This window comes from Anarhichas minor, unplaced genomic scaffold (assembly GCF_050575085.1).
Source record: "Anarhichas minor isolate MPS153535 unplaced genomic scaffold, ASM5057508v1 ptg000004l, whole genome shotgun sequence".
NCBI classification, from domain to species: Eukaryota; Metazoa; Chordata; class Actinopteri; order Perciformes; family Anarhichadidae; genus Anarhichas; species Anarhichas minor.
In genome coordinates, this window is record NW_027466450.1 from 5795368 (window position 1) to 5920744 (window position 125377).

The window sequence follows — 125377 nt, forward strand, 5'->3', positions numbered from 1 at the left end:
CAGATAGGATATCATGCTGCTGTGTACAGATTATAATTTAGTGAGGGACTATTCAGTGTCCCTATTAGATTCCATAACAAATGACTGGAAAGAATCGTGTCAGACTTGTGGTGTTACATTATTGTGGCAGGTTGATGTGGCTTCCGTGAAGAGCAGCCATGACTGAGCGGACTGAACAGAGCGTGACCTACGGCAACCGGGTAGATTCAAACATCAGGGCGACAAAACTCAAAATGGGAAAAAAAAATCTTTCATTGAAAAAAAGGTAACATGCGCCTGCAGTTATGAATTATTCCAATAGGTTTTAATAATTACGACAAACCTTTGTTTAATATCTATCTTATTTTTTATAGTCTGGTCGAACCAAAACTTTGAAAAAGATATCTGAAATAACTTAAGTATACCATAAAATGTATAATTTAAATTGTTTAGCATAGCTTACCATTATAATAGCAAACCAGTAATTTTACATTCAGTTTAGTTACCTGCATAATTATATAATAATTGTTATACACATTCGGTCGGGATCTGTTTGTAAAAAAAAAGAAATCTCTTTAATAAGCACAAGAGAGTCACAGTCACAGTCAGAGCTTTTGTTTTGTTATTCGATGTTTCCTTATTGTTCTATGTTTCTTTGTGTATATTCTGAAGCTCAATAATATTGAAACATAATATTGGAATATTTCATTTAAAGAAATCCCTTTCAGTTTACTAAACATGAAGCATATTAACTGCACATCTATTGGAGTTATGTTTCCTTGCAAACACATTAATCAATTAATTAATCAATTTCAGCAATGCTTTTAGATGTTTAAAAAACTGTTTTATTCTGTATAAATAATTTCTTCTTAAAGCAAAGTACCTATTCAAATATGTTTTAGAAAGTTGAGTATATGTCAGAATGCAGGCCATTAATAGTTCTGTTTTGGTCCATGATGTGAGTTCAGTTTCAGCATAACACTCGGATGTATTTACCTCTAAACCAAGTCTAAAACATATGTAGATTATTCAACTTTAGTTAATTCTGAGACAACAATATATCCATTGAACTATGTTGCATTTTTGTTTTTAACTCGAAAAATAAGAGAACTATGCAAACAGAAACTACTTCTCAGCGGTTTCCTTCCCTGTGGAACAAATCATGTCCTCCAGCCCTTGAGTGTTAAGTTAGAAGTCATTTTTTGACCATTTAAGATTGAGATATACTCTTCATAATTGATTAATTTAAATTATAGATGAACAAAATTGTGTCTGTTTTGTTTAACTGATTGACAATATATACATTTTAACTGCAGTTCCCTATAAAAATGCAGAGGTAAACAAAACTTTAATAGCATCAGAAAACATGAACTGTTGTGTCATATTCACCACCTCATATCACTGCTTAACAGAACCTCAAACTAAAACAGACAAACGTGTAAATACATGACACATAAATGCTTCACAGTTGATATAGGAATTTCATCTTTTTTGGAGTAATGTGTTGTAGATTATAGCCATATTTCTTTACTGTTTATTTCAATTTTACAGTCCCTTTCTATCGACACATTTAAACAAAACTAAAAACTAATAGTTAATACATTTAAATTGCAATACGTTTTAATATTCTTGTATTTTACATCAGTGAGCAGGAGGGCAACTTCAAATTCAGAGCCTTCATTTGGTGACTTCTCATGAATCTAGAGTTGAAAGGTGAGACTGACCCTTGGTTATAAACAAGCCCTTACAGAGGGAAGAGCTTTGGCAACAGACACTTTACACCATGTTGATGGCAGTTCATTTGTATGAAGTCTTAGCTGACATCAGTGAGTATTCAACATGTGTATCTTTGACTGAAATTAAATTTGTTACTGATGCTAACACGGCTGCATATTGTAAAATACAAAATATGGCCTTGAGTTAGAGATCAATTTGTATTTTCAGTGCATCACAAAAGCAGGCCAAAATAAACATGCATTGGCTTTTAATTTTATTTCATAAATACTGTTGTGAAATGTTTATACAATTTACAATAATGCTGATCCAAATTCACATTATGCTATTACAATGAAGAAATGTATGTGGACTATTAACGTTTTATACACATGTGTTTGACATTCAGCTCAGATATAGGCTGTAATGAAAAATGTCTAGCCCCTATTCAGTAATCAAACAACTTCCTATCGCAATGGTTTTATAACAACTTACTATGACCTAGCATTTCTAAATTTCAACTGGCTTCATGTATCTGTTCTGTACCCACAAACATATAGCAAGACACATTTGTTTGTTTGTTTTTATTTGTTTGTGGGAAAGTTAGCCTAATGTTCAAGAAAAAACATTATTTTAAAGTAGGTTGTTAATTAGTTCTTAATTCAAGGCATATTGTTAATGACCATATGTTTGTGTCATGTACAAATTAGTTATAACCTCATATTGTTAATAAAAAAAAATAAAATAAAAACGTTTCAACAGCAAGTTGTAGTGCAAATTAAACACCAAGTCACCAATGTATTTTATATATTTAGATTTCCATAAAATACTATGATTATACGTTAATCATTTTAATTCAAGAACATCAAGCCAACATGTTCCATGTGTGAGGATTGATTCTGTGTAAATGATGCAGGCCCTATAGTTTTAAAATGTAATTGAATAATTAAATGTCGTCTGCTATTAGAAAGCACCCCAAAATACAAAAAAAAACTTAAATATGTTGAGGGTAATACACTCGAAAATTGCCATTAAAGAAAGATTGGTTTGAAATGGTTAAAAGCATGTGCTAAATTGTTAAGAAATAGTTGTGAGTGAATGATATATTTTGTTATTTCTTGTGTTTATTCGCATTCATTCACAAGACCTTTTTTGTTAACATCAACAAAAATAACCAATCGCTTGTGCAAATCTTATTTTGATGTCGCCTAAATTAACAGCCTTTTTGTTCGTTTTTTTTCCTCATGAAGAAAAGTTCGCTAATATCGACCCCTCGGCGTGTTTATCAACAGTGTAAATCCAGTGGGGAAACTTGAGAGCCGCACTTGGAGAGGAAGTAGTTGATTTATGCTAATGAAGGAGTCGGGGTTTAGCTGTTCTGGCTGGGAGCCGCCCTTCATTCACCACATGGTTAAACCTAGACTCTACTCGCGCCACTTTCGCAATCTTACTACGATTCACAAACTCCTTGCAAACCACAATAGTAGCACATGGTTGTGCTTTTTTGGATTATTCGTCGTAGCTCTTTCTCAATTTGCGAAGTCTTTTTCTTTTCTCAGTTTTGCAGATATCCATGAAAACAGTGTGAGTAAACGGTAAGTCTGTACAAGTGAGTGAAGATGGTGGATTTTTTTTAGAAGCTAACGTTAGTGTCTTGTTACGCGCATGTTATTGGCAAGAAACCTGTTGTTGGCCTTTTCTGGAGATACGGTAAATGTCAGAAAGTGAACTGCTCGGCGCTGTATGCGGCACCGGAGCCACACTTGTGCGTATACACACGGGAAAAAACGTTTTAATCGTACATTTCCGCATTTGAAAACAATGTTGTAAGGGGCGCATCGCATGGCAACCTCTCCTCCATGGTTGGAGAATGAGCGAGATTTGAAAAGCATGTGTTGCTGCTGCACCTCTGAAGTCGGTGCCTCGGGGAAGTGAGACTCACTCGTGAAAAACGATGCGTTACACACTTCGGTAGTAGCTGCAAGTTATAGACTCGTGTGCTCCGGTTATCGACCACATGTTGGCCGAATATGAAGTTCCCGGTCCATTTGTGCGCTGTGGTGTGCACTTAAAAGTGCCTCCAGAACAAAGCAGCAGCAGCAGCAGCACATGGGGTTGCAGCAGGCCGCGCGCCTGTGCTATCCAGCTAGCTGCTAACGTTAACAAACGGACGATATCGTGGAAGTTGCTTTATTGACATTGGCTTTATCAACCACATTATACGTGCTTAAGTGGAAGCGCCAGTGTCCACAAGCACTCAGCGACATGCACTGACGTTTATATTTTTGTTAGCATGCACGGGCACGCTATTCTGAGCAGCTAAGATAAGAGAATGCTGTGAAGTGGATGGAGGGTGTTAGGCAACCATAGTCTGCTCACTTGGTGCGTCTTTTAAGCTATTTGACAATATGTCGTTTTTAAATACGACTGATCTGTGGCATTATAAATATTCATCGGATAACAATCTTTATGAAGGCTGGCCCGGTTCGCAGGTGTCACGCGCTAGCATGTTTGGCTAGCACATGCTTGCGTTGAACTGTTTTGATGGAGCCCTTCGGGTACTACTAGCTTGTTGTGTGCTGGATTCTGGCGTAAGTTTGCAGTAGCTCTTATCACACACGTGGTGCGCCCGGTCATAATGAGCGCACGGTTCACATGCACCTGCTTTTTTATTGTCCCGTGCACAGGCATGTTATTTATGCTATCCAGTCGGTGGAAGTAGTTTACAAAATGCGGACTCGTGGGCGCCATGTTAGCGCGTGGGGGAGGGGTACAGCAATGTGACGGAGCGTAAAGTGTCTTTCCTGGTTTACGCGCATGTTTCCCTTTTTAAAAATGTGTTATTGAATACGTTTCTACACGTGGTTGTTTCTCTTCGTTGTCCCCCCCCCCCATGACCACACTTAAGTTTGACATCACAAAGTTTCCCCATTGTTTTCTGAACTCGTGCGCGTCAAATTGCACTGTAATAAGCAATTAGGCGAGATCAAGGCCTTGTTCAAGAAGGAACGTGCAAAACTGTAAATTTTAAAATCACTCATGACCACAGGCACGATGTGCACCAAACCCTGATCAGTTTCTTACTTTCTTTTTAATCACATCCAATGTATGAGAGAGATTTTACAAGCTAACAGGCGAACACAACTGTAAACATGACCTACTTGGCGGAGGTTACAAAACAAGTCATAACCAGGGTGATAATAGTCTTAGTTGGCTGAACCGATAAGTATTACAATGCAATCCTTAAGAAGTTACGGGCAATTTGAAGTAGTGCTGAAGTGGCTGAACAGTTTGAGTAACAAGTGATTAAACTCCGAAATAAATTAAGCCTTTATCACACAAAAATGGCTGACATCTGGTGCCAGTTTCACAAATATGAGGATGTGATGCCTGTCCCTTGTTTCGTTTAATCGTAAATGTATTATCTGTGAGTTTTTGGTTGTTAAACCGATATAACAAGCACCTCAATTAAACCATGAATTTAGGGTGATAATGACATCATTGATTTCAGCCCTGAATTGAAGTTGCTAACACACTTGATATTGTCTCATTTATTCTTGCAGACCCCCCGTGCACATCTGTATCTCCTCTGGAAAGCCCGTCATTGTGGATTGTAAGCCGTCCTAATTCGTCGTGTCATTTGAAAGCACCCCGTGAAAGTCATTGTAGTGTCAAAGTGCTTACAGTGCAGGTAGTTTTATATAATCTACTGCAGTGAAGGCACTTTCAGCACTATTCCGATAATGGCAACTAGAGGAGCAGGCTTATTCACGGACATGGCCGGTTTATGCTGGTTCAGAATAGACTGAATCCAAATACACATCTGGCAGGACCTCATCACCATCCTGCTGTGATGTGCGGACCTGCTGTTCCTGAGTGAGGCAACTTTCTGGAGCGAGGCCCCTCTTATCAAACACGCTTGATATTTGTGAGGCACCATGCATCCTGACACTGTTCTGTCTATTCAGCAGTACACGGACTCTGTTTGGCTGCTGAGTTTGATTAATTTTCTTTATATTAAGTAAGTAATTACTGTGAGATACAGACCAAATGTAAGTTTTATGGAAATGGTCTGTTGTGACAAATCATTGTTAAATGGGTATTTGGTGTAACTTATCTTGCACGTTCATGCCTTCCACTAGTGCTTATGCTAAGGTGCATCTAGTGCAGATAGTGAAGTAGACTAGCACCTACTGCCCTAAGTGCTCCTTCTGGCATAAGGAGCTGGGTCACTCATCTCCCCTGTATCTATTTGTGTGTGTGTATACTGTGTTAAACACTCGTTAATTGAGGCAGTTCTCTGTTAGTTTTGCATAGTTGCGCTCCAAGAAGAAATAAGTTGTGCAAATCTATGCAAAACTAATGGTGGCCTGTGTTTCCATCTGAATCCTCTTTTTGTTTATTGTTGTTGTTCTTCCTCCGTGGTGGTCAATCAGGTTTCCACTACAGCTCTGTTAAAGACATGTTTCAGTAGTATTAAAGTGCTTATAGTGCAGGTAGTTTTTTTGAAGTTCTACTGCAGTGTGAGCACTTGAAATACTTCTAGATGCGTGTATCTTCTTGGGGGAAACTGCAGAGGTAGCTTATGCACATGGGTCTCTGGTTAGTTTTGCTGGTTTGCTTTCAGCTTTTCATTGTACTGCTGTGCAAATCCATGCAAAACTGATCATAGAACTGAAATGAATCTATCAGAAGTGATCCCTTTCTGAGCAGGTTGGGAGAGGTAGCAATGCTCTGTACGTGTGTGGTATTGCACTTGTCCCGGCCTGTTGAGGACTATGGGAATTATTCTCCACTAAATTCTCCTGGGATATGGCCCGCATGAATCTGGGATACCTTTGTTTTGAATTATCCGTATGTCACAATCTCCCATCTTCTCTGATGTTCTATTATCTGGACCAATCAAACTGGAAAATGTAGATTAGTTAATTTGCTTCAGAGTTAAGCCACCTCTTTCTCAAACAACTGATTATTAAGGTTTCTATGTCACAAACTAGTCACTCAGCAATGAAACTCTATTAAATCACTCTATTAAAATATATATTTCCATTGGCTCCCTGAGATACTTGTTGCTCTTTACCAGATATATAGCCCATTGATAACCTGGTTGAGTGCTTGATCAGATTTAAAGAAAGTCCTTTACTGCAACGAATATAATTGTTCAAAACAATCATTCCATCGCCTTTTCATACGTTTGTCCTTATATCTTCCTGAATATGAAAACAATGCTGTTGTGTCATAGTAAATCACATTTGAGTAATCTGAAGGTGGATTGTAAAATGTGTATGTGTATATATATATATGTGTATTTTTTCCATTTTCCATCCATCTTAAATTTCTCAAAAGTATTGTTGCTTATAGTTGAAAAAAGTGTTTTCTCTTTGTCTCTATCCTTGTTTTCTTCATGATACTGTTACATTATTATTTTGTTATATTTGTCATATGAAGCTTGAGTTTTGCCTTCTAATTGCCTTGTAAGTGTGCTGCGTGGTTGGCAGGCCTATGAAACAATGCACATCGGGTGGAAGACGTTCTCTTTCATCACATCCTCTCCCTGGGTTGTGTCTGCGTTAGAGGCTGTCTAATCGGCACGGTTTGAGGTAACTTATCTAATACACAGGAATAATTTAGCTATCCTGGTAGTTCTAAATTGTTATATTTTCAATACCTCATTCAATCTGTGTGGAGCCAAGCTCTGTCACTTTAAAGTGAGGGAGACATTTGTGTGTGACCATTTGATGGCTTAATTAAGTTAATGCGGAGCACATTGTATTGTTTCATGCCACCCAAAAGGAAATTTTATGTATTTTTCCATTTTTATGAAAAAAAAACAGCAGAAATTAAGAATGTGTAAGAAGTTATGCTACATTAGAACAGTTCTCTATGTATCTTTATAACTGGCAAAGTTATGGTAGTTTTAATGTGTTAAATAACCCAGAACTTCTTTCAAATGCTGTTGTCACTTTGGCATGGACGTATGAAGCATGAATGCTGAACTTATAATACATTATGTCCACTTATAATCTTATATATACCTTATAAGTTGTCGTGCATGATTATATACATGCATTGAGTTTTATAAAGCCTTACTAATACATTGTAATGTATTATGAATGTGTTAATGCATATAAGTGGAATTTGTATACAGTGTTTGCCCTTATTGATTTAAGGGCAACCTCTTTTTTTTACATGCCAATATATGTAAATACTTCCAACAGCATTTTTGTTCATATCAACACAATAAAATGTGTATGCAAATTCAAACGCATTGCTTTTATTTCAATGAACAGAAGTTTAAAAATGTCACATCTTGAAATGACTCACGGAAAAGCAGCAAACACGTTTTAAGCCTTGATTTTAAGAACAGGGTTTGGAGCACACCTCGGGTATTCTGGAAGTTTATTCCAGATCTGCGATGCATAAAAAGAGTTAAAAACAAAACGCATGCAGTGGCGGCTGGTAATGAGTTGATCTTCATGGACATTTGGGGGTTTTACAAGCATTAAAAAACACATATGCTGAAGCTGATTACTTGTTAACCTACAAGGCCAGTCAAGCTTCAGCCCTGTATTAAATTTAGGTATTAGGTTTTTTTCATTTTGATTGTTCCTCTAAATCTGCAGTTTCTCATTTCTCCAGCAGAGGGAGGTATCTGTATACTTAATAAAGCGCTTATGCCAGGGTAAGTGGCAAATGATCTGTATGAAACGTTACTACACACTCAATGAAGCATTATGCAAATTTAACACAAATATTTCAAATTAAGACCACTTTTGAAGTATGTTAAAGTTGATGGCAGCTTGAGTTTTGTATTTGATAAGTCAGAAATACTCGCAAAAATATATTGGAACAATGTTTTCTGTTGCTTTTTACCCTAAATTCAATTGTCACAAGCAGGTATGTGTTATATATTTTAACAAGATGAATGCTCCACCTGTCCTACACACACACACACACACACACACACACATCCAGCCAACCTCAGGCCACTGAGCAGAGTTTTCAATATTTGCATTGCATGGTAGGCTGGCAGAGAGAGCCATTCACTGGAGTGTTCACCTTTCATTATCATGTCCTCTTTACCTGACAGTCAATATAAATGGGAACCATCCAGAAAGGACATGAACTCAAAGAATGTATCCCTGCTTGTCAGCCCATGCTGGTTGCTCTCGTAACCTTTATTTATTTTGTTGTCTAGAAAACCTTATGCCTTTATTAGACACAATTTGCTGCTTGATTGTGGGTTGTCAGGTAGGTGGCACTTGGTTTTTTCAAGTTGTATTACTGTGGTTCTTTATATGGCATTCAGAGCATTAAAAGCGCAGCAAACAACCGTTTGCTATGTAAAGATATTGTGGACTGTTGTCTACCGTGTCACTCTCTGTGTGTGCTGTAATGTGAGCTTCTCTGTGCTTTGTTTACGTTGCCGGGCCAGCCATGCGTGCCTTTCGGTAGTGCATGTTAGTGCATGAGCCCCACTGGTTTGCCATGCTATTCTGACCAGCCATTAATGGTGCGCAGGTGATGAATATTCATGACTTTGTTGATCTTCTGACAATGCAAAGTTGATATTTATGACTTTGATTGGAGTTTCAGAACTCAGAAGCTATTGGATGCAGTGCGTTCTAGCATTGTCATAGCATGTTAGCATGTGGCCTTTTGGATTTAGCTCAAAGCACTGTTGTGCATACACGTGCAGCCCCAGCTGCTATGGCTGTAGACTTGCAGCTTAATTTGGATATTCGACAAACATCAAATGCGGACACAGCAGGATCTTCTTATTGACCCAATGTTGGAAGGATGTGAATGCTCAACACCTTGAGCTTGAGTTAAACAGCTGGGGGCTGAAGGTATTATCAATGTGTTAAATAATATATAACCAATGTCTTTTTCAATACCTTCATGCCGACTTGCCAATATTAGTGAAAAATACTATTTAAAAAGTATACTAAATTTGTCTCATGTAGCACACTTATTCGTGTGTGATTCATTTATTTTACATACATATTTTAATTTGAAAGATTGACAGTTTTTTTCATAACTTCCATGATGTGAAGTGACCCAACGACTCAAAATGATCATTAATCATTACACAGGACGCGCCTCTTCATATAGGATTATTGAATGGAAAATAAAAAGCACACAAGTCCCACATGTGTCATCTGTGAAGTGTAGGGATACATTTTGATTTTAAATTTGAATTGCTGGGTCAAATTTCATGGAAACTATTGAAACAACTTGCCTTATTTGCCATTAAAATATGTATGTTAAATAAATGATTTAGACGTAGCGTAAGTAATAAAAATAACGTGCACTACATGAGACCAATTTAATAAATGATTTATGTTTTCACCAATGTTGGCAAGTCAGCATGAAGGTATTGCAAAAACATTGGTTTTAATACACTGATGGGAGATGAGCTAACCGTTCTACTACTTCCAGCATCGAGTAAAAGTGAAGAAGAAGACACCGCTTGGTCCAGATTGAATGTCAGTCGAATATCCGATTTAAAACTAACTTCACCGCGGTATATCAATACTGTTCACCCAAAAGGAAGATGAAAAGAAGTCACTTCATTATTTTCAATAAATAATCAGTAAATGGTGATATTGTCTCACTTTTAGTCAACAATAGTCTCATAATAACATAGGCCAAATAATACCATCTGATGGCACTCTCAGGTTATTAAATAATTCAAAAGGGTATGTTGTTTGGGACATGTATTGCTATGAGGTGGGGATGAGAGATTATTTGCTCATGAGCTATTTGGTGTAGCCATGGGAAATGAACGCCTGTCTCTTTGCAGATGCCAGTTGTCTCAAGTCATTCAAAGGCAGACTCTAATTAAGACACAGTAAATGTTCCTTGCTGCAAGTGTTGGGTTTTCTGCCTTTCAGCCTGTTCACATCTCGTGGACCTATTCCTCCCTAATCTGTATTCAGAGTTCGGCCTTGCTCTCACTCTCACTCTCTCACACTCTCTCACACACACTCTCTGTTGATCTCTCTTCATCCATGGCTAGAAATGATTCCTTTTACTAGCCCCATAACCCATGACTGGTATTTTTCAGCTGCAGGCTTATGCAAAACTGACTTTTCATTGTGAACAGTTATTGCTCTCGCTGTCCCTGGATTAGAGGAGATGATATAGGACACAACAGCCAAATTAACAAGACTATTCACTCATTATCTGGATTCGATGTGCTCGCCTTTCCTCTGAATAACAATCGGAATCTTACACGATAATCTATATCTCGTGATTCCTTGAGGATCGGAGCGATGGGAGGCTATTTGTGCACAGCTCAAAATTGGTTGGGTTCCCTGGTGCAATTATTGTTGAGTGTCTGTCGAGAATTTCAGAAAAAGAGGATGTGTTACTTGTAGTGTTACTCATTCTTCATGGAGGTTTGGCTGTTGTTGGTTTCATCAAAATGTAATAGCCCCCAAGTGTCTGCAGATGGCCTCAAACACTTAATCAATGTAAGTCCTGAACACAGACTCTTGTCCTGATAGTAATTACCCAGCCCCAACTATGTCTACTTATGACTACCAAGTAACAAGTGGCACTCATGATGGTCACAATTTAGTAGCACTTTTTTTTTTTGTTGACGACCTAGCGAGCTCCATACAAGCCTTCCTTCGTGGTTATCAGGGTGTGACTGATTTTACAGAAACCTGGTCAGCTTCTCTTAGTACTTGTGGGTCTAATTGATTATTCAGAAGGGACCTTGTGTGTGTTGATGTTATGTCTCAGGGGATTGTTTAATTCTGCTAACAGACACAAAAACAACCCTGTGTCAGCCAGGCTGCTGAGGCTGCAATCCACTGCTGGCATTCACTCTAAAGGGGGTCTGTCCCTTCATTTGACCTCTGTGAGTATAACCGTGACTCTATCTCCAGGATCGTGCCCGACCCTGGAATGAACTCCAATTTTACATATGCATATGGCACACACCGCAGCTGTCAATTTATGCTAATGTTCTTTTGAATTAGCCATGAAAAGCAATTAATTTTCTGCGCAGGTTGATGAGGAGTTTTCACAAGGAGCTTAATCACAATCTTTTGTGCCAGAACACTTGCTGACTATGTGGCTGGTGAAGCGAGACACGGACGGAATTCAAAGAATGTCCAATCGACATTAGGAAACAACCTCTTGCCTGCTTAATATACTGTACACACACCTGATCTGTTGCGATGTAAAGATGGACCCTTGTGATTTGTTAGACTTGGTAGTCTAATCATTATACCGGTAATTATAAGTAGACAATTCTTGCTAGTAACACAGACTCACACATTTTCTATAATAAAGTTAAAATACACAAGTGTGGGAACAATTAAAGCGGTACTGATTTTAGACCTACAATTAGCTTGTGTAACATTTATGGCCTCATATCACAGTAAAACTTCAAAACTAGACACACGATTCCACCAATATCATGTTTTACATACACATTTGTGTTAGGTTGTGCTATAAAATGTACAAGAAATCCTATTACAATGTGATATAATAAAGCATGAATTTATGATTTAGGAAATGAACAATGGTTGCAAGTTATGGATGTTGATGTACAAGCAATGTCCTTGTAAAATATAGGCCACTCTGGGTATGGCTGTGAGAAGCTGCAGTCTCAAAGAAGAAAGAGCACTGCTGTAAATCACATGAAATGTCTTAAACCACACCATCTAACAGCTACCAATCTGTGTCCTATTTTTCACTCACCCCTTCTGTCACCTGTCTCTCACTTGCTATCCTTGGGGAGTCAAAGTTCCCTTTGGCTTGAAAACCTCTCCAATCTTTTTTTCATCTGCTCAACTAATTTCCAGTAGGCCAGGCAGTAAGATAGAACTGGCAGAGGTCTCAGCACTGCAGATGTTGAAGCAACTGCTCTACAGTTATCTGGCCCTGCAGTCAGAGAGACAACTTCAGGGGACAGTGTGTAAACCTGCTTTGTTGGGAATGCAGTCAAACCTCTTGGCTGTACTTGAGAGAGTATTCTGTCATCACACATGTACTGTGTGAACGTAAAACTGCATCTTGAATGCAAACTGTGTGCGATTCACCTCCAGTGGCCGGAGACGGACGTTGTAAGAATTCAGGGCTCACACCAAACGTCATGCCCCAACCTTGGACAGATGTATTCCCATTCACAGCAGCTATATGCACGATTTTAAAAAACATTTTGAAATGATAGAATGCCCTAAAACTCTGCACATCATTTGGGAAAATCATGATGAGCCTCTTTTTTCAAACGCAGGAACCTTCCTCAGGGACTAGGAACCTTTTGTGGAACTCATTGCATCTCGCCCTCAGGGACCAGAGTCCAAATTAAGGCCGATGCTTCAAGTCGTGTACCACTTAATTAATAAAACAGTACTCTAGTATCGATTTAGGACCATGTTAAGATGAGGGAAGAACATCGTTCTTTGTTTGATAACATTAAAAGTAAAGTTAGGCGAATGCAGACAACAATGGGCTGAAGGAAGCTTTTAGTTCCTTTAAAAAGTATGGTAGGCATTTTTTAAAACTTCCATCGAGCTCCTGTAATCAGTTTAATTGATAAAACAAGCTAGTAACCTCCTGACATAGCTTAATACTTATGACACGAACATGAAAGTGGTGAGTATTCCTTTAACTCCATTTACTAATGTAAAAGTGGACTACAGTGGGTAGGAAATGCAGTGAGAATCCCACCCAGGCACAAGACCAGGAAAGATGTTGCTAAATAACGATGGACCACGAGCATCGTGCCGTCACTTCATGTCACAAGGTTCAGTACTTTCCACAAACCATTCAACAACTCCAGATCTCTGCTGTTGCAGTATGTGGTAAAGACAGTACCACATGTAGTACATGTGTAGTTCCTCCCTGTTTAATTTCCTACGTGGCTGCTTCACGATTCATTGAGTAGTTTATGTAGAGATTAGGCCAAGGATGCTCTATTTTCAAACATCCGCTCCTCTTAGACCTTTCCCCCGAAGCTTGCCTGTAGTACCAAGTGCCGAGGGGAAGTGGAGGAGACAGAAGGTTACATTCTCCCCCTATATACGACCACCTGTTATCATGTGACCGACATGTCATATTGCAGCCACATGATGCAAACTGAGCAAGCTTAATTTGCTGATTACGACAGTGAGATGCGGTTTAATGCCCGGGAGAAAGCCAGTAAAGCTACCTTGAGCTACAATTGTTTTTGTTAAGATGTTTTTGTTAAAAATGAACCTTCACGCTCACACTGTAACAAATTTCCCCGTTAAATTACAGTAAACAGCTGGCAGCTACAGCTTCCAGCATTCAACTGTAATTCTACAGCGTACCTACTGTAATTTACCACAACGGTTTAATACTGTAAAAAATATTACAGTACAGTGCTGTATAGAAAATGCATTATACTGTTATTTTAGTGTTCCTACTGTATTGTCCATGAACAGTTCCCTACCGTAAAATGTATTACAGTACTGTAGAATGTATATTTACAGTACGACACTGCTAATGCTTTAAAAATGTTACATTTCAAAATAAAACCCCTGAAAATTGCAAGCATAGAAACGACTCAAACAAGAGATGGCCTTACATTAAAAAGCTTTTATTAAAGCCAATGCAGTGTCAAACACCTTCAATAACTGACAATTTGACAGTGATCACATTTTTGTAATCAGACAATCAGTACAATCAGACAAGAACACTGACTTGTGTTGAACAGATCCTCAACAACCTACTGTATGTAAAACTCTTATAGTATTCTAAATGTAAAAGAGCACATCTGTAACTGCATGTTTGGGACAACAGGATAAAACTGAACATAAAACAAAACAATTGTATCTCTCCTTCACCTTTGTGATGTCCTGCGTGGTAATGTGCCGGGACTACATAAAGCCCAACTCAAAGTCCAGGAGGTTTTTTATGAGGGTGGCCACATGGGGATTGACAGCTGCTGCCTTCTTCTGGACCAGCTTCTCTGTCTTTCTGGACACCACCTTCCCCTGGTTGGCCTTTGTCCCCCTTTCCGGGTTGAGACCAATGAAGCGCCTAAATAACAGAGAAAGCATATTAGGTGTGGTATGTAAAGAGTATTTGCACTTAATACTGAACCCCATTGAAATAAACAAATACAAATTCTAAGTTGTTTTCATTATAATGACCTGTGTGTCTACTAATAATGAGAGAATTATCTTATTTTCATCTAACATGTGTGTGAATATTTCATACAAGTAAAAAATGTGAACATACAAGGTCTGATTTTTGTGATTTTTCAATCATTTCGCAACATATTAACCTTCAGAAAAAAATCCAAACAATATTTAAGACCGCAGAAGACTTACCTTTGAACAAACTCCAGTGTCCTTGCAGCTTCCTCTTGGTATTGCAAGTTGAACTCATAGTAGCTGGCGAAAACTGCAGCAAGCCCTGTGATGAAGCTCGGTTGGATGCCTTCACAGACGACGTGGCTTTCAATACTTATCATCCAGCGCCCAATTGTGACTTCGTCACCAGCAACTAATACAGACAACAATTACAGTTAATGTTCTGAAACCATATCAAACAGGAATTGGGGCCCTATCCAGGCATTTTTAAAGTATTGGAATTGACTGATTAAGTTTTGAACTATATCTTTCCCCTTAACTACTGTATTTACATTGATTATTGTAAGTTATTCTGCTAGAAATGTTTTTTTACAGGACTTGGGAGGGCAAAAACAACATCAATGAGACAGCAACATCTCTGGGAGAGCACAGCAAAACATACATTTATGAGACAGAGACATAATAAAGAGAAATTAGACAGACAGGCATAGAGTAAAGAACATAAATCATTCTGTCTAACTTATATGACACTTACCCAGCAGTATCAGTCATGGACTGGCTGGAAGGGTCAGGGTGCGCTCTACGTCGACTGCAGTGGCAGACATCTATAGAACATGGACAATGGTATCCAAATTAAGAATGAAATTGTGTGTACAGTAATAGTAGACATAAACAAACCAACTTACTAAGGAGTATCAGTCCCTCTGTTCTCTCATCAAAGTAGCCATCAGCAGCTGGATGATGCTAAGAGTCAACTCCCCACCTTCACCCTGGGAGACAACAGATGCACATGTCAATCAACGTTTTAGCTCATATTTGCATCGACTTGCATCATATCCAAGTGTCCCTTTCCTCACGGGGAGAAAAGCAACTTGACAACTCCTAAAAAACGTTTTATTTGAAATAACATTCGCCCCACAGTCAATTCTAAAATAAATTAAAGCCCTTTCACATAAACCTACTTAGATTTGAATACATCAATACTTACATTGGACCTTTGATTTAACGGTAATTGAATCCAAATTAAATTAACATAATGCTATAGCCCAAGTTAACATAGCCTCAATGCTAACGTTAGCTAACCATGCTAACGTTAGCTAACACAGCTTGTTGATTCAATTGCTGAGACATTCATTTGGGTGTCTTTGAAAAATGAAATAACTATCGCTGGTAACGTGGTTCGACAGAAAAATAACGATATTATGTTGTTAATCAAGAGAGTAACGTTAAGCTAGCTAAAGGTAGCTGGACACATTAGCATGCATGCTAACAACAAGTCACGTTATCGACAAAAAAACAATATAATGCAATGTAAATTCAACACAAAATGACTGAACACGGTCATGATGGCAATGTGACCTCAGAGCAGAAGTCAACTTTACCTGGAGCCTTGAGATGAAAGATGACCATCCGTAGGATGATAAATTATCTCGACCCCCTCATGACCTCCCTGTGACCTGAAGTCATTGCCATTCTCTGTCACGGAATGTTTGTATTGACTGCCTTTGATGTAGTTTAGGTAGGTGAAATCCTCTGGGAAACTTAGTTATCATCTGATATCCAGAGAGACCTCTTGTGCGAACAGAGCGACAATATCTCAAACCACAACACAACTAGTACACGCAAGTACTCAAACAACAATAGAGCATTACCATTGTATAATAATGCAGGACCTGAGAACAGCTCAAATGGATTCTCAAAAACCAATCAACCAGTTGGCGTCAGCAATTGCTGCATTGAAGGAGCAGATGGCTGCCAAAGAGCTCAGTTGGGAGCAGGAGAAACAAAAGATGATGAAGGCTCTCAGGGCAGAGAGAGAGCGTAGGAAGATAGCACAGGCGGGCAAGACAACCAAAGAGATGGTGGAAGTGATCAGCTCTCCGAGTCAAAGTCCAAACCAGGACAGCCCAGCTGAAGAGGTGCAGGTCAAAGAACACCCGCAAACTCTCAGCAGACAGGTGCAGGACCTGAGAACAGCCCAACCGGACTCTCAAAAACCAGACAACCAGCTGGTGTCAGAAATTGCTGCCTTGAAGGAGCTGATGGCCGCCAAAGAGCTCGGTTGGGAGCAGGAGAGACAAAAAATTATGAAGGCTCTCAGGGCAGAGAGAGAGCGTAGGAAGATAGCACAGGCGAACAAGAACACCAGAGAGAAGGAGATGGTGGAAGTGATCAGCTCTCCGAGTCAAAGTCCAAACCAGGACAGCCCAGCTGAAGAGGTGCAGGTCAAAGAACACCCGCAAACTCTCAGCAGACAGGTGCAGGACCTGAGAACAGCCCAACCGGACTCTCAAAAACCAGACAACCAGCTGGTGTCAGAAATTGCTGCCTTGAAGGAGCTGATGGCCGCCAAAGAGCTCGGTTGGGAGCAGGAGAGACAAAAAATTATGAAGGCTCTCAGGGCAGAGAGAGAGCGTAGGAAGATAGCACAGGCGAACAAGAACACCAGAGAGAAGGAGATGGTGGAAGTGATCAGCTCTCCGAGTCAAAGTCCAAACCAGGACAGCCCAGCTGAAGAGGTGCAGGTCAAAGAACACCCGCAAACTCTCAGCAGACAGCTGCAGGACCTGACAACAGCCCAACCGGACTCTCAAAAACCAGACAACCAGCTGGTGTCAGAAAATGCTGCCTTGAAACAGCTCAGTTGGGAGCAGGAGAGACAAAAAATGATGAAGGCTCTCAAGTCAGAGAGAGAGCTTAGGAAGATAGCACAGGCGGACAAGAACATCACAGGGAAGGACAAAATTATCCATTCTCTTCATCAAAGTCTGCTTGTAAAGCAGAATGAGATCCAGTTGGTCAACAGCCAGTGGAGTGCCAAGTTCAACCAGGTTGTTGAGTCCTCGACAGAGGAGAACAACACGTTCAGAAAGAACTGTGTGACGAAGGCACATCATGTAATATTTGGCTTGAACAAAAATAATGTGATGGACTTGGACGCAAAGATGCTTGTAAGAGAGAAGGAGCATGTCACTGCGCTCAAAACCCTGGAAGAGAACTGTGACAAGAAGGTGAGGCTGACCGTCCTGGACCTGGAGAGCCACACCACGCGGAAAGACAGCGAGCTCATCCGGAGCGAGGCGGAGTGGAAAATAAAACTCACGGCTCTGGAAGGTCGGATGAGATGCGAGCTTGCTGCAAAGGAGGAGAGCTTCCAGAGAGAGCAGGAGCTGCAGAGACAGAGCAGAGAGATGGAGGAGGACTGGCGCAACCAAAAGGAGGAAGAGATCAAGCTCCTGACACAGCAAAACGCTGACCTCCAGGTACATAACCTCAGCCTTCAAGAGCTCGCCCAACAAACTGACAAGGAGAAGGAGCAGTTTAAGAAGGAGGAGAAGAAGGTGAGGCAGACCGTCCTGATCCTGGAGAGCTACGCTACGCTGAAAGACAGCGAGCTCATCCGGAGCGAGGTGGAGTGGAAAATAAAACTCACAGCTCTGGAAGATCGGATGAGATGTGAGCTTGCTGCAAAGGAGGAGAGCTTCCAGAGAGAGCAGGAGCTGCAGAGACAGAGCAGAGAGATGGAGGAGGACTGGCGCAACCAAAAGGAGGAAGAGATCAAGGTCCTGACACAGCAAAATGCTGACCTCCTGGTACATAACCTCAGCCTTCAAGAGCTCGCCCAACAAACTGACAAGGAGAAGGCGCAGTTTAAGAAGGAGGAGAAGAAGGCCAGGAAGGAGGCGGAAAAGATGCTGAAGAAGGACAGGAAGGAGGAGGAAGAGAGGGAGAAGAACGAGAAGAACGAGAACGAGAAGAGAGAAAAGGAGAAATTGAAAAGACAGAAGAAGGAGAGGAAAGAAAATAAGGAAAGAGAAAAGGAGGAAGTGAAAAGGCAAAAGAAAGAAAAGAAATTGATGGAGAAGAAAGAGAAGGAGAGGAAGTAGAAAAGAGAGAATTAACATCCTTTCTCTTCTTCTCACCCATCCCCACTTCTATCCTACCCATTTACTCCCCTCCCTACCCCCCTCACCCCACCCTCCCTACCCCACCCTCCCTCCCTACCCCCCCCCCTCACCCCACCCCACCCTCCCTAACCCTAACCCTAACAAACAGCATCAAAGCAGCCCGGAAAAAGACCGAATATCTCTTACAAACTGAGCGTCTTCTTTGGCAGCAGGAGAAGTCTTACCTCCAGGCCACCGAAAAAGATCTTTAGAGCCAGATCACCAACATGCAGAAGAAGAACAAAAAATGGTTCGGACTCTTCTAATGCCTGGCTCCCTACTGTCAAAACATCAGACAGTAAAACACTGATGGGATACATTTTACTGCACGGGTACTTCTGGTACTTTTAAGTACATCTTGCTGATTATAACATACTTGACTAAGGTTTTGAATGCAGAACTTTTACTCGTCGTGGATTGTTTCATCAGTATGGTATTAGTACTTTTACTGTAGTGAAGGATCTGAATCATTTTTCCTCCACTAATTACTTGTAAGTGAGTTTGGCAAACAGTTAATATACAAACAGTGGTTCTTAACCCTGGCTCCAGATCCTTTATCCGGTCAAGGATCTGGAGCCCTTAGCCCTAACCGCTCTTTGTATATAAACTGTTTGCCAAACTCACTTACAAGTAATTAGTGGATGAAAAATGATTCAGATCCTTCACTGCAGTAAAAGTCCTGCATTCAAAACCTTAGTCAAGTATGTTATAATCAGCAAGATAAAGTAGAAGTACCCTTGCAGTAAATAACCCCACGCCCCGAACCCACCCCCCTACCCCCTACCCCCCCCCCCCCCCCCACCCACACACACACACACAGACACAGACACACACACACACACACACACACAGACACACACAGACACAGACACACACACACACACACACACACACACACACATACACACACACCTCCTCCGCGAATCGCCACCTTAACGTGGTGGAGGAGTTTGAGTGGCTCAGTGATCCTGGGAGCTATGTTGTCCGGGGACCCTGGTAGGGTCTCCCAAGGCAAACATGTCTCAGGGGAGAGTCCAGACTAAGAGCGGTTCAAAAATGATGAATAGCAGCCCACAGACTTCAGCCACCTCGCCCGGACCAGGGAAACCGGGGCACCCTCCCGGAGCCAGACCCAGGAGGGGAGCTCGTCAGCGGTGGCCGGGCCTTCTCCCATGGGCCTCAGCTCGAAGAAACAACATGGAGCAGTCACCCTGTGGACCCACCAGCCTCAAGGACAAGCATCGGGGTCGGGTGCAATGCAGACCGGGCGGCGGGCCGGGCCCGGGGCCTGGCCGAGTTTAAACACTATTTCATTGAATAAACACTAAAAAGTCCTCAAGGGCACAGATTTATCAAGGCTGTGAAATACTCTTCTCATTTTAACAGCAGCTAAAACATTTATAAGTGAAACCATCTTATCAATGGATTTGGATTTTTATCAACATTCACTGAAACAGCACCTACATCACCTGTCTCTAATAGCTAAAGGTGGGGTGTTACCCGACATGCACACCAAGTCTCTAATGTGTTTGTTTTCTCTAAACCAGGGGTGTCCAAACATTTTTCAAAGAGGGCCAGATTTGATAATGTGAAAATGCCCAAGGGCCAACAGTCCCTGCTGACATTATTTTTAAACGATAGAAGTTGCCTATAAATACACTGTTATTTAATAATTGTATTTTCAATGACACAGCAAATAGCAATGTAACCAAATGTAAGCATTCAGGTGTGAACAAATCTCAACAACTATTCTGCCTTTCTTTCACATCTTGAAAGTCAGATGACATAAAGAACAAGCCATCTAAAAGCTAATTACATAGAAACTGATCAATATTTTCCCCTCAAGACAATCCTAAATATGACTTAGTAGGCCTAAGGGTAGTGAAAAGTTGTCTAACATTTAAGTTCAACTAGCCCTGGTCTTTAATCAAAGATCATTCAGAAAGTGATCTTTTGTGTTATATCTACAGTTACATAACTCAAACCATTATCTTATTCAAAAGTTTAAAGTAAGTGCCATAAGTCCAAGTGTAGATTTTAAATGTGGGGGAGTACAGAAATTGAAAACTTTAGGCTTTGTATAGTTCCCAACCTGTTTAGTATGTAGTTGCTTACGTGTGACACCTCATCACAGGAAATAGCCTTAGTGTGGAAATAAAACCTTAGATAAAAGTCTGAAAAATATAAAGTTTAGTCTAAAAGACATGTATGTTTATTTATGCTGGATTCTTTAATTATCTTGTCCTCTGGTTGGTAATCACTGCTTTAATAAACATCCACATTTTTACCAAGAATATAACTTACATGTGGACGACAGACCCATGTTTGTAAAGAAATATCAGGGTTGGAAAGTAACGAAGTATGTTCACTCTCGATATTAAAGTACAATTGAAGTAGGCTACAATTTTTGTGCACTTCTACGTTACTTGAGTATCTCCATTTTGAGCTATACTTTAAACTTCCAGTCCTCTACATTTCACAGGGAAATATTGTAGCTACTTTTTACTCCACTAAATTTAACTGGCAGCTTTTAGTTACTTTTCAGTTTTACACATAAAACCTATGAGTTGCTAAAATGATATATTGTTAAGGGTTAAGCCTACAATTTTTGGCCTATTATGTGTTCGAGCACATCAGCTGACCGCGTGATCGCAGCTCTGGGCATGCTCGCTCCCGAGAGGTGGAGGTTTGGCATCTCACGATGCGCGGCTGTCACAGCTGCACGCAGACAGAGGGGAAGGTAAACTCCCGACTCAAACAAAGGTAAGTGTGGGAGAATAAAACGACCAACAGGGACTTTTCACCGCATTGCATTACTACTTACACACTTATTTTTATTTATTTTTTTGCGGTTACATTTGCAGTTTAAACCCGTGATCAGACTCCAGAAGTTGACTTGATGTCGGTGTGTTACCGGGACGGGGCGGAGAACGGTTAACGTTTGCGTAAAATGAGAGCCGAGGCCGCTGACCTTATCTTTTCAGGTTTGACGACCTGAAAAGAAAAGGCTCAGAGTTTTATTTGCCTGTCAAAGATGTAAAAACAATTTTGACATTGCATAAATTAAACACAACTATTTGTTAATACTTGGACCAAACCAATCAATGTTTCAGCTTCACATGTGTCTGTTTTCATGTCGTAGTAAGCGCACAGGTTGTTTCTTGTTGTAGATTATTGGTCAAACAACTACAGCGTTTTGCTGTATTTGTGATGGTGTAGGCCTACTTCCTAAGCAGTCTTATATCAACCACATCAAATAATGCTATACATGATACCTGTAGTTTGGCAGCTGTCTTTTCTGATTTCTGTCCAAATTGCAGTTTGGAAGGGCGTAATGTATTTTTATGGATTTAAAAAAGCTGGAGTGGCAATGAAATCGCTTGATATCTCTTGGGTTTGGGTTGTCAAAAGGCCACACAGGGCAAACAGTCTTGAAACATCTGTGTGCATTCCATCAGTATTACATGGTGTGAACTATCCAAAATGTACCATCTGGGCTGTTGGACCCCTTAATGAGCAGTGGCACTTCGACACTATTTTGTGCTTTGCCCACTGTTATTTTTTTTCTGTTGTGCAAAAATCTTTTTTTAATCGAATAGCTCATTTCATGTGTGTTAAAACCAAGTATTCATTACTATTTAGCTAATATATAGGTGTATATGTAGTGAACTGTAAAGTACAATGGTGATAAATCTGTGCGCAAACCAAGTTTTAAAGTAAACATGGTCATCTCCTTACTTTAACCAAGTGGCTAACCAGAGCCAATCCTATGATGACAGATCAGAAAAGTATCCTATGAGTCGTTTTCGTCTCAGTCATTTGTAGTTTACAAACGATCTGTTCTGCCAGAACAGAAAACATCATCATCGTCATATATGTTGTTTTGGAAGGCAATAACACATTTTATGACATTTGTGGAAGACGTCTTGGAAGTATCTCCATTATGTTGTTTGAAGTTACCTACTGCTATTAGTCAATTTTTCCCTTTGCAACAAAGGGCAGCACAGCTGGTGGTTCAACACTTACAACCATTACTGTGAAATTCAGAAACATTATACAGTAAAATATCTCTTTAGTAATGGTCAGCTTGTACGGCACAGCATTTTAATCATAAGAAAATGGCCTTTCACACACAGAATTTTGCCTCCAGAGTGGGTTTTGTGGGGGAAATCTGGTGGATTATTGTACAACACAAAACAGGACGCAGGCTGTTTCCAGAACAAAGAAGCCAAATGTTTTCAGAGGGGTTCTGAATGGCAGATGGTGGATCAAGTGTAAGCCGATACAGAAATCCTTTTAATGTATTTCCCTAAAAAAAGAGAAAGAATACTTTGAAGTGAAGATCCTCATTAAAAGTAAATTAGTCCTACATGTGATATGATATGGAAGCTACCACCTACCTCAACCACTCATTCATGTTTATGTACTGTTGAAACATCAGCTTTATCAACAACCAACGCATGATTACCACAGTATATCACATTTTCTGTTCTATTTTCTGTTTACTGAGTTAGCTGAAAGCAGACTCGCACGTTTGAATAGCGCATAGGCTGACGCATCCTTACTCCTCACCCATCCACACCTTACTGTTTCTGTTTTCTCTCACTGAAACGTTAGTTAAATGACAGAACACTGTGTTGCATTGTGTGTCTGCAAGACAAAAAAAAAAATACATTTCTACAGAAAGATGTATTTATTTTCCAACAGACAATGAAGAGAGAAGACTGCAGCTGAGACTTTTCAGTCCATTTTTCATGTTTTATAATGGCAACATGAAACATTGGCTTAGCCTTATCTCACGTAATTAAGGCATTTCACTGCAAGAGTTATGTTCAATCAAAGAGAGGCAAAGCTTTCATTTTAGTTCTTAACATAAGTCATTTTCTCTCAAAGAACACTTACTGGATGACGTCCGCCTGAAGAAAAACACCAACTTTGTTTTTAAAATCTTATAAATTCCGTATTCATGGGCAATAATCTATGAGAATTTCACGTCGACACAGAAGGAATGCCTCACTGATTTCATTATTTTCTGCAGCCATAAATAGATTGGGAAACATTCCGTTGCTCATGGTGGTTATAGCTGCTTCATTTTAGTCTCCGTCTTTGCCTCTCTTGCTCATCAATGCTGAGCACTGCTTGGCGAGGTTGTGAAGCCAGGTCACCTAAGGCAACATGACCCATTCAAGTCTATACGGTCTATGACTGTATTGTTCTGACAGTAAGTTTTGTCATTGCATTGTCAATCTGTGGTGATCCCGATATGCTGCCTGGGTGAGCCTTGACAGATTTTGCACCATGCACCATTCACTGGTACTAAAACAGTGCATTATTCCTTAAACCAGCATAAGAAGTGGTTGAGAGTTCTTTGACACATGTGCCATGATCTTGGACCATCTGTGTCTCAATCTCATCGTCTGACATTTTTCCCCTTGTCTTTCTGCACACTACTGTATATGAAATGTTTGATACAAAGGTCTCTGAGAAATAAATCCACGTGGCAGGAGAGATTTACTGACAGATCAAATGACACATTGATTTTCTCTGAGGTAACCAGCTGAGAGGAGAACGACACAAGCCTCTTAGCAGTGTCTCATTAATGAATAAATCGTCTCAAAGGGGAAAAGAAGTGGTCTTGTACCACTGCATCTTATGTACTGTTGGTGAGAATCAGAAGACCTCAGTCATTTATAAAACCGCTCTCCATTTACCTGCTATAATTAGGCAGGGACACTGCTCAGGAAATGTTTAGTCTTCGATGTAGTGATCTGAATAAGTCCAATTATATAACTCATCATGATGCATTATATGGTCTCCTGCTGGCCTCTATTTAAAATAACCATAAATTGTCACTGATGTAATTCTACATGCAAATGCTTATTGCTGAAGACGGGTATTAACATTTGCAGTATACTCCTCTTACCTCACTCAGATACGTTTACAGTTCCACTGTGGCCAACGATGAATCCTATAATTTGTCATTACAGAGTGAATCTCCTCTGAGCTACTATAGATTACTGCGTCTCCTAATCACTCTGTCTGAATTAGCATCATATTTCAGCTCCATCCTCTGAAAGTTTACAAAGTAAAGCTGCGAGCAACTATCTGTCGCCATCTTCAGTCTGATGGGTTGACCCCACTTGTCTGAACATCACACTTGACACTCGTGCTCCTGCAGGCAATGTCAAATGAGACAGCTGGGGCTAACTCTGGATGACACACGTCACTGACTGCTGCTAAAGATGTACCATTTGTCAGAAATAAACTAGTATTTCCTTTCAGCAGCAGCTCTCTGTACCGCTACATTTCATAATTGCTGCAAGGCAGTTCTGAATGTAGATGGGAAAGATCTCCTGCGGTACGATCACACTGGCACGCCCTTTGTCCTAGATATAAGAATCGGTCTTTCTGCTAATGTGATCCAAAGAGTGCTCGTGGAGTCTGGTCGAGATTAACTGTTTGTTTGCGGTTTTGACAAGAAACTTGACAATGCTGCCAGACTAAATTCTGAAAGGACTGAAGTGACTCGCCCACCAGAGAGACAGCCACCACAGTGCAGTGGGCCAAACTTTGTCAGGACTACAGTAAAGTTCTTCATGGCCAGTCTCACTGGCACAATGCTGTACTCTTTTCACAACATACCAGAAAATATACTGCTCTCTTTACACAGTTGACTCCACCTTCATATTGCATGACAATGTAGAGAATTGAAGTGCTTTATTCATGCAATTCATTGTAAAAGAATAGAGGAAAAAGGAGAACTATAGAAATGAGTGGGAGTACGTGAGGACAGGAGGCTTGAGGAGCTTATTGATGAATTGGTGGGTGGATTGTATTCCAGGCATATCTAAAGCTGCATAAGTGCATCTCTAATGTTTCTTTTTTTTCAGGTTGACTGCGTGTCCTTTAGAAAACAAAACGATTGGATCCCATTAAAGGAGTTTTTCACCACAAGCATGTAGCTGCTCATCAAACAGGTGAGCATCATTTTAGTTAACATTCAGCTCTAAGAATTGTACACATTAATGGAATCTACTGTAAGCGTATAGCATCTCTTATGAGGCCTATCTATTCACCTGCAAAGGAGGAGCCTCTGTCTTAACCTCCATCATCCCAGTGCAAGCCATACAGGCTTTGAATTAATGAGCTGTAACCTCTGTGGTAGCACCATCTCGGTAATGGAGCGTGAACTGAGCAAGTTCACATCATCTCGGTGTGAGCAAAAGAGCCCAGAGAAACCGGGTATGTTTGGAAATAAAGAGGGATGGGGATTGGAGTTTTCGATGGGCAAATGTATTGGTACACCAGGCTATATAACAAGATCCTTAATTACAATTAGAGAGTTATAAGTAAGGGGTGAACACATTTCTTTCAGGGTGATTACACTATAATTATAGTACTTACATGTTTTTCTTGATAGAGGTACAAATTAAGTGTTCTATTGATTCCTTTTATATACTAAATAATGATTGTAATTCTGATGCAGGACTGACTTCACTGCTCTCAAACAGACTTCTAAAAGGCAATTAAAAAACAAAAAAACAAACATGAAATGCAAAATCCGTAACAATTTTAAAAAGCCAGATCTCTCGTATAAGTGTCGTGTCATGTCCAAATGATTAAAACTGCTTATTACTTGTTAAAATAGATCACAAATATATATATATATATATATATTTATTTAAAAAACTTAACCAAGTGATTTACAAGACTTCAAATAAACTATCAGTGGCCAATGTCTGCCTACCAAAAACCAACAACTTCCTGAGAATGTGGCTCTTTGTTCTCTTCTTCTCATAAATGTTTGTAGGTGAGGTACCAAGGCCACAGTGAGAAAGGAAGAGGCAGGGCTGAACGCAAAGCTTCGAGGACTATCACATAACCAGCTGGGAAATAACACATATCCTCATCTCCATGGCATAATTTAGAGATGACTATATGTTATAACAATCACTCGACCGAACTTTCAGCACAGCCACAAGTTAAGGATGTGATATGTTAAGTTAGTCCTGCTTGGCACACAATGACCTATAGGTGCTGATACTTGATGTTGCTTCAAACCTCACTTTCCAAAATGGCCAAGCATGATGTTGTTAGAAATGTCCATTAAGGTGTACAAGGCTTCCTCAATAGATCTCTGCTCTGACCCATTGATTCTCCTCTTTAATTAGCTGGCTTACTTGCCGGCTTATTTATTTCAATTACGGGCCACTGTAAACTGCCAGAAATCTGTCGATTGCTGACGCAATTACTTGGCTACAGATGGAAGTCGATTAATGTACCATTTACTGTTTAATTCCATTATCTTCTTGCCCTTGAATTACAATCATTTTTGTCTTTGACTGCACCAGCATTGATTTCACCTACAGTATGATCCAAACCCTTTCTCCTGCCTGGTAACACAACGCCATAGCTAGCTCTATGGAGCAAACCTTGTGAGCTACGGTAATTGACTTTGAATGCAACATGGAGTGGCCTTTAAAATGAATAGTGTTTAGTTTGAACACCATGGCACTGTAGCTGAGGCTTGCAACGGATTTACGTTTGCAAACTTTCAATTACTTGGTGTCTTTGTATAGTATTGCGGTGGGTGACGATGTCTGGGTTGATTTACCAATAATTATCTCTGCGTTCACAGTATTGGAGTATATTTTGAATTAGAAAGTATAATCCTAGAGTCATTAAAAGAACCATATGCATTTAACACAAAATAGTTGGATACAATAGCAAACACATACATTGTTCATCATACATTGTTGATGAATATGAGGCATATCATTTTATAATAATTAATGTAAATGTTATGTATAACATCTGAAACTTGCCCTTAGACGTAAGAGGGTTTAGCCAAAGGAACATGTTCGTTGAAAAAGTACCAAAGCACAGTACAGGATGAGAGTAAAACCCTTGATCGTAATCTCTGCCTTTCTTAACCTGTTGTGAAATTATTTTGTAACTATGCACCATTTCCTCTAAAATCTAATCTGAAATTAGACAAATTGTCTCATGAATGGGATTTGAAGTTAGCTCATGAATGACATTTTGAAGGGCTTTATGTCACGGCTCCGCTGTGACCTCAGCTCGTCTCGGCGTCTCCCCTCTGTTCTGTGTGTGTGTGTGTGTGTGTGTGTGTGTGTGTGTGGCATGGGCGCGGCTTCAATCATCCGGCACCTGGGCTCATCTCCACACCTGCCAACAATCAGACCATCATCACCGACAGCTCAAGTAAGCCGGCTTCCTTCAGTCTCATCGCCAGATAGTTTCGTCAGCTCAGTGGTAGCTACAACCTCGGCCCCTCTGAGGTTTTTTTTCTCTTCATAGAAGTGACTAACTTCGTTTCTCTAGTTTTTGAACCTAACTTGTGTTTTCTCTCTGCCTGAAGATTCCTGTGCCACGTCACCACCCAGCCGCCGCCACTCACACCGCCTCATCATCCTACCTGCATGTTCCACCGGCTCCACGAACAACTAAAAATAAAACCTTTTATTCACCTACCCTGTTGTCCCGGTGTCTGCGTATGGGTCCAGAATAACCGACCACAACACTTTCATTTTGAAATGCTACATCAGAATGTCCAGGTACTCTCTGAGTGACACCTTCAGGTGGTCTGCTATTAACCTGTTGTGAAATGATTTATTAACTATAGACCATTTCCTCTAAAATCTAATCTGAAATTAGACAAATTGTCTCATGAATGTGATTTGAAGTTAGCTCATGAATGAGATTTTGAAGGGCTTTCATTTTGAAATGCTACATCAGAATGTCCTGGTTCTCTCTGAGTGACACCTTGAGGTGGTCTGCTATTACATATATATACAAAGAAATTTGGTTCCTAACCTTTTTACTTTTTCTTTGAGCTCAAAGTTTGTGACTTTCAAATAAAACATCATCAAATTAAAATGTTGGACCATAGATAAGCTCAGAGGCTAATAGTGTTTCAAACTTGTCAAGAATATCAAGGATTCCTTGAGGTTTTTCCCCCCACATCCATCTCTCATTCATTCAAAGGGTTATTCATTTTTGTTGCAAGCAGTTTGATGTTTGAAATTGAATGTATTCTTGATGAGGGAAGCTGGGAATTGGCTCGCTGTCAGATCAGCACTATTATCTGCCTTTTAGGTTTGAAGCAAATTAGACTTGGGGGTCCCCAAGGTGCCTGGACCCTTCCACACTGGCAGTGTTGAATTCTCAGAGCGTGTCACATCCTCGATGGAAATTCACTTTAATCAGAAGAAGATTCGCAGCCACTCTGGACTTGTTCACAGCTTTTTGATTTGTTTGCAGGGCATGTCAGATAGAACGTGTTCACCTGAAACTAAGAAATGCTCGAGTGTATCAATTAAATACCGTATGAAATGTTTTGACAAGTAAAAAAACCAGGTTATCATTTAGCCATCGCACTCAATGAGATACACATGACACCCAAACACTTGACTGATCCAGGAGTAGAGTAGACATACTTTGATGTTGCAACATGTATCAAGATTATGAAAGAAAAGTGAAAGTAAGGTCAAAGACAAAATAGAGGTTAATGAATCTGTGCCATCTGTCATGAAAACAAATGGGTGCAATTCATACAGGAAACTTTTCTTGGTACATAAATTGGAAACACTTTCACACGTTAATTAAATCCAAAATGTGTAGTTGGCTATTCACTCAGCATTGAAACTGATTTGTTTTATGTTTATTTTGAGAAGTATGCCAAAACAGTTGGGTGCAGTGCCTCGGGTAGAGCAACATATGCAACATTCTGTTGCTGGTGCGTCTGTGAAATACGCAATCAACTTTCCTGTGGTGGCCTTTGTTGGGGCACAGAAAAGCAGACAATGATTTCTTCTTCTTTTTTTTTTTTACGTTTCTTGCAAAGGAAAGAGAGATGCTGTCATCTGAGACAATACACTGAGGATATCCCTGGTGAGACAGCTTTGAAAATGTAAATATAGCATGGGAGCTGAATTTCAATTCTGAAGCGCATGCCGTGGTTTTATTAATATAAGGGGCTGTAGAAAGTGGGTTTTTTTACGTTATTCTGGTGCAATTTTTCTTTTTGATTGATTTTTCAGAAAGAAGCAACAGATTCAAGTGCCCAGCTTAAGTTAGTTTACAGGTAATCAATAATAATGCCAATAACAGAAGTGAGCAAAAGCCTGTAATAGGTTGACCTTGATTGTTGGGCTGCTTTTATGTGAGAGCATGAATCTGAAGCATCTGAATCTGAGGCGATTTTGTTTTTTTAATCTTGACCGTGGATCTTGGTGGCTAAAATTAAACCCAACCACCTAAACAGACACCAACACACACCCTCATACATTAACACGCATACATACTGTTTCCAACTTCTTTTCCTCACTCTGCTTTTTTAATAAACATGCCTGCGCACACGACAAAGCAAATGAAACGCATTATGCTATTGATGCGTTTTGTTGGGGATTTCTTTAAAAGCTCAGTTTGGATCTCAGTGCTCCTTCTCTGTTCCCATCAATCTTGTCTTATCTGTGTTTATAAGCCATCAGGTGTGTTATGTCTTACCAATTCCCACAGGTAATTTGACTAGCAATGTATTTTCAGAACATGTTCCAGGCACACAGAATAATCCAAATCATTATGGTTTCTGGCAAATACAGCACAGTGCTAGCGAAGGATTAAACCAGAGAGGAGCCCATGCAGGAGTGTCAGGATTTGGTTTGTTTGTCCCAGCCGTGTTGTTTACAACCCCCTCTGCTATAGTCTGCACAGCCCAGCACAACAGACCTCAGACATCATGAGGCATCGGACTCCAGGAGCTTTGTCAAACCTATCTCTGCTCTTTTTTTGCAGGCTCTGTGTGTCTGCCATTGGAGAGTGATTGACCACTAGCCTTAGATTGAAATTGATTGCATAAGGGCTATAACAATGAAAGACTGTTGGTATTCTGGCAGTGGCAGCAGGAGTGTCAAAGGATGGGAAGCCGCTGTCACAAGAACAACTGGGTTCTATATGAACGTATTGTCTAGTAGTCCGATTCCTAAGGTCGGAGTAGGCCTTTGATCCAAGCGATACAGTGTTTCTAATTGGGTTGTATTGATCCATCCTGCTCCTGTTCATGACGGCACAGTCGTGATGAATGTCAGTCTGCCATGCTGAATGTAAAACTGAAGAAACCAGCCAATCGCTGCCTCAAGTTGTGCTGGGTTGTCGGGGGATGTGCGGCGCCGGGTTTAAGGCATTGAGACAAGAATGAAACTTAAGCAGCAGAAAAGACATAATTACCAGTCTGCTTAAAAGTCTTAGTTCACTGTTGTTAGAAGATTATAAACCAGTTCAGAGTCTAGTATCAGTTTGTTATTACCCTAATGAGAAACAAAACCTTGCAATGTACTTTTTCAATCATTAAAATAAGAAAATATATTTAATTTAATTTAATTAAAGAAGTCCTTGAAGGATGCATTTGCTTCAAAAAATAATTTTGCTTCAAAAATGAATACCTGGGTGAAATTGATTTACATTTACTGAATATTTGGGTGAAATTGATTCATATTTATTAATTATCTGGGTAAAGTTTAGTTGGATTCACTAAATAAAATAAATTATATCAACTCATTTTAGCACATTGTTACTTAATTCAACACATTCCCGCTGCTATTCTAATAATAATATTGATTGTCACTTTGTTGCCATCATCTTGGACTGTTCACAAACATTTACCCCCAAAAGAGACCGAATATCATCCCTTATCAAATTCTCACATCTGTTTTATTGATCTGCCACTTTACATGAACGATACAATCATCTGACATCAGAAAACACATTTTCTTATCATCAATCAATATCTCGTAATAATATCAGGTATTTAAATAAAAAGGGGCATGGCTTGTTGGAAATGTTTGTTGTTTCATGGTCTGACAAAGTTTTTCGATTTACTGTGAAATTAAATATATTTAAGAAAGGCCATAACGCAAGAAAAACAGCTCTGTCTCAATAAAAAAAATGGCATAACCAAAACGATAACTTAGTCTAGTTTGAGTGTATTTTTCCTTTAATAGGCACATATAGTACAATAAAAGGCAATTGTGAGCAGATGAATGAGCGTGAATGAGAGGGAAATAATAAACTTAATCTCGCCCTGAAGCCTATCGATTTTATGTTGCATTTACTTTTGACATCTATATTTGACTATAGAGTTACACAAGCAGCATGTTAGACATGTGTGGCATTTATTTTAGTTGCTCTGATCAATTGACATTATGCAATTAGTCAGCTCAGTGCACAACTTTGTAAATTCATGACATCCATAACAAGCACTGCCGTAGTAAATAAATGCACAAGATGTTTTGCATCATTTCTGATTCTTTAGAGATCCATACCATTGACGTTGACATAGGTTTCATCTAAGAGCATCTGCCACTGATTCATTATGCAGCATTAGACGCCCTGGGAGGAGGGAAGGGGCAGAGCTTGAAGGATTGCACAGCATATTAAATCTGTCTTGCTGAACATCAGTAGAATGAGGAAATCCCATGAAGATCCAAATGCAGATATAAAATATCAAGTCACTGGTTGAAAAACGAATTACTTTGAACTTGCATGCAATCCCAGGAAATGGAGAGTATAATTGCGGACAGTGATACGATAAAAAAATATATATTCTGAAAGCAGGTTAATGTAATGCTTACTATGTAAGTGGATGATTGCATTGATGGATTTGTGTAACTTTTTGACCTGGAATGTTTTAAAACTCTTCCTCTGCAGTCATTATCTTGCATGTAAAACTAATTAGAGAGCAATTGCAGGGAGTAAACTAATTTACTCATCATTAAATTAAATTATGAACACATGTTTAAGTAATCAATCTCGATACATTTGCAAGATCTACAGCAATATACTGAAAAGTTCTTAATTATGGCCAGCTGAGTGTCTGTACATGAAACAAACCCTGGTCTTTGAACACCGATACCATAAATGAGCCACGACTAGACTGGTGCAGCCAGGGCCATCAGACTGCAGATAAATCAGTGAAATGGTCAGGTCTAATGACAGCACACTTATCTTTATGTGCTAATCTGCAGCTTTATTGCTTTACCTTGGCTGTTTGCTGGTGTTTGCAGGGTCTGTCAGGTAGAATTCCTCTCCTCACAGTGGTCCACGTTCAGATTAGACTGCAATCCAATGTTAGGAGAAAGCTAATTCATTTTCAAGTCAGCGGGTCCCGGGGGAAGGACTTTGGGCTTTACTTTGTGCAAGATTGGAAAGGATACTGGTTTAAAGCTGTGAATTTTGTAAGCGAGCTAATTTCATTTTTGCTTTTTGAGATTCACAAACCACAGTACATTTTGGTTTGGATGGTATTACCTGAATAAGGCAATGCAACAGTCGATTGTAGCAGACTCACAGGATTTATCATGGAGAACATGTGTTTTGTTCTTTGCTGTATTTGCATACTGTAACTGTTGATTGTTCTTTAATATATTAATGGATTCATTTCTCATACTCGGCCCAAGACATGCCCCAAAGACGTATTTGTTTCTCACGCAATGAACAACTCCTGAGGTGAGGAAGAATGATTAACGAAAACATCTTTAGTCTCCCCGTCTCGGGCTTGTGGAGAATGGTTGGGACCTCTCTGGCCACACTTTACAGAAGACAAAGAGGAGTGCTGATGCATAGACGCACAGTTTTATCACATATTCCTTCATTTTTTGCACCCTTGTACCTGTATGGTGTGGGTAAGAGCGTGACATTTAATTAAAATCATAAGAAGTCAGAATAATTGACTCTATTGGAATTAATCAACACCTTACAGTGAACAAGTATCATTCTTCTACCATATGTATTTATATAACAAACGCTATATGAAATAATTAAGAAGTATTGTGTGTATTACTACGGTACTATAATGAGAAGAGCAGCTTATTGTGGAGCAGTTTCATCCCAGCAGTGAGGAGAAACAGCCCCACTGTACAATACCATCATGCTTTACAGTATTTACTGTCTTCCTTATATGTTGGGCACTGCTGGTTCTCTGTATTTTTTTAAAAGAGGATTTTAGGAGACCATCTTCTTAGTTTGTTACAAGAATAATCACAAGATTAAAGGTTCATATTACCACAAAGCCCAAAAAAGTGGAGAATATACATGAACTGGCTTGACTCTACCCCAATCAGAAGTTTATTTGTAAGGTCTGCAGGTATATTTAATCATCCTTGTGTATTCATCCATATGAAAGCCCTGAGAGGCAAGTGAGAAAAAGAAAATCCTGATTATCCATTTTCTAAGTCTGACCTAAATTGTGTATGACCAGGTAAAAGGGTATGTGAGGATGGTCTCTTTTTGTTTGTTTGTTTGTTGTTCTAAATAACACCAAAAGTTTTCATGTTTCCTTCCAGGTAACTTGCTAACACACAATATATGTACTTTGTGTTTATAGTGCATGCAAAAATAATCAAGCAAAACGTTTTTTGGTGTTGTTTCACAGATGGAAAAAAATAAGGAACATAGAACAATTGTCCAAGCAAACCCCCCTTTTTCCATCTGTCCTTAAGTCATAAACACAGGAGGCAAAACAACTTAGACTTAGAAAATGAACCACCAGAATTTGTTTTTCTTACTTGCCTCTCAAGGTCTTCTGTAGCATCCATCATGGAGGAACAACCTTAAACTATTAAGGGTCTTGTGACTTCAGATTTCATCAGATTAATTAAGATTTTCATTTCTTTCCAGAGTATAACGATTGAGGTCTTTCAATTATTTAAATGTCTTTGTCCTAATCTGAACCTTTTTGGATTAAGATCATAAACAAATAATGAAAAACATGAATGCATGATAATAGCAGATTATTACTGTCGTTTGAGTCTGCACGGTAGAATATGCAATAAGCAAACCCTCAGTGAAAGTATAGTTGAAACTGATTTAATTGGAATCACTTGACTTGATTTCAGGTGACGGCAATTAGCTCTGCGTCTGTTGGTGAACCTGATTAGCTATATTTAAATATGATTATGATCTGCAATAAAAGAGGTGTGTACAAGGGAGGTGTTTTCAGTTTATAATATAATATAATATACACTATCAACAGGAAGTTGATTCAACTGTCTCATTAATGTCTTTAAATTAAATTGTAACACTCAAATCACTTTCATCTTCAACTTCATTCAGTTCGAGCACTGAAACAACGACCGAAAAAACCCGACAACATAATTTGCCGTCAGTTGCTGTGAGTAATAACGATGTTAAATAATTCACTGATTACATGTTTAATTGCATTGAATTTTAGGCACATTGGTGGGCTGGAATAAGAATATATTTGTGTGTTAAAACACGTTTAATTTGTGTGCCATATTACACCTGAGATTGCTGATTTATTATGGAGGGGGGAGTTTGTGAGCCTTGGTAGCCATCACATTGTTTTGAGCCTCGTGCTGCTTGGTGAGGACACTCAGGGTCAAGTAGTCTCAGGTGGCAGTCTAGGCAATAGAAGTTTAAGAGGAGCTCTAAAAGCCATTTGATAGAAACTCACCTGGAGTTTAAAAAGATATGCCCACTCCCAGTGCAGGCTTAGAGTGTTTGCAAACAGTCAAAGGTTTGATGTAACCCCTTGCACCCAAAGTCTAATTACTTTGATTACTAATTTAGCTTCGTTGAAGTCAGTTTTTGTAAATTCCCCTCTCAGTGGGTCCTCTGCTGAAACACAGCATCTCGCTTCACTGGGAGTGGATTAAAAGTTCCTGTCCTCTGAGCATCTGTTCAGTGCTGCAGGAGTTGTTATGTCTCCCCACAGCGTCAGACAACTCATGCAAACGCCTCTTTTCACATCTCAGAGATATTTGAATGGGGACGCAGTTACAGAAGGTGTAGCCTGATACAGGTTATTTCTCCCAGGAAGCATTAACATTATAAAAAATAGCAAAAAATACAACTGAGTCAAATGAGAAATTGTAAGAGGCTGATAGAAAAAAAAAAAACACTAAAACTTGCCCTCATTTCCCAGTTTATAAATGTTCAGAGTCCCCCAGTGGGTGCTGGGTTGGTTTGGCAGGTTAAGAAATTCATTGAATAAAATAGTTGAAAGTGATTTGAAACTGACTGCTCAGAGATTCTCAGCTTGATGCGAGTTGGTTTGTGATGAGTTTCTTTCACTTGAAGTGCTTCAGAGTGAGAATAAAAGATTTCCAAGAAGTACTTTTGTTTAAAATGTCCTTTGTTATTGTATTTCAGAAGGGGTTTGTGAGGTTCATAGCAATGTACAAAAACTTTAGGTTGGAGATTATCAATACATAAAATTGTTTGACTACAGTTGTTTATTGATCAGCTCTTTCTTGCCTCAGTCTCTTTTTTATCACATATGGATCCTCTCTAGTAGTGCTGGGATCAACAATACAATACTTGTAATTGAGCGTATCATGACAAGTATGTATTTTATTTATCATGACAATGTCTTTTATTTCAACAATATATGACAAAGATAACGAGGGAACAAAGCTACGTCATCTATAATACCACTAGTCTCAACTATATGTATCAAAATATCCCCAAATTCTAGTTAACATTACAGTGGTCCAAGGCTTAATGACCAAACACAAATATATAGTTCATGTGGTGCTCTCTTGGCTACAGACTGAGAACCATTAAATAATTAAACACGTCACACAAGCATAGTTTCAGGCACTCATGCAAACAGTTTACTGTCCCCTCTCACTCCCACAGCCGTTCTCTTTATACAGCGATGGGCTTTCACCTGTGCTATGGACGAGCATGACGAGCTTTTGTTGATTGACTGGAATAGTGTTGTGGGCATAGAATAGGAGTAGAACAGATTTTCCCATTCAAGTCAGCGTAGCAGGATGGCCAGAGTGGCGGACATTTTTATATGTAGCCTGCCATTGACATTGTGGCTGATTTCCACATAAACTAAACTGACTCACGGCAAGTCGCACACTCACTGATGTGAGGTTGATGCAGTAGGCCTAACAACTTAAACAAGTAGTGGAGTAGTAACGTTACAAAAAAATAAAGAGCTAGAGTAAATTAGTTAAATTTAAAAATGTAATGCTTCGTCCTCGCACTCTTCTCACGGCAAAGCACATTGCTATAACTAGACGAGTAGCAACTTTGTTTGGCTCATTTTCTATAACCATTGTAGCATTTAAGCATGCTGGAATTAGGAAGCTAGCCAGCTAGTTTGCAAATTCCACCATGCTTTATTGAGACACATGGTTACCGAAAATGGGTCGAACAGCAGGCTGGTGGCCAGCGGGCTGGTGGCCTGCGGCAGCGCTGGGTCTAGGTCAGCTACCTATCTTACAAGCCAACCAGCCGTCTCCAGGGCTGAGTCCACTTTATTCCCACCAGACCTCATGTCAAATTACAACTTCAAACAGAGATGATTTTTAATTTGCTTTTGTAATCATCGATTTACGAAGATACACTTTTTTGTTCCTTTTGCATGGCTGCAACCGCAACCAGACTTTCCTGCAGATTTTCAAATAACTATTACCTGACTGCCGATACATTTTCAAATTGACATCAATTGAAACCATGTGACACTGGAAAATAAAGATGAAGGCACAGATCTATAAAAAGGTAACCCAAAGAGCAAAGATTAACGTAGCTGTCCGATCACACAATGAATTCACTTGGCTCATCCTCTCTCACACACATAACTCAACTGTCATACAATCACTCGCCGATGCAAATAGAACAGCTAATGATAAAGTGTGAGTCAATTTATAATTGGTGACAAACTGCTGACGGTAGGGTTAAGTCAACGTCAAAAATAGAATAGGGTGACTTCATCTTTGTATAACTCCAAGGGACAAAACATTAACATTACCAAGCGCTGTGCACATGAGGCTTGTTTACAAAGGAAACATGTTAACATACAGTTTGCTTGTTAAAAGTTAGCTAACGTTAGCTAGCGAGTACATTTCATCCAATAAAATGGTATAGTTTGAGTAGAATTCTAATCTGTTCGATGCTTCCTGCACTGGCACGTGATTGTCAATGATAGAGTTTAGTCACCTCGATGGCTGCAGTATTTACTGTTGGCCAAGAACTGTTTGTGGTTTTGTCGAGATAACAACACTCCCTTTCTAGTGCATCCTGAGTCTTCTGCCTTTCAACTGAGTGTGTGACTGACTTTTTGTTTTTTCACACCATGCTTTGGAGGAGTGCTGGGTATGACCAGCTGGAACGAGACCCCAAGATAAACTCAGAACAAACAGGAGGGACTACATCTCTTGGGCTGGTCTGGGTGTATCCCAAAAGAGCTGGAGTAAAAACATGTTTTGGCAACGCAATATATGTGAAAATAGAATATGCATAGATTGTATTACAAATGGTGAGCTCAGCATTGAAGGCAGACCATGTGCATCACACACACACACATACATAGAGAAATCCTTCCTGCAGCACTTTTAAGTCTAGTAGAGTGACTGGACAGCTCATTTTCATTGTATTAAAAATGTTAATTTGGATGAAACTGTCCCTTGATTTTCAAAGTTGGATACGTTAATTATCTGTCACATGTCCAGGTCAGAAAAGTCTCACTAAAAGAAAATCACATAATTCTCGAAGGAAGCTGTATGACGGGTTAGACCAGGCATGTCCAAAGTCCGGCCCGCGGGCCAATCACGGCCCGAGGTCAGATTTTATATGGCCCGCACCTTCTGTCTTAAAATGCATTATTTATGGCCCGCCAGCACAGTCAAAACGGAATGAATAAATCATACAAATTCAACATGCAATTCCTCTTTTTACCTCATGGTGGCAGCACCACTCTGTAACTGTCTGGCTGTTTGAAATTGGCTCTGACCCTTGAACTGTCATGTTACGGCAAGTAAAAAAAGGAAAGTCGATAATGAGGGCCGCGGCTTCCAGGAGAGGTGGAGATCGCAATATTTTTTTCACCGAAAACCGAAACAACTGTGTCTGCCTAATTAGTCATGAGACTGTTGCCTTGTTTAAGGAATATAATGTAAAGAGACACTACGAGACCAAACATGCTAATGCTACAACAAGCTATCAGAGCGACCGAGCTAGAAAAGTGAAGCAACTCCAAGATAACTTGGCCACACAGCAGCGGTCCTTTTCACATGAAAACATCATCAAAGTAAGCTACCAAGTGGCCATGGTAATTGCTAAACATGACACACCTTTTACGGAAGGTGAGTTTATCAAAGACTGTGTTATGAAAATAGCAGAAAACATAATTGCCCCGAGAAGAAGAGAGTTTGCTAATGTTTGCCTGGCTCGTAACACTGAAGAGCTATCATCAGATACTAAGAGACAACTTGATTTGTTTCGTTAGCCTGTTTCATGTGTGTTGAACTTAAATGTTAGACAACTTTTCATTACCCTCACTAAGTCATATTTAAGATTGTCTTGAGGTGAGAATATTGATCTGTTTCTATGTAATTAGCTTTTAGATGGCTTGTTCTTTGTGTTATCCGACTTTCAAGATGTGAAAGAAAGGCAGAATAGTTGTTGAGATTTGTTCATACATGAATGCTTACATTTGGTTACATTGCTATTTGCTGTCATTGAAAATAAAATGATTAAATAACAATGTATGTATAGGCTACTTGTATTGTTTAAAATAATGTCAGCAGGGACTGTTGACCCTTGGGCATTTTCACATTATCAAATCTGGCCCTCTGAAAGAAGTTTGGACACCCCTGTGGTAAAATAACAATGTCAGGAAGTAAAGTGACATTTTTTTATCAACCTGACAAAATTACGTTCTTGTGGGAAGAAAAGAAAAGAAAAGGCAACAATGTAACTTCTTTACATTCTAATAGAATGTAAAGAAGCTACATTGTATCAACATGTAGCTTCTTTACATTCTATTAGAATGTAAAGAAGCTACAGTGTATATAATGATTCTATTGAAGTTATTCCTTTTTTAAATGTTTTAGACGAGTCACTAATCACTTTAAAATAGTGATTATAGCTGATTTAACTTACAGACATGAGATTGATCTTCTCATGTCACTCTCTTTATACGATGATATAAATTCATCCCCGTTTTATCTACAAGGCTACTTGTATTGTTTAAAATAATGTCAGCAGGGACTGTTGGCCCTTGGGCATTTTCACATTATCAAATCTGGCCCTCTTTGAAAAAAGTTTGGACACCCCTGGGTTAGACTAACCACTGTCAGCATATTAGACTATATTTGTACCTTCGATTACATCAATAATAGTATTCAACGACTCTATTTTGTTGTGTTTGCAATGATACCATGCACACGACAACACACACTCCAATCATCTAGAGAGAAGAATTATGTGTTTTCTGACTCAAACTCTGGTTTTCTGTATGACCGTCGAAGGTGTCTGAATTTGATCTTCTACCAAAGTTTACAATGTCAACAGTGGTTTTTTTTTAGCTCAGGAGAAGATAGAAAATGGGTCCTGTGGTCAATTAATATATTGAATCAACATGGACATATATTAAAACATTTTTCAATAAATATGAAAAGAAACGACCTCATAAAAGCAGTGGATATGGATATCTTTGGTGTCACTACTTGAGACAGTCACTTTAAAGCACCTTTCAAAATGTGGCTTACCAATAGGAACACTGCTGTGCACAGCAATGGCCGCCATGTTAATCCACTGTTGATCTACCCTGGGATCAAGCTTTTCCAAAATCAATGAAGGCTTGCCTTCTGGTCTTCATCACATCTTTTACATCCTCTGGTTGATACAGTTTGATACCCAGTAACATGGTGTTTCAGATGAATGTGAAAAAGGAGAAACTGTCAGCATGTACAGGTCTGTGTAATCCCCATCAAATTGGCCAAATAAATTATGTTCAAGTGTTTCACATTTGATTTAGAAACAGAAAATGAAAAAGATTAGGAAATCACATTTTTCACTGCAAAAAAATTAAATGTTTAAAAAACATTTTTCAAAATAAAATGCACCAATAAGGATTTACAATAGTGGCGAGTAGTTATGAGTATTCATTAACATTCCCAAAAAAAGCCTACAGCTTTTCTATTCTATTCATAAGTCCATGTAAGGCTGTAGCTACACAGTATACATCCCGTCTCTCAAAACCGACCCGAACTGATTATTATCATCCTACATCCATGCTTTTCTTATCTATTTATTTCTACTACATCTCTGTATGTAGGTGCCGACATGCAGTCTCAGCTCAAATGAATGAGGCTGGAGTCCACTCCATATTTTGTGTCGCGCTTTGCCTCTCCAATGCATCTGATGTGATACACAGAGCGCTCCCCAGCACACAGCATTTCCCACTTCAACGCAACAACCAGGGGCTTCGTCTGCTCAGCGAAGTTGAGACAACACGTCTGGAAACGCATTGCCTGGATACTGGATTCATGTGGCACCTCCACGCTCGCAATTCTCTTTTCTTGCGGCGGCGGGGGACTTTTTTCTTTATCGGTTTGCGAAAGAAACCCGTTTTACTTTGGGAAATGCGTTGGTAGACACTAATAGTTGAGTTGCAACCATTAAACGCCCAATAATTAAGTACCTGCAGATCGACTGCAGGGGAGTTTTTTTTTTTTTTTTTTTTACCAGCAAGGATACTGCAGAGCACCTTAAACAATACGGATCTTCACAGAAGTGAAAAATGCTCAGACTAGAGACCATCATTTGCACTTTTTCTGTGCTGTCTGTTGCAGCACGAGCAGATTTCAAGGCACGGAACTGCAGCGAGGTGAGGGAGGCTTGTGTCGGGAAAGGCTTCAGCTTCACACATGTTCCCATCCAGGAGATCCCAGGTAAGGCTGGACTGACCCGTCGATTAGGCTCACGACCTGCCAAATAGAGCTTTACAAATTGCCTATGGGATAAACACGGGCTGTTGTGGAATAAACGCGTCTGTATTTAATATTAAGCTCCTGATGGGGAAGTTCTAATTCCCCTAATGTCCCATAGCAACTCATTTATGATTCAGTATCAGGTCTTTGGTTGAGTGCTACAGGGGTAGCCTGTCTCAACCACCTGTCACTCGCCAAGTTCCTGCGAGTCTTAACTGACCAAAGTTTTAGTCCTAAACTTATTATAGGCTACTCAATTACCAAAATAGTCCTAATTGACCTGACTGGGCGGTAAACAGCTGGCGCAGCCTCCTGCACCCTCCTGCACCCAGCTTGCATCATTGAAGTGACACCGCCAGGACCCAGCTTTCTGTTAATGCGAGCTGGTTCACTGATTATGTATTCATGCTGCGATATCAGCCAGCATCAATACTCAATGTGTAAAGAGTCCCCCCAGGCAGCTGTGGTGGGTATAAGATCTGTGTCCAGTAGAGGTATATGTGACTGTGCTAACCAAGCAGAGATATGAATGACCAACTGTGCAGACTGTAGCTCCTGTCCTGCGAAAATGAAGTGATGAGGTGAGGTGGACCTGCTGGCTCTTGCAGTGCTTCAGTAGCAGTCCATAAAGATGAGTCAACTGGGCATAATGTCAGCCACCACTACCCTTCGGAGTGGACATTTGAGTACCTTACATAATGAATGTCATTCATTACATGGACAGAGATAGTACATGTAAAATATACAGGTTCAACAATGTGTAATGGCTGTCATGACTTGGAAACCAGTAACATTAATACATTCTAAACAAGTATTTTTGTGTAAGTGGATATAAATACACTCTGTTTTATCAGTTCATCATTTTAATAAATTACTCGTGTAAATTCGAAAACAGTGTTTTACTGTGGTAGTATTTTCTATATCAGTAAATGCATTCTTAAATAGTATTCAGTGATTCAGTGAAAGCAGTATATTCAGCATGTTGTTATGTCTACATCTGTAGGAAAGTAATTAGGAATGAAAGGTCTTTTTTTCCCCATTATCCCATCTGAGTTGTCTCTCCAGGTCGTCATTGTTGTGCTTCAGGGCCAATCATTCTCTCTATAAAGCAGGGAATCTGGCACAAGCAAAAGGCTGCATATTTGATAAGAGGCACACCTGTTCAGAGATGGGTTGAATACCTAACTGATTAAATCCTCTGGATCCATGTCTCTGACATCACAACTAATCTGCCAAATGAGTGAAAAATGCAATCTCTCTCATCTGTGAGCGTTGTCGCCCTGAGTAAACGTCTTTTGATGTGGTCTTTGAATGAGTCATAACCTTCTGTGTCTGCCAGAGAGACGACGCATTATCAACTCCTCAGCAAATTCTCACAGTGATTGGCATGCCCTTCAAGCTTGCGACTTATTGCCTCTCACTCATGCAAACAATAATCAAGCTAAGCCAAAGTAGAAGTGGAAATACCTCCTATTTGAAAGTTAATTTTGAAGCATTACATCTTCTGATGAAAAAGTATCAGAAGCAGGAATATATCTTTGCTGTTTAAACTCTGGAGATTAATATATTGTTGAGATGATTTTAAATGTAATTTATATTTCTATTGAGTCTAATGAGAATGCAATAATTGCTCCCTTTTTTGGGATAAATCAGCTGCTATGAATTGTCATTTAAGTATGTACTTTAGTACACAGTACTTATTTAAAGACAATTGAAGTAGGACTACTGTATAGTTGGACATTTTGGAGTTTAAGTATACTCCACTGTGGTAAACATGTTTGTGTTTTGGTGTTTTACTGACAGATTACAACATACTGCACACATAGCCTTTATTGGTTTTTTTCATGTTTGTAATGTTAGCTCTTTAGGTGGCACTGAAGGGGTTAAGAGCATCCATGTGGCAGGCGGTACTCGGGAGTTAATATTCCAGTCGGGTTAGGTGTAGAGCAGCTCTTAAAGCTTCCCATATAGCTTATTTTTTCTGTCAGCCTTACAGCTGCCATTAAACTCTATTCATTCACTGATAATTAGGCAAAACAAATCTGGAAATGGACTTGTACTTGTATAGCGCCTTTCTAGTCTTCCGACCACTCAAAGCACTTTAACACCACATGTCATTCACCTATTAACACCCATTTAGATAGATAGATATATACTTTATTCATCCCCAGGGGGAAATTTGTTATTTACACACCGCAGGCAAAAGTAGGCAGGCGGCCTTCGGGAACAATTTGCCCAGTGAGCATTTTTCCGTTGAAAAGACGTTCAAAAGTTTTTTCACCGACTATTTGAAGATGTTGATTGAACATTTACATTTAGATTATATTTCACTGGGATTTGCACTTGTGAATTCTTTCATCCTCTACATTGTGCGAATAGTAGTATATCGTCATTTTAGAGGTAAACTAAGAAACCGCATCCACCTCAGTTGAAAGCCAATTTTGCATATGGTCAAAACGTGATCGTTTATTCAACGTCTATAAATAGTCTGTGAAAGAAATTTCATTTTTGAACCACTTTTAACCTGTTAAAAGTTGCCTGTTAAAAGTTAACCCGATTAGACTACTTTTACATTTTTAATCACACTATGTTAATGGATTCTACTTTCATTCAAATTAGTTGTTGCCCTTCTCTTTATGATCATAATGCATGATTTTTGGCCAATCCTAAAGCGCTCATGACAGCCATTGCAAATAAGAAAAAATAAATAAATATTATATAAATATAAATGATGGCAGGGTATTATTGTAGGAATATTGCGCTCAGCATCACTTGGACTGCTCAAAATGATTTGGTCAAACAGAAGCAACCAGGTCAGGTGGAAGGACAGCAGTGGAGTTGGTGTTTTTGACAGAAATGTTGTTTTGGTCCAAAGCCTAAAGGCTCAGTTGGTACAGTAATTCCACAGGACTAAGGCGATACTTCTGCCAGCTGACTAGGCCAGACTGGAGGCTGTCAACAGCTACATGGTGAAGGCATTTTAAACCTCGGGAGCATGAACTTGTGGATCGCTCTAATAGTCTTTAAGTGTTCTTAAACTTCCCGGAGCATCTCCCTCTCCAGAGAAGATTTAATTTCAATCTATTTAAATCTAGGATGGGGAATCTTCTTCAAATACAGTTTTGTTGTATTTCTTGACATTCTCATTACATCCTGACAGCAATCAATAAATTAAATACACTGACAAAAAAGTACTGTAATAAACCCATCCAATCATTTAATCTAGCCTGATGCACTCATTGTGCGTCACAGAAGCCTTCCACAAGCTGCTAGCTTGACAGCTGTGAGTGCTAACAATAGCTATGTTTGTTGTTTACATTCATTGTGATGTGTTTATGTTCATGATGATAATTTTGGGGTAGTGGCTTTGGAGGGAGGCGTGAAGGAACGACCTGTCAGTGTTGCCAACTTGGTGACTTTCTCGCTTACCGTTAGCGACTTTTGGAGCTAGTGCTGCTGGCTACTGTCACTTTAACAGACACTGGGCTGTTTTTTTTGGTTGGAGGATATTTAAATCTTACTTACTCTTGCTATTTTCTCAAGATTACCAATAGCTTGAATTCAACTGTTTACCAATTCGTTAAATATCAGCCTCTTAAATCCACTTTGTCATTGCTCTGCTTTAAGACCAGACCTGCACCGAGTCTTCCCCTGCTGTCTCAGTTTCCCTCAGTGGGTTACCCAACGTCTGAGACAAGATGGGAAGATATGCAAAGTGAGTCACACAGCAGACTGCTGGATTCAATGGAACTTCTTAGCATGTCTATGCTATCATCTGACGGCCAGCTCTGTTTACTGGAGATGGAGATGGGTCAGAAATAACGGCGCTGATATTTTGTGTGATACTTGACTGCCGGCACAACAAGGCAAATGATCACTGCTGAAGCGTGTAATGTGCACATGTTCTCTATCGTCGCGTAATGAGACGGAGAGGAATAAAAAGGGCTAAATGGGAGTGCTTTCAAAGAGAATAGCCAGGTGACTTTGTTCGCCCCGGCAGCATACGCCAGTGTTGCTGTGATGTATCGTCAGATTATTGTGACCTTCTATGTCACTCACACATGCGGAGATTGATCTGGGAGTGAAGTCCAGAGAGGAAGCAGAACTTTTGATGGGTTTGTGTGGTGTGTTTACGCTTTTACATTTCATTCTCCAAATATCAAAATATTTGTGATACAATTGCAGATATTTGGATTTTTTTTGGGGATTGGCAGTTATTGTTTGAGTTTAGATATGGTAGCACCAGTATTTGAGGGCTGCACTCTGCTAGACGATGTCATGTGAATGTCTCCCACTGAGAAGCAGAGGGGGGCACAACAGGGAGGAGGAACCCAAACAATCATAATTTTTCCCGTGGAAGAGGGGATTTCTCCAACGCTGCTTCCATCTCTATGTCATCAATCATGCTCATGAATGCCAAAATGGCCTCATGATGGGATTTCTCGGCAGGTGTTCCCTCTGAGAGCTGCAGGAAACATTGTGTCCCGCAAGTGTTTTAGGGTTGCGGCGTTGAAAGCAGAACAACACAACACTCAAAGCATATCAATTTTACTTTTGTGGTTCACTTTGAATCAATGTGTTATAATTTGCCTCACCATTAAATAGCATTTTGTACGATATTGTATGGAGTGCAGAGGTGTATTAGGTACACCTGTACAATTTCTTTTTGTTTAATGCTATCCAATAGTTTTGCATTAAAGGCCCTGAAACCTTATTTTCTCAGACAGGGTCTTACTATGAGCCGTGGGGTCCAACATGAGCACAAAACGTTCTGCCAAATTTGACCAGTTTTCTCAACTTCACATGAGATTTCTGTATTTGTGGATTAGCCCTCACTATTCCTGTGGTTTGCTTATGTTGCCAGCACTGTCAATCAAATCTGACCCAACCACACCTAAACAGTCCTGATGAAGCAGATGAACAAGTAGGAGTTTTGAGTGTTAGATGTATAATTAAAAACTAACGAGGCATTTTTTTTTGTAATGTCGCTTTTGTAATACTTTTTTATTGAGAAATTGAAGGGGCTCATTGTGAAGTTAACGTATGTCAGATATGTGTGATCTTGATCTTGGATTAGGCTACACTAGATCTCATTATATTGACATTTCTGTGGGAACAGGTGTATCTACAGAGCTGTGGGAAATGTATGTTTTCCTCCGTTCTTTGTACGTCCAATATCGGTTTCTTTTGTTATATGTTGGCTTCATCATTCATCATCATCAGATATTCACAGTATGTATATGGGCCATTTGATTTCTTCAAATGCAATATAGAAGTGGATTACTTGCATGATCACCTTCATAAAGCCATGCAATTAGCTTCTTCTGTGTGACCAATGGTACAAAACCCAAGTTATTCCATTCTATGCCCCAATGCTCTGTTCCAGCTCCCAAAAGGAAGTCGTCTGTGAATGTTGGTGTGTCTGGGTTTCTTTAGAGAAGGAGAGAAACTCATGCCTTCAGGATTGCTATTTTTTAAACACTAAAAGTAGTTTCTGGATGATATTTCTAAGCCCTAATCCTGTCTGTGACCCAAGCTTTTTTTTCTGTTTATTCTGTATGTGGCCTTCAGCAGGGTTTATGTCCAACTTTCTGTTGCTCATAACCCTGGTTGCTGAAACGTTGATACAGCCTACATCGTAAAACCAAAAGGGATTTCAGACGGTAATTATTAACAGTGCTTTTCTTCTGCTAATTTGCTATGCATGTTACGTGAGGATGATTTTTTTAAGTTTACTTTTATTTGTTTCGATTTGGCGACAAAGCTTGCTTCGCTGTAATTTGTAAATACAATAAGAATGGGAACAAAAGCACATGAAAGGGACACAGGGTTATTGAATCGTGACCAAGCTTGATGTGCCTTGTTTATACTGTTGATAAGCAGCTGTTATCATATAGGTTACTGAAGGAAGGATCAAACGCAGCCATGACGAGTTTGTCAAACTCATTTGAGATAAATCCACTGTGAAAAACAAGGAAAGGGAACATCTCAGGACAGCGTGGCAATAGCTGTTTCACGGATTAAGAATAATTTGAAATGTGAAAGAATGAGTTCTCCCGTTGTCGACCAGAGAACGAATAGACGTTATTTTGATCTATTAGTTCCTGTCAACAACTGTCCAATTAAATTCTAACCTGGAGCTACTGAAAAGAGATCTTTATCATTCCTCATTTAACAAGCTGCCATAAACACATTTCCTTTAGTCACTGATCCTATTGTTGTTCTTTTTTCTGTTTTACTTTTATGAAACTTTTGACCAGACTCTGGTCTGGTCAAAAGTCTCTGCACACTACATGCCCAATCTGATACAAAATGGAAGCATTCAACTCCTTTTGGTGGGTTACATCTTATCACCATCTCTTGCAGCCGTTCAGTTGTATTCATTTCTGAAAGGTGAGAGGTGTTGCCTTGGATGAATTGTGAGATTGACTGTCATATTTGTTCTCTCCTGCAAATCATAAAATGCCACCAGAGTTATGTTCTGTGTCTGTGAGATTATCAACTGGCTGACGTGATCATTGAGACATATTTGGCACAAATCTCTTTCTTGATATCTGACTACCTTGTCTGATTCTGTTTATTTATTTATTTATTTTTTCAGGATTTCAGTAGTCGACACAATTCCACTGTCTCTTTACAAGCCATCACTGACTTTTAGAAAACAATCCGCAGGATCAATGTGCATCTCTTCATTGACACGAGTATCAAATTTAGGCTTTTGGCTGTGAGTTGGTACTTTTTCCCCGACACCTCATCTGCCTGTCAAAACCTAGCCGTCATGAAACAAAAGCTCCCTCGAATGCCTCGTCGCTGCGGTTGGATCTATCTTTAGACCAACGTCTGCCACTCCTGTCTTGTTGACAACGTTTGGCTAGACATGATGTGCAACTGGAGAGGGTACTTATCTTTACACTGCTCATGAGGACGCTTCGGTGGGGTGATTTTCAGCCAGCCGCCGTGGGGAGCTGTGTGTTGTGCAGTTGTGTCCTCTTCCCTCTCACTTAAGCAGTCTGCTGACTAGAGGACACTTGCACTGTAACGAGGTAGCAGGGCTAATAATCGCGGGAGTCTGTAAACTAAGCTGTAAATGCTGAGTGAAAGGCAATGATCAGTGCAGGTCTCAAGGCCCTCCAGGTCTTCAAACTGCCACCAGCTGCTACCTGTAGCGCAGTCCTCCGCCATGCTCCACTTAGCAAGTTGACGCAGAAGAGAGTGGCTTGCCCGCTCACGTCTCATTCTCAGGGGGTTCCAGGCATGCTGCCCATGTGGATCGAATATCCACACCAGCCTTCTCATGCCTCCACTAGGCTTTTTATTACATGCTCCTCAATAAATATCAAAGCCAGACATAGTGCTACATATGCTGATTATGTGGTGCTTGCTATTCCTAAATGTGCTGCACATGGTGTTAGGGAAATCCAGACATTAATCTTCGCTGTAATGATATTGGTGCACATGAATATTCCATAGCTGTTACAGTCGGGGGTCAAACATATTGTACTTTTTGGTTGTGTATTTATCTTCTTGGCAAAGATATATTAGAGGAGAAATCTAGTCTTTGTGTATTGTCTTACATGTAGGGGATTGCCTCGCTGTACAATGTAAGGCAGTGCTGACGCTAATATTTTTCATCATCCATTAATCTACTGATTTCATAATTAATCAGCTGGTCTGTAAATTGTCAGAAGATTATCATAATTTCCCAGAACCCAAGGTGACATATTCAGATGGTTGTTTCATTTGTCCGACATTCCAAAACTGAAATTAATCAGTTTACTGTCACATATGACATACAATTAATGTTGTCAAAAAATGTACTCAATCATTTTGTAATTGAATGATTAATCTAAAAATGTGTTCAGTTACCTTTGACTTGTATGATCATCTTCTCTGTGCTAGAATACCCAGACTTCTCATCTCTGATCCGAAAGGAGTAGGTATTAATCGCAGCTTCGATGTTCAAATGTCACAGTGAAGCCCAGTTTTTTTTTTTGAAACGATTAACTTATATAAATAAATATGTTGTAGAGAAAACCCATTTCTCCACAACAACTTCTTCAAATCCTCTTAAAATGTTTCTTCTGCAGTGACAGAGGCCAGCTATGCATTTGTATTTCTCTCCTCAAAGAGATTTCTTTTATCGTGCATTTAAAAAATATTTCAATATGAACACCAGACCTTTGAGTCAACACTGTTTTATCATGCACACAGCCTTGCACATGGCATGTTGCAGTGGAGTTTCTTGACATATTCAAAAAAAGAAGATACTGACACATTTGCTAGGAGTATGAAACTGTTCCAGCATCTTTATTCCTGTCCTTTTTCCCTTCACGCTGACTCTCCTGAGGATGAAGAATACCATCATGCCATTGTACTGTGCTGCTTTTATTGTAGACTGTTTTATAACAGTGAGAATTCATTTCCTCTTGAACCTGTCCTCATTCACCCAAGGACATATACTCCTCTGTATCGGCATCCCCCCAGTTATTTAAAACACGAGCATGCCTTTCATTATGACTTCTGACATGACCCAAAATGTGATAGGAATAATGCCATTCCATTTTGATTGATGCAAGTTCTAACTTGAGTGAGTAACTTGGCTATTCTGTACACAAAACCCTCAAGAGGCATTATTAAAAGTGGAAAGGAAGGTCTGTGTGGAATACACCGAGTTATAGATCCATGCTGATGTTCATATGCATAGAATTCCCTCCTCATATACCAAAGTCTGATTATCCACCAGTAAGAGGATATGTTTCAGTTTGCTATATAGAGTGAGGGGTGAAACAGAAACGATCTACATCATGTGCCTTGGATGTCTGAAAGCACATGACATTGAGTTAATATGATGAATGTTATATAGAACAGTGATTTACAGCAACCTCTAGCTAACATCTTGATTTATTTTTTCACACGGAGGTGAAGCGATTGAGCGATATTAGTCTGCGTTCGGTCCGATATAATGAGATGCTTACATGGTATCATTTCTAGATGTGATGCTCATGAAGCCATAAAATAACTTTCTTACTAATTTATTCGTACAGCTTTATCCATCCACTTATTTTCTTTCAGTTAGACTGATTAGTTCATTTCTTTGGTCATGCATTTGTTAATTCACTCATAGTTAGCCTGTCCATGCAGAAGTGTTGACAGAAGTGTTGACAGTTAGCCAGCATTCTCTCTGAAATAGTGTTTGACAGTGCATGCTGCTGAGTGTTTGTGTCAGTGATATGGATTCAATCATGTGGCTAAAACAGTCCTAGTCTCACAGAGGCCTGCCTCAATCTCTGGAGGTCAGACTTTGCAACAAGATATTTATTAGGAAGTACATCGCCAGAGCCCATCAGCTATGAAACTCTAAAGGAGTTGTATATAAGCTGACTATTTGATAAGAGAAATGAGCAGCCCTGTATTTCTGGAGTTGAAATGAGTGCAGCTCTGACTGGTTGAAGGCCGATTCTGTTGCCCATCTGGCAAAGCGGGGAATTGAATTGGACAGCCTTTTCTTGGTTAGACTTCCCTAAGCAAACATTAACTGAGCCGTTTCAAACCGCAGTGAGCAAAGCAAAATTCAATAAAATAAAATGACTTTATTCCACTTGTTTTCATGCAGGCTTACCTGTTTTTCTTCAAACAAGTGAAAGTATTTGCGGAAATAAGGTGGATAAATCCCAAATAATCAAGATGCTTATTGACAAAGCAAAAATGCATCGTATATATACATGACATGGCTAAATTACAAAAAACATTTTTGTAAAACTATTGTCAAGTCTGGTTATCTGGAGCATCAATGAAGCAGTAAATCAGAACATACGTTGTAATGTTGATCTCATTAGATCTGTGTGTGGCTTCAAGTGTGAACCCAGAAAAAGTTTGTTGGGGGGAACTATGGGACACAGCAGATGGCAGAGCACATATGCTGTGGGTCTCTTTGGCCAGGTACACTGATGAATACTTCTGAGAGTTGGCCTACCTTTGCTGGTATGTGCAGGAACTTGGACACTTGATTCTCCAGGCTGACTCATAAGTTTGTAAAAGATGCACTACTGATTTATATAGACTGAAAAAGAGAGCATATCACAGACAACGTAAGTATTTCCAAAGCCATGTGCTTAGTAATACTTTAGTCTGTGGAAACTTCTTATTTTGCAAAGATTCAATGAAAAAGACCCTGCCACATTTTTTTTGCGTTGTTTGAATGTGTGGCAGACGTAAGGAGATGGCCTGACTCCAATGTAAAAACTCCAATGGTACAGTATGTTTTCACAGGCAAGGCCCAAACAGCATTTCCTGCCACTAATTCTGCTGAAAGTGGTGATTGTGCTTAAAGTTAAAGCTGCAGTCCTAAACTCATATGCACCTGTCCCTGAACCATACAGGCAGAGGTTTAGGAAGTGGAAGTTTGTTGAATTTGCACAAGATATATCACAAGTTGGTGCCCGGCTTTCAATGCAGATAGTTATGAGGATTTGTGTGATTTTATTGTTAGAACAGTTCAAGACTTCATTGCCGGCCCGCCTTGCTACTTATATTAATGAAAAGAAATGGTGAAGACAGCATCTGTGGCTGCAGTTATGGCCGATGAATATGTTTTAACACATGCTAGTGGCGTAGGACTTTGTCAAGTCCACAGAGAGGGAGAACAGAGGGAGAGTTTCAGGTTCAGGCCTAGTCGTTAAGTGTCGGCCATGGGGGCCATGGGGGCCACTTATGTGGCTGTAAAAATGTTGCAGTGACAATTTGAAGGTGTGATCCTGCCAAGATATCATGTAAAAACAAGGGACATTGCAAGGGGGAATGTCCAATCAGTAACGCTGTCCAAAAGTCTGAGCCATCCAAATGTATTGATGAAATGCATACAACCTTCGTCTTTGGATGGAAAGTAGAAATTACCTCTGGAGATTCTACAAGACATAAGAGGTAGAGTAAATGTTGAAAATGGGATTGCAGAACCAGGATGCTTTGGCTGGTTCTCTCCATGTATGTTGGCAGATTGCGTTTTCACAGACCAGTGCAACATTTGTTACCAAACCTGACCTTTTCAAAGGTTATTGGCAGGTGCCACTAACGTCCAGGGCTAAAGAGATTTCATCGTTCATCACACCATGGGGGCTGTTTTCCTATTCTGTCATGTCGTTTGGGCTGAGAAATGCTCCTGCAATAGTTCAGACCCAGCTGGTTTGGCTGGGTCTGCAGCTTATTTAGATGATGTTGTGGTGTATAGTGACACATGGGAAGTTCATGTTCAACATCTGAAGGCATTGTTTGACTGGTTGGCGGAAGCAAATTTAACATTAATTTTACTGAAGCGACAGTGACCTATCTTGGCAGGGTTGTAGGCCAGGATGAATTTCGTCCTGTGCAGGCTAAGATGGAGGCCATTGATAAATATCCCTCAGTCAGAAGAGAGTTGATGTGGTTCCTAGAGTCAGTTGGGTATTACCGCAGTTTTTGCTGCAACTTTTCCTATGTAGTGACTCCGCAATTGAAATTGGTGCTGGGGCTGTCCTCCTATAAGAGGAATGGGGAATTAAACATCCTGTCTGCTTCTTCTCACGTACGTTTTATCACCACCGGCTAAATTACTCAGTTGTTGTGAAGGAGGCACTGGCTTTGATTTGGGCACTGAAGTTGTTTGACGTGTATGTTGGAGCATCATTGTTTGTTACTATTCATACAGATCATAACCCGTTGACGTTCTAGACCAGTATGCAGAATGGTAACAAGAGACAAATGTGTTGGTTGCTGTTTCTTCAGACCTACACTTGATGTACGTCGTTATAAAGGTTGGGAGAACGTAATGGCAGACGCTCTTTCAGGTGCACCATTTTGATGTCATGAGGTCCCTGTAGGTGGGGGGTGTAGTGGCTGTTGGCTGTATATGATTACCTGTTGTGGCCTGCCTCCGTTTTCCCTCTTTCAGTCCTACTGATTGCCTGGCCTCGCCCTCATGAGAGACTGGCTTCAACTGCTAGGAGCCTTTATCAGCTGGTTGTTCACAAAATGGCAAAATCTCTCTCCCTCCTGGAGGGCTGGTGACTTTCAGGCACCCAAGTTTTTGTTTGGTTTGATTATGTTTAATTGTCCTTTATGGTACAGGTAATGTAGGTTAGCACTACAGTTTAACAGCACACAACACTACTGACTTTACACACTAGTTTACTTCAGTTGAGTTATATTTAATAAATTAACTCGTTAACTTTAACTATTGCTGTGTGGACCGTCCTTCTTTGTTATATTCCTGAACGAGCTGGGTATAAGATGTGTTATCATTTTGCTTTGAGGGACATGAAAGTGTTATTTATCGTGGTCCTGCCTCCTATGTGTCACATTTAAGTTGAACCTGTTTGCATCTGCAAGAACAAATGCGACCAAATAGCATTGATGTATCAAAAAAGTGGACCATATTATTGTGGATGGGGGAGGAAGGAAAACATTATGCATTTAGTTATTAACACTGAATCTTGCAGTGACAATAAATTTACATATTTCAACTGTATAATTGATCAAACAAATTCACATTGAGCCGCTTCACATGTGAACACTTCTTAACCCTGGTGAAGGATGGGGGAAAGGTCACCGATGCTTACAACAAAGGAAATCCTGTTCATATTGTATTTGCAGTCCATAAAAAATCAATGCTAAGATCCCACTATTATCAGGTATGCATTGTGAAATGTGAGCACATATATGTTTAAATATTTGTGTGGAGCTTCATCAGCAGTGATAATAAGCTAACTCATTTTAACTAATTTGACTAACACGCCATTTTAATACAGACACGAGAGTGGCATTAAGTAATTGCGAATTATGATGACAGCTTGTATAGGTGTTGAGTATGCTGAGTGCATGCATAAACCACTCATTAAAACTCAGCTTTACATTGTTTACAGTGTTGGTGTATGGTTAACATTCGTGACATAACATTAGTATGTATTAAAGCCACCTCTTGTTTTGTTAATATTTTAATGTGAGCAGGATCCACTGCTCTATATGCAACATCTGGTGCCATGTGGCTCGAGGCAAAGTGAAGTTATGCATCCTGCTGTTGGCCCCGGACAAATAAAGGACAGGGAATGGGTTAGTACAGTGAGGTTAGACTGGGACAAGTCTCTTCTTTTCACCCATACAGCCCTCTTCATCCTGAATGACTTGCCAAAGGCCAGCTTTGATACAATTCCCTCTGAGCTACTAAAGTATGGCTCGCTCCAGATCATGGACAGCTTCAGGTGGAAATCAGACTTGGTACCATACCGGCAAAAAAACAAACAAAAAAAACTCATCTGCATAAGACTTTGCTTAGTGCAGATCCAGTGAGTGAAAAATCAAGCTGTCCCAAAGCTGTGCTCAGACATTTACTTGAAGAAACACTTTTGTTTTTACAACTGTTTCCACAAACCCTTTGCAACTCTCATGGGTCACCCTGAGATCGTTCTATTTTTCGGGACCTGAGCTGATAGAAAAGCTGATACATTCTTACAGCTATAGTAAACTTCGTCACAGAAAACATTTTTTTAAATGTATACAGGTATCCAAAGTTCTGTGACGTTACAAAACAAAATACTGGCCCTGCCTGTCATGGTGGGTTTTTACATGTCGGTGTGAGTGAGAGACAGAAAGAGAGACGTATTATTTTGACAATTTATATCACGCCAAAAGGCTGTTTAATGATTCACCTCTGCCTAACGCTGCAGCTATAACAGTATCTTATGCGCTTTTGTGTTGTAGTTGTACAGGCTACTTAAATGAACTGTGTCGGTGCCAATTTACAGTTTATTTAGAGAAACGTGCTGAGTTCCGTAGGAATGCTAACAATGGGAACTGTATTCAGCCAATAATGTATGGCTACTGATTTGAGGGCATTGCAAACTCTCCAACTACTCAAGGTACAGCTGCACTTTTTAAAATCTATTTTCCCAAAGCCTTGAACCAGCAACATGTGTACATTGTCTCCAATAGCAGACCAGAGCTAGTGTTCACGAGTGTGAAATTACTACAGTACTGAGACATACACTGGTCATACAAATCAATGACAGAGAAGTGGATCATGCCACAGGACTGGCTTCTTTCTGTTCCATTATATACAATCGATTCTTTGGGGGTGATACTGATATGAATGTAGTGAGCAGCAATTTATATCCCTAATCCAGTCCACCATAAATGTTGCACCTAAAAAATGTTTCAAACGAGAGAGTGCCTTTTCTGAAGAAAGAAGAAAGGTCCTGCCTTGGCTGGAGAAGCTGCAAGTGAAGAAGCAGCTGTAAGACCATTAACTGTAGGAAGAACATGATTATGTGGACTTTGAGATAATGAATGGAAGGATGAAAGAAATGAGCAAAAAATGAGAAGGCAAAGAAAAATACTATCCTCACTGCAAACAATTTCACTACAGTAGCTATGAATAACATCAGCGGTCCCATCCCTTACCATAAGATTAGCGGATGTCACTTTCGCAAATACAGAAACACACACACACACACAACAACATGATTTACTTACTGGGCCCTGTGTTTCTAAAATAAGCCTGCTGCTGGTCCAACTCAGAGATAACAAATCATTCAGTTAACTTCAAACAACAAACTAAATACAAGTTAATGTCCACTTCTAGATGTTCATCATTCTCTGTTTCATACTGATGCATCTGTCAATAACTCACGAGATTACTCAATGCTGCTGTTCCTTTCCTGCATGCTTTGAGACATTTAGTCACCAGGCTTTTGTATCTTTTGGTTGTTTATTCAAGTCGGTTGTGTTTCCTGTGCGCTCTTTATTGACCTTAACCAGAACCAGGGTACAGTTCATAGAAATAGTTTGTTTGTTGGCTCCTGCTGCAGTGAATCAGTCTCTTGATTCTGGTCCTGTAATTTATCATCTTTGTTTTTATCATTTCAAACGCAAAGCTTTCTAAATTCATTAGATCTGTCTGTCCACAGCTAATCAATAATTCTACTGGACCCACCAGTGCTCATTCATGACTTTATCCTCAACGACCTCTCGTAGTTATGGGGATTCACAATGTTTTGACTGCTGACTCCTCACTCACGCGTTGCCCCAGCAAGGATTCATTTAATCTGAGTTTTAATCTGAGTTTAGAAAAACTAGGTTTAAAAGGAGTAAATCCAGACTTAGAATTTAGCAGAGCTCTGTCGCACAAATACAAACTAACCTCAGTAAATCCAAGTTTAGACCAAAATGAAATATAGTTTTATTAATATGGAGATGCCTGTTTACCCAAATTAAAATAATTTATAATCCTCTAATTTCTCCATCTTTAAGAAAAAACTTGTGGGTGCAAAAATGATCAAATAATAGTAGATAAACACGCACAACAGCACCGTGAGGAAAACCTTTTACACAGTAAAGTAAAAAGAGACTTCCTGTTCAGCTCAAGAACAGTTTCCTTTCTGAACTGGTATCTTGGGAGAAATTCAGCAGCAGCAGCATCATGAAACTCAACTGATTGAGTCTGTCCCTTAACTTTTTGTTCGGAACTTGATTTAAACCGGTTTAAAAGCCTAAACCCAGCAATCTTTAAGATTTAAGTCCTGGTTGATTCAGGACTTCTGTTTGAGTGTAAACAGTTTCATCTTTTCATGTCAACACTGTAGAGAATAATAAAATGCATTTATTTGCTGTAAAATCTTTATAGGACACGACAACCAACTTTAAGATGCTGTGTTTTTTCTCTGAACTGTCTGGCCCGCACCCCATCCTGTCAGTCGCTAATGTGTGGTCTGCTCCACTAGATAGATTATCTGGGAAGCCACAGTGCTGTTTTAACCTTGGCAAGAAAGGTTGTGTTACTTTGCAGAGTGGCGAAGTCCCTTGAAAGCTTCGGCTTTTTGATGTACAACAGTCTTATTTTTAAGTGATGTCTTTGCCCTGTTGAGACTGCTGGAGCACACACTAGGTTTGTTGTCAAGATGGATTTTCTTTTCCTCCTCTTGACATATCTGATGAAAAGGCTACACTCTAAATGTGTAGCCCGAGGGACTTGCCAGTAGACTGTGATATTAGCAAAGTTCCTCAATCCATCCATAACTTTACTACTTTACTAAACTGAACCGGGGCTGTGATGCTGAAATTGTGAGTTTCGTTGCGGTATGGGCCTTATCTGACTAAACATCTGCAATGGGAGGTCCACTTGAATGCTCCAGTGTCATTTTTGCTCTGGAGTTTCCCTTTTTATCAAAGATCAAAGCCTTTTTGTGGAGATGCATACCCAAGATTAAACCGTGTATAAATGTCTCCTTATTTTGACAGTATCTAATTATCAGACACTTCCACACATCATGTTTATCAGAACTGTTCATGGGGAATTGAAATATGTAACATTCCCTATTGACATGCTGGACAACACCCACTGCCTACTGTGACATGAAATAGCACATTGATGAAATATTTCTACAAACAAACTCACATGAAAATGATGAGACACTTTCAACCACACATTTCAGTTCCATGCAAGTAAAAAGTAATTTTATTTGTTTTGTTTTTGCTTGTTGAATATAAATGATAAGTACAATGTTATCTATGTTATCTTGATCTGCAGGACCCCCGCAGCTCTCTCTCTTCCTCTTTGGTATTTCTATGTAGAAAGTTTGCTGGTTGGTGTGCACATGGCAGTGCTGGGTGCAGACAGTGACATGCTTATGATATTTATTGTACAAATTCTGAATGTTGCAGTTCAAATCTTTAAGATGTTACCTCATGTCACCATTTGAAGACGCCAATGTGCAAAACGATCTTGTGCTCTCATCATACTGTTGCTCACTCAGTGTGGTGCTCACTAAGTGAAATCCATTTCTTCTTCTGCTGCTGTGCAATCTATCGCTGCATTCAGTGAGAATTGTACAGCTGCCATCTGCCTATAGCTGCTTCCCTGATTGGTAGCTCATGCTGATTGTAGACGATGTACATGACATTTGCATTTTTTGAGGGGACATCTGATTTTGTTGTACTTTGTTTGGGGAAGAGAAATGTGATTTATTATGTGTGTGCTGGGGACATGATAGTTCAGCTTCCAATTTAATTAATTGTGGGCGTGTGCATCTGCACTGTAGATTGCAGTTGATCCAAATTCTGACGATCCAACTGATCCCCTTACCGTCGCCTAGTTTATTCATACCGGTATGTCGGATTTGTGTCACACCTATTCTGAAAATACGGTCATTCTGAATATAGCCACAGCCCATAATAATTTTAGTATCATTTTTTTGTTTGAACCATTATTTTTTTTTATTCCCACGTAAAGTGGGATCACAGTAAACACAACCACCTCATCACGAGCTCATTAGAACTCTTAGGGCAGCCGTCCGCTCAGAAATGACAAACAGCGTTGTTCAAAAAAATGTGACGTGATTTTGGGCATTTAGTGTCAACGCATTTTGATTTTTAAGATTAGACGGACACTAAATAGTGCTCTTTGTCTTCACCTGGTGGTTACACAATGCCAGTATCCCAGCTTTTCTTTTGAAAGTACAAAAGAATGAGCTTTGTCATTATGTAAAGTGTGTTCAAATATCCAAACTACCATTACGGTACTATTAAGTAAGCCAGAACAATGTTTAGTGTGTCCCAATAGATGGTATGTCAAATGCAGTATTCCAAAAATACCAGGATATTCTGCTGCATCCGGTGGCATTTTTGCTGAACTGAAACCAACATGCTTTTCTGCCTAATCTGACCCACAATCCTTTGTGCATACTGCATGGAACAGTGTGTAAGGGCTGCTGCAGTATGTACTAAAAGTTAAAAGGAAAAGTGTGCGATTTGGAACACCGCTGTAGTTACACAATTCCCAAAGGTTGACTTGCAGATTGATTAGCACTCCGATTTGTTTTGTGCACAAATCTTTTGTCGTCAATATACTTCGACAGGTTTTAGACTGAGTCTGTTTTATCTGTGGCTTCTTTAAAATGGCTGGTTGGGAAAATGAGATGATGTAGATCATTAACTTTTGATTCACTTGAGTATTTTCCCAATGTCATCAATTATGTAATGCTGGAGAATATTTTAAAGAAATGTATTATCTGTTCTCCCCACTGGATTTAACTTTGATAAGCCCTTGGCAATGATACCTCTTATTGTCAAACCAAATGAGAAACACTATGTTCTTCTTCGACACAGAATCATATTAAATCCTACAAGTCACAAGCCATTATATTACCCTGTCCATATCTGAAATGAGTATCTAACTATTTGTTCAAAAATAATTGTACAAAATTACAGTGAAAATGCACATTTCATGCAGCGGTAAATGATCCCTGACAACGGTATCATGTTGGTGACACTTTAAATGTCAGTCGGTTTGTGAGAGTTCTGAGAAAGTAAACCAAGGGTTCTGTGGGTTAGGAGTGAATATAATTCATTGGCATGTGTTTTATGCACATCTACTCTCCCCCCTTTATTTCTTTTGTCTAGTTATCTAACAAACTGAAGTTCCAAATCATCTGCACAGTGACCTTTGACATCACAAAATGGTTGCCGTTAAATCACAGTCTCAAGAGCCACAACATTTTGCCGACACCATGTATGATTTTGCATTTGAGAAGTCTGGTTGTCTATGGGAACAAAGCCAATACCAAAAACACAGCGTATTAATGGTTTAAAGTAACCAGTGTCTCTTCCATGGAAAGTAACTAAAGCAGCAAAAGGTTGCTGGATTACATCACACTCATTTGTATATTTGTGATGGCATTGCATAACTATTATTAAAAAAAGAATATGTCATAATTAACTGACTAGCTTCATCATTAGATATAACGTTTTTACATGTTGCCATCTCATCAATATGCATCTAAATCTAGCTTACCTCTATTTTCAAAACATATGCTTCCGTATAGACTGTGGAACTGAAGTGTCAAGAAGATCCAGACACTAGACTGACTGAGTGACTAGGTGGGGATGAGGCATTGCAAACCGTCAATTTGCATGCACACGCTGCTAATTAAGACGTGATGGTGGGATTTTGGAAACCACAATCCTGCACACTTTCCCCTTAACATAGAAGGCTGTATGTGAGAACATAAAAGTTAAATACTGTTTTCAGCTCAAATGACATGTGTCCAAAATGAGAGCTTTTGCTGTAAAAGTTTTATTGAATCATTGAGTCATTTTAAGCACCCAAATTGCTGAAGTGAGGCTCAGGATTTTAGTGTAACTGAATTGCCTATGTATTTTTAAGTAACTACTTTTTAGATAGAAATCGCAAATTTCATATTGATGCCAAAATGCAAATTTAACCTAGAATATAGAAGACTGTGTATAGTCAGTCTCACTAATAGTATGGATACAAAAACACTGGTTTTTTTTTTGTCTATTTTGCAGGTGAACATCTTCGGGTGTGTTCTCAGGGAAGCACATGTTGCACCCAGGAAATGGAGGACAAATTTGGCCAACAAAGCAAACAGGACTTTGAGAATCTAGTGGATGAAATGAGTCATGAATTGAGAAGCACCTTTGTTTCCCGACATAAAAGATTTGATGGTAAGTCTATTTTTGCTTCATACTTAATACTGATTAATTTTCCTATTTTGTCTCTTTTTTTTAAACAATGTTAATGTTCCGTAGAACCGTAGACGGTAGAACAAAATGCTGCAAAAAGGAAAATTATAAGATTTAGACTGGATGTGTTAATTTGAAAAGGTTGACTGTTTGTAGTTGTATAGCTGTCCTCCCTCAATTGCAGACGAGCTGTGAAAATCTTGTTATATGCCTTGGAGTGGAGTACCCTCTTGTTTGATTCGACAACATTGCTTCTTGCACAGCAGACTGACAGCTCGCACAGCAGTACAGAGCCAAACTCTGCATTATTACGGCTTTTTTGGTGTACCTGTGCTCTGTGCAATCTCGTCGTGGACCTATGGTTACTGTCTTGACCATCACACGTGGGAGGGGATGTCCTCATTACTGAACCAAGACTCACTTTACCTCTCCACCTCTCCCTGTTGGTATCCCTCTATGCAGTTGACAACTCAGTTTAATGAGAAACAATAATCCCTCCAGCTACCAACATTATACTGTGTGGGAAGCAGTAGCTTATCACTGTGGACAATGATGAAGGGTGGTGGAGATGAAAATTGTCAAGCAAAGCCACCTGTCAGCATTGTTGGCAACGAATGCAGCATAAAACCTTTTAATGAGTTATTACTCAGAAACGTTTTAAAGATGAATGTGTCAGAATTTTCTTTTTTTCTCCAAGTGAATGGCAGGGCAAACTGCGATTGGAAAATTGGAAAAAAATGAAAGAATATTGGATTATAATGCTTTTTTAAATGTATATTAAGAGTGATGAGACACACTATCCAATACTTATCATTCGTGCTAAATCCTTGGCATATAGTGTGTATGTAATAAACCCTTATATTTAAAACCCCAGATCAGACTTTGTGTAATCCTGCTTCAACATTTTCGAGTGCACTTAAGAAACTGCAATCTGCTTCTAATTTTGTTCAGAAAAGTCTTGGCCAGGACTCCCTCAGAGAGACCTTTTATATCTCAATGGGACTATCCTGGACAAATAACGGTTAAATAGAATAATGAAAATAAATGGAATTTCTTTACGTAGTTGATTAATGTTTGGTTAAGGCATTTCCAGTGTTTATCATGAAGGAATAGCAAAGCTGCAACCATGTAACCATCAAACTTTGCCTCAAATAATGGGTAATTCATCAGTGCCAGTATAAACACACTTTATTTATCATAGCTCTCTCCAAAGTAGTGGATACAAAGTGCTTTACAGGCGAAAGAAAAGAGAAATGTAGAAACCACAAAAATATAAAATCTAGAAAAGCCAAAGAAAACAGAGTTTAAAGAGGTTTTTGATCTGTGCAGAGACTTTAGCGGGATGCTATTCTTCAGTCAAGGAACAGAACAAGCAGAGTCATTGGAATAAAAGCATATTGTATGCCCAATATGTTCCCATCTACAAGCTATGTAACATTATTGTTGAAAGAAGTTTACAGTAGATAATGAAATCAAGCTCATTAATTCTATATGGATCACATTTGGTGTGATTAATACATAACCTCGCCCTGTTGTGAAGGGGTTTGCATTACAGTCGCATAAAACAGGAACGCATCAAAATCGAAATTTGAGTCTTATTAGCAAATCCATCATGTTATTACTGTACTTCTGCTGTTATTACTCTGCTCTGTGTTTTAAATCGATTTGCTTGCTCGTCATCAGTGAAATTTCAATTGCAAAACGACAGCAAGTCACTGTGAAAATGAAGAAGACCCGTAACAAACTAATACAATCGATTTATTTGGACACATTACAACACAACAAGCGTTTTATCAGATATTTAACTACAATAGAAAGTCACACTAGCTTTTATTCATTTTTACTTCTTTAATGGTTGTGGTCCAGCAGTATTGGCAAACCTCAAGTACTTGTCCTTTTTGTCTGAAGGGTTGTCTTCCAATGCAGTATATCTCCTAAGACTTAAGGTTTTTGTGGGTCCACGATACACCACTGTTATACATAGTACACACTATATGTCAGCACCTCTTTGTGTTATCTTACACCTTTTCACCATTCATATCCTGTTCGATGATCGGTTAATATACAGTTGATATACATACATGACCTAAGATACATCATGTCAACATGAATATGACCTCTTCTTAGATCTCTGGATTGAAGAGCAACACTCCCAAAGATTCAGTTAATCCAAAGTCATTCTAATATTCGTCCAAAAGTAAGAAGTCAAAGCATATACTGTATATAGGTTTTCATATCAGGCTATCTGAATACATCCAATGTCAACAACTAAATAATGTTTGAGTGATTAATAGCGCAATTCAATATGCAGCAGTCAATGTCTTGTATTTCTATGCTCATTCTATCCAACATATTATATCAAACAAATACTATTTGGTTACAGCGTGCAACTCTCAGATGACTGCACATTGCCCAGAAACTCAATGTCACAATGCCTGGGTTATATCTGTCTGGTTTTTTCCCCCCAGGAATATACACTGCTGTAGCTCCTGTTTGATTCCTGGAAGTGAGCATAAATAAATAAGTGTTATTTTGATCAGCCACTGTCAGGATCGTGAATGTCATAAGGAGGACTCCAACAAAGGAGGAAATGGGGTTTGTCCAGCTGCACTTAGATGCATGACTCCAGGCAACCCTGTTCCTCTTGGGGTCTGCTGCCATTCTCCATAATTTCATCAGCTTCAAAGCAGATGCCACATGCAGAGTTCAGCTATGTAGCCCTCTGCTAGCGTCGACTCAGGTTCTCCACTAACCACCCGCTTGAGAAATCTGAGATATTGTTTGCTGGATTTGAATGCCACCCTTGTCTTTACGCATCATTACTTTAATCTGAGTGTTAGAAGTTGTGTGGTTTCGAGCAGTAGAAATCAGTTGAGATTTAACCAGCCAATACATATTTGAAAAGAAATGCATCTTTCATTTATTTTCAAGCACAATCTGTCTATTATGAGACTCTGCATTTCCCTGACTTCATGTTCCATAAACAATATCTTCTCTTCATAAAGCAGTGTTTGCCAAACAATTGCGTTGGCCTTGATTCTGGGTCTAAACGCATAGTTAAAGATCCAAACAACACGGAACTGTTAGATCATTTCGTGATCGTGAAGTTATTTCCCATCTATTTAGCACCTGGCTATGGAGTCCCACCTACACAGGGTCAGTGTATGTATTCTCCTCTCTTTAATGCAGAGTTTGTGATGAGTGTTACTGTAGCTGACAGTAGCTGGCCAGCCCACGCATACCTGACACCACAGGCTATGTGTCACAGTAAGAGGGCACAGTCTCGACGATGCCAAGACCAACCCAGCACAAATACAGAAATATCCAATAACAACCCATGTTGCACTGTGTGAATCTAAGAAAGACACGGCACCATCTGAGAAAAATCAGTGCCAAACATGCAGCCACAGTTACTGCAATGTATTAATACATTTCTCCTCTTTGCTAATTAATGCATATCCTACTCATATACCCAAGAACCCAGGAAACAACTGCTCAGAGAAATTAGATAAATGTGGCTGTCACAGAGTATTCTTTTCCACTTGCTCGTTAAACACTTATTCAGGCGTCTTAACTGCTAATCAATTGTTGGCCCTCCTCTGACAATGAACACCATGGTGCTGGTTAGCCAAACAGAATATTAATGTGGTCCACCCTCCACCATTGATCTTCTTTGGAGTTACCGACTCACACTGTTGTCGCTCGTCAAAAAAGTCCTTGCAGTATAGGACAATATTAAGCAACTGGCCCAAAATGGCGACAGTTGTGTTGTTGCACATAAAAAAAAAGAATCACCGGTGAAATACTTAAGTTTACCCACTCGTAGTAAACCACAGAAGATAATGTAGTGTTTTGACCCAGTGTTGCTGTTATTTTTAAGTTACTATTGGGTTATTTACCCAAACAAAATATGGTATGGTTGTGAGCCTTTATAATCTACTCTTCACTGTTTAAAAGTTGCATGTCAATATCTGTTGGTGGTTGTTACTAATATGTGTAACCTTTGCAGTTTCGAATGCCATATGCACATTGTTTTGTACAAGTGATAGTAGATTCGTGGCCATTTTTTTACTTGGCACAAAGTTAACCCAGTGATGCTGTACGGATGAGTCAGTGTGTGGAAGTTGGCAAATATTTGTATCCTCTCTTTTCTCCCTCAGCAGCCGTTATCGATGTGCTCTTGAGCAAAGCCCTTAACCTAAATTACTCCTCATGGCATAATCCTCGAGGCTGCCAACCATAGAAGGCCGCACTGTGCTGACCAGCTACCAGGTGTGGATGTGTTTGACTAGATGAATGTGGAGCTGGGCAGTGCTCAAAGGGGCATGCTGGCTCAGCAAAAGCCTCCTTTAGTTAAGAGGTCCTATTGGACTATCCAGTTGGAGAGTGGAAGAGTAGGTAGGATTCAAGATAGAAATGCCAAGGTATCTCTGTGCACTAAAGGAGTTTTGGTAATCATTCTCCGCAGTATTTCTAATGGACAAGCTGCTACATTTTATGGAAATACATACAATTTCACTTCAATTTAAGGACGGTATGCCAAATCTCAATTTACATTTATGAAACCGCGCTTCATCAAATGTATTCCAGATTCCTTCCTCAATTTATAGCATTGGATATGTTAACTTTAAAATATTAGGAAATATAAATCAATCTATTTATCTTATATATAACTATCTTAGCAGTGAGTGATTTTACATTGTATTTAACTGCCACTGTGTGACTCACTACAGGCTAAGGGTTTAACACATGCAAATGGTGAAATAAAAAGCCTGTTATGTTACGTACAGAAGCATAGCGCTTAGAGCGGCTCTCTGTAGATCGGTGTCTCCTGTCAGACCAAATCAATGGTCCACAGCTGATTGACATGTAGAATTAGAAGTGCTTCTTTTGGCAGCAAAATTGCGAGTTTCATGTAAAGGCATGATAGCTTCAGTAGTTTGAAGACCAAGCGGTGTGCGATATTCAGTTTAAATAATCACAAAGTGAGAGATGGTCTCGTCTGTAGTCCTGTTGGAGAAGACACTGAGTGGCTCTGCTGATGATTGCAGTCAGTTTTGAAAGTTTACTCGGGGTAGCTTCACTGACACATTACAGATAGTTTTGAGAAGGGTCTACTTGCAGGAATGTGTTTTACATCGAAGACGTCTAACGAACGATTTGAAATTCCTTCTTGAATCGTCTTGAATTTCTTCTAGAATCTTTTTGTACTGAAGTCATAACTTTAATTGGTGTATGGCCATGAAATACAATGCTGCACTCAAAATAATGTATTTTAAAAACTGTCACCACACATACACATCTTTGCACAGAAGCTATTAAAAAGACAGCGCTTACAACAGCATTTCCTGAAGTTTTAAACATTGCTACTCACAGACTATGATAATGATACACATTGTAGATGTTGATTGCAGCCTATATGTGTTTGATTACTTTGTTTGTGCACAAATATATATATATATATCTCTGCTTGCACAGATGTCAAATGTGGTCCAGGTGGTGTTTTTCTTTCAATATTTGAATGCCTCCGCGTCGGCGACAGCCTTGGCTGGAGGCCTTTTGTTTTGGGTTTTTTCGTCCATCCATCCATCTGTGTGCCCCATTCTCGTGAACTTGACATCCCAACAACGCTTGGAAGAAATTTCATTAAATCTGGCACAAACATCTACTTCAACTCAAACGTTTTGGACCTTAACTAAGGAATTCATATGCGAATTATGACAATTTCACACAAATAGAGTTATTTGATATGATAAAATGATGAAGTGATGGCTTTTTGGATGTAAACTGCAACTTGACTGGTTGATGGAAGCAACTGTGAGGCGGTAATTCTTTTTATCATAGATTGTAATTACCCATCTGAAGAAAAGTGAGTTGTGGCTCCTAAGTTATGGCTGGTCACAGTTTAGGAGACTTTGTAGTAATTCATTCTGCAGGCCACTTCCCACAAGGGTCCTCTCACAGTAGATGTCATCCCATCCACAGCCACCTCTGTTAGTTATATGTTCCATAGTCTCATTTGTCTCCAGAAACTGTGGTTTGCTTGTAAACGCACGCCTTTTTGCCATCATCCAGCTCAAAGATATGAAATAGTAGCAGTCTGTTTCGAGATTGCTAAAATTGAGACTACAACTGACATCTGGGAGAGCATCCATCCGTTTTCTGTGTGAGCACGCAGCAGTGGATGCACTGAAACAGACTTTTCTTTATCACAGAAAGAATGTGTAACCTCTGCTCAGCGCTGTGGGCTCAGTGAGCCAAACTGAGCTTTATCAGCAAAAAGTAATGAACTCTCTGCATGAGTATTAGAATCACCCCTGTCCAGCAATTCAGCATCATTATCCTCTGTTTGCAGCTCTCACAGCCATTCATATGGACAGACCTCTTAATTACTAAGACGTACTGTAAGATACGATGCGATTTTCCAATTGTCTTTTTTTTTTACTAAATATATTAGTCACTCAATTAACTCATCTATAATGTAATTTTACATTGTAATCACTCCAAAACAGATTAGAATTATATCAAATATACTTCCCAACAATCTAATTCAACAATAAATTCTGGCATAATTACATTAGTTATTTCAAATTAATATTCCAGCAGACACATTGGGGCAAATAACCTGACTGCATTAATTAAGATATATATTTTTTTCTTTTCTTAAGTGAACTTTTTTTAAATTAAATTAGTTTTGAAGCTGTCATTAATCAGCATACACATCGCTCAGCACCACTGACTATATTCATTACCTACAACAAGCACAAATCATGCTTCAAGTCTTTTCTATTTAAAGAACTGCTCACTGTAGTCTTTCATTTCCTATAGTATTTAGAATTACTTATCCAAAATCGCAAGTCCTTCATACTGTGTGTGCTGCTGAAACCTCTTGAGATAGCAGGAAAATCTGTGTGAGGGTAAAGCTAATTAATTAATAATTTAATCAGATCCCCAGAGGACATCTTACAATTAACACTCACTGCTACCCGCTGATAAGACATGCTTATGAAAAATACTTAATTGTAATAAGAATAGAGAAATCAAGTCAGCATGTTGCATGTAATAAATCAGAAGCGGTTTTAGAATGAATAAAGGATTGGAATCTAGCATTTATCTTGTGGCAAATGTGACCTTTCCCCTCATATCTAACATCAAGTAAGTTATAGCTGCTGGTTGCAGCTAAAAATACATTTGTCTCAATCAGGTATACATTATGAAATAACTGTGTGCGTGTTGTACTGCCTTGCAAATGAGGCATATTTTTTCACATTTTACTTTCTGTTGGTGTGCAACGGCATCTTTTGATATAGCTAACCAGATATATAGATGTGGTCATGTGACCTAGCTACTGTGAATTGCTTTGGAAGGAGAATGTCTTTATGTACATTGTACACTGGTGATATGACAGCTGTATGATTTGGTGATACAGCACAGTAAAACCAACACAGGTAAAAGTTTAAGTAAAAAAGTTAAAGAAAAGATATTATACAGTTGATGACATGATGAAGAACAATGCCTTGCTATGTTATACTACATATTCTGTGTAACAATAATAAATGTGCTGCTATGGATGCAGCTATCAATTATTTTAGAAATCAAGTATTCTACAAATGAATTTAGTATTCGGATAAAAAATACTTTTGCTTTATTAAGGAGCAATAGTAGATATAAAAAGTAGTAACTAATTGATTTCTTTTTCAGACTACATTTTTCGAAAAGTCTTGTAGAGTTTATCAGCTCATTGTTTTGGTTTTGCAGCTCGCACAGCTTTACAGCTTTACTGTTTTTAATTTAGCCTCTCTTCTCTTATCAACTCAGTTCCAGATGCAGCAGGTAGCTGTTTTAAGTGACCAAATCTCTCATAAACCCACTGTACACCACCTTCCCAGCACCAATCAGCAGAAGGCACTATGCTTCTGTCAGGAGTTGTCAGAAACCAAAACAGAACGGAAATGAAATTCAATTTTTGTCCAGAAACACGGCTCAAAGAAATGCTAATCTGTCTGGTAGACGACAAGTAAAGAGGCGACTGTTTGCTAACAAGTTTGCCATATCAACTTTATGAGGCGGTAATTTGTCAATATTGCATTTACAACTTTCCGCTGTCTCCAAGTGACCAAAAATAAACAATTAATCCTGCTTTGAAATGGGACATATTGCCCTATAATAGACAATAACTGAGGAATATAATTCTGTAACCTCCACCACCCTCTATGGGAGTGGAGTCTCTGTCTCTGTCTAGTCATGAACCATTTCCCTTTGCAGTTAAATGTGCGGCGTTTTGAAGCCTGTTTTAAATGTTAATCCTGGTCCTTGAAAGGGAGGACTATCATTATGGATACCAGATGGTCAGGTATATTATCATCTCCTCCCAATTTGCGGTGAGTCATGGAGGTCATGAGGCAAACAAGTGCTACCTATAAAGGCGAATGCAGAACGACTGCAAACCTTACAGATAAACTGTATTGTGGAATCCTAATCATATCCATAATAAGGATCATTTATTGCGTTTAATCCGACAGCCTTATGCTTCCACCATATGGAGCAACATTGCAAAACAACTGTACAGGAAATCCTTCTGCAATATACATCCTTTCTATCGAGGTACATAAATGTATTGTGGGTTTACAGGTGATGTTGGGACAATACAGACCTCTTGCACTGCAAACACAAAACTTATTGCTTTCCAGAAATATATATGAGGAAGGCTCCGATTGATGTTAAAAGTAGTTTGCTGGAGATACAAATCAACAAAGCTGTGAAGGCTCTTCAAAATGAAATCAACATCGGAAGCCTTAATTGATTTGCTATTTTGGTATTTTCTGGTCGTCAGCGTATTTGGTGTCGGCATTGCAATCAAGTAGACTTCCTTTTTTTGGCTTTGTTCTATCTTTCAATCAGACACAGTTATTGTAATTTTGCTGCATTTCTATTTCAACCACAAATTCAGTTCCCGGTGTATCTTATCAATGTATGCCATGTACAGTATAATCTGTAGCAACGCAGTCACACATGAAAGAAAATTAGACGATGAGTAACACTTTTTTCTTTTCTTCTTTACCCAGAGTTCTTCCTGGAGCTACTGGAGAACACAGAGAGGTCCCTGAATGAGATGTTTGTGAGGACTTACGGCAAGCCTTACATGCAGAACTCCGAGGTCTTTGAGAACCTGTTTGCAGAGCTGAAGCGCTATTACACAGGAGGAAATGTTAACCTGGAGGAAATGCTTAATGACTTTTGGTCGCGGCTACTGGAGCGTATGTTCACGCTGCTCAACTCCCAGTACGTCATCACTGAGGACTATCTGGAGTGTATCAGTAAGTACACTGACCAGCTTAAGCCCTTTGGAGACGTGCCCAGGAAGCTCAAGGCTCAAGTTACCCGGGCATTCATCGCTGCACGCACATTTGTCCAAGGGCTCTCTGTTGGCCGGGAGGTGGCCCAGAGAGTGTCTAAGGTAACAGTGCTCACCACAAATTTAACAAGACTATAAAACACCTAATCAACTGCTTGCTTTTGTCATTTTCAAACCTTAAACCAAACCATATTTCATTTGATTGCACTCGCTGATTCCGTTGGAAAAATATTCAGCATTTTCACCTCGGCTGAAATGAAGACTTGCTGTGTACAGATTTTCACACGGTCTTGATTGGCGTTTCTGCAGCAAGGACACATTCCCCCCCCCCTGGTTTTCCACTGCACACAATTTCCTTCCAGATATGTTTCTGACTAATATGTGCCCTCTTGGTGCATGTCATCAGGAAGCTTGAGGCTCGAGGCGGCTTGTTTTTAGGCGCTGTCTAGAAAACAGTGTTGAATGTCCTAATATTTGTTCACCCAGTTTACAGAAGCCGTTAATCACGATCTGGCCTTAGTATTCTGTTTGATGCGATGTAATCTTAATGCTGCATCCACAGTATATCATACTGCTCTGGGAGCTTGTGTAGTTTTGATCATGTACAAAGTAAGATTAAAGGAAAAGCAAGAGGCTGAGGCTTGGATTTAGTCACACGGATGCTGGTTCTACATGCCTTCTTATGGGGTGAGAGAAGCCCTGATAAGCACTGTGCTGCAAATCCTAAACCACCCTGGTTTCTTTTCACTACTGTATTGATACTTCTTTGATTGCATTAACAACTCTACGTTAAATATTTATAGACTTGCTGTACACAGTATAAAAACAGAAGGCAATGAAAATAGTGTCAATCATCAGAGACGGAGAAGACCCGACTGTTATCTAAGAAATCCAAAATGTGTTTTCATGTGGCCACACTCTGGTGCACTCATTGAACTTTATACATGTTCTCTTCAGTGTGTTTATGAGTTCCCTCCTCACCAGTAGTAGTGTTGGGGCTCATTTAGAAGCAGCCACAGAGGATGTGGAGTTAGTATGCGTTTACTGAGTTACACTCTGCGTTTCTCACAAGCCAGCATGTCCCAGCTTCACCTCTTGACATTTCAGTGAGACATGAGATCCAGGTCATGTGTCTGGGACTGCGGCCCTTTTGATCCCCAGGGTATGAACTTATCATGAGGGATTGGGTGTGAGCATAATGGAATAGGACACCCTGCTAGAGGCGTCTGTTGCACAGCGTCTCTAAGATGTGACATCCATGCTTATTGCTGCTGGTATATATATTGAATTAAAGTAGACAATGTAATACTTTATTGCTTTTCACAGCTTAATAAGAGACAAAACACAAAACGCGGCGGAGCTTTGAGGAAACAGAAACTCGTGTTTGGAGTCTGCAGCTCACAAACAAAGCTCATACTTATCCCAGATCATTACCCAAACAGTACATCTGCTTCTGTTTATTTGCAGTGATTAAAATCGTATCGCCTTCCGCCTGGTTATTGAGAATTAGGATATTTTAACTAACAGCTTTGTAACGTGAATGCACTCACTGTAGTAAGATGACAGAAACAAATGAGTGAACACGTTGTGCTGTCTTAAAAAGTCACATTCATGCTGCATCGACTTTGTAAAATGAAAATCGTATCATATTTCACAGTGTGTGCCTTTCCACAGGAGGAATCCTGAAGTCTATCAGTCACTTAATTGCATTTCTGTTTTCATGAAACACAATGGAAATAATCTTTTGATTTGTAAATTCACTTCTATTGTTACTAGTGTTGGTTTTTATTAATTGGAAACATTTAAAACTGAATATGTGAGGGAAGGTGACACAGACACTACACTATGTATTTGTGGAGATTTAATATTATTTTATATGGTCTTAGTCGACTGAGATTTCTCTAAGTCGATTAGTCATTTTTATGCTTTTTTCATGCTGAATTACTTATTTCCAAGAAATGTATAAGTGCATCTCTGATAGACAGGATTTAAAGTGCTTTTGTGTGATTCTTTGTGGGGAAACTCAGTGTTGGTCGACTAATAATTTATCACTATATCACTTGTGCGATGATTCATAATGAAGGATTTCTTTTCTTTTTATCAAGTTACGAAATTTGAAATTATAAATGTTTTTTACAAAAAGAAAGAGTGAGGAACTGTTTCTACTATGCTACTAATACTACTACTACTTCTAATAATTATAATATGCTACTACCAATACTACTACTACTACTACTTTTTCTAATAATAATAATGAAAATACTTGTTATGATATACTATAACTACTTCTAATAATAATACAAATTATTATCTTTCCTCATGACTTCTAAACCAGCTGAGAACAGATTCCTGTCTATGTTGTTGGACTGCCCTACACCTGTGTCAGGTACGATAGGTGTTGGCAGCAGCATAGTTAGAATATTCAGTGTCACGTTAGTGTGTGCCAAGTCGCACCAGTTGTCTGTGAGGTGATGTGTGAGGATTGTCTTTTAGTCGGGGCGAATGTGTTGCCGCCTTCCTCGGGGGATTGGAGCTACAACAATAACTCCAGTCCTCTCTTTACGATACTTAGCGTTGGGCTGCCACATCAAACATGAACAAATATCACCACGTTCAGGTCGGAACTGAATAAGGTCATCCATGTTTTTATCTCTATCTAAACAGACCTGACTGCTGTAACTCACTTTATTCTGGTCTTACTAGGTGAAATATCCACAGCTAAGTCAAAGTGTTTCTTCCAGACTTTTTTCACATTGCTAGCCAATTGACCATACCTCTGTCTTTTAAATTATGAAAATCTTTTCTTTTCTTTTATGTTATTGTCGTACCATTCTCATTGTATTATCTTTTCAACCATATGTTGCTGTGCTATCCCTGTTTTACTGCAAATTAATTGTAAGCTTGTATTGAGAAGTGCTTTATAGAAAACATTGTTACACTCGGATGCCACTCGAAGGGAAACTTTCAGCAAAGAGTACATTTTCTATTCACTTTACTTAGCAATTTCCTTTAACTTTCCATAGTTTAGGCTTTATAAACTTACTTTACATGAATATTACTATTTATTTAAATAATTTGAAATAAAAATCTTGTGAAGAGCAGGTTCCTACACATGTCAACTCTAACCAGCTACTTATTTGTGACATGTTTTCTTTAGCCACAGCAACCGTATGTTTAGCTGAACCTAAATCATACAAAGCTTATCTCAGTAGAGGACAAGAAATGCAACAGCGTAGCCAAATGCCTCAACTACAAAGTCCTGTACGAGAACCACAGCCTATTTAATTACGTTTTATGTGGCTACTTTTCTTCTATGCTCCGAGAGGACAGGTTGTCTGCTTTAAACGTATCAACAGGAATGAAAGCCTTGCATCATTGTTTGATTGGGTTCATGGGTTTCCACCGAGACAGAAAAATGACATTCCTCATACTGCTGCAAGAATGCAGATACATTCAGTTTTCATTTTTCATACTGAACCCTTTCATTGTGTTTGTGTGGCCGAAGGCCATCAAGTAAAGAAACAAAATGTTCTGTGTCCTCTTCAGGGTCTTTACATTAAATTCATTGAGCAGAAGTGTTTGCTTAAATCAACCAATGAGTGCATTCATAGTCTGTAGAACTAGACGCCTTTAAACAATTTGAAGTGAATCCCTTTAAAACAAAAAGACAAATAACTAAAGTAAGAGGGTCTCCAGCACTACACTCCACAAGGCATTAGTATTTCTATCTTTATCAAGAAAATGAGACATTAGTAAGTGCTTGCAAAGGCATGTCCAGGTGTTGCCTGAAAAAGTGGGTTTTCAGCCTGAAAGATGCTTAATAAGATGCTTCTTGGTGCTTCTTGGTGCACAGAAAAAAGTCCATTAGCCGAGACCCAGGAGCTTTCATTTCAAACGCCTTCAAGCATTTGAGTGTTGAGGATCAGAATGTTGAGTGCAGCTCACTCTTAAGAAACCCTCTAATAACAACATCTTTACTTGTGTTTGCTGTATGAAATGTCACAATAGTAGCTCACACGTGGCAAAACAGACAGCCACTGATAAGATGTTGAACACAGAGTCTACATGTGACCTGCATGTAATACAGCAGAGGACAGCTGTTGCAGCCCATGGTTTCCTGTAGCGTAGTGAGGATATTCCCTCACCATCACAATACCTTCTCAATGAGACAGTTGAATGCATTTCTTTATACTTTGTCAAAACCCAAGCTGTTCACCAAAGTCACACCAATTATATTCCCAATTAACAGACAGATTTGTGATTCGAGACCAAGAGGGCGTCACAATTTGTACAGAACATACAACACTCTATCCTCAGACACTTATTTAAAGTAGCTTTGAGTTGAAGAAGCTTTTTCAGCCTGTATGAGCCACAGTGCCCCATTAGCCTGCAAATTCATCGTATCTGTCTTCTCCTTAAAAAGACAAAGGAGTAATTAGATCTGCACACATTTGTCATGGTTATCAATCTGTCTGGAATGATGATCTGTCTTGGAAAACATTTGAAAAGCATCAGCGGGTGAGGGGGAACTTTCCTTTGGACGTCAACATCCTATTAAACAAATGCAAACACTAAATTAGTGCCACGACTGATTGTTAAACTGACTCATTATGTTGCTGTTTTCCACTCTCTTCAAATTTGTTTTTAATTTTGAATCATTTGAAATTCCACCCACTAAAATGATCTAATAATAATAATGAATTATCAAATGCCATCACTGTGGAGTGATAATCTGTGAAAACACACTAGAACTATTGTGTCAGTGATAATTATGCGTATCCTTTCTCTAGCTTGTGTTATTTTTGGGGCTTTGTGATGCCTGCTGTGTGTGATGACTCCATACCGTCCTCTTCAAACTCCACCTGTCACACGCCATCTCAGTTGTGTATGTGAAGACGAGAAGGATGAATAAATGAGAAATGAAATGCACGACAGCTAACTCAATTGATGGCTGGGCAAATAAAGAGTTGTCTTTATTCCATATTTCACAATCAAATGCGGGCTAAATCGTCTGTTAACGATCACACGCGCTGTTATTGACAGTGCCCACACATGTTCAAAAGCCTTTGGTCAGCAAAACATCTCTCTCGTCTCTCTTGTGGCATTTCTAAATATGCATACTAAAATGAATCTTTAACTTCATCTTCCACCTTTTTTCAGGATGCAATTGTATCCTGATAATTGGTATTAGACGAATATATTTTTCTTTCTGGATGGCTCTTTAAAATTGCCATGATTTGTTAATTGTGGAAATGTTAGAATATTAAGTAAAACGAAAATGACAAATACAAATATCCTCCTGGAATTAATGTGATTATTAAATGAGTGTGGTTCAAATGAGTACGTTATTTGAAGGAGCTGTGCAGGTGCTAATATCTGAATGTCACACTCTTGTGTTCTTGCAGGTAAGCAGCACTCCAGCATGTATTCGGGCACTGACCAAGATGCTGTACTGCCCCTTTTGTCAGGGCATGCCGGCAGTTAAATCCTGTAAGAACTACTGCCTGAATGTTGTGAAGGGCTGCCTGGCCAATCAAGCTGATCTGGATCCAGAGTGGAACCTGTACATTGGTAAGTCTTTTCAAGCATCACTCCAGCTTTCTTTCCCACCTGGGTGCCGCTTTTCTGTAATTGTTAATGTAGTTATGCCTGGGTGTATGGCTCTACAATATGGTTAAATGGGTCTAATGGATGTGGTGGATACGGGGAAAAAACATATTAGCACTCACAATAATGAGACATTTGTAGATTCAATTTTCACATTCACTGTTGTGTAACAGCTGCAACTATGTTTGCATTACGCGGTGGTGCATGTTAATAGCAGGCTGAAGCCAGCAAATAACATATATTACTTTAAAACAGTTTAAACCATGCAGAGGCTATGAGTTCAATAATCTTTTAAGCTGCAACGTTTGGACCAACAAATGATTGTATGAAAATGAGCCGAGAGCAGTTTGAAGCATGAGCTGAAAGCTGCAAGCAACACTTTCACTCGAGAGGAAATAACTGGATTCAATTTGATATCACAAATATTGCTTTATTTGGTTTTACACCTTTTGCCTTTTTCAATATGCATGCTCTTGAAAGACCTTACTGTTCAAACATAGATGGTTTGGCACTTTGAGGTTGATGTTGTGAGATGTTTACTTTATTTGACGTCTTTCTGAATTTATGATGTTTGAGTTTCCCTCTCTTTGAGTTTTTCTCTCTTTTTCTACTTCCATCATGTTGGTTGTTATTTTTGGCCAAAGCAAGCTGAACGTATGCGAGTCTAGCAAAACCTTTTACTGTGGTTTTGTTCAAAATTACCTGATATGATGAAGTCAAAATATGGCTCATGTTTAAAATGTGTAGCTTGTAAATCTGCAGGATTATAGAAATAGGTGTGTTACGTGGTTTAGTCTATTCAAAGAGAAGTTACAGCTGGTGCTGTGTTCTTGTTTTGAAAGCATCAGTTCCATCGACACACATTGGGCCCTCAGATAAGAGGCTGCTTTATTTGTCATTCTTCTATCAATGTTTTCTTGCATGAAAAGATTTTATTCATGGGAATCTTCTCTCCTGCTGGGCTAAATGGGGACTTGTAATAGGGCAGAAGTGCACAGCGGGGAATGTCAAGTTTTGTGAGGAGAAATTCAATGGGAACTTGTTCAGCTCGGAGACAAGTACAAACATGAATGTAATGTTTATATATTTATTTAATATTTCATAGAATGCCTCACATAGATGACATCCTGCTGTCATTTGGATAGAGTCTTCCTGTAGGATTGAACTAAAGTGGTGACAGGGAAAACGTGACTAGGCTGCTGTGAGAAACAGGAGAAGAAGCTCCGGTTGTTCCTTGCCAGCCTGAGGCAAATGAAACTTTGAAATCTTTTTCATATAAAACCAAGTGTGGAAGTTGTTGGTTTTAATAGCTGGCAGAGCGTTATTGTGGCTCAGAGGTGTGTGTTTACATGTCAGTTGGCAAAAACGTTTGTGTTTGTTTCCAGATTCCAAGATCTAATTTATTAATATCCTCCATCTCATGATCTAACATCACTGGTTTAGGATTCTTCAAAAACTAATGCATGCAAGTCATGCTCACTTTTAAGCAATCAAATCCCTGAACACTTTGATCAAATCCCTCTCAAGTGGAAACTCGAACTGCCCACATACTCACACAGAAGATGGGGACTTAAGGCTATCACTTATGACTAGCAGCCACAGAGTCCTCATATTTTAGTATATCCTGTATAGTGTTTGTTTAACGTTTCAATTCGTAAGGTCGATGCTCTGACAGCAAAGGCACTGTTCCCAGCCATGTTTTGGTTGCGCTCTTTGCAATAAATGGAAAGTAGATGAGCCATTCTTTGTGACAAGCGTATATTTTGGCCATTTTTTATAGGCTCTGGCTAGGGACAGGTGTAACGGCCACCTCAGCATTTTTCTTGACAAAAAAAACAATCGATAGTTCTCTTCATTTTGAATTACTGGTATGTTTTAAGGTTGTCATGTTGCTCGGGGAGAAGCACAGGTATGATAAGGTATGTTTCATGCATGCCTTATTTTTTTTTACCCCTCCCTCATTCACCGCAAAAAGTATATCAAGGTCAGAGCCAATCAGAGACAGGGTAGGGGGAGGATCTTTTCAGAATGCAGTTAGGAAAAAAATTGAACTATGGCTACACACACAGTTTGGAAATGTAAAAAAACAAACTGATATTTTAATATGAAAATTAATATTTGATTGTGGGGAAACAAAAGCTACTGATTGTACGGTATGACGGGAGTCCCACAACGTCACTTGAATGAAATGTAAAGTTATGTCAAGCGGAACGATAATAATTCAACAACTATAATGATGGCAGAAAAGCCTGCCTCAGAGACACCATGTCCTAACTGAAAGCGTTACGTTACGTCATGTAAACAAACCAAGTACGTACCGATCAGCTGTGCGTTTGAGATCAGAGTGGAGACGTAGTCGCTTAAAAGATGGAAGAGAAATACTTGCCATCTTCCGACATTTGTACTTTTTAAACTGGAACTGGAAACTTTAAACCGTTTTATATTGTGATATTTACTGGAAATTACATATAATGTAGCCAACAGCAAGTAGGAAACTTTCAGCTCCCAGGCGATCTCCCTCCAGCCAGCTGCCTCCTTAATTAGGTTTTTGTTGTGAAATGAGGTGGTATTGTGCAGATAACTCCTCATTTCAACTGCACCAATCAGCTGTTCTTCATCCATTGTTGCACTTTTGAAGTGAGCAATGGGAATAAATAGAAACAGGGCATCCAACAAAAGTTCAGCTCAAAACGACACAACGGTATGAACATAATGCGCAAAAATAGTAATGTCAGGGATAGTTTTGCTTGTTTTGCAAAGCGCTGGAATACAAGCATTTTAACAAATTCTTGCGATTATATAATATGATATACTCTATCCATGTTGTCTGACCGTTTAATTCTGTAACCACACACTTCATGACCGACAGAAGAGAAAGCAGCATATATGGGTGTTTGCTCGACGCATGCAGTCACTAATATCGATGTGGAAGCAGATCTGTTTGAATGATCTATGGTGGCCTGAATGTCTCTGTGTGTTCAGCAAGCACAGGGAAGAGCAGCTGCAGTGTGGTCGGACAAAAGGGCGAGTTGTTAGGGAACTTTCTCCTCAAAGCGGGGGTGTAGTGGAGAGTAAACACACATTAATTAGGTTTACCAACCACTCAAAACCTGAAATAACAAATCTGCAGATTCCGGTGCCCTCAGTTCAAGACAACATACAGACCTCAGAGTTTTCTTTTGTAAGCTCTAGGGTAGTGAGGTGGTCGCTAATTCGGATGGACATTGTATCCTATTTGAAACATGCAGTGATAGTTTGTTGAATAAAAAACCACAAAGAGGCTTTTATTGTGCTGCCAACGTTTTCTAAAGATAGATGTTCAAACTCGCCTCAGTCTCACCCATCCTCAAAAAGCCTGGCCTTGACCCTGACATCCACAACAACTACATACCCACCACCAATCTCTTTTTTATGTCTAAAATACTGGAACGCACTGTTGCCCACCAACTCAAAACTCACCTCGACTCCATCCAACTGTATGACCACTCCCTCAACATCCTGATACTAATCGACCTCAGTGCAGCCTTTGAAACCATCAACCACTCCATCCTCGTCTCCTGTCTCGAGTCCTCCCTCCATATCACTGGCACAGCCCTCTCCTGGTTCAAATCCTCTCCGACCGCTAACAGTTCATTAGTATCAATAAATCCAACTCTGACACAGCCCCAGTCTCTCAAGGTGTCCCCAAGGTTCGGTACTTGGTCTCCTCCTCTTCATCCTCTACATGCTCCCCCTTGGTGACATCATACGCCACCATGGTCTCCACTGCTACGCTGACGACTCCCAACAAACTACAATACAACCAGAACTCAGCTGCCTGTCTGCTCTCCCACTCCCTCACCAGAGACCACATCATCCCAGTTCTTCAAAACCTCCACTGGCTCCCCATACAGCAAAGAATCCAGTTCAAGATTCTTCTCATCACATACAAAGCCCTTCATAACCTCGCCCCTTCATACCTTTCGGACCTCCTGCACCGACGCACTACGACCCGCAACCTCAGATCCGCCGGCGCCCCCTACTCTGTCCAAACATCGGACCTGGGGGGACAGGGCCTTCTCCCTCTGGAACTCTCTCCCCCAACACCTCAGACATTCTCCATTACTCGCCACTTTCAAAACTGCACTCAAAACTCATCTATTTAATTCTGCTTTTAACCTATGATGCTAATTATGTATGTTTTTGTTTTGTTTCTTACTGTTATAATGTTATTGCTTTTATTGTTTCTGTTTTTACTATGTAAAGTGCCTTCGAGTACCCTTTTAAAGCACTATACAAATAAAATACATGTATTATTATTATTATTATTTTGTTCTTGCAGTTTAAACCAAGTCGACAAATACTGACATAGGTGGAACAGCTTGATGCAAGTTCAGCTTTAAAGCGGACAATGCTTTATGCAATGATCATTTTGATATATAATGAAGGTATATTCACCAAATATTTAGAGTTATTAGAACAATCAAGCTTCACAAAGCTCATCAGCTTTTGTACTACTGATATATTTCACTGCATATCCAAATGAGCATTATGAAAATGACCTTTTCTCACTCCATCATTTTGTCAGACAACACATTGATTGAACGTCCTCCATATGTTTTGAAAACGCTTACAGTACATAGTTTTAATTAACTACTTGGCATATGTTCAAGCATGACTACTTAGTAGTCATTAGTTTTACTTTGGCTTGTGAAAGCAGTGCATAGAGACATTGTGCTCATATACATGACATGACTAATTCAGTCAATCCATTTATTATATTTCATGGGATTCTTAGTCATGGCTGTTAATAACATTGAAACGTGTAATTAAAGATTGCAAGACATTTTCTCTGTTATTCAAGTCATCAAAAGAACCACGGGGTGCCGTGTTTAATCTTTCCTGACACACGGGGGGCATGTTGGGCATTTGTGTTGTGTTATGTGCAGAGTTGACCTACATCATTAAACATTTGATGTCAGTTTAAAATAATTCAGTCAGAAGTCAATGAAACTGCATACAAGAGTGGCTAGATGCATGTGTTGGCCCGCTGCCTTACGGCCTCTCATGAAAGCAAACAGGATGAGATATCTGCGTTTGACACAAGCAACTCAATATGTATTCAGTATGTGCATGCTTCTGTTCACACAGATCCATCATTATTACTTCATGTTCTTTTTGTTTGATATTAGTTGCTAGCTTGTATTCCATTTGTTAATACATAGTGTGTGCTGTATATACTTTACGATATATAATGCAATTTTCTATGCAGAACCATTGTTTCTATTAAATTAAGTGAAATTGTCATATAAGCTCTCTATACTTTATAGCTCACACTGCATATCAGCTGAGCAGTATTGATTTCAGGCTAGTGATGTGTTATGACAACCGCAGCATATGATCTTTCATAATTCAATTCATGACTGTGGTAGTGATTGAACCAAAGTTCAATCATAAACATGCACGAAATCCATTGTGAGATCACCGTACTTCAAAATAATATTTCATTGCTCCACAGTGAACACTTTGGAATTGGTATGAATGAGAAGAAGTTCGCACTACTTACAGAACCTGGCGGCAGACATAAATCCGTTGAATGTCAACATGTAGTGAGAGAAGGAAGATGATGGTGGGTCATGTATTTCTCCGGCTGCAGGGTTAGTGGGATACATATGCAGACAAAATGATGCTAAGTAACTCAAAAACATATATCTATATATGGCATGTACGACAGGAATGATCATATCTCCTAATTGCAACAAATGAATTAATTTGTACAAATATGTCATCAATTCTGTGGTTTGAGCTTCGTCAAAGTGAGTTTTTTGCTGCTTTTCTCTGTTTTGTATCTGGTATGTTTGGGTGTTGTTTTCACTATTTTCTGACATTTTATTGACCAGACAATTCAGCGTTTAATCAAGAAAATAATGCAAAGATCAATTAATAATGAAAACAATTCTTAATTGATTCTTAATTAAAAAGACCCAATGCTGAATAAACATGTAATATAAAACTGTCCCAAAATAATCCACTGCAGATTTGCTATTTATTTTGCTTTTGTTGCTGTTAAAACCCAGTAATGTAGAACATTGATGGCTAAGAAACACCTGCATTCAACAAGCAATTAATAAACGGGGTAATCGGGGCACCATCGGAAGCTGCATTATCATCCATTAATGACATTTTCAACAGGCGAAACAGCATATTCACCTTACCTGTCAGTCTGTATGTACTGTAATGTTAAATCTCCATCCATCTATTTAAGAAACACTTGTCTTCTTCACTGCCCCTCCTTATGCGTTCAATCTGTCTTCATCAGGACTCTTGTCAGTTGGATTATTGTTCTTCAGTGTACCTTAAATGCCAGTTCTGTCTTTTGGCTCTGACATTTCATGCTCATAATAGGATAAAAGATTTTTAATTAGCTTAAGGTCTAACCACAAAAAAGATATTGACTTGGCTCTCGGTGTAAAATTCCCAGGAGGGCTTTGTCATATTCAGGACCGACAGCGACATAATGTAACACACAAATGATGCTAATGTGATTCGTAGTACAAATATGTTGTTTTTTTAATTATTACTCTGACATGACATGTCATCTTGCCGTTATTTACACAGTGCTATCAACTCAAATTAGCTCACTGAAAAAAAAGAGAGAGAAATTGCGAGAATACACCTGAGATTCGTGACACAGAGCCGGCACAGGCGTGAAGCTAAGATATTCATCTTGATTCCTGTGCCTTCCATCCAGACTAACATCATATACCTGCTCCACAAGATATTGGGGAGTTGAAAATAATCCAGCCAAAGAGTGAGAAATCCTTTAAACCTATAGAGGCTGTGGCCGTGATGGTCACGATTTTTCTCTACAACACCTTTTCACTCACATAAAACCCTCTGATTGAATGAACTCCAACTTGTGACAGAACTTGAAATACATTTCTTTTTTTGCAAATTTACATTGACCTTCATTTTCACCTGCAATGCCATTAAATTCCTCCAACTTGGTGAAGTGAAAGACAATGAAAAAAAAAGAATTGGTTGGTTCAAGTGTCTAATTTCTTCCACTTTCTTTGAAATGAATTATTTGTTAAGGCCAGTGTACAATAAATTATGGAAAATGTGCCGTCCTTAATCACGTTATTATGACAGCGTACTTTTAAAAACAGAGCGTAACGATGAAGATATCTTTATATCTTTAAAGTATCCACTAACAACATTGGATCAAATGGCCATGTGCGTATTTGTTTAGCTTGCACCTGGGCATTTCTAGGAGTTGACAAGGTCTGGGAATAAGCCATGCAGTCTGGGGCAGAGATCAGCATCAGGGTTAGGATTTGTTATATATAACTGTACAGTTGTTAAATGTCTTTGGAGCACAATCTAAAGAGTAAAGTAACCGCAATACACTCCTTTGTGACCCGGTGAGAAAGTACCAGACTTCCCTAAAAAAAAGTTCCCGCAGGGGAACTTAGAAAAACGCTGTCTTTGACAAATTCTTAATCATTTGTCCCCTCATGTAAATTCTTCCAATGCAATACATTGAGTTTTTCTTTTCCCTGTTTTAAAAAAAAAGCTTGTCTCGATGTGTTGCAGTTTACCGGCTTGGTAATCTGTATCTTCCGTTCACAACAATTACACAACCGCCGTCTTCTTAGTGACAATTAACCGCTCAAAGTGGAGAATTATATGGGGCAAAAGAAAGAATCTTTCCAATGCCCAGGCCAGGCGACGCCACTGCTCGTGAGCAAGAAATGAAATAGACGAGCAAATAAGATATGACCAACAAAAAGGCCAATGTCAATTGTTAAATAAACTTGTCTTACATTGTCATTTTAGATTCATTTTGAAAGATGCTGTTCCTGGAACTAATAAAGCTTTAGCTCCAGAGGGCCATCTCATTCATATTTGCTCTGCGGTGTTACTGAATTTGTTCATGCAGCAGCTACAGTGATACCTATAGTTTTAGGAAACATAAGATAAACAAAGCTAGAATGTCAGTCTATAATGTGTCTTTCTTCCTTAATGTAACACTGAATAAATCAAATCTGAATAAATCATACAGTAGATTAGATGGGCTCTGCTGAGTAGCCAGTCTGTAATCTATTAGTTTCCGCTGGACAAATCCTTGCTGACCTCTACCCAATCTGCTCCTAAGACTTGCTCCTGGCATTAATTATGGAACTAGCTAATTACATAATGCTTTAAGCAGTATATTGTGTGTATGCTGAATTGCAAATTATTGAATTTTATTTAGAAACTAATTTGTAATAAATACTTATTTTCTTATCATCACAAACATGCATTTTAAAAAAGCGGTACATGTGCAATTTGATGAGATTAAGAGTGGGATTCAATTTTAATTACATAAATTAACTGAAGCATGGAGTGTCTGATTAACAGCTGTCAGTCTGTTCACCGCACCTGGGAACTCTACACTGAACATAATCAGGAGTCGCACGCCAAGTCCTCTCGGATATATAGAGCGTTACGCTCTCCGCATAAATCACTGGGTATCTGTTTTAAGATGATCACTTTGACAGTGTTTAGTCGTCTTTCTGTTGTTTAAAAACTCCTCCGGTTGGGTTTTCTTTTTATTAAACAATGTTCTGAGGCAGGCTGTTTTTAAACATTTTGATGTTATTTATCCGGCTGTCTCCACCAATGTCTTCAACCTCTCAGGTTGTTTGAATACCAATCACATGCTGTGGTGATGAATATTGTCCGCTGCAGTTTACACCCTTTGTGTCATCATCTTTTTTTTCGTGTGTTGACAGGTAGTTGACAACTGCGATGGAACTTTTCCTCCTGTCCTGTCACGTGATTGGTTTAAAGTCATTCTTAAGTGAACTAGTTGACTCTGCCACCGCTTTATTTGCAATCGTGTTGCATTGGTGTGTACAGGCTGTAACCGTTCTCCCTGGAGAGACATGTCACCACATTGGGAGTGATCTGCATCGATTCTTTCTGCTCCTTTTTTTTTTCAATTAGGCGATTGGTTTCGCTTGGTAACTGGAGCCAGCCACAACTTCACTGTTTATGAAAATTCAAGCCAGCAACATATTTGTGTAAAATACCTCATGAATAAAATATTGAGTGGAAAAACCTTCCCTCACACAAATAGACCAAAATGTTTTCTGCTCACAAGCATGCTGAAGGCAAGGCAACTCAATTTATACAGCACGTTTTCCTACACCAGGGCAATTCAGTGTGCATTACAAGGTAATAAGCATACAGCAAAGATAAGAGATGTACTATTTAAAAGTAAAGTTGTGCTAAAACCGGCAGCAATTCAAAGACTAAATACACATCACACATTTATTCTTTACCATAATGAAGGCAAGCTGGTACTCAGTTCACGCCTACACAGTAACACGGTTTGCAGCAGTCAAGCTGAATAGTTTAACGCACATCACCCAACCTGGCTTATTGAGCCTCCTCCCGACCGGGGATGGGTATGGCTCAGACAAAACTCACCTTTAGTGAAGCAACGGTATTTAATTCAGTGTTATTAATGTTAAAAATAGTTTTAACTGATCTGACATTGAGAGGGAGGGCACATGAGTGGGAAAATGAGAGGCAAAGTGCATGAAAAGAGCTAAAACGTATCTCTATTTGTGTAGTCTCCTATTGAATATTCAGTGGTGGAGGAAGTGTTTAAGGTCCTTTAGTAAAAAATACTACTTCTGTTCAACCAATAGTGCAAACTTCAAAATTATTAAAAATAGATGAGTAAAATAATTAAATGAAAAAACAGTAAATCCTCACTTTTAAGAAGCTGGAACCATGAAATCTTAAAGGACAAATTCCTAGTTCACTTTTTGTTAATTGATTCATTGTTTCAGCTTTATACTGGTATATTCTGTTGGGTAGTTCAATGTACAACAAAGCATCATATTGTATAAGTATTTCACATGTTTTGTATGCAAAAATCTTATTTCTTTGAGGTTACTTTAACTCCATGTGTAAAATTATTGTAGAGGAGAAGTTCATTATTTCTCTCTCTGAAATGTAGTCAGGTAGAAGTATAAAGTTGCATGAGAAGATAATACTTCAGATACCTTACTCAGTTGCATTCCTCCATTTGGGATTAATGAGTTATACTGTGTTGAAAACATTTTCAATTATTTCTGTCTTTATTTTGAAACAGCTATTGTCTAGCAAGCAGCCACTGATTGTCTACAGATTTCAGCCTCTCTGCTTTGCTCACGCTGCATTCTGTAACATCAAGGATTTATAAGATGGCCTCCAAGAAAAAGGGGGACAGAAAGCTTCCTTACATCTGATGTGTGCCTGATAACACATCTGATTGTGCAATCCGATGTGTAGTGGATTTTTAATTCGGAGAGCTTGAACTCTCACAAGCTGCAGAATTTCACCCACAGGGATTTATATTCAGTTGCCATTTCCGCTCCTCAAACTTGTAACACCGACAGCTAAAGGAATGAAGTTGAATTGAATATGTGGACTTCTCATATGATTTTGCCATCATTGTTTTCACCCTGTTTGGGGTCTATGTGAAAGAAAATGAGTGTCAAGTACTGTATACCTGCACACTAGCTTTGTTCTCTGCTCTATTCGTGTTTTCCTAACTGTGTGAAGTCTACACCTCCATGCAGAGGATGGAGATGCTTTTGAACAGCAGTGAATTAGAACAGTGGTGCTTAAAAGCCATTTCACCCACACCTTTCGAGTTAAATGGATTTATAATAGTCTAATCTTTGTGACTTTCTTTTTACCACCCATGGGCAAAGGGTTAATAAAATACACAGCTGCGCTGCAAAAAAATCTCCCTAAAATAAATACAATTTTATTCCTTTGCAGTTACTCAGAAATAATGTCATTCAATTACAGTTACTAATCAGAATGTTGGTGATTGCAAAGGGGGTACATCAGAATATATTATTTTTCGGTGAAAGCTTGTATGTAGAATATAACATTCATTCTGTTTCTTTGTGATTGTTTAGTTGGTAGCTCTGCTCGCCTCGCTGCTTGTACCTGCTCAGGCTGCTAAATCATGAATCCTGCTGATTGTCTAGCACTTGTCGCCTTCCTTGGTAGGATTGGTTAGGTTTAGACAAAAGGAAAGAGGGTAAGGATATCTGGCTAAGCCAATCATTTTAGAAAAAAGGCAACCCGATGGACTGCTGCACTGCTCACCCTTCACCGCCCCCTTTTAAGAAAGAAACAAAATATTTTATTTAGCGAATTCATGTGCACTCAATTTTACTGTTTTGCTATCATTTACTGCACTAGTTTCTTTCGTCTCCTCCATATTTTACCGAGAACGGAACTTTGCACAACTTTGAGACGACATTCAAACACTCTGCAATTCTCTAACTTGTTGCTATCACTACAAATATTAGCTGCTCTGTTTCAACAATGTGCCTGCAGGCTGAAATTCAACTTTGATGTCCTGTTGGGGGATGCAGTAACTTCAACCAGAGTATAGAAGAACTGTAAGGAAAAATCTCCTATCTGCTATGGTTATTTATGCAGTGAAAAAGTCCATAGGCTTCAGCCAAAATGTTGAATTATTCCTTTAACTTCGGAAGCTATGATGAAGCTTCAGCAGAGTTAGGCAAATCAAGTGTGGATCTTCATATTGGCATTTTCAACTAAATGGTAAATGGCTACATATATAGTGCTTTTATACATAGCAATTTATAAGGTTTTTGCTGCTCATTTAAACACGCATTCACACATCGATGGCAGGGAGTTACCTCGCCGCGAGCTGGCCTGACCAATGCAAGCAATTTGAGATTCAGTGTCTTGTCCAAGGACACTTTGGCATGTGGACAAGAGGAGGTGGAGACCGAACCGCTAACACTATGAACAGTAGACACTCTTCTCCCTGTGCGCCAGCTACCCAGAAACACCGTGCATAAAAAAGTAGAAACACAAAAATGGACTTTTAAATTGTAAAGCTGGTGATTTACTTAAACGTGTTTATCTAAGACTGCTGAATAATTAAGATTACTTGAAGAAATCACGACATGTTTTAAGTCCAATTCGATTCCTTCATTTAAAGATGATCCTGCTTACTTTGTTATTTAGTGTCTGCAGTCTGAAACACAGTGCCAGTTCAACAACAAATCTGCAGTGGTGCATTGCTTTGGTTCTGCTTGCTTTGGTTTGGTACTTATAAAAACAAAACCATCTAGTTTTCTTTTTAGATATTAGTGTGAAATCCATGCAAACCTTATTTCAGATTTTTAGCTTTCATTGAAAATAGATGAATTTCTATAAAATATACTTATTTTCCTTGACACTGTAAACTTAGAAATGAAGGACTGAGGAAATAACATGACATTGTTTATCTTCCACAGTAGTCCTTTCTGGTAGAGTTCAGACCCCACATCAAGCAAATATTGTTGAACATATTTTGCTGAACATTGACCTCTTGTTCTGTTTTATGTGCAGAGGCATCTGTAGCGCCAACATTGATTTCCATTTTGTTTTAAAGTGCTTTGCTTGCTTAATCACTGACACTTGCATGAAGATGTTGAGTGGATCTAATTACAGACTCATATCCCACCTGTGCAATTAGAAATCTGCGGAAAGAGAGAAATTGTGTGAAGGGAGATAAATTATTCTCTCTGGTGTATTTATGAGCACCGAGACCTAACATTGTCTTTGCTCAAAGCTGCTCCACTATCGTTGCTGCTGAGCCTTTTCACATGTGTGTGTGTTGTGGTGGTGATGCGCCCCGTAACGGGGATTTTACAAAGTGAAAACAAGGAAACTGACTGGAGGGGAAGGACTTCTTCAACATATTTGTGAGCAAAATAGTTGAAACTCTCCTGTCAGCATCCATAGACTGAAATTCCATGACATCTTCAAACCCATTAGTAACACGATCTACTTGAGGATGGCTCGTTATTGAATTATGCTGCTTAGGTTCGTTAGCAGTGCAGTACAGTATCAGTGCTTCTCCGGCACATGGCTTTTACATTAGCAGCCTTGCATACTATTTAGTGTGCTGTTATCACTACATGGAAAAGCTGTGCAATACAGCCGCCCTCTACTATAATGGAAAAAGAATAGCGATGAGTGTGTCGTGCTTTATTTTAAACACAACTAAGAGGCATGCGAGCAGTTCTCATAGGCTGTACTTGGGCACATCTGTGCTTTGAGCCCAAAGCTACCTTGCTGATGTTTAGCAGGTTATGTTTTCAATGTTCACCGTAATAGTTTAGCATGCTAACGTTTGCTAATTAGCAGTAAACACAAAGTACAGCTGAGGCTGATGGGAATATAATTTGCAGATTTGGCCATAGACAGAGATAAAACCAGATGATGGCTTTAGAAGAAAAGTCAGGTCACCAAAAACAATTACAAATCCTCATGTGAACATGTGTCCCTAATCTCGTGGCAATCCATCCAGTAAGTGTTGATATGATAAATGGACTTGCATTTGTATCACACCTGTCTAGTTTTCCGACCACTCAAGCACTTACACTACATGTCAACATTCACCCATTCACTGATGGCAGAGGCTGCCACCCACCTGCTCATCAGCATCTAATCTAATTACACATTCCCACACCGATGACACAGTGCAAACACACTTTAGTCTTTAGTCGGCAGGTCGTAGCTAACGGTGCTAGCAGTGCTAAACGTACGGCAGACGTGCTGACAGAGCTAAGTGTTTACTTGAGGGGGAACCAGAGGGTTGGTGCTACACTTCTATGACCATGCTGTCAGTCAGGTTAGCGTTATCAGCTGTAATCCCCATATGAGAGTGCTGCAGAGCAGAAGCCATGACCTAGCCAGTGGGGCACGCTCACATGCACTAACATGCACTAAAAGCATGCACAGTCGGCCCGGCTTTGTCAACAAAGCAAGGTCAGAGAAGCTTGGATTACACGGAGGGAGACCGACTGTAGTCTCTGCTCAGGTAGACGTCACTCCACTATATCTACATATAGCAAGTCGTTTTTTGCTGCTATAAGTGGTGCAACGGATCATAAAACTCACAGTTCGGATCAGATCACGGATCAGAGTCACTGATCGGATCAGCACAAAAGAAAAAAAGGGAGCAAATATAACTTTTGGAGATCCCAGATCATATGTTTTGCCGCCAATTCTAATTGCGATCATTGATGATCCATATTGGCAGATACAGATCCTTTTGTTTGATTATAGCAGCTGGTCTACAAGGCGCCAGACAATACATTTGTTTGCCTCTGTCCCATAAATCATTTAAACCACTCTGTGGTCTGTAAACCATCACAAATTCAAAATGTTATCCTTTTATCTTGTTATAGTAATTTTTTTTTTCATAAAATCACACAATTCAAACGATATAGCTTAGAGCTGGTGTTAGGAAGTTACACAGGTCAGAATTCATCTCTAATATCTATTTATGTTGTAAAAACATCTCCTTCAAACAACTGTTTCAAAACAAAAGTTTCTCACCAACACTACATTTTACAAGATTACATTTGAACACATTATAATGTTTTAATTTACCTTCACCCAATACTAATTGTCACTGAACAGAGCCTGAACACATCATAATATAACTGAGCGGAACCTTCGTTCGTTGGCGATCAGAGATCGGCGACTAGAAAAGCATGAATGCCGATGTCCTGATCGCATATTTGACTGAATATTGGCGGATAACAATCTTCGGTAACACTTTATTTCACACTGTGATGGTTAACGTTAAACTGTGTAATTAATCCGCAGTTCACCTGCGTGCCGAACCGTGAAGGGGGATCTGTACGGATCACGGATCGACAGTGGTCCGTTACACCACTAGCCTCTATATTGATGCTCTGAACCCCTGTGTGTTGCACCTTGAATAGATTGTATTTTCAGAGTTAAGCTCCATTCTGTGGGCTCCATCTAAGCTTACAGAAAAGCTTTTGTTGTGTACTGTATATAAATTGATGACATACCCTTTGTAATTCTTGTATCAGATGAGGATATTTTGATTTACAGCGTTGTCCTTTCTGTGACCGCTCTCAACAAGTCACTGGATGTTAACAAGGAAGACAAACATCACCACCAACTAGCCATGGAGTCATTATATAATAATAATGTATTATAATAATAATGTAATAATAATAGTGTATAATGTATTATTATGTATTAATAATGCAGCTTCCATAGTATATGATGTTTTTGAAATGCAAAATAAGAAGTTATCTTGAAAAGCTTTTACGGTTTGGTAAGAAAAAATAATTATTGATGTTCTGAGTGTGCCGTCTGTGTCTTATTGCTTTTAATATTTTAAAAGTGAAAGCTGATTTCATTATGTGCAAATTCTGTTTGTGTGCGTTTGTGTGTGTGTATACACGAATGTGTATAGGCTATGTTCAAGGACTTTTTGGTCAGGACGAAGTCTGTCAAAGGAACAACATGCATTCTTTTCTTATCCATTTCTATACAGTTTCATATACAGCACCATTAGTTGGTTGACTGAACCACAGATGAGCTATGCTTTACAGAATCCAAATTACACAAGAGCCATTTTTCATTCCGTGGCACTCTTCACAGGCAAAGAGCCATAGATAGGCCTGTTCGCTTTCCTTATTTGTCCTTGTCTGCTGGAGGTTGCCTCTGGCTGACATAGCCTGAATTTAAGTGGACATCAATCTCGATAAAGAGGCAAAGCACAGAGTAATATTACCTCCTCGTATTCGTTTTTAGCTGTTTAGCAAGACAATGCAAATAAGCATGTCTCACACCACAAGCTGAAACACACACCTCTGATATGAAACAAAAATATTTGGATCTCACTGTGGTTTCACGGCATGGTGTCTCTTCGGTTTTACGTGTCTATATCTCGACACAGTCTCAGCTGTTGTTTTTAACACCCACAGCTTAGAATAGGACAATATGCGTCTATTTGTATGGCTGTGTCGTGATGATAAAAAGATTTCCTCCGGCTGGCTGGTGGCCTATCTGAGTGCTGCAAAAGTGATGCAGGGAAAATTTGGCTCAGAGGTGGCAGCCATGCCACAGAGGACTGGACTTCATGCACTCCTCATAAATGATGGTCATTAATTCTCCATGTAGGTAGAGTTTTTCCACGTGCGGTGCAGGAGCCCGTACCCCGGCCACGTTCAACCCAATCAGCACCACTTCTCATTCGTCTATGCCCTCTTATTTCTCCCTCACTCTTTCCCCGTCGCTCCCTGTCTGCTCTCCCTCAGTTATGTATGAAGACAGATTTCTCGGCTCTCTCTGTTTGACGAGCCCATCTGATAAGTTGCAGACAAGTCACCATGGTTTCCATCATTTGTGATGCTTGAGGCACTCTTCTTTTCTCCTATTATGAAATATGAGTTGTTCCCAGTTGGCTCCCTTGACCTAAATGTTCAGTGTTTGCACTTGAGAGTTTTTAAGCTCACGCTTGAATTGAGATTTTTTTTTTAATGTGTTTGTTATCAAGTAAGCAGACATACCTGAGGCAGTTGAATTAATTTGCATTATAATCAGACTGAACAGCAAGCTATATTGCCACTCGAAGTTCAAAATTCAAAGTGTTTTGCCTAAATTGCAGTTTAGCACCAAGAAACACATTATAGCAGCTGATCAGCATCAATGCAAATGAAGAAATAGTAGAAGTGTCATCTACTCGTAGACCATATGGTTGCACAGTGGTGCGATTGAAGTACTACAGAAAACCATTTGGCACCGACACAGTCTGTATAGTAAAATCCCAGCAAGCCTCACAGATTAGATTGTTCTTTGTTAACAAACAGAAAAGTTCTTCAAAGGCTCAGACTTCCACATAATTTGAAAGGGAATCGAGCCAGAGCTGCGCTTCCTCTGCCATTAGTGACCTCAGGTCCAAGAATGACAAAAATAATATATATATATATATATATATATATATATACGTATATATATTATTCTTTACAGTATTTGTGTCCTAATATCCCCTTTACATCATAGCTACCTTTTACAAGGAGTAATATTTTATATTTTTTTCAGTTAACATCCATTGTTTTCATATGTTTTTTACAGTTTCCGTCATTTTGTATTCCGTTTTTGGTCTGTTCTCTGAAATGGTATTTGTGCCTTCACAGCTTGGGTATACATTGTACTTATATCTTATGATGGGTGGGGTGACTGATAAGGCTGTCATGAGCATGTAAGAGGCCGTTGTTTCTTTAGTCTCCAACCGACAGGATGACCTTATTTAGTAAGGACATATTTGTAGAGTCAACACGACAGCCTGCTGGTGAGGTCTTGTCCTGGGAGGTCTATGGATGCAGAAACCTCTCCTGACAGACTATTTAAGTTCTGTCTCCAGATCTGGGACTCGCTCAGTTATGAGTTAGTGGTTTGGTGATGTCCAACTCCCTGGAGCACGCCATACAAACGCAGAACTGCCATTACAGAGACTGCGGCACATTAGTGTGTAGAGACCCTGTGGACTTGAGAGCACTTTAGCAGTGTTTCTGTTTCATGGCAACATCTATTAACACTCTTAACCTCTAACGAATAACAGCTGTTGTCTCAGCTACTGTGAAATCTGCACCATCACAGCTGAAATGTTAAATATTTTTAACACAACATCTTATTTTTACATGATCGGTGTTAATTGAAAGTAACGAAAACAAATTGGCTCTGTGGAGATGATAATGGTAAGTGTAAGGCCCTCTGGCTTGTCCCCACATGAGGATATTAATAAGCCATTGACCTTATAGAATTCAATGCCCCGCAGCGGATGTAGATAAACGCTTGGCTTTCAAAAGTTTTATTAAATCAATGACTCATCAGTGCTATTTGTTGCATGTAGCCTAACAACATTTTCTTGATTTGGTTAAGTTGATCTACATGAACATTGAATTTGCCCCAAGACGCATTCACGCTGCTTCATACAGTACATGTATTTAATGAGAAGGTGGAAGTAATTGCCAATACTGTGGTCATGTAGTGATCAGGAGGCAAGACATAATCATTTGCTGTTGAGGTTATGACGTTTGGTTCATAGTGTAATCTTTTAAATGTCAGAAAATAGTCCAACACAATTCCCCAGAGCCCTAAGTGATGTATTCAAGTTGTTTGTTATATTCAATTCATAGTCAAAAACACAAAAGTATTCAGTTCACAGTGATATAAGATAGAGAAAACAAGCAAATCCTCACATTTCAGAATCTGGAAACAATTTTGGTCCTTTTGCATGAAAAATGACCAATTATCAAAAATAGTCAGAAATAAATATTTTTTTAAACAGATTCTTGCTTTATTATTGATTAGGCTGGCATAGCATTTAACTAAATTCAAATAAGTTAAAGTGGAAATTAAAAGCTATTTCATTGGTTTTCTGTGGAGTCAACCTGTTTTTTTCATTTTCTGTGCAAGCTGACAGAGCCTGACACACTGCAACATAAAGGAACATGAGCAATGTGAGGAAAAAAGAAGAAAACAAGCTTGAAAACACAAGCTAAAACAAAAAACCCACATGAAGAAAATTCAAGAGAAAATAGGAGATACACGCAATTACAGGAACCCTGTAAGCACACAACTTAATTGAGCTGCAACACAGTAAAATGCATCCAGGGATGTGAGTAGGATCCTTCCTGCTTGTGTTTTATGATTGTGTTTCCCACATTTGCAGTGAACTTCTAAATGTTTAATCAAACTTGTGAATATGTTTCCTCTATTTGCTTGTATTTTCTTAAGTTGCAGTGCACTGGGTCCTCTCAAGTGCGCTACTAATATTGGACCCTGCAGCATAACGCGTGACGGGAATGTGTCACAAAGCAAGTGAATGAGACCACATAATACTCTTTCTTTGTGTTTTAAAAAACTTGAAGTTTTAGAAAGCGTGCCTGTCCACTTAGATACCTGTGAAAAGTGTAAATTAAATTGAATTTGTTTGCTTGAATCTCTGCACTCCCCCTCCCTGCCACACCCAACCTTTTTTAAAACCTTTTTTATGACAGATGCCATGCTGCTGGTGGCGCAGAGGCTGGAGGGACCTTTCAACATTGAATCTGTCATGGAGCCTATTGATGTCAAGATTTCAGAGGCCATCATGAATATGCAAGATAACAGTGCCCAGGTCTCCTACAGGGTACGTCAATTATGTTTCTTCCCCAGAGAACAAAAGTAACACCTCAGACAGGTTGTTGAAGTCCAACTTGAAGGGAAACTAGGGGAGCAATGACTTTCTTTTAGTCATGCTGGGCTGTGTCTAAGGTGTGTAGTACAACACGTTCTAATTATGTCCAAGTTTAGGTCTTGTATTTGAATTACATGTTTCGATTTGGTCAGATAATCTTAGTTCAACTAACAGTAGTTAATGTGTTTCCTGTGTTTTACTGCATTTTTCGTTTGCCCACAAAATTGTAGTCGGAAAAATAAAAAATAAAATGTAGGTGGTTTGTAAAGATTTCTTTCTGCCTACGCAGTTTTGAATGCCTGTTCTCATACAAAGATAAATGATCTGTTGGCTTTCACATGCAGCAGATGCAGTTTTGTTTATGGTTTAAGTATATGTGGTATTTTCCCAAAAGCCTGTAAAAACTTAAATCTATCATCTTAAATAGCATTGGTCACAGCCCCAAGTTGAATCACCTATCAACGTGGTTACCTCAACTTGACGAAGAGCACTGTCACGCTGGTAATGTGGGGTGAATGCTTCACAAGACCTTAACAAAACAGCATGTTTTCCTATTTTCCGCTTCCCGAGTAATTTAAACCCCTGACAGTTGGGTGCCCATGTTTTTGTAATTGCAGGTTTTTCAAGGCTGTGGCCAGCCAAAACCCGCAGGAATGACTAGGTCTGCCCGTGGTGTTCCGGATGTGTTCCACGCTCGCTTCAGGCCGTACAGCCCAGAGGAACGGCCTACCACTGCAGCTGGCACAAGCCTAGACAGACTGGTAAGGAGGCCGAGCCAATGCTGCTGTTTTCAGACGAGACACTGCTTCAGTGTAAACATCATTTGTCTTTCTGACTTGACACTGTTGATTAAAGCTGGTGATTTGCCATCGTAAGCCCCCGGAGCCGGAAATTAATTCTTTGTACTTGTCCTCCATTCAGGCCCCTCTATCGATTTGTGTTTGTTAACGAATCAACAGCTTTACCCCAAGAGGGCAGGAGGAAGGTGTGTTGTGCTGCCTTCAGTGTCCTTCTCATCTCTGTGTACTTGGCAAACAGAAAAGAAAGGGATGAAAGAGGAGATGGATAGATTTTTTGAGGCTGACCATATCAATTGTTTGCTGTAAAGCGCACCTTTATTTTCTATCAGATTACCTGTATGTTTGTTGGGCTGGATCTTGATACATGGATTTCCATCTCAAACAACCTTGAAACCTAAAATGCTGCATCAGGGTAAAGGTTAACACGGAGCTGACAGACCAATTCAGCTGAGAGACAGTTCTCATCACGGATTACCTTTGCAGCCACAGTGCCCTTCCTTTCTCCCCTCTAGCCCTTTTCAGAGTAAATGTTTTGAAATTGTATCTTAGTTGTGTTGAAGACACCGGAAACCCAAAAATATTGTTTGCATTATTGACCTTTGAGAAGTACCGAATGTATGAATTTTATTTGGCGGAAAGGCAGTTTCGCCCACAGAGTTTAAAACATGCTAAATCAAATGTCTCAGAGCTTTGTGGCAGGTTAATAACAGCTCATGTAGCTAATGAATACATCATTTGAAAAGCAGCAGTTTTTTTGCCATCTGGCTCTACGAATATCCACCACAATAATTTAGTTATTTGTTTAATTCAATGCTAATTATGTTTTTGCACAAACCAATTCATTCTCCACGCAGTTTTAATGTCTCATGTATAGCAGTTGCCTTTTTAGCTTTTTATGTCCGTCAATGATTTCTTCCATCTACACTGAATTAATTAAGACTTTCTCTTTCCCTGCCTTTATGCTGCAAACCAGAGGATTGTTTGGAATGCGATGCAACACAGTGTAAGGTTCAACATTTTATACCCATTTCAGATGTTTTTTTGTTGGGGACTATTGTCTGCGACTGTCTTCTGCGTTATGACAGAGCAAACATGATGTTTTAATGTTGTGTGGTTCGGGGTACATTGTGTTCTAAGCATTATAGATATTTACAGCAAACAAGCATCGTGACCTGTAAATCCCAGTAGTATCCGGCACTCGGTGTGCTACGTGTCACTCTCACTTCCATCTCACATGTGGAGTCGGCGTCACCGATATTGGCCACTATGTTGTGTGTTATAGCATCAAAGTATTGGCTGTTAAACATGGCATTTTTCAGATGAGTTGCTAACACCAACAGGGATTGTAGACCACATGCAACAATGTCCTCAGCTAGTGAGGATTCCTCTCTAGAGATCCAAGTTTCGTCAACCACCACATCTTTTCTTGACACATCCCAGACCAAGACGCTCAATGCCATAGCTAATAGAGCCAACTCCTTTAGGAAGCCAACCAATCAGCAGGTCACCTGCTCCGTCAGAAGTGGAAGAGGTGAGAGCTGTGAAGTGTTGGTGCAATGGCACAGTGACGATAGGGGCTCCAGATTGCTCATGAATAACTGGGCAATTAGCCTGCTAAGATTAGACGGGGCACAGTGACAGGGGCTTATTTTCAACATGCGATAACTAGACCGGTGTACCTGAGCAGCAAATTCCATTATAAACATCATGAGGAATGTGCATGAGGAATCCATGCTGATCATAGTGGCCACAGGAAACGGCAAATCATGACATTTCCATAATGTAATGGGGGTTGTTTGGTTCATGAAATGAAAAAGAGAATGCTTGGTTTGTCTTTTTGCTTTGTGCGGTTCACATCCATTATTTCAACCGCTGTCAGGTGTCTGCTGAAAATCACAACGGAGCAACATTAGCATTTATTTGGGGTCATGGTTCAGACAAATTGATGGATATTCACTATGCTTTTGGCCTCCGCTAATTCCTGAGAAAATATCTGGCTCTTTAGCTGCTAAAAGCTCCACAATGTTCACCAGCTAGCTGTTAACTTTGTCTGCCTGCTGTTTGGTGCTGAGCAGATAGTGTACATTGGGTTTATTAGAGCTTTTTTCACTGAAACAGCCGTCTGCTGTGTCCGCAAAACTCTTTGCTGATTAGAGCAGTACGAGAGAGCCGAAGGTTGCCGGCCTTCAAACCAAGACAATAAGCTAAAACATGCTTTAAAGCTCAGTAGAGCTGAGGAAAATGCAGAATGAGGTGATAATTCTCTGTGGGTTTTTCACTAAAAAACACCCCTTTCACATACAAGTAGTAATGTGAAAGTTATGCAAGAAATGATAAAGGGCACTTCATATCCACTCATATTTGACTGGTAACTTATCAGCTGCCGTGTAAAGCATGTCAACACAGCTGAGTGTGGAAATACTGCACCTGAAGGTATTGCTCTTCTAACTGCAGCTAGATGTTAGCTCAAAGAATTCTAAGACTAAACCTCTGCGTTTTTTTAGAAATACAATGTCAACAACTATTAATATATGATAACTTCAGTATTGTTAAAAGAAACATAAAAACAGCCAGCAACTGTTTTAGTCAAGTTAATAGTCCTTCCTGATTAGGTTTCTGATTATGAGCTGCGATAACAAGTGTTCAACACATAAAATCAAGTCAGTCCAAGCTACTGTATGACATAAACCTGTTTCCTATTAATAAAACCACACTTACACTACATACGGTTTAACACCTGCTGAAATTCTCCTGCATGTTTAATTCAACTTAACGGTTTCATTTAGACAGTTACACCGTGCAGTTAAAACACTGTTGAGTGTGTTATAAGTATACTACAACAGTAACATTTAACTGTTTAATATCAAAAATCAAAACTGGTATGCTAAGTGCTTATGTGAAATAGTTTTAGATTACAGTAAATGAAAAAGCCACAGTGGTTATTATTTAACATTTAGTGCTCTCAGCTAAAGATGGTAAAAGTTCTGTTCAGACAGTGAAACATAACCTTCACCATTGTGATGAGTTGTGTTGTGGTGAAATTGTATTACTTTATTGAGATTTGCTCAGCTAACATCAAATTCAAACATCTAACAGTATAACGTTGGTTATAAGCATATACCAAGCAAGCAAAGGCCTGGCAACAACACACAGAAAGATATTCTCAAAATGTATTAATAGTCTAGATATAGTATTATTACAAGTATACATTTCTAACTTGTGAAAAGTTGTGTAAATGTATTTCTATTGAGGTCCTGCAGCTGACATCACTGCCTCTAACAGCCACCATACTGGAAGGAAGAAATGTGCTTCTCTCTGTCTTGCCACATATAAATGCATCAATACTGACTGCTGAGGAAGCTTGCTCACATGAGCTAATCTTATTAAAGGGAAACTTCCACTATACCATACATACTACCATACCATACTAATGGAAGAAGTATTCCTTTGCAGTGATCATTTATAAATAAAAGTGCAGGCAAAATAGAGCTAAATAGAATCAGTTTAATGAACACAACATGGTCTGCATCATCACACAAAAAATGAAGCCTGCAGCTGGATGTGATCTTCACTTTGGTCGCATTAGCTTATTAAGAAAGATGTGGAATCCTCAGTGGTCATTCGTTATATTTATAATTTAACATGTATTTCTTCTCTTAGCGTGGCAGTGACAGGAAGGATGGTTGGCCTGGTGGCTGAAAATATTCCCCATTGATTTGGTTTAGGCTGCTTACTAGGAAGGATGCATGCTATTATTTGTTTAGCCAAGTCAATTTAATTTATATTGGGCCGGATCACAATAGGAGTTATCTTGTGAGACTTTACATATAGAGCAGGTCTAGACCATACTCTTTCTAAACAACTGAGTAGTGGCATTAGACTTCACATTCACATTGTATCTCTCTGGTTGTTTAAAGTTAAGGTGATACAGGTGGTCAGGGACCTTCTATGAAAAGCAATTTATTAGCCATCGTTATTTATGAACTCGGTTCTTGCTTCCTCCCTTCGACAGTCAGCAATAGGTTGTTAGTAATATTTTTGAAAGGTTCAGATATTGACCATTGTGTCAGTCTGTAACTGCGGTGGTGGGAAAGTTTTGCCACGGTTGTCGATTCTCTTTCCATTTCCAGCATGAACAAAATACAGAGGTTCAAACATAGGGTCGGCTCTTGGAGTCTCGGTACGAAAAAAATAACAAAAATACAATAAAGAATAGAAACTAGTTTTTACCTGAAGCTTTCTGTCAGTATGTGAGTCTTAATTGAAACAGCTGCATGTCATTGTTACACACCTCTATGGTGTATGTTCAGAATAGGTGTGAACGTGTGAGTCTCATGTAGCTGCTGCCTCGTGCCATCATTAACGTGGCAGCATTTATGTGTTTATCTTGCAGCAGGGACATGACTGAATTCGCTGTGAGAGCACATCTTTGTTGTCCCACACACTGTCCTCGTTTACATTCTGGCACGAGATAAATTACCTGCGACAGTGACACTACTCAGCCTTGTGAAACTTGACAGTTGTTTAAGGTGTCCTTTGATAAGAACTTCTTGTCCCGATTTTACCGTTAAGCTTTTGAGTCAAAGAATGTGCAAGGGATGGCAGGAAGAGCCTGCATTCATTTCTTCTGTTTGCCTATAGAGAAGCCTGCAGGAGCGGGCCCACCTCCAGCTCAATGAGCCATGACTGTTTAATTGCCTGACATTCTGTCAGAGCACACGCCCTCAAAGCTCTGAGAGAAATGGAGATTTGAAAGTCCAAAGAGGGGATAAAGGCACAACAGACTGTCAGGCTCAGAGGCGGATTATAGATAAGAGGTGTAGCTTTTAATTTGACATTTGTAACAAGTTTGGTGCAGTTCAATTTAGTGTAGTTGTATCGGTCCTTTTTGTCTCCCTTGTGTTATACATGGTTCGCATTTTATCAGTATGGCACTATGAACAATAAGAGCAAGACACAGACAAGACTAGACTGTAGAAAGAGCCTTTAGGGAACAATATTTGCCATAACTTTATGTTCCTTAATAGCTTTGGACTCTCTCTTTACATAGCTTTCAGAGTCTTGAAAGTCAATCAGATGTAACTTTTGATTAAGACGTCAACAGCGACTACAAGGTTATTCATGTACACGCTCTTCCCTGATTATTAATAAATGAAACCCAGGTCATCATTTACCAGCTCCAACAGGGATTAAAAACACTCACTTTATTAACGCTAGCTCTGTTAATGAGTTTTTACAGAATTTAATTGAAAAATATCAGAAATTCTTGGAATCTTTTTTAAAGAACAAGATGGATTTCGAATGGTTTTCACCACTTTCTTTCACTGTTCTCAGTTCAAGTTAAACATGACCGCCTTGCAACTAGTACTTTCCAGAAAATAAGACAAAACGTGAAAAAATACATTTGAGTTTTTAATTATTTATTAAGTAATATATTATCCATTTTTGTATTACAAATGTTTCCAAATCGGATTTTCATCAACATGTTTGCATATTGTTAAAGCTAGTTTTGGTAATATTAAAAAAACATTTTTGTAACATTATTTATAATTGTTTTCTGTTTGTGCACTCATTGCGCATTACTTGAGTCTCCCACAAGCTGCTAGCTGTAAGTGCTTACAATGGAAGTGTTTGTTGTTTACGTTCATGATGATAAATTTGGTGGAGTGGCTTTTATCAGTGCAGATATGATTTACTCCTGCCGTTCTATTTCCTTCCTCTCCTTGCCTGTCTCACCTTGTCAAACATTTTTTGTACCGTTGGCCTAAGAAAATGTGTTTTGGAAACCAAAGTCAACAATTGACGCTGTATGCAGCATGCATTCAGGCATGCGCCCCAAGGTTAGTCTAAACTTGCTACAGCAATTCCCGACTGATGCTTGGACCAGAACAACACTTCACATAATCTTGCAGGAAATAGTCTTCATGGAAACTGCTAGATACTCACAGCGGTTACCAACAGAGGGTCACAAAATAAATCAGAGGGGTCACAAGTGTTTATTCTCAGGACTGCTATATGCCTAATCGTGCCAATGTGCACTTCAGTAGTCGTTTCAAGTCCAAAAAAGACAATCCCTCCTGTGGTCTTGGCTAGCCCTCTAAGTGAGAAAAAGTGGCAGCATGGTGGATCAATGCTTAGAATTGAAAAAAACATTTTTGTTGTTCCTTTTTTATTCTCTTGGGGCACTCCATTTTCCTACAACCACACCATGCAGGTCAATAAACTGCTGTTAGGTGTGACTGTGTCTGTCTGTTTGTGAGTATTGTGAGAGACCAGTGAATCTGCCCAGGGTTTTCCCTTGCTTTGCCTCCAGCCGTCCATGAATGGATGGTTACGAGTGAGTGTGGGAAGAGTATAGAATAAAAGGTGCAAAAAAAGGTTGTTTTTCAGCTGTGAGTAATGTTACTGGATCAGAACAGCCTATCAAGCTGTGTAGCATCTCAGAATATAATAACTGAGCATGTGAAACCGTGATATCACTCTCTTTCTCTGTTCCCTTTATTGTAAGGATCAATTATTAATTCATACACTTATTACACGGGTAACTTGTATTAGTCAAACTGAATACTCAAGCACACAATCTTTTTTCTCTCTCATTCTTTGCCATGTCCAATGGGAAACACTGAGTAAAACATCCGTGTGTGGTTTGTGAAGTCAGTTGTCAGGGAAAAAAAGCCCGACCACTCCTTTCCCCAAAATCCTGACCCTGACATTATATTTTTGCAATCCAAGAACAAGTCAAGCCACTGAAACATTCTTGTTTTGGACACAGCTTAATGGAAGCAAAGTGGGCCTGTCCACAGCTCCTTTCTCTGAGTTGTTGTATCTACTGACTCTTGGCCAAGCCATGCAATTATGTACATTCCACAGATTCTAACATAACTGGTACTTTTTCTAAGACCACACAGAAATAAATAGTCTCGAAGTGCACATGTGGCATGATAGTTCAGTCAGGCATTGTTTGACTGTAACTCACTCAAGTGTAACAAACTCCACATATACCACATAATATACCTTTAAATGGAAATCACCGCTTCAGCAGAAACAGGTTTGGTGTGACTGCTTAATTAATTATCACTAGTGAAATGTGAGAAAACAAACGATGGCAATAGTGACCGATCAATACTGTCTTTTTCCAAGGATGATACTCTGGTCTAATTGTTCTGCTTGTGGTGTAAAGCTGTGGCATTGCACCACATGCAGACACTCTCAACTGGCGAAGTGTAAGTGCATCTGCGTTGTTCCCACACAGCAGTGTTAGTACTGTATGTTTCTCCTTTTCAAGCGTTCACATTAGTGTGTCAGAACAGCCGACATGCGGAAGCATTATCTACATATATCTACGGGCTCAGTGTCCATCACTCACATGGTTTAAAGGGACAGTTAAAAGTTGATGTTAGGTTTTATGCCCGTCATCAGTTATGGAAGCAGGAGTGCTTGGTGCAGCTGATGTGGGATGAGTTGAATGACAAGAATTGAGATTGTGTGATTTCCAGGCATTTCTTGCTAAAATCTGCTCCCGTTTCCTCGGGAAAATACCTGTTAAGACCCTGGATTTTTTGCCTTTACCGCATTTTCATTTTCTTTTAACTCAAAGACTCTACTCAAAGTGCCGTTCTACTACATTCTACTACCATATAAACTACTAAGGTTCTGAAAAAGGCCAGTTTGTAGGGATTTGTAACCATGCAGATGAGTCTCACACTAAAGGGCGTATGTTTGTACAGTCAAGGTGACCAGTAATCACAGTCACCACAAAATGACCACGTCCACCATAGCAGATGAATTTCAGGATAAACTCTTTGTGGTTCTGTTCATTGAAGTAATACACATCATCATACGAAAAGTCTCATCTTCTGAGAGGGAGAAAGGAGCTGTGCGTGGAGATGGATAGCAAAGTGTAGCAGAAAATGTGAAGAGTAACTCACAAGCAAGTACGTGATTGATCACACATGCCCAGAGAGGAATGTCCAATCAAACACAGACATTTAACAATTGTCTGCACTACTGTTCATTCTGTCAAATAATCCTTACATTCTCTTCGTAGTATGTTATTCTGAAAATTGCTCTTTGACATTTTTTTTGTGAGCATTTGAGAAGCAATTACCACATGTGATATTCACAAGCAGCCACCAAACATAGAAATAGGGACAAACTTATCAGAAGTTGGCAAAAATGGAACTAAAAGTCAACCAAACTGGAGTCTGCCGCTGATAGAAGAAGTACATTTGCCACCTGGTTTCAATCCCCACTGAAGTTACATGTTGAATTAATTTAACACCCCGATTGATGTTTTTGCTGGAAATGTGTAGGTGTCAGCATTGGAATTCTCTCTTTTTGTTCAAATAAAAATGTCTTAACATCCAGAGTTTTGGATTTAAAAGTTTTAATAAATGTAAATAGCATTACATTTAAAGCAAAGCATATAGACCCTGAATGGATTGGATAAATTTAACAGTGTCTGATGTTAAATAGCGTTTTAGTCAAGTCAGTTTTATATAAAGTCAAGACTGTTAAATCTTTGTAATATTTAAGCTGCTGGGGTATACATTTGTACCTCATTTTGAACAAGTCCAACAAGTTGAAAGGTCACCTAATACTTCCTGCTCCTGCAATCTCAAGCAGGCCTGGCAAAAAGCCACAGATGACCCACCCTCTAGATTGTAAACGAATCTAACCCAGGAAAAAACAAAGGCAGATGCAATCCTGTTTATGATCGGAGTTATGAAGTCGCATACATTTGTCTTGACAGACAAAAGTGTATTAATTTGCATCTGGATTTTATCCAGGGGGGATGTAAGACACTTGAAATGACAACTGTAAATGGTGTTTACAGTTTCTGGACTTGAAACTGAACGCTGAAGTTGGTTTGCACAGCTCTGGACGTTATTTATTTTTAGCTCAGTTTTTACCTTTTTCATATGCCATCTTCATGACAATAATCAAAGGCTAAATCAACAGTTATAACAGAACGACTATCATTTTTTACAAAAGAAGCTCAGAAATGTTATTAAAATCATTCGATGCATCGTCCCCTCTTTCTTGTGCTGGTGCATAAGGTTCTGCTACTTTTCATATCGGTCAATACAATAATGAGGCACATTGGCCTCATTACACTCTAGGCTCCCTGCCTCTCTGGGGAACAAGGGCAGCAGGGAGAGAGCAGGCCTGCCGATGATTGCTCTGTTCTCCACAGAGCTTAGCTTCCCTTTAATCATCTCCCTTTCTCAAACTTCTCCTGTCGTGGCCCTGGGCGAATCACAAGCGCAAACTCACCACTGTTTCATCAATATTCTGTCATTTTTTTTCTCACTGTGGGATCGTTGTGTGATACATTTTGTTCACCATGATATACCATATGGCCTAACTGTGTAGATACCACGGGACTGAGCAAATGGTTTGAGGCAATAGTATGTAAAAAGGGGCCACAGAGTAATTCCCATTGTACACTGACAGTATGTAAATATACAAAAATACAGTTATGGCCAGTTGAGGTTGGGCTCATAAAAGACCTGTGTATTCAATCATTTTAACGGAGTGACCACATGTACAATCACAAAGGACAGCTGCATAATCTCTTAAATTTAAAATATCATTTATTTTTTGGATGCTTTTTTTGCAATGTGATGTATTTTTGGGGATTGTTTCTCAGTGCAGTGATCAAACCTGATCAAATTAGCCTAAAGAGACCAAAGTCGTTGGTTTGTAATCATGCGTCTCTTGTAGCAAAACAGCTTCTGCTATTTTTGGATTCAGCATTATCCTTTTCTCTTTTCTTTCTCTTTTCAAGGTACACAGAGATTAGCCGTCACATTAAATTAAAGGCATGATGAATTATTTCTCCTACAATAGTTGTGAAGTCTGTTGAAAGTTGAGAATAAAGTTATGCCTCCAGGGTGTCACAGAACTGAGCGATCCTACTAAAGTATGAAATCAAAACTGAATTTGACAAGATGGTGAGATAGTATGGAAACAAATCTGATATATTGTACTCACGCAATTACATCAAACCGCTGTAAAGTACTGTTTATGGCAGCCGTTTTTAAATCTTAAGGTATATGTAAGACAGACAAGTGATGAATATAGTTTTGTTATTTGCCTCTATAGTATCTGTGTCCTGTCCTCATTTTCTGTATACTATTATAATGGATCTCACAGCATTTCCGCTACTGTTCAAAACTCAGGCTGCAATATCAAAACAAATGCAAAATAATGGCCGGTTTTCAAAGAATAGAATTTTATTTCTTTGTCAAGTATCCACTGCCAGGAAGCAGCATTATAACGACATCACATTGCTGTCACCCGGAGATATAAGAAAGATGAACATACTGCCGAGGCCGACGCTTTGTCGAGACGTCCGCGTTAAATCAGGTGGCAGTATTCTGCTGTGTCGAATTTATGCTGGGACGTGATCCGTTGTAATCAAGGGAAACGAGGAGGGCGGCTCCAGCTGAGACTTGAAAAAAGGGGCAATGGCCCACAGAATGATGCTAAAAATGGATTTATCATGCACACATGGAGTGTAGCCCGGCAGCGGAGGACAGAAAACACCGCTGCACTGTCATATCCAACCGCAATTTAGTTTGCAAGTGGTTGTGCTGTTTTCCAACCATGATTTGCTTTTGGTGAACTATTCCCATCTGTGTGAGTAGTGCAAGATAAACAGCTGGGCGATGTCTTTCTAGTCTCATATGGTGAAGTCACTGAGGGGAAACTTATTTGCTTTTGCCCTCTGTTGATGGATATTGATTGGATGATAACAGCCCACATCTATATGCAGTCTGGTAGACTTGCTCTAAGCAACACTGCCAGTCACCTTTCAGGTGAATGTTTCCAGACAAGGACAAAACAAGACCTGACAAAAGGGGGGGGGGCAACTGCTACTCAAAACATTATCACAGAGGTCATTTACTTGGTGTGCTTTGGGCTAGCCAATATTATTTCTACTTTACCAATTTTTTTATGTGCTAAAAGTGCTTTGGAGTCCAGATGGCAGGTCTTGGTTGAGAGAATCTGTTGTTTATGGGTAGACCTGAACCAATAAGAGGGACTTTATGACGTGTGTTTGACACTTGATTAAATAGCCATGGTCCAGGCACCCTACAAGGCGTCAGCGCCCTGACACTCTACACTGTGGCAGTTGAACTGGTGGCTACATGACCGCATAGTGCACCGAGACTTAGCGAGGAGGGTGCACAAATCTTTAGGATTGGCTCAGTCGACAATATAACTTGATCAAGAATGTGATGAAGAGGCAGAGATATTCTTACTGTGGACTTCCTCCTTGTGCGAAACTATTCGGCCTTTCCTCAAAGTGGTCACTGGTCAGGGAGAGACTTATGGCATGGCCAAGGTCTTGGTATGAGTTGAACCAACTCCCTGACCTCTGTGATTGAGATGCAGGAAGAATACTGCATTCGTATCAAATGAAAAACTATTTTAACGCAGGACAGGAGGAGCAGTTGCCAGGGAAAATAAGTTGATGGAGGAGTTGTCTGCCCCTTGTGGTTTAGTGGTGAGACCTGCTGCCAAGTCTATGATTAGATTGAACATGCACTAATTTAGCTCTGACTTGCAGCAGAGGCTCTTTGTCGAGCAGTGACAACATCCCCAGATAATTGCTTGAAAAGTAACTTATTGTTAATTTAACAGGATAGAGGTGTTAGAGTGAGTCAGAATATGACAGAAAGGGAGATTTACCAGCTGACAGAACAGTCAGCTTTGGCATCATTGTGAGTGTGATGTGTTTTGAGACTAAAAATTTGAGCGATAGTCTTTTTTGAAAGGCAGGTAGCACGTCCGGGAATCATCCCACGGCCAGATAAGAGTTTCGGTTGCTGACATTGTGCTGTGGCCAGGAGTGTGACTACAGCTTCAAAGCCAGTGACACGTCAGCTTTTGATCTGAGAAAAGGCAAGGGCATCTGAAAACCACTGGTCAAAATCCAGCTCTCGCACATGCCTGTGCTGAGCTGGAAGGTGGCACACAAGCTGCCACCTGTTAACGGAAAAACCAGGACAATATACAACACTTATGACCTAGGATGATATTATGATATCCAAAATCTAAGACAACATCTAGTCTCATATCAGAATATCATGATGATATCGATATATTGTCTAGCCCTACTGTGTGTGCTCAAAACAAGACTGGTGATAAATATTGCAAGAAACGCTTGGAGTATTTGTAAACACAGACTATAAGCCTGCTGACGCCATTATCTCATTGACTCATACTGTTGTTTCTGGAAATATTAATTCTCCGTCAACATTTCCTCGTGTTTGTCCATTCAAGCTAGCCAATTATTTTTATACGGCTGGTAAACATTGTACTTGTATATTCAGTATGTTTGGGTGGATATTATTCATGGTTAAGAGAAAAGCAAGGGTGAGGCTATGTTTGTATCATGGCACGCTAAGCTGTGTGAGCTGTAATACATTATGGGCTACGTTTCAGTGCTGTTTATTGCTGAATTAATCTGCTTTATCAAGGTTTAGCTGCTGGGTAGACTTCCTGTTTTCCTGCTCCCAAGCAGACAGACAGAACAGAAATAGAGAGAAGAAAATCATAGATGATCTGATTTGATTACATTGATGATTGAGTTGATATTTATTACAATTAAGAGCAATTATGATCATGCTCTACAGCTCATTTCCCTTTTGGTTCTGGAGGAGAATAGATGGAAGAGTACAGATGCTATACGATCCAGCGATGACTGAGCGCACGCTGTTATGTTACAGTTGAAAGAAAGACCCGGGGCTTTTTTTCCACAAAGCTTTTTCGAAGAGGAGTATTAGTCTAAGATCACGGGCCAGCTAGCCATGAAACCATCACTTTCACTTTGGACATTGGTACCAGAGAGAAAGACCAAAGAGAGAAGAGAGCAGAGTAGCAAGGGGGCCGAGAATAAGAAAGAAACAGCATGAAATCATGTATGAAATCATGCATGCTTCATCACAGGGAGACGAAGAGCAAAGGAGAAAAAAGATGTCTCAGTAAAGAGTTGGCAAAACTACACCTCATGGAAGCTTTTCATCCTACAGGTTTCAATTGATGCCTAACCATGAATCTCTTGATTTAGCGAAACATAAGTTATTTTAACGGATAGGGTGAGATTCAGTGTTTTTGGCTTTGCTATCAGAAAAGACATAAACCGACGACTTAATCCTTTATCTCTGTAGCAAAGGCCTGATATATCTCACAGTATTCCTCTGTGCCGTAGATCTGCATTGTTGTCCAAAGCTATTAAAAGCCCATCAGCTAGCCGCACTGGGTAACACGTTCCTTCAATAAACACGTCTGGTGTACTTTATTTTGAGACAATCCCGCAAACACCGTCCTGCTGCATACTCAAGGGCACCAAATGTGTATTGATTCGCTCCTGAAAACAGTCCCCAACAAAAGCACAATTTACTCCTGTATGAGTAACATTTGCTTAAAGCTGCTTAAAGATTTTCTATTTTACAATGACGCAGAGAACATTATATATCATGCCTGTGAGACGTATAGACTGTAGATGATGTGATGCATAGAACAGAAAGAGAGCAAGGCCATGCATGTAAAGCCCTATAGGACAAGCCTTCATCTGAAAGACCTCGGCAAAGTGGAAAATATATCATATGGGGACTTAAAGTAGAGTGCGCTACATTGTTCATGTAGTCTAATGGGCTTTTAAAGGTTAGATTTGAGAATTTCAAACCGTAAAGGGAAACAAAATCCTCCAGTTTATCTAATAAAAATCACCAAATTTGGAGATACGTGTTTTTTATATGGCTACGATAAGCACATTCATGTGTGTGTGGCAATATGTTTGTGTGGGGTTATAAAAGAAAACAAAATCCTTCATTCATCTGTCGTATTAAAAACAATATTCTGTCTCAGTGATAGAGTGCATTAAGTGAAAAACATCTTTATAGTTAATGTTCATAGAAGTCATTTCCCAGCACTTGTGACACCTTACGATGCATATGTTGACAATGATTTAGTATTTTACTAAAGTTTACAAGCTTATAAGTGCCTTTGAAGTAAAACAATATATCAGTGATCATGGCTTGCACATCGAGTGAGTAAATGTTTCTATCAAACTGCCTTGTCGGCCCTTATTACCAAACCACAGGTATCGCGCACTAATAACATCTTGAATGTCTTCATGGATTGAAATAACTATCACACTTTAGGGTAATAGGCATCTGTTAGGCTGTCACTGAAAACCAATGCACTGAAATATTGTGAGGTGAGAGGGAGGTGTTTTTTTTATGATCTTCATTGTGATCTTTAATGAGAATATCTTTTGTCACGTTCCACACACACTTCCTCTCTCCTTCGTCACATACCATCACCACAGTGGGACGATAACGTGGGGCAGGATGTTCCTGTTATTACGGTAGATTCCTGTGTATGCCATTCTTTTTTATTGGTCCTCCTAATTTCATCAGTTTCCATGGCAATTACATTCACTATGTTAGACCACATGGAGAAAGAAACATCGTTAGTAAATATAATTGGTTTTAGTTTGAAATGTGTTTTACCCCATTTCATTTCCTCTCTGTATTCTCTCTCTGGTTGCTTTCATCCGTCTCCCCATTTTCAAAAAGACATAGTGCCATCTAGTGTGCATTGCAGCTGGTTGCATGCCAGGGCTGCTTGTCTTATTATCTATTCATGGGCAATGCGCAGTGATGTGAGAGGCAGGCTTTTCCCAGAGGCATATTTATTGTTGTGTGAAAAAGCTACACCTCTCCTCTTCTTTTCAAATTGTCTCTGTTAAACATGGTACATTTGATGTATTTTCAATTATCCGTCTCAATAGAGAATTGTGTTTGAGAGATGTGTTTGTTGTGGTTGGTTGCTCGGTCACTCACGGATAAATGGTTGAGCACAGCTTTGTGTGTCAACCTTGCACATTATGAAGTGTAATAATCAGCCCATTAAATATGTAAACTCTTCTATTTTCAGTCACATGGCAGCAGCATGTTTAGTGGAGGTGCTGGTTAAATGTTTATATTACCTAAAGGTGAATTTTTCATTCCCAGTTTGATTCACACGTGGCCAGGCTTTGCCAGCAGATCCTGAGAAAAACGGTGAATCTCTCACTTGTTAAACTAAACTTAATGTGTGAGGTTTAGTCAAACATTGCCAGTCAATCTCTTGCATTGAGTGCAGCCTTGACCCTCTGGGCAGCATCAGAGCCGCTGAAGTGCTTTGGCATCAGTGTGACAGGATTAACACATCAAAAGCAGAGTCGGGGCCTACAGCAGCGTCACACAGTCAGTACAGCACCTTTCATGTTCTGCTCAGGTTCACTACAATTTCACGTAAGCCAGCAGCAAGTCAGACGGAAAAAGATAATGGGGCCAACCTGCTGCTATCAGGCTTTCCCTCAGCTTCAGTGAAATATGTCAAATTCTGTGTTTGATGAAAGATTGGAGTTCAACAGGCTCAAGTCAGGAAACGATATCTGACTGTGTCACATGGCCGGGATGCAAAGGAGCATTTAAATCTTGACATTCAAGCTGAAATTATTGCTGCGAGCCTGTATGGTCTTACTTGTCATGATGCAAACATTCGATAGTCAACCTGGAAGGAAAATTAAACCCAAATAATTTTTTGGGGAGTTAAGATGTCTCAGGGTTAAATCCCAAGATTTATAATCCCTTTGATAAGATGTGGTAATAAGTGACGATGGGGCAGTTTTATAATGAGTTTACAAATGAGATGTATCATGAGTAACGGAGAGCTTAAAAAGACTTAAGCTCAGTTACCATTTGTCATATATATGACATTAGGATTGTTGCAATACTTTGAGGGCTTCAGCATAAATAAGGGAATGGGGGTTTCACTTTTAAAAGAAAAGGCCTCGGTCACACTCTGTCTTTTTACTTATTTTCTTGCTCTTGATAACTACTGCTTAATTATACAAATGGTGTCTTTTTCTTATATTTCCTCTTATATGTGTGTATCATTTTCAGCTTTGACTCCTAAGGCTACAACTACTATATTGGAACACAGACTTGATTTGATTATACAGGGGTTTTTTTTCCTCCCATCTAACAAGCCCTGTCTTTGCTTAGGTGGTTGACATAAAAGAGAAACTGAAGCTGTCAAAGAAATTTTGGTCCAACCTGCCTGAGGCCATGTGTGTGGAGGACAGAGTGACCGCTGGAAATGCCAGTGATGAGGAGTGCTGGAATGGACACACCAAGGGCAGGTAAGTGCACCAGTGCCCGGGGCCAGACTAATACAAAAGGTTACCTAGAAGTCCAAAGTCTGTTCAACTCGACTAATCTTAATCAGTCTAATCCTAGAATGAAGGACCCGTTTACTTACTTTCCCTGATTAAAACTCTACCGTGCAAGAGCTTGGCATACTTTGACTTTTATTTGTCAACTTAACAAAAGGAAGTGGTCTCTTAAATACAAGAGTTTATATATATTATACTATATAGTAAAATTTGCTTTTTTTTAATGCTTTTTACATTGTGTCTGTGTTATGTTATGGAATAGTGTTTTCATTCTTCTTGAACATGTGCAGGCAGACAGCATGCTGCGTCCCTGATAATCTGATTTCAATTCCAAGGAAAATATTTGCTCCAAATGCCCGCAGCCGTGGCTGAGGTCACAGTTCATTGATTTCTGCTACTTTTATTCATACCATGTATGATGTATGATCAGCATTCATGTTTTAAATTCTTTGAATAACCATTGAAGCTGATCATTTAACCCTGTGTATTGGTATTGCATATGGAAGCTAATGCCATTTTCTGTGACGAAAAAAACAACATAAAGTGTTAACTAACTCGCTGAGATTTCAGAGGTGTACAGTAGAGTGAACTGGGCTTAGGGGAAACAAATGCTGTTGTGTTAGACGATCTATGGAATGTCCTCACATGATAGCCTGCTGCTTATTTATCAGACAGGATTGCAGGCAGCTGACATGTTTTCCCTGGGGAAATATCTCACCAATGTGTCAGAATATTACTGTTAAAGATTAGCTCAAACGTGTTATAACCTCAGAGATCTATTCTCAAGTGCTTAGAATTAGACTCATAGCTTAAAACAACAAAAATATTTGTGTCTAGTGTTACAAATATTCTTTCTCATTGACTAATGAGCCCTCACCAGATTCCATGTCCTATTAACAAGCTTTCTTGTCAAAAACAAGACATTAGCTTTATTTCATTTGTTGTATTTTTAACCTGAAGGTACTTCCCTGAAGTTCAAAAGGATGGACTGACCCATCAGGTGAATAACCCTGAGGTGGGCGTGGACATCACCCGCCCAGACACACTCATCCGCCAGCAGATCATGGCTCTGAGGGTGATGACCAACAAGTTGAAAAACGCCTACAACGGCAATGATATCTACTTTCAAGACTCAAGTAAGCAATTTGCCATTCCGCATGCACACACACACGTGACACATTGTACATGTTGTCTTAAGGAGGGAAATGTATTTTTAGTCTTGATCGCTCTGCAATGTTTGGTCAAGTTCATTCTTCAACATGTCACTCATCTTGATAAGCTGTAATAATACCTAACCTTGAAGCAGAGGTAACCCACATCAGTAAAGCCACAGGAGCCACTGAGGGAGCAAATAACTAACACAGGCAGTATGTGAAAAAACAAAAAGCCACCCACCAGGTCGTCTTCATCAGGGTATGTGAAAACCTGGAGGCAGCGTATTGGCTGTGCAGTGTTGTCCTTCATTTAAATACACTCCAAAAAAGCCCATCCATCACAGAAAAAGGATTTGTTTCAACAGTCAAATTGGGATTTATAGAGAGCACCGAGTTACAAACAGATACAAATTGCCATTGTGTACGACATTTTTTTCTTGTTGTACCTCCATTAACTGATATTTTAGCGACTTGTGTGTTTAGCTTAACTTGAAATTTAAAAAAGTTGCATACTGTAGCTTTAAAGAACAGGAAAAGGATTGTAAAATCTGGTTGAATTGTTGACAAATGTTACATTTTCGGCGATGTACTCAGTCTGGCTTGTGTTTGGTGTTGCAGGCGATGAAGGTAGCAGCTCAGGCAGTGGCAGCGGCTGCACAGAGGTCTGCCCCACAGACATGGCCGGCGCTGCCAACGAAGCCCCGGTGGTGGAAGCCGACCGGAGCGGGCCTGTGGATGACTCTGCCCCGCTCTGTGCACCTCTAGCCCTGCCAACCATTCTGGCCCTCTCAGCCCTGGCACTCCACCGACAATGGAGATAATGTTGGAGGAACCGGCTAAACATGGACATGCTGAGGGTTTTTTTTTTTCTTTCTTTTTTTTTTTGTTGCAGTTTTTGTATTGAGGCAGATTGGAGCTACAGTCAAGCAGACAGTATTTAGGCTGCCAGTCTGGAGGATAGAGGAGTCTGCTCTGAAAAAAGAGCAGTCATGCATCGTGATTTCCCACTTTCCCAAAGATCGTGCAGTGCCATCCTTAGACTTGACATTTTATGGCATCACTTCACCACCTAACACTGATGCCAACCCAACAAACTCTGCTTCAGAGATGTCTTGCACATATGGCAGGTATTAATGTAGGTCTCCATGTGGAAAAATATAACACGCACTTTGATTGTTTTCATTTCTTTTTTTTTATGCAAAAATTGTTTGTGTGTTGGAAAATGTTGAGAATGTGGTTATTTGATGTACCTAAAAGAGGCCGAAGGAGTTTAACATTTGGTTGACATTATATTTTGAAACGAATACAAGAGACGTACAATTCTGGAACATGTGGTTTCCACCTATTTTGATTGAATCCTTGTTCCATTGCCATTAAATCATGTGCCAATTATTGATTTTTGATCAAATCCATGTTTGTTTTTGGATCAGATTCAGCCACTGAATCATGTTGCTTCATATTATATTTCTCAGTAATTTCAACCATGACCTTTGACAAGATTTTAGGTTAAGCGTATCATCGGTTGATCATGGGTCTGCTGTGTTCAACGGCCGCCTTGTGCTAAAACTCACATTTTGTTAAAAGGGATAAGATTTACCTTTTATATACTCGTTTGCCTTGCAACACATTTGTTATCTGCACAATATTCTCATATCATGCTGGTTTGTCAAGCTTGGCTTCAGGAGTAGACGGCCTCGACAGAATTTATTTGGAGCAATTATTGACAAACAGAGAAGATATCACCAATATCAATGGTTCTGTGGTGTGGTGGGGTGCATGTCCTGGTGTGAATTAATGAATTAATGTCCAAGACGGCTAAACTAAATATAATCCCCACTAATATATATGTTTTCATTAATCAATAATATATTTCTTTTATTTTCTTATCAGTAGGGGTTCATGTCTCTTTTAAGTGAGTAGTCACCCAGTGTCTTAAGTTCTATCTAACGACTTACCAGCACTACTGATCTGCAAGCAAAAGCCCTCAATAAAGAGTTAATCACATCAACCTTTTATAAAAGATATGTAAAACATACTGTGTGGACATTGAAAGCTTGATAAAGGCACAGTAATTGAAAATCATGACCATGGTCTATAAATGTGTAAATAGACATTGCAGCATGAAAAGCACACCCTTTCAATACAGAATCACCATCACAGATATACTCATTTCCAGTAATTGGAGCCGAACTTTTTTTCTTCTGCATCCTCAGAATAGTCTCCAAGTATTTCCACAAGTATTACACATTTTAGAAGTTCCAGGAATTCTTGATTTGCATACAGGAACAAAAAAAGGTGCCACTTTTGCATGCGCGATTGACTCTGCAGAGCTTATCCTGTAACTGCTATCACAGTTTGGATGATATAGTTGTTAAAATTCATTGTAGTGTTTAAAAAAACTACGAAACTGAAATACTGTCAGGCAGGAATAAAACGTGTTGCTATTTCTGCAAATGTATTACCACAAGTATTTAAAGTGTGGGGGAATTATAAAGAGAGGAAGTTGCAAACAGCTCACAGTGGTTACAGGAAATGCAAAGAAAGGGCCCCTAGATGTATCTGTAAAGCTTGAATGGTTGTGTCTGCAGCACAGACAGACTGGAAGCCGACCACAGTCACCTGTGAAATGAGAATCTGTGGAGACCGGACAGGCCTGAATGCTTCAGTGAAGCTCCTCAGTAGAGCGTACTTACAGAGAATGTGAGAGGCCTGGCACTGCTGGGGGGGGCGGACAAAACCAGCCTGTATGTACGTCCACTGTTCTCTGAGAGCCCGTCGGCTCCATAACAACAGGCCAGCTAAGCTTACACATCCAAGGAATTAACTAGTGTTATGCCCTTCGCAGTATATCAGTAAATATTTGTTGAGCGTTTCTTTATTGCATTTAAGTCGGCGTTTACATCCACATTGCACGAACAAAAAATGTAGAGAAAATATGTCAAAGGTGTCATTTAAAAGGATTCTTTATTATGAATATTGATCTCGCAGGATGCCCTTTTTATGTTTTGTATCATTGAACTTTTATTGGTAATATTTTTGCAATAAAATATTGAAAATGGATGTCTGGTGAGACAAATTATCTGAGGTTATAAATCAACATTTTTTTCGCAATCAATGCATTTCTGTGCGAAGTCAAATCCTAATGAGGTGACGTTTGTTTGGTGTTTGAATCTAATTTCAAGCTGAGAGAGGCGAAGAACTAGTTGAGCAAATATGCCTTATGGTTTTCCAGTGCAATTGAGATGATTGCATTTGTGTTTTGTTATTGTTATTGAGAATAAATATTTATTAAAACATTCCAAAAGATCCGTATTGTATATTTGTGTAGTAAAATGAAGGCTACTGAACCAGTTAAAGTATACATTCATTCTGGTTGGTCTTGGGACATTTCTATTATTATTTTTAAATGCATATTTGTTTTATATGAAATAAGATTTAATATCTAAAACGGTGTCCCTGTACAGGATTCATATTTTCCTCTTGCAGTAGGGCCTAACTCTCTCGGGTATGTATAAGTGTTGAAGCACTTTCCAGAACAACAAAGACAATCTAGGCTTCTTCCTCTGTGTACTTTCTGTTTGTGAAGTCTGCTTTTATCAGGGGTTCAAAGCCTCTGTTTCTCCGTTGACGCAGGTAGAGCACAAAGATAAGGAGAAGCACCAGGAGACCAATGAAGACTCCCCCCAGAGTGGAGCCCAGCACAAACGCAGCCGGCCCTCCATCTGCGTCTGTAAAGATCAAGCACAGGTGGAGATAGTCATAGATACCTTATTTCTAGCAAAAAATATAAACTCTATGAAAATATCAGTCATTGTTGTTAAAATAAGATGTTTCGAATGGGGATTTGATAGGTTTGATGAGGCTGTAAATTGCCATGAACGACTAAACATTGCTCAGCGATCATCTGAAACTTCTTATTCAAATGTAATTTAATAACCATCACTGTGGTTTACCACAAAAACTGCCCTCCTATAGCAATTTAAAAATGCTGAACTACCCAACGATAGAGGTCATGCCATTAGCAAGCATGTATTCTCAAGCTAAAACAATAATAATGGAAAAGCAGGATGATTACAGTATTACCATGATGTAATTCGTTCATAAGACATGTGTTTCTGCTCTACTAGAGTGGAGTCGATCTCCTCATCTAGCTCTAAGAAAGTGAAGCGTATTTCCCAATATATCAATCTATGACTTTAATCTAATTATTTTAGCACTTGCTCACCATCCAGGGCATCCAGGGCAATGGCATAAGAGTATCCCAGCTCCTCAGATGTAACATATATCTCCTCGTTGGTGATCGGAGGGAAGAAGGGAACCATGTTGTAGTGCCTGTTGTGACCAATGGGGGCCATCTCATCTGGGAAGGTAGCGTTGGATGGAGTGAACCGTCTCATCCACTCGTCAAAAATGGCATCAGTGAAAGCGTGGAGCACCTGTGGGATAAAAAAAAACACCGTGATTTTACCAAAAGCAACTCTACCGTGTTACCTGAGAGTAAAACATAAAATCAGACTCTGACCAGAAAGATGGGGTCGTTGGCTGCAGAGTGAGACAAAGCGCTGGTTCCGTTGAGCATGGAGTGGACGAGGTTGTGAAGGTTACTGACGGATTCGTCCAGTTCTCCATCTGGTCTATCATACCCCTCAAGAGCATTCCTGTTGGTCACAAAGTCTGTTAAACAGTAGTTTTGCAAAGAAACAGCAGGTATACATTTCATACTATTACAGTAGAGTTGTACCTAAAACTAAAAGAGGAGTTGGTGAAGTAAGGAGGGCTATCGAAGTCTCTGATTCCAAGGCAGCTTCTGACGTCGGTCATGGTGGGCAGAGACATGTTACCTCCCCCCATTATCCCTCTCTGAATGGAGCCCTCACTGGTGCCATTACAAAGAGTCACCAGGCGATTGTACTCATCCAAACTGGAAATGAATGAAATAACAGAAATATTGTGATTTCCACCAATGCAAATGTGCATTCATTTGTCCAACAGTCTCTATTTCATCATAATCCAACCAATAATTATTATGTCTGTTTACCCTCCCATCAGTGTTTTGTGCTGACCTGTTACATACGACCCCCCAGCTGGAGAATCTGGACTGGTTGCTGATGAGGGACGGGTTGTCTGGGTTTCGGCCGCCCAGCATAGAGTCGGTACAAACATCACACTCACGTTGCCCCGTGGCAAAGTTCCAGTAGGGGATCCCAAAGTTCTCATTGCCGGTCAATCTCTGCAGGAGTAGATACATTTTATTGGTAAATATTGATTTTGGTCATCAACATGGAATATAGACAGACAATATATGAGCCCTGATTGCTACACTGGAACTGTGACTTCCTCTGTTTGGATCCAGTCGCAGATCTATATATCCTCTACTTTCCTGTCTCTTGCTGACATTTTTTAAAATTTTGGACCAATTATGTGCGTCTTAAAAATCTTCCACATTCATTCAACAATAAATATTCATGGACAGACAGTATGTGACATTAAAAAAAACCTCTTGTACTGTATGTGATACAAATAACATTTATTTTAGGAGTTGTGGTCTGGAAATATAGGTATACTTATGTACCAACAATTGCAATTAATGATAAACAAATATTATACAACACAATGAAAAGCTGAGCACCCCAATTGAGAAAAATACATTTTCACAGTGACAACCATCTTGTATATTCACAGCTGCTTGGTTAAATCAAAAGATATAAACCCTTGTACGGTAGTATTTCTGATCCCATCTGGTCATGCAAAAAATCAATTGGTTTAAGAACATGTTTTCAGAAGATGACACATACCTGTAACTCTCTTTCCAAACTGAGGAGGTGATACCTGTGCCAGGTGATGAATGCTGGTCCTTTGTGTGAGAAATCAATAGCTTTGAACGGACGACCGGGGCCTACAGGGAAGAAGACAGTGTTTGGTGAGCTCTATGTGATCAGGAGGCAATAATGTGCACATTGAACAATAATATATGTAAAATGAACATGAATACTATTAAAAATTACACACATCCCTACTAGTTTTACCAACATGATATTCCTAACATGTTCCGAATAAAGTCAACCACATGAACGACCCAGTTACAATAGTTTTCAGTCAAGAAAGGTGACCATGCTAAATTACCCAGAAGAGTGTCTCGGACAGAATAGTAATGTTGCCACACAAAGAAGTCGTAGATGGAGATGTTGGCAAACTGGGGCTCAGTTCCATTTGGTCCCAGTAGTCCCAGCCAATGCTGGGTGGCAATGACGTAGTCTGGGTGGGTGGTGGTCTTAGACAGTTCCAGGACATTGAGGAACTCCTGGAGCTCTTCGGGGGTCAGGGAGTGGATGTTTTTCCGCTGCACAGGGGCTTTCCTCTGGTCACAGTTTGGTCCGGTCCAGCCAAATTTGCACTGACCACAGTCATAACCTGCAAAGTTACCTGAAGCACAGAGACCAAACTTAATGTATCAAATCATGTTGATGTTGTGCTTTTCCAGGTTTAGCATGAAACAGTTGAATGTTTAATAAAAGTGCACATGACTCACCAGCACATCTGCAAGTCTGATTGAAGAATTTGGTCGGCCACCTCTCTCTGTCGTCGACATTTCTCAGTCGGTACGGTCCTCCCCAGGGTTTGCTGTCGACTCTAACAGCCGAGCAGCTTCCTCTCGCCGACAGAGAGCCGCACACATTGGCAGGATCTGAGCCCAGAGCGGGGCAGCACTGCTTGGACACGATCCCCTCGACTGTGCAGCACACTCGAGGGAACTGAGCCTCTGCAGGCTCAGGCCAGAGGAGCAAAAAAAGAAGACCAAAACCCAGAGCATTCATCATATTTCACCTGTTTGTTTCCTCCAGTAAGAATACGGCCGATTAGTTCCCCCAGAAGAGTGTGGAATCTCAGTCTGCTACGGTCCTCAGTTGTGTATCTTCAAATTAGATTCAGTGATAGTTCTAACATCTGTGGAAACAACACTTAAAGCCAAATCATGTTGTGTTCCAGTAGGTTACATGCACATTAAGAAAGCCCCTAATTTATGTTCCTGCTTTTGTAGAGCTGAGGAGGATTAAGCCTTTGGTCTTGTGATCATCACCTGACAGCAGAGCTGTGAGCTGCACTAAGATCTGGATGAATACCAAGAAACTGCCTGAAGGGACTACGCAGTGTTGTAGGGACACTTTGTACCACCAGACTATATTGTGTCTGATTTATTACTTTTAATAAGAAACGGGCAAATAAGTTGCCTCAAACGGATCAGACTGTTCAACCACGTGTGCAAAACTGTGTTTTGATGTGTGAACAAACACAATTTAGGGATACTTCTGGTATCACATTGGAGATAGAAGCTTTGTCTCAAAACAAATTCAGCTATTGTGATAAAAGAACTTTCTGGAAAAATCCTCTTTCGAGCCGGAGCCCCGGCTGTAAATCTGTTATGTAAATGTTGATGGAGGATTAATCACTTTAATCCAGCCAGAAGGTACAGTTTTCAGATTTTTTTGGAGCTTGTTATTTTAGTGGGTCTATTCTCATCTTTTTGTTCCATTTATCAAACTTTTCACCCCAGTTCTCCGCCGACACCGTGTGCTGTGCATGACACCGCGTGCTGTGCATGACACCGCGTGCTGTGCATGACACCGTGTGCTGTGCATTTGAGGTGAGAAAAGAGCAGTTCTGAAGCACTTAAACTTTACTGAAGTATTTCCATTTGATGACACATGTACTTCTGCTTCAATACATTTCAGAGTGAAATATTGTGCTTTTTACTCCACCACATTTTTCTGAGAGCTAGTTATTTTTCAGATTGAGATATTACATTAAAAAGCATATACGTTTATAAAACAGGCAATGAAAACAGTTTCAGGACCAAAGAGGTAAAAGTATCCCAAAATTTAATAAGATAATACAATACCCCATTGTCTCACCACTCCCCGGGTTTTTCTTGCGACCCTCTGGAGAAGGCTCGACCCCTAGGCTGGAAACCACTGGACTATAAATGCTACTATACGCACTGATGCATCCATATGAACAACCTCAAAATGTCACATGTGATGATGTATCAGTCATGTATCACTCATACTGCTGAACCAGTAATTTCCCTTTTAATACTTTAAACATTTGGCTCATAATACATCTGTACTTTTTTAAAGTAGGATTTGAGTGCAGGTTTGTTACTTGCAATGGAGTATTTTTTAATTGCTTTATATTCTTACTTAAACACAGTACTTGAGTACTTCTTCCCACACTGGGTGTCTGACTTTGTCTGAAGGAATACGTCAATCTTGTGAATGTTTGATACTGTCTGTGTAATTCCCAGAAGTAAATCATAAATAAATACACAAATTAAGTTTATAAAAACAAGGTTTTAAGAAAATATTGTAAATGTGTTGCTTATTCTGGCAATTAATAGTGTTTTGTTTCAAAGTGCAGAGTTTGAAAAGAAATCAACCAGCAATGACATCTGATTTACAGTGCGTGCATACTGAAAGTTAAACAACAGCTTAAGCAGATGTGGTGCCTTTAAAGATGGTTAGAAGTAATGGAAAGATTTGTCCATTTGTAGTGAATGGAATAAAACAGACCAAAACGTTCCTCCTCCGTTAATGATTGGAAAATATCTTTTGTATTTTCTTCGTGCATGTTTTTGTTTTATGAAGTCAATTCATTTTCTTTTTTTTGGGAGGGAAGTCAGTGAAAATGTATAAACTAAAGTTATTTATTTCTCTTTACTATTTGGTTTGTTGTTAACAATAATGCCATAAAGGTCAAATCCATCACTTCACACATTCATACTTAAGGTTGTACTTGTGACTAAAAAGAAGACAATCACTTGGTCATGTGTTTTCTTCAGAAGTCATGGTGGTAGATTGTGGAGCATGGTTAGGTTATCACTACCTAATAAATGAATAGGATTCATCTAGAGTTTTCTTCAGACATTCTTTGTTCAGGAGTAGGCGCCCCACAGCCATCAAAGAAGCTTGGGAGAAACTCATGATGCTCTATATCTTTGACTTCACACTCCTGATGCATTCCGATGGCCTGGCATGAGACTGCTGATAGTTTAAGTGCAGTTAAGGGGAGTCTGTATTCCACCATAAGAGAAAGTTATGAAGTGCTTTCCAATTAAATGTAATATTGTCATGAAAGCTATAGATTTATAAGTTATACGCATCATAACTGAGGCCAAATTAGGTGATGCATAAACATTTGGAAATGTGTCCCATTCTGATCCCTGCCCTGTTTTTTTTAATTTTGTCTGGAGTATTCTTATAACCGATGAAGCTGTTCTTAATACTTCCATCATATGTGCCAGACATTTCCATATAGTCCGTTTGCCTGCTTACATTGTATGTATCAGCATATTATTTCACTGTAAATGCATGGAAAGAACAATTGAGCTTTTTCATGAAATCGGAATTTGTGTGCATCCGAACTTTAATAGAAAATCACAATCGATCTTCTTTTTGGATCAATATCTTACTGAAAAAGTGTGAGATTTAAAATCAGTGTCCAAGTCTAAAAAGGCCTTTAAAGTCTCAGATAGAAATGACAGTCTGCTCATAGACAGACATAAACATGGCCTCCTGAGAAAACGTGTGACCACTGAGTCTTTTACACAACAGGCCGTCTGGGGTTCACTGCACTCAACAGGATTAGTGAGCAGAATTCCTGGAAGAAGTCAGATGGAATGCCTCTATAGAAATTATTTCACATTTTGTGTCCATAAAAAAAAGTCTGCGAGTACGTAAGTGAAAGAAAACAGAGTGATCAGACTTAATAAGGTGTATGCGATTCTAACGAATTTACCAATGACTTGATTGTTATTCATCACAGTCATGGCTTGTGATGTTTTGGAAAATTGGATGTTTTGCATGCATAAAGCATAAACCATAAATAAAATTAAAGACAAGATAAAATCAAATGCTGTAAAATGAAAAGAAAACATACATGCTTAACGGTTTAGTAAACTAATTTAGGATAATAAAAAAGAAATACAAGTAAATGTGCACAGACATGAGTGAGCACCTTCAATACAAATGCACACTGTTGTATGTAAACATACAACACATACTGCAATCATGTGCTACAGTTTGAGTTCCTGAGGGCCTAAAGTCATTTGATTTAAGATGGATTCCTTATATTTGAACATTTTCACACTTAACAAAGATTATGTATTTGCAGTTGAATATTATTTATCATTCTTTTCCATGTTTAAAAATAAAGATACAAAAACAGAATTGTAAATTACCATATGTTACTTAAAGTAATACACATATAAACACTGGATTCGTAACATTAAAAGATATTTCATCTGCAAATGTTTTTTTCAATTATTATTTATTTTTCATTAAATTGTCTAATATTGTGAGATTATGTACCAACGTTTTGTTTAAAAGAGTAACAATTCCAATAACACTGAATTGAACCAGTTGTCTGATCGACCCTTAATGGAACTGTAGTGTGAACTGTTTAAATATCCACATTATGTTGAGTTATGTGAACAGAATAATCATTATTCTCTCAGATTCTCCATTATTTTACCCGACCGTTGGAAATGTTTTCTCCCCAAAACTGACTTCTTCATAAATGTGTAAATAAACAGAATCCATTATACCGACTGAAACACAGGATGGTGCCAGAGAGCCATGAAGAAACAAGCTTCCACGTATAACGCCACGCTCGTGTGGATGAGAAATATTTTTAATAAAGGGAGAATAGGTCTAATTTTAAAAAGATTTTTTTATCTGGAAACTTCTGCCTATCAGTTCAGGATAGAGCAAATTAATAACTGTCAGCATATTTATCTACGGATATTTTGAGGTGAGAACATGGAGAAATATATTTATTACAACAAACAAAAGAAATAATAGTGGCAAGAGCAGATTTTGATTTGCATATCACTTAGTAGTTGTAAAACTTTTTGCATCTATTCATATAGAGTTCTTCTTCACAGATGTGCATAATAGGCCATAATGCATCTTTGAAGCAGGACAAACCAAACCATCTAGTCTTTCAAAGAGAATCACAGAGGGAAGTGATTATTCATTCAATGATCTACTTGTTTACCAAGTGGATGAAGAAATGCCTCCATTTTCTTGACAGTGTTGTGAATATTGCACTTAACACCCCCCCCCCCCCCCCCCCCCCCCCCCCCACTCCGCATACGTTTTACAGGAATATGTGCTTGGTAAATAGGAGAAGGCCTTTTGAATTTTTAATTGAGACCACTTACACTTAGTGACATTTATGAAGAACAGCGCTCAGTGTCTATAGAAACCGGTAAAAAACAGATTCACGTGTTTATGCTTGTGTTATTTGGTCTCATTTCATTAATGATGTGTAGTTTGAAGAGCCACTCGGCAACCCCTGCTGGGCTTTTAGCTTTCTTTTCCATATTCATATGAGTTTAGGTTTTAGTTTTTTTTTGGTAAATGACCATTTAATCGAATTCCTTTTTTAAACTAAATTTGTTTATTCAAAAAACAAAGGAGAATGGGCAGCGGGTCACGAAAATGTTGTTGTGGTTCGGCCATTTATAGCACAGAACCTCACGTTTACAAAATAAAACGATTTTAAAACAAACAGAAATGATGAAACGACATATTAAATTTAAACATAAAAGCTGCCTATAGGTCATTATAATTACCAATAGTTGTGATTATTCCAGCATTCTGATCAAACTTTAACATATCCTGGCCAGCCTAATTTCTAAGAACTCAATATTTCTCTTCTTTACTGACAACTATTCTTTCCTATTAGAAAACATTAAAACCTCTTTGTATGATTTATCCCTTTCTTACATTTCATCTGCTGACATTCCAAAACGACATTGAGTGAATCTCCTGCAACCGTCTCCTCTCTGTGGTGTTTTGTGTCTGATATTATGTGGACATTTCTAGTTTTTAGCTTTTGTCTTTTTTGTGCATGAAGAAACAAAAAATGTGCTACGCA

At 39.3% G+C, this 125377-nt stretch overlaps 2 protein-coding genes and 1 long non-coding RNA gene across 3 annotated transcripts; 2 read left to right on the forward strand and 1 right to left on the reverse strand.

Annotated features, from left to right (window-relative positions):
* Positions 1–3104: 3104 nt before the first annotated feature.
* On the forward strand, positions 3105–7956 carry LOC142967586 (uncharacterized). Its single transcript, XR_012958858.1, has 2 exons — positions 3105–3287; positions 5256–7956. It is a non-coding gene; the product is annotated as an uncharacterized LOC142967586 (long non-coding RNA).
* A 32914-nt stretch (positions 7957–40870) lies between these two features.
* Positions 40871–115389, forward strand: LOC142962765 (glypican-6-like). The gene is made up of 9 exons (XM_076103403.1): positions 40871–41670; positions 61039–61197; positions 70281–70672; positions 75976–76141; positions 95068–95198; positions 95864–96007; positions 112117–112253; positions 113247–113422; positions 114059–115389. Exons 1-9 carry the CDS (start codon positions 41520–41522, stop codon positions 114259–114261), a joined length of 1659 nt encoding a protein of 552 aa, XP_075959518.1. The 5' UTR covers positions 40871–41519; the 3' UTR covers positions 114262–115389.
* Positions 115390–116989: 1600 nt separating this feature from the next.
* dct (dopachrome tautomerase) lies at positions 116990–120258 on the reverse strand. The gene is made up of 8 exons (XM_076111931.1): positions 119970–120258; positions 119564–119863; positions 119236–119336; positions 118504–118670; positions 118182–118361; positions 117963–118098; positions 117666–117876; positions 116990–117168 (listed from the first exon to the last, which is right to left on the reverse strand). The coding sequence occupies exons 1-8, from the start codon at positions 120256–120258 to the stop codon at positions 116990–116992; spliced, it is 1563 nt and encodes a 520-aa protein (XP_075968046.1).
* Positions 120259–125377: the final 5119 nt, after the last annotated feature.

Excerpts from the sequence above, each read along its gene's own strand:
- LOC142962765 (XM_076103403.1), top strand. The coding sequence starts at position 41,520 with ATGCTCAGACTAGAGACCATCATTTGCACTTTTTCTGTGCTGTCTGTT. Across the intron at positions 41,671-61,038 it reads TCCCATCCAGGAGATCCCAG|GTGAACATCTTCGGGTGTGT; the intron begins GTAAGGCTGGAC and ends TCTATTTTGCAG. Across the intron at positions 96,008-112,116 it reads GCACAAGCCTAGACAGACTG|GTGGTTGACATAAAAGAGAA; the intron begins GTAAGGAGGCCG and ends GTCTTTGCTTAG.
- dct (XM_076111931.1), bottom strand. The coding sequence starts at position 120,258 with ATGATGAATGCTCTGGGTTTTGGTCTTCTTTTTTTGCTCCTCTGGCCT. Across the intron at positions 119,337-119,563 it reads TGTCCGAGACACTCTTCTGG|GCCCCGGTCGTCCGTTCAAA; the intron begins GTAATTTAGCAT and ends TCTTCCCTGTAG. Across the intron at positions 118,099-118,181 it reads AACTCCTCTTTTAGTTTTAG|GAATGCTCTTGAGGGGTATG; the intron begins GTACAACTCTAC and ends TGTGACCAACAG.